We start from the raw sequence: 129,803 nt of genomic DNA, 5'->3' as shown, positions 1-129,803 counted from the left end.
TTGTGATCCCCGTTTACGAGTCATTTTGGAAGACTATCCATAAACAGTGGGGAAACACATCTCAATACTGTCAGTATCCAAGGGGATAGGCAAATTACAAAGTGTAATCTCGCGCTAAAGGATATGTGAAGTGTGTACGTTAGCACCAGCAATCCAATTAGAAAGCATTTATTGCTCTAGTTGGAGTTTGCTTACCATAAGTTAAGCATGTTTGTGACTAGATTTAGTCTCTTCAAGCTTAAGTCAGGTTCTCAACCTTGAACACTAGTTATGGTGGGGTTGTTTACTGATGAAAATTGAGAACAAGTCAAGGACTTATATTTTGTTGATAAGTTACGTCAACCAGTTACTTTCATGGAAAGTGAAAAGAGGTACTCTTGTGGATACATCTTTGTCGTGATAACTCGTTTAACATGTTCGTATGTGTTCTACATGGAGTCTACAGACTATGTTGGATAGAAGCTGGTAACGCATGACTTTTGCAAATGGACAACAATGTGGAAAACCAAGATGTTACTCTTGGTTTCATTGAACCTCAAACTGAACCGTGTTCCGGTCAAGCGAATAGCTGGATCCATGAAGGATGGCACGGTGGAAAAAATTAGTGTATCACCACTCTTGTTTTCGAGGACGAGAACGCTTCTCCAAGGGGAGAGTAATGTTAGGACAAGGATCTAAGGAGAGAGGCTCGACCTAAGGGGTCAGGGACCTGAGCCAAGGCTCGGACTGGACCAGTGTGGACTGGGGATCTGTATTATGGCTAGGTCTAGGAACCGGCCTATATATAGGGTGGTAGGGCGGATCCGGCATCTCAATCTCCTAGGTCTTATACCAAGTGGGGATGTCAAGCTTGCAACATTGGAAGGAGAAGAAATGCCTAACTGGATTGGTGGATGCAGACTTAAGAAATATCACCTTCCACTAACCCAAGAGATGCTATAGAGGATTCATAGTGAAAAATAATGAACAAAAGAAAAGCAACAGGTTGTTGAAGAAGCACAAACAGAAGCTAAGGAACAAATGGCTAAACAAAGGCTTCTACGACAACAGCAACAACATGGGAGACCATTGCGGATCAACGATATTTCCATAAAAGAATTTGAAGATAGAGTGGATCCAATGATCAAGGTAAAGATTGACAACAATCAAGTAGAAATTATCACTCTACTCAATACAGGAGCCCAAGGAAATTTCATTTCAGATGCAAAGCTATATTGTTACCCTTTTTGAAGCACTTAATTGAAGGATGATTTGTCTTACCGTAGTGAATAAAGGATTCTTCTTGAAACAATCCTTTGCCTGGTGATTGTTGCGGCCACAAATGGCACAAGATTTGGTACCAATGGATGGTCGGGATGAAGCTGAGATAGAAGCACAATTACTGACTGCATAGGCACTGGGAGTATCAGAAGAACTGGTAGGGGATACTAAATATGGACTAGGAATAGTGGAAAAATTGTTATGGGATACTCTTTTTCCTTCTTCCTGCAATGAATTGATGATACCATCCAAGGAGGGCAGTGGATATTTCTCTTTTAAAACAATGACAATTTGATGGAATTCATCAGGCAAACTTTTTAATAAAACGACTAGGAGATCTTCTTCTGATAGTGGGGCTTCGACATACACAAGTTGAGTTTTGATACCTTTCAGTGTGTTAGCTAAAGATGTTACGTTTTTCTTGGCACACATAGCAAGAGAGTACAACTCCATCTTTAGACTCATCATCGAATACTTAGCTTTAGCACTAAAAAGCTTCTCTAGCTCTATCCAGGCAGCACTAGAAGAATCGATATCATCCAAATAATGAATAAAGCCATCTTCTAGAGATGTGAGAATAATACCCGATGCTTGCTTGTCCTTGCATTGTCACTCTGCAGATAATGCCCTGGTAACTGCAGTCGATGTACCTACTTTGTCGGTTGATAGCGCCTCCACAACACTCCATAATTTGCTCGTTCCATTGAACTTGTCGACATTGAATGTTATATTTGAATCAAACAATGCATGTTGTACACTTTTCACCACCACCTTTGCAGCAAAGTTTTGAGAAGTTTGCTAATAAACTCGACAAAAATTGCTTAGCAATTGCTCCACTCGTTGGTTTTCACATGGTTTTGGTATGTTGCCTATGTAGCATTGATCGCCACCGAAAAGCCCTATTAGCATTTTGAGAGGCTCGTTGTTGAGAGTCAACGAAGCCTATCTCTCTTTGAAATCCCCTTCTAGTCGCCAAGCAAGTGCCAATAGTGTTTTGGAAAGCTTATCGATTAGCTTTACATACAACAGCAATGTCTTGATATGTTACCGTTTGCTAGACTACAGCGTTTTGAGACGTTGTGTGCAAAGATAAAGGTCGCTTGACTACGTGCTTATGAGCGTTTTGGAATGCTTGGTAGAGTTTTTGCTCCCTACTGCACCACCTGATCAGCGTTTTAAAATGCCAATATGTAGCGCCTTTGCTTGCATGCGCTTTGCTAGTGCCACGATCACCTGAGGCTTTTTACGATGGCGTTTTAGAACATTACAACTAGTACCTCCCTCAAGCTTGCCCGCCTGGGCTCTGTTACCATGTGTAGGGCTTGGTGAGGCTATGGTGGGTGCCGTCTAAGAGCCATGGCGAGTTGAGAATGCAGAGGAAATGAGAACGAGAGAGAGAGAGAGAGAGAGAGAGAGAGAGAGAGAGAGAGAGAGCAAAGAGAGACGAGGCCAATAATAACACCCTTGTATTTGATTAATAAAAACAATTACATATATAGAGTAAAAACCTTCCATGCAAACTCTATTGATAACTGAGGTTATATATTGCATGCTATAAGAGCATGTTTTCACGAATAATTGTGCTTGAACCCAACAACCTCCATACATGTAGGAATCTCTCTCTCTCTCTCTTTGCTCCTCGGCTTGGATTTCTTTTCACATAAGAGAAAGCCAAAGTTTTTTTTTTGGCCCTTAGGTGTCCAAAGACTGTTCCGACCCCCGTTTGCAAACGAATTTGGAGGACACTTTTGTGTGTCTCTCTCATCTTTCAAACAAGGAGAGAGTCGAATTCTATACCGCACAAGGATTGTCAAAAATTCCAACAAGTCACCATAATTTTAACTTTGGTAGAGAAATCTACTAGAGATTGGCAAGGCTTTTTTGAAACTCTAAACATCTATACGCTTCTTATTTTTCTTGAGGATGGCTAATTCGCTCGCCGAGCAGGAAGAAGATTGAAGGGTGGTTGCTCTAATTTTGGGTTGGAATTTAGAAGTAATTAGGACGGAATTCTAAATAAGGTCGTTACCTTCAAGCCCTTCAGCACGACTTTGATTTCAACATCAAGAAACTGATTTTCAGTTATAGGTTGACTTGGCATGGCCAATTGACATCTCTCTTGCGGTTTCATGGGACTTCCAATTTCATGAATTTGAAGCTCTTCATGATATTTTACAGCTTCTACTTGCTATTCAACAAGGTGCTACAGTTGAAGCTTGCATTTCTCAACGTTTGGTTGGTGGTTGCTTATTGGCAATCATTTTAACAATTTGGAAAAGGCTTCATTTATTTATTTTTGGCTAAGCACTACTCCATGGATTTTGTGTTTTGCTCGCTTGACATGGATCTTCCCAAAAATCAACTTTTTGATTTTCAACTCTCTCCACAAATATCCACCCCTCCTCCCCACAGTGTGTTGGATATTCTCGAGGATGACAGTAGTTTGTCTAAAGCAAAGAAATATGTTACACAACGTGATTTTTAGACTTTCAAAAGCTGTTTTTGTAAGTTGGCAGTACGTGTACAATTACTAGCCACTCAGGTGGAAACTCTTACTGAGTTATTTAATCTTTTATCACGAAGGAGGCAAGAGATACTCTACTTCTCTTTTGTAAATATTTTATCATGTGCCCTACTAGTCTTTACTTTTTGGGAGGACAAGGCATATTGAAAGGCATTCTCTTTTACTGAATTTCTCATTGCACTTCTTGCATGGCATGACGTATAGCTGCTCAAGGAGCTATTTATTTTGTTCCATTTATGTTGGACTATATCTTATGCTAGCACGATTGAAAGGCAGGCAATATAATCATTACCCTACAAATAGCTTATCAAGTGGAATCTAAGATCCTACAACTATCTATTAAGCTAGCATCATCACTTTCAAAGTTTGTGAAATGATATATGCTTATCTCACAAGTGTAGTCATGTACCACGCCAAGGGGCTGATATTGGTATATGGGCCGGGCTCTAGGTGTATCACAACCCACGGCTATGAGCCAGCTTACAAGTAAGATTCTTTGGTGAATATGATTCATAAAACATAGTCACTTGTTGACTATGCAAGCAAATCATGTCAGCTTTGGTGAGTGATCATAAGTAAATAGGGAGTCTTAGCTATAGAGACAAGGATTCTTGTCTACATGCCAATCTGCAAGGATCTTTGGCTGAGGTCTGTTGCCTACACCCTCCACGAACGGGAAAACCCCTTGACAAGAATCTACAAGCTAAAGATGGAAGATCAAGTACAAGAAATGATGTGGGCATTCCAACAATATGTCAACAAACGGAAACAGAGAAAGCCCCTTCTCAAAGAATAAAGTTTTGTCAGGGATGACAAGCATGCAGAAGGGGGGAGTGCTGAAGCAAAGAACTCAATCACGCCAATTTGGATGGGTCTGCAAAACTTCTCCCTTTAAATCATTTATTTTTCGCTTAAGCCGGCATTGTAAATCTTGAACCCAAAAAAGTCTGATTATTTCCAAACAATTTTGTACTTAATGAAAAGACTAGATACCCTAGTCCGTTACTTTTTTGAAGTACTAATCTCTTTCTAGCCAAATACCCAATTTTTAACCTTGGGTATACAAGCTAAATTTTATAATTATGAGGGATCAATTAATTTGGAGCTCACGTAGTGAAGAGTACGCCTACACTTGTGCGCTCACTACTCTTTGTAAGGGTAAGCATTGCTAATAAAATCTCTTGTGTTGCTTCTTCATACTCTTCGCATCGTGTGCATGTTCAATGTGCTATGTTTGTGTGCGCACGTGTGCGACACGATGAGCAGTTTTAGCTCTAGGTCTCCTAGTGTGTTTATTTACTCGTTTTGAGTTGTTAATGGTGTTTTAAGTGAAAGTAAGCATGTACAGAGGTGAGTAGGCCTTAGGAGGAGCCAAACAACCCCTCATTCCTCATTTTTTATGAAGGTAAGAGGTGGATTTTGCAAGTTTTGTTGTTGCAAACCTATTGCCTATAGCCTAGAGACCCCTAATCTCACCTTCATGTCATGTCGAGTTCATTTGACACCTCTATGACCATTTGAGTGTTAGTTAGATCGCACAGGAGACTTAGGTATTTTCCTTTTTAGTTGCTTCTTGGCTTGAGAGTGACACCTTTCTCCTCACTGCATTGCCATTGGGGTATTGCATTCAACGTTTTCATGCACTAATTAGATCGGCTACATCGTCGGATTGACATATTTATGTTGGTTTGAGTTCTCACTAGGTTACTCCGTCCGATCGCGGTGTTCCACCAACAAAAAATGTTCTTAGAACACTGGCTTCCATTCCTTCAACTCCTTTGCATCCACATTCTCAACATTGTTAGTTTGAGGCATAACTTGCATGAGAGAGGAATTAGGAATCATATTGGGGTTGTCCTTTGCCTCCGAATTCCATTGCTAGCCCAAAAGCTTTCAAAAGCTTGGCTGCAATATTTGCCTCCATTATCGGATTTGAGGCATTTAAGCTTGGTACCTACTTCATTCTCCACAAAGGTTTTCCACCTTTGAAATGTGGAAAATACATCGGATTTATTCTTCATTATATAAATCCATGTTTTCCTAGTTGCATCATCTATTAATGTTACATAGTACAACGAGCCACCAAGGGATGGTATACGGATCCCAAACATCAGAATGAACCAAATCATATGCGCAAACTGGTAATGCCACACCACACTATCAACTTCTGTAGTTGTTGCACAAGTTGAAGATTTCATGCTGATAGTGCACAAGTAAAGTGTACCAACCTTTTCTCCTTTGGAAACCACCAAAGATCCCTTTTAGATCTTCCAATGTTTGTTTCTGAATGCAATGTTGTGCCTTCATTGTCCAATTATCCTGTAGAGATCAACTTTTTGCAAAGAGAAGGAACATGCCTAACATCTTCAAGCTTCCATTCATATCCATTAGTAGTTTTGACACAAATTGTACCTTTGTCGACAATTTCACGTGCTTCATCATCTCCCAAGTATACATAACCTTTGGTGTAATCCTAGAAATGTTGCTTGTATGGTGTCGCATGAAATTAAGCCCGAGAGTCCACTATCCAGGAATTAGACACATTGTCTAATGAGAGAATTAGAGCATCTTGCTCTACTTTACCGATGTTGGCTTGTTGTCTTGAGACTCCGACTCCTTCTTCTTCTTGGACCAACAATTTTCTTGTCGTAGACCTTCTTACCGCAATTCCAACATTCAAGAATTGACTTTGTGCGTGACTTGCTCTGCCTTGTGCGATCACACCCTTTTGATTTTTGAACCTCTCCTTTGAACTTCCCCTCGTTTTTGTTGACAATGCAGCACTTGATGATTCACATGTGCTTATCCTTCGCATTTCCTTGCTTAAGAGAACACCCACAATATCATCAAACTTAAGAGTCTTTGTACCAGAGACATAGTTGCTTACATCCATCACAAGGCTATCCCAGCTATCCAGTAGAGACAATATTATAAGGAGGGCTTGTACTTTGTTGACGAGGTAAAACCTCATGTCACTCCATCTCCTCCAGAGGCTAGCGCTTGCAATTGTGGCTGAGGTGTTCAAAGCCTCATTAGGACCCTCTGGAGGTGGGCTTCCTACAGGTATATCCTGTCATTGATTTGGTGTCTAATGGCAACTACTGCGATATGTGACATTGATAACTGTTGCAGACCTAGAGCACATCATTGCATTCCCCATGCCTTGGGGGTCCTTTTGATGCGTTACACCTGTAATTTGGACTCTACTCTATGGAGTGCTCATGTTTCTATGTGAGGTGCCTATACCCCAATTTTGTGTTTTGGGTGAGTGGGTTAGTATTTGGCATGCATGCACATGTTCTAAAAGCATCATAGAACTCGTCGCTAGCTTTGCTCACCATGGGGATGCCTGATCTGTGTGTATGGGCTCTCCGAAGGTCATGCGTACTCGCTTGCTCTCTCTCTCTCCCGCAAGGTCCCTATGTGAAAATGACTATGAAATCCCCTTTAGTATATGTGCCTAGTGCTTCTGGAAACTTCAATCATTTGCTATGCATACCTTAGATTTTTTATGGATCTTCAATTTTCACATTTGGACTTCATATGTCCGAAATACGATAGGTTTGCCTTTCGGATCACCGTTGTATTTAGGTCAAAATTTAATGTCTTCAATTTGCTTCCATACTTTTTATGTGAGTCCTATTATGGTATTTTGTTCTTTGGCTTCGGATTATCCATTACGTTTTTGAAATTTTTTATTAGACGTTTAGAACAAAAATCCCTAAAAGGTACTTTAAAAACTATGGTAAATCCCAAAATTTAGCAAAATGAGCCAAAAATTGTCCAAAATCAGGTTAATTATTCTCGATTAAGAAAATAAGTATTGCTATATACAAAGTGTCCGAGCCGTTATTGGTCTATTTTTTTGCCTTTTCTCAAATTTTGACCAAGGTTGACCATATAATTAGAAACAAAATACAAAAAAACTTCCATGTATGGAGTATATACAAGAATATGGGATTACTTTGGCCTTGACATGACATGATCCACCTTTACTTACTTTTTAGGCATTACTTAGCATTTTTGGAAAAATCAAATCACAATAAAACACAACAAGGTTTAAACCATTATAAGACAGTGCCTGGTAATATGTAAAAAGCCTTTTGCCATGAGTTTCTTCATGCCTGTGAGAGTGCACGTGTGTGGAAGAGAGAGAGAGAGAGAGAGAGAGAGAGAGAGAGAGAGAGAGAGAGAATTCTAGGTGTGAGAGGAGGGGACGATCAACCCCCCATGACTACCATCAACCAGAAGACCTGCAAATACAACGCATGAAATGGATACCCCCTTGGCTCCATATATAGGTACCCAAGGGAGCCCATATTGGACGGGCGACTGCCCCAAACTTGGGAGAGGAGGGGACGATCAACCCCATGACTACCATCAACCAGAAGACTTGCAAATACAACGTATGAAATGGATACCCCCTTGGCTCCATATATAGGTACCCAAGGGAGCCCATATTGGACGGGCGACCGCCCCAAACTTGCGCGGTCGAACAAAAGTGCAAACTATATGCATATGCTATGGTGGCCATCCCAGAGGCACACTAGTTGTACATGCATGCCTGAGACCTGTGAAGCAACAGAGTGGTGTAAATCTAACACCACCTCTCAGCACCTGATGCTGAACAAACCGCATGAAGCCTAAGATGTGAGGTAAATGATGAAGATGTTTGCTATGATGTCCACATAAGGACAATACTCTGGCAAACTTTGCGAGTGTAGTAGCAGTATGGGGTGTCCTAACTGCCAAGAGATCTCCATGGTAAAGTGCCCTCACGAGCAGTGAAGCAAATTGTTATACTCCGCCGATATAGGGTGAAGATACTACAAAAAGGTCTCGAACTAAGTGTGAAAAACAACTCCTTGTCGTGAAAAAAGTGCCAATAGACCTGCAAGTTTCTTGCCTAATACGATTTGTGGTGTCTGTAGTCGAATCGTCTGGAGAAATTGGAGAAGCCTAGGAAACGTCATGAGAATGACCAGAAGCCTATGAATGCATGAACCAGTAACCTAGTGTGACCAGGTGGCTAAGCTGTGTAAAACTCCAGGAAGGCCAAATGTAGCAATCTGCACCGTAAACTCCTCTGAATCAAGGAAAGTCAAACTAAGCAGTCTGCACTGTAGAAGCTATCGTAAGATGCAATAGTCACTGAGAGACCACATGGGTCACCATTGGATGGTGTCCTGTTAGTAGGTGGGTAATCCAAGATGAGGGGAAAGCCAAACTCAACAGTCTATGCTGTGAAGGGCCTTTGAGAAGAGGTGTGGTCAAACCAAGTTGTCTACACCGTAATCATCATGTATGAAGAAGGGAAGCTAGACTTAGCAGTCTACACTGTGAATATCCTCTGACAAGAGGAAATGCCAAACTAATCTGTCTGCACCGTCTTGCCTCTATCTCCTACCTCCAATCCTCCAGTGTCAACCAAAACATAATCCATGCCAACAATGCCACTAAACCGCATCTCTGTGTGGCTCTCAATGTAAATGATCTAGGAGTGGCCTATTGCCCAAGTCGGGGGGTACATCAGTCGTAAGGTTACCGAGGGTGAGTGTAAGCAAATCTGAAGGTAGCAATCCAAATGATCAGGAGTGTAGAAGAGCAGCTGCACTACCATCCAAGCCAAGCTCCGGGTGACTTTGGATGTAGTCGTGAGATGCCTGATCTCCCACATCTTGCAGATAAACTCTTCAAGAGTGTCCAAAGCACTAAAGTCCCACTCTAGTCTAGATCCAAGCAATGAACATGTCCAAGAAGAGAATTAAGATCATCTCCCTAAGTCCATGTAGATGCTCCCGTGCAAGCAAGTGATCTGACATATCGAGGTTAAGTGGTAAAAGTGTCTGTCTATCCAAGATGGTGGTGTCTCCTCTGGGAATGTCGGAATCCCATATGCCATGAGCATGGTCATATCTCGTGTGAACTCCTCTGATGAGTGCATGGGTGTGTCCATAGAAAACCACAAGTCATCACCCCTCTAGAGTGGGCAACTGCCGAATGATGGCTAGAATGAATGGAACTCGCAAGGATCGTACATATGTCAAAGATATCGTGTATTGTAGCAGTCACTGAGAGACCACATGGACCACCATCGGATGATGTCCTGGCAGGAGGTAACTTCAACCTCTGTGAAAAACACAGTGATGAATCAAGGTCACTACCCTTGATTGGTTGTAAACAGAGAAAACAACAGGTGTTTATGGCTAAAAACTGTTGGAAATGAAGAGGACGGCCGGCAAGGCATCGGATGCCAAGCCAATATGTGGAAAGGCAAGATCGGGGGTAGGAAGCCCAACGCTCCTCCTCTGTGCAGCAAACGCTACCTTGCTATCCAAAAATACACCAGATCCCAAAAACACAGATCTGGCTAAAAACACTGATGAGCAGAGTGGTTTTTCGACAACTAAAAAGCCCCAAAAAGGGTAGCGCTAATAGTCAAAAGCAAAAACGCAATTGCAGGTGGAGAGGGTCCTCCGCGACAAAAAACTCCATATTCCTTTGCATGCTTGGCTTTTGTAAAACGCTGACAGATCTGCAGAAAACTCTAGTTGAATTGATCTCTTGGGAGTAGAACCTCATGTTGATGCTGAAGCACTGGTCCCATGGAGAGCCTGAAGCTGCTGATACCATGTGAGAGTGCACGTGTGCGGAAGCATGAGTGAGTGAGAGAGAGAGAGAGAGAGAGAGAGAGAGAGAGAGAGAGAGAGAGAGAGAGAGAGAGAGAGAGAGAGAGAGAGAGAGAGAGAGAGAGAGAGAGAGAGAGGCGATCATCCCCCTATGACTACCATCAATCACAAGACCTGCAAATACAACGTATGAAGTGAGTACCCCCTTGCTCCATTTATAGGTGCCCAAGGGAGGCCATACTATGCGAGCGACCGCCCCAAACTTGGCCGGCCGAACAAAAGTGCAACCTATATGCATATGCTATGGGTGGCCAGCTTGGATGCACACTAGCCGTACATGCATTCCCTAGACCTATGAAGCAGCACAATGGTATAAATCTAACAATGTTTCCCCCCTCACGTATCTGAGTCCTTCTGGACAAATTGGAAATTATGGGTACAAGGTGGGTGGAGCAATATTTCTGGGCCCATGTAGCTTTTGTTGTAATGTAACAGGAGCTTTCAAGACATTTGAAAAAATTTACAGGACCTGCCATGTTGATAACTTGCTTGGGCTATTTTGGTCTCCATACTTGTTGTTTTGGCATCTCCTGACTCGGCATAGGGTGTTGATGTTTGCTTGGTGTTTTCACTGGGATTCATATCCCAAGTTGATTTTTTTGTGCTTGTCATAACTCTTTGGCTACATAGACTTGCTTTGTTGACTTGGTTGGTTGTTTATTTGGTAAGTGGTGCTTGGTCGGTTTGTTTGGCCTCTTATAGAGTATTGCGCTTAGGAATCCAAATAAGCTCTTGTGTTTTTTGAGCTTGAACCAACTTTATTGGCAACTATATATTTGTGATAGATGCATGGGTGGTCTGTATGGGTATGTGAGATGGTACTGGAGTCTGTGTCGGCTACGGGTGTTGAGTGATTTTTTTGCATATATCTCATCTTTCTTGACCCGAACCTCCTTTGTTTTGAACTCTTGCTTAGGTATCCATCTTTTTCTTTTGTGTCATCATACTTTTTGTCGGTTTGGTGTGGATGAGGCTGTTGTCACCTTTAATTGGACTGTTGGTTTTTGTGGAGACTCTTTGGAATCCAGTGCATGTCTTCTGTATGCAAGGGGTTTTCCCCCTTGTCAATAGTCTTTTCCATTGATGGCCCTGTTTTCAGTTGTTGTAATAAATGGAATTGTGTAACTATCTGTTTCATTCCGAATTTGTACCGGATCGAACTTCCAATCAATCTGAACATTGCACCTCCTTTGCCATGTCTATCCTAGCAATAATTTGTGTTGGTTTTGATGATCTTCTACCACATAAAATTCATGTGGGTAGATGTATTGATTGATTTGAATAAATAAGGTTACCAACCCTAATGCTTTGATTGAGTGGTCAAAAATTAGATTCATGTGGTTGATAGGGATAAGAATCCCAAATACTTCTGTTGACAGTGATGCTCTTTAGATCAACTCCTTTTATGTTTTTTCTAGTAAAAAATAAACATGTACGAGTTATAGACATTGCAGTGGGTGAGACCTCCTAAAAAATATCATTTTTTTTGTTCAAGTCCTATTTTGTCCGGCTTCTCATAAGGTTATTGGGTACACCTTAAACCCAAGGTTTTGAATTCAACCGAAAACTCCATTTGTTGGCACCTAATTTTGACCTACACCCTATCTGTTCGGGGGGGGGGGGGAGTATTGACATAGCACCAGGTTATGGGTATACCACAACCCTTAGTTGTGAGAGAACCTAAAACTCACCGTTCACGAGTACACAAAAACTCAAGATATCATGAGAGTGGTGTATTTAGTTCGGGCTTGAGGGGGGGGATTGTTGGGTTCAATCCCAATTATTCATGGGGACATGCTCTTATAGCATGCAGTATAACCTCAGTTGTCAAAACAATTTGCATGGAAGGTTTTTACTCTATATATGGAATTGTTTTTATTAATCAAATACAAGGGCGTTATTATTGGTCTCGTCTCTTTCTGCTCTCTCTCGTTCTCCTCTCTCTCATTCTCGTTTTCTCTGCATGCTCAGCTCGCCATGGCTCTCAGACGGCACTCACCATAGCCTCGCCAAGCCCTACAGAGGTTGTCATGTCAATCTATAATGATGAGAATTGTGGAAAAGCTTAGCACGATGCCATCGATGGTATTTACTTGCACTTTGGAGCAGGTGGACCCCCCCTTCTCGAGTGTGCAAGCAACCTTCATGCCATGAGCTCGACAACTTTTTCTCCCCCTTCCATGTCCCTCCACATGCAAAAAAACTAATTTTAGCTCTGGTACCAGTTTGAGGCTAGGGGATGTGAAACATGGCTCTCCACCCAACCATATGCCTACTTATAGGCAATCCTAGAGCCCTTGCCGCTCCACAGCCCCTGGCCTCACATGACCACGACAAAGATGTTTCATTTTCCTTCTTCCTTTACTTTCGAGCCTCTAAAATCTTGATGGTTTTTGAAATTTTTATTTTTTTTTAAATTTTTATTTACTTGGTAGGCCTAAGGCATTTTTAAATTCCTTGGCCTCAGAATGCTCCATGTAGCCTACTAATCGGGATTTAAAAAAGTTGCGAATTGTTGAGATTTGATAGACAACATCGAATACTCTTAGATTAGTAGCCTAGATAACAACATCAATGCTTTTCACGTACATGCTATCCTTTTGGCACGCAGAAGGGGGGATGATGGCTTGAAAGCTTTAGAGTATGTGTCCCTTATTTCTAAGGTCTGCACAAAGCTGGAAGCAAACATCGTTCATAATCAAATCCACCCAAGATCGAGATGTATAAAAGTCATCTTACATATGTTTTCCACTAACAATGGGCGATGATAAATTTTGAATGCTTCTACCTATGTGGAAGAAGTGCTCGCCATTAATCATTCAAAGATCCATAGTATCAACCATGATCGTTAGTGCCACATCAATCCGGATAATAGAGGGAGAGTCATAAATTTGCAAAAGGAAATTGAGAATGAGGCTAAATTAGAAGAAGATGAACAACATAGAAGAAATGGTGATGGTAGACATGATAGCAAAAGTGAATGTGATGGTCAACATGAAGGTAGAAGTCAAATAAGAGATGATGACGATGATTGTAGTAGACATGATCGATATGAAGATGGAGATTGGGGTAGACATCATCGACATGATAGAAGGTATGAAAGACGAAAAGACCATGACTGAGAGGATAAATATAAAAGGGATGATAGCCACAAGGATGCAATGATCAAAGGATTCACAAAGAGGATGATGATCACAAAGATAAATACAACGGATATGATGACAATGATGATGATGATGATGATGCAAGTAAACACCGGGGAGCAGAACCCTAGACCTTCAAAAGGGCATCAACCACAAGAACTTGAGTTGTACAATGTTTACTGAGGTAATTGAGAATAAAGTTAGCCTTTCCATAAGGGATGTAGACCAAAAGACAAGGCAAGATATTCTACCAAGGAAAAGAAGTTGATCTTTAGGTGAGGAATCTGATCTCTGTAGTATGAATCGGCCTTCAATAGGTCGCAACAAGCTTTGTTGTGCGGCTATCATCACAGAGGATGATGAAAAGGCTCTTTTAGATGACCATTAAAGAGAATGAGTTCACTAGAGAGACGAGTATCTAAGCATCTAATAATGACAAACATCTTGGATGTGAGTGATTGCCCCAATTATGATTGCTTATAAATGGGAATGAAGACAAACGTCTTGGATGTCAGGGATTACCCCAATTATGATCGCTTATAAATGGGCCGCATGAAGACAAAGGCATCAAAGAGGAGTTTGAAATCGAGCTTAATGAGGATGAAATAGCGTTCTTTAAAGGGAAAACAAGGTATTCCATTGATGTGTCGCTTGTAAGAATCATAAGAAATTTACACTATAAGCTCTGTTCGATATGTATGCTAACTAATTTGGTGCCCTTTAAAAAGCACATAAAGTTCTTAACAAGCATTCTATAAAAAATGAAATCTCTCGAAACATGTTGATTGCAGGATATGTCCAATAGAATGTAACAAGCACTTGAATACCAAATTACAAGAGAGGATTCACACGGTCGTGGTGGTAAGCACAGGAATATCAAATTATCAGATAGTGAAATTTAAGTTTGTTATTTTGTTCTTGAATACCATTGACTATGTTGTAATGGAAATAGCCTATGAACTTTAAGAATAGAGGAATTAAGAGAATTAAAGTGAGAATTTTTGTGAGATCGCTTTGAGAACATAGAGGGTGAACTTAATTGATGGTAGCAACATAAACATAGTACTTAATTATCTTGGCATGAACAATACTTTTGCAAGAGAGAGAGTATTAGAGAACATGACAATAGTTGAGGACCGGATTTACTTGGAGCCGGTCCCCCCTCCAAAAGCCATTTGTATTATAGATTTTCCCATCAAGAGAGACTTGGTACAATACAATCTTTGTGTTCCTTGTGACCTTGGTGATGCTATGAAGATGGAAAGCTTCATGCATTACGAGCATAACATAAACTTTATAAAAAGAATTAACTATCCCAAGCCTCAGTCCCAAGGGCTCAAACACCTTCGAAGGTGGAGAGAGCTAGTGGGGGATGAGGGTAGGGAAGAGGAAGAAGAATCATTCATAGGAGAAAGAAATAGTTCCTCACTTATCATCACTCTTCTTGCTTCGCATAGCATAATAGCATAAAAACGAAGATGAAGACGATGGCAAGCTTAAGCATTGAAGCATGGCTCTTGGTTGGATTTGCATTTCATAGCCAAGATTTTTGGTGTAGGCTCTCAACTTCTCCACAAGCTTGGAGAAGGAGATTGAAAGGGTGGTGGTAATGCGTGTGCTAGTCTCCACCCAACCATGCTATCTTATAGCCTCCCCCTAGCGTACACACTGTCCAACTGTGCCGCTGGCCTTGTCCATAGGACCCATGTCCTTACATTACCCCCCCTTGGAGAATCGTTCTTGTTCTCGAAAACGAACGTAGGAAAATGTTTCTTAAGTGCGGAGGTATTCTCCCATGTAGAACATTCTTCAAGTCTATCTAGCCATTTTACCAACACCTGTTCGTTGACATGATGTCTGGTGCGAAGCTCATGAGAATCCAAAATCTTTTCGGGCTTATGAGGAATGCTTGACGGTTTGATAAGGTCTACTACCATACTTGTGTCAATGACGTTATCATTCTATCCTAGCTGTTTTCGTAAACGGCTAACATGAAAAACAGGATGAACTCGTGAGTGCTCTGGGAGAGCTAACTTATAGGCCACTTGACCTATACGTTTGAGAATGGTAAACGGTCCACAATAGCGTGGTGAAAGTTTAACAACTTTTTTCGTCTTCAGACTTTCTGAATGCTCCGGAACTTTGAGGAAAACTTTGTCTCCTTCTTTGAAAGTAGCAAGACGACGATGCTCATCTGCGTACTTCTTATATCGATCTTGAGTTTGCTTAACATTCTGTCGAGCAACTCAAAGCATTCGAAATGGTCTTGGAAAAAATCCTTCGCTTGTTGTATCTTCTCCTTAGCCAACCCCACCGTAAGTGGTGATCTAGGTTGAAATCCATACAAAAGCATATATGGACTAAACCCTATAGTCACATGCTTTGAACTATTATAAGCAAATTCCAATATAGGTAAGTAGTCTTCCCAATTGGTTTGCTTCTTGTTAACGTACGCTCGTAGCATATCCTCTAGCACTTGATTAACCCTTTCTGTTTGACCATCCATTTCTGGATGATCAACCGTACTTAGATTAAGTTTAGTTCTCCAACTTCTGGAACACAGCTCTCCAGAAGTGATTATTGAACTTTCGATCTCTGTCACTAATGATACTAGCTCGAAGACCGTAGAGTTTATATATATGCTCTACAAATAGACGTGCCAATTTCGGTGTCTTAACCGTAGTCTTAGTGGGAATGAATCGACCCATCTTTGTGAGACGGTCTACAATTACGCCAATGGCATCATGGCCACAATTTGTAGTAGGTAGTCCTACTACAAAATCCATAGAGATACTCTCCCACGTACCTTGTGGAATCTCTAAAGGATGTAAAAGGCCAGCTACCTTGAGGCGCTCTACCTTATTAACTTGGCACTATTGGCAGTTTAACACGTACTTTTGAACATCACGATGTAAGCTCGACCAATAAAATTGCCGTCGAACTAAGGCGTACGTCTTACGAATACCTGGCTGACCAGCAGTTGGACTATCGTGACACTCAAATAAGATTTGGCGCCTAGTGTCTAAGTCCTTTGTAACACATACTCTACCTTTTTGGAGTAAGTAGACATCATCAATGGAAAAATTCTTTCATCGCTTAAGCTCTTCCTGAGTAGCGGTGGAGCTATGTGTGTTGGAGTTTCTTTCTGCGTGTGCAGAAACATGTTGATCTAGCTGTTCAGAGACATGTGAGTGTGAGGGATCCCTTTTTAAAACTGCACTCCACACTTTAGCATATGATTGATCTTGTGCACACTTGCCACGTAATGACTCTAAAAATCCACTCTTTATTTCCATGAAAGAAGATGAAATAATCTGAGGCATCCAACTTAGTGTATCCGCTACTACATTATATCGCCCCTTGCGATATTGTAGCCTACAATCATAGTCTTTAAGGATTTCGGCCCATCTAGCTTTACAGCCCTTCAAGTCCATTTAACCATTGATACTCTCATGGTCAAAAACTACTTCAAACTTGGCACCATATAAATAGTGTCTCCACTTTCGTAAAGCGTGAATTATGGCATAGAGCTCTCTCTCATAGACAGAATAATTTTGTTGAGCTCTATCTAACTTTTTACTTTCAAAGGCTATAGGTCTTCCCTCCTGGAGAAGTACCGCACCAATTGCTTTATCACTAGCATCAGTCTCTACCACAAACGGCTTAAGTGGGTCGATGATTGCTAGGATGGGAGCAGTGGCTATAGCTACCTTGATCCGTTCGAAACTGCATTTTTTGGCTTCTTCCCAAGAAGAGGTCTTACCTTTTGCTTTAAGTGCATCCGTCATGGGAACAACAATTTTGGCATAATCACGGATATATTGTCGATAAAATCCAGCCATGCCTAAAAATATTTGAAGCTCCTCAACCGTGTTGGGATGTGGCCATCGAAGAATGGCCGCGACCTTGTCAGTGTCCATTTTGATGCCATAATAAGAGATCACACGATTGAGGTAATGTATCTCTGTTTTAAAGAAATCGCACTTGCTTTGCTTAGCATACAGCGTGTGAGCTCGTAGCTATTGGAACACTAATCGTAAGTGTTCTATGTGTTCATCTTCAGTCTTACTGTAAATGAGAATGTCATCAAGGAAAACGACATCAAATTTTCCAAGATAGGGACGTAAGACACTATCCATGTGTGTCATAAATGTTGTTGGAGCATTGGTTAGACCAAAAGGCATAACCAAATATTCAGAATGCCTGAATCGTGTTCTAAAGGCAGTTTTGGAGATATCTTGTATTAGGATACGCACCTGGTGGTATCTTGAACGAAGATATATCTTTATATAGTATCTTGCCCCGTGGAGTTGATCAAACAACTCATCCACTCGAGGTAGAGGATACTTGTTCTTGATGGTTATCGCATTTAATCCGCGATAATCTACACACATGCGCATAGTACCATCTTTCTTTTTTACCAATAGAATTGGTGATGCCCAAGGCGAAGTGCTAGGTCTAATGAAACCACGGGCGAGGTAGTCAGTCAACTGACTCTGAACCTCCTTGGCTTCTTTAGAACTCATATGATAAGGTGGTTTACTCACCGGTTTAGTGCCTGGCAAGACATCTATGCCATGCTGTAGGTAAACCCGGTGGTAAATCACTTGAGAACACATCACTATACTCCGTGAGTAAGTGAGTCAACTTTTGCCGTGCAAAAGGAGAAAGTAAACGTAAACTAGAGTTATGTTGGGATGGAGAATCTTGTAATTCTTGTAATGTTTGTTTTACAACGGTTGTACGTTGCTCTATAGAATTAAAATTGAGAGCACTTTGCTCGTTAAATTTGTTAACACTTTGTTACTAGTAGAATTCATTGCACTTTGCATACCATTAAAATTCATTGCACTTTGCATACCATTACTAGAATTCACCAGTTTGCTCTTGAGAATTCAAAAGACTTGGAGACAAGCAGTAACACAAAAAGACTTCATCTATTAAATCTGCTTTCTGCAAAATAGAAAGCTCGGCTGTACATTATAAGAGGTGCAGATGGTATATTTTTCTCACCAAGCAAAAGCACATGTTTAGCATTGGCCATAAAGGATAAGGAGTTGTGTTCATAACTAGTGTGCAATGTGTTTCCTAAACCATGCAGCCACTCCCGTCCTAAAACTACATCAGCACGGTCCATGTTCATAACTTGGAAGTCAAGGGTCATCGTATGATCTTGAACAATAAGCTCCACCCCTTGAACTACCGTGTCCCATACTTCTTTATCATTCCCAGACATCTGCTCCACCACATACTTGTGAGAGCAGGGAGTCTGTGTAAGCTTCAAATTCTCGAATAGCTTATAGTTCAAGAAGTTATGAGTTGCACCATCATCCACTAAAATACAAACACATTGTCCGTTAATAGTGCCATGCATGCAAATCAAATCATGGGGGCCAAAGATGGGCTGCCACATTGAAGCAGGCACACAACACTTGTGCTTTTCTTCCATATGGAGAACCTCTACAACACAATATTTAGGAGATGAATCTAAGGTGAGGCGTTGCACCGTGTGCATGGTCTTTTTTTGCCTTGCAAAAGAGGACAATATTTCTTGTTATATTGGTCCGAAAGACATCTAAAACACAAATTGTGTTTCTTTGCACGCTCAAAATCAGTTGTGCTCAGAGACCCACGTGGATTATCTCGTGATTGCTTAGGCTTCTTAGGCTCTTGTGGGCGTGGAGAGGTAGATTGTCTCTTATTCATCTTGGAACGTGTGGGAGATCTACCTCGCCATTGGCTCTTAGCCACATTGTTCTTAGCAAAAGTATTCTTAGAGTAGGGAACATTTCCTTTCCTCTCTTGGTCATCATCATATCTTTGGGCATGATTGATGGCTTCTTCCAAAGTTTTTGGATGTTGGGTCTTGACATGAAGATGATAGTTTTTGTCAAGAGCCGTATTAAAACCCCGTATCTTTTGGTATTCATCTAGACCTTCTAATTTTCATACAATTTCCCGATACTTCGAAAGGTACTGTCTGAGAGAGAGGCCAGACATGCGGCATGCATCCCATGCTAACCAATTCTTATCTTCTTCATTGGAGTCCAAAAACTCTTTGGAGAAAGAAGCTTGAAACGCAGCCCAAGACAGACGATGAGCATCTATTGGAAATGTCATCCACCACTTATAGACCTTGCCTTTAAGAGATAGACTTGTTTCCACAGCCGTCTTTATATCCAGGGTGTGTCTCAATCTATGAATATCACTCCATTTGTGTAAGAACATATTGATCGCTGTTACCATATACATGTGGTAGTGATGTGTGTGAACACACTAGGTCCGCCGAGGCATTTTTTCCCTCTTTAGGAGTTTTTTTTCCCATGAGCATTGTACATACGCTTATCACTCTAGGGCTATCTATCTTTTCATTGCAAACTAAGTAACATACTCTCTATTGTGTGCCTTGAGCTTCCTTCGTCTTCTCCAAGCTGTATGTGTCTCTCTTCAACCCTAATTCCAACAATTGGTATCAGAGCAGGTTGAATCCTCCCGAGCTTAGTCGCCAGCTACTCCAGTACACGCCTGCTCACTTTCTCCGATTTCAGTGAGCTTTGGCAAGCGTTCGCAGGTCGAAATTTTTTTTGGGAGAGCTCGAAGATCTCAGTCTGCTCAAGTTTTTAATTCGGGCTCATTTCGGGCTCCGTTTTTACTACATGCAGGACTGCACAGGCTATTTCGTCATTTTGTGTAGAATTTCTATCAATGCCGTTTTCTGCATAACATGTGCCTCATAGTCTTCTACGGTTTGTGCTATATAACACGTGTTGTTCCCACTCTGTGTCTCTTATTTTCGGGCAGTTTTCACATCAGGTGCAACATTTACCATGGCTGACAACAACACAGATGTGTTGAAGATGTTTACTGATGAGGACAGGTTGCATGGGGACAATTACCCTATGTGGGCTTATATGATGCAGTTCTTGTGTCAAAGGGCGTTTGGAATATTGTGCAGGGCATTGATGTACGTCCTGGTTCTTAGGATGCAGGCGATGTTGGAATGTTGTAGGTCTTGCTGCAAGGATTGCTGCTATTAGAGTTGTTTTGTCGATGGCGGAACAAGCTCGTTGGGATGTAAAGAATGCGCAGGCTCATGCACTGATTGTGTTGTCTATGAAGTGCACCATTGTTCCTCACATTCGTTCAGCAAAATCTACAAAACAGGCTTGGGATATTCTAGCAGGTCTTTATGCAAGCCGCAATGAGGCTAAAATTGCTTTGTTGCGTAAAGAGCTTGAGTCGAAGATTATGCATGAAGAAGATGATATGGACACTTTCCTTGCTGGTGTCGAGGATATCAATGAGCAACTTATTTCTGCAAGTGAAGTCATTTCAGACACTTCCCTTGTGCAGACTGTTCTTGATGCCTTACTAGGTTCCTACCAGACTTTTGCTAGTACTTGGAGACTGATGACCCAAGGAAATCCTGAAGTTGTCAAGTTTGATGCATTTTGCACATTGCTGTTGCAAGAGCCACTTTCCTGAAAAAATAGAACTAGGCAGCGTGCAGTTGAACAGGCTTTTATTGCTTCTCAAAGAAAGGGTGGTAACAACAATGTGGCCACTTCTTATGGTTCTGCTGCGAGTGGCAAAACTTCTGTTCCTAATGCTTCTGTTGGGTAGCAATTCGTCTGGAAATTCTGGTGAAAAGGGCAAAAAGAAGATGCGTTGCCATTATTGTAAAGCTAATGATCACTTGATCAAGTCGTGTCCTAAGTTGAAGGCCAAAGAGGCTAAGAAGAAAGAGGGTGGTTCCACTGCAAATGCTGGTTCCACTACAAATGCAGCCATTGTTGATTCTTCTGTGAAAGGAGACTATGTTGCTGATGTTGATGTAGAATGGGCTTTTAGCGTAGAGTGCACTTACAATCTTGCTGTCCATGATGCATGCTTGTCAGTTGTTGCAGATTCACATGTGTGGTATTTCGATAGTGGTGCTACAAAGCACATTACCTCACATCGTGAATTGTTTACCTCTCTCGAGTCTGTCCCTCATGGGAATTCAGTCACTTGTGCCAACAATGCCTCTTATCTGGTTCACAGAGTTGGAAAGATTGTGCTTATTGTTGCAAATGGTAGTTCTTTCACACTTGTTGATGCACTTATGTACCTGGGATCAAGAAGAATCTCTTATCTATATCCGCACTTGCTAGACTTGGACTTGTAGTCAAATTTGTGGATGACAGATGTACAGTTCATGATCTCAGTTTTGGTGATGAAATTGTTGCATCTGGCCTTTTGTGCCGTGGGCTGTATAAGCTCACTTTGTATGACAAGTGTGGAAATTTTTTTGCAAATGCTGTTGCAGATTCAAGGGCTATTTCATATGCAAAACTTTGGCATGCACGTTTTGGTCATCTGAATTTTGCCAGTTTGCTGCGTTTGCAGAAATCTGATATGTTTGCTTCTTTGCCGCCTCTTAAAGCACCTGTTAAACATGTTTGTGAAGGCTGTATTTTGGGTAAGATGCAGCGTTCTAAGTTTCCAAAGGATGGTTCAGTTCGGGCCACATGCAGGTTGCAGCTTGTGCATAGTGATGTTTGTGGGCCCATGCAAACTCCATCATTGGGCAATTACCTTTACTTCGTGACTTTCATTGATGATTACTCTAGGCATGCATGGGTTTTTCCGCTTAAAGTGAAGTCCGAAGTTTTTATGTGCTTCAAACAATTTTTGGCTATGGCTGAAAATGTATCGAAATGTACTATGGGCACCCTCCGTTCCGATCGAGGGGGGGAGTATATGTCCCATGAATTTAATGTTTTTCTGGCTAGTCATGGGATAAAATACCAATGTAAAGTGCCTTATACTACAGGGACATCTGGAAAATGACGACATGATTTCACTGCTCGAAGAGGGCTTGTCAGCATTTGTAAGCAAGTCGATTTTCACATTTTCAATTCTCAATTCTCAATTCATTGAATGTTGCAGATCTCTCTACATTATAAGCACGACAAGCAAAGGCATGGATGCCAACTTATTCTTTGGTGATATTTGTCCTCCGCATGGGGCAATTTGAGCATAAGATGTGTATGTCTTGAGCATTTTTCTGGCATACCATATGATATCTTAAATAGCTATGGGCACAGTCACAATCAAGAATCTACCGTTATGGATGTCGAATTCCCAATTTTGGCTTGAAATGTTTTGGTCCTAGGCAACGTTTGTTCCTCAGGTCCAAGCAAGGCTTATGCCATACTGGTACAGGCAAGGCCTGTGGCATTTAAGGTGCCAATATTTGGCAAGGCCAACCACTGATTACACTTTCACGAAGTTGTAAACCAAGTTTGCTAGGACATGGCTCCTCGGCCAGTTGTTTGTCATTGTTGCAATCAGGCAACACGACAGGATCTACCCATTCTCAACAAGCGTGCTTAGAGGAGTTTTCTACACCATCCTGGGAGCAGAGCTCCATCTAAAATCCTCAGGATTACAATAATCTTGCCAATCAGGTACAAGGTACATACTTCGCATGAGTTTTTTCTTTTGGTTTTTCACTACATAATACAATTCGACATGGTCGAGTAAGCTGTGAATGCCCTTGTCAACTGGCAAGCGTAACCTGGCAAGCGTATTTGTTTGCTATCCTCATCAGAACTACATTACAACTTATGTGAAGCAAGGCTTCATAGTTGGTATTTGGCATCGTGTTTTCCACAGTTTGGAATATGATTTTAGCATACGAACTGGGAAACAATTGCCATAATTTTAAACTCCATGCATGTGTATATGATACATATGCTAACTCCCATGCATAGTTCATCTGGCTATGCGCCGGCTATGCGCCAGAATCAAACATACTACCAGAAACGTGAACTCCGTACATTGTTAAGGGAAGCAAGGCTTCCAATTCGACATCTTGCATTGACATTTCCTCGTCTGGCTTATGCTATGAGCATAAAACCTTGGAGGAATTTGTCAGGTTGTTAGTGTGTTCTTTCATTACATGCCAAGAGGGTGTATATGATATACACGACAACTCTCTCTCGCGCAATAGCTATGGCTATGAACCGTCTTCCAGCGAGTTTTTTCCTTTAGAATTTCAAGACAGCTGGTTCCAACGAGATGACCAGGTTAGACATTTTTAAGTTTTACTTGTTTTTCATGTTTTCACATTTATTCTGGACAATATTGTATGTTATGCAAAGGAAAGTGCTTTAAGAGTTTTACGTGAAGCCAGCAAGGCACTTTTTGGCTCTCACGTTTGCGGCCATCGCTCTCGACGAGGGCTTACAATTCAGCATGCAAGGCACGCTAGTTAGGTGGATTTCATTCTACCACCTCATGAATTATGTTTCCGTTATCACACTCGCAACTCTGTCAAGGATAGACTAAGCATGGATTGTTTAAAACGATTGTTGGTTGTTATCAACACATAACAACACTAAGGAACCTAAATCTACGACTTATTTTACAGGCAAAGTGTCAATGCTCAGTCGTCCTCATACAAGCACGACCCCTGCATGGTAGGTGGGTCGGACTGAGTTGTCTGTTTTTCTGTTACCTCTCTCCATGAGAGAGTCATTCTGGAAAACTATGGAATGCTTATCGGATAACCGACAATTTAGGCATAAGATGCGTAAGAGCACACAACCTGGGTACACACTCTACCACTTAAGGAAAGTTCCTCAAACCCAGCATGCTCTTGTTCTCTTTATCTCTCTCTCTCTCTCTCTCTCTCTCTCTCTCTCTCTCTCTCTCTCTCTAAGGGAATAATGCAAATCTTCTAAGCAGCTTTTGATACATGTTTTGTTTGGGAGTCAACATGAGCCACGGTGCTCTAACTCGTAGCAAGAAACTGACCAAGATGCCATTCACATTAGTTTTCATCAGTTTATCGATTGAACACTAATTGCCGTAAGAGCTAGGAGCCACAAACAGGCTGGCTAAGAGCCATTGTCAAATTTCTAGTGCGATACTCAAGTTGAGTTTTTGATACTCTTGCACTTACATCAGCTGATCTATACCATGGAGTCTAGAGGCAGCAAAAAATTGAGACAGCATGGCTGTTGATACGAGCTAGGCATCTCACTTGTGTGGATTGTTGCTCTCTCTATAGCACTACAAGTGTCTATGACATCACAGTTTTGGGATACGACCCAACGGGTGCTTACTAAATCACCCCATACGCATTGAGGATCACAGTTTGATCTATTCCCGTTATACTTTCAAAGAAAGAATTCCGCAATCTACCACGCGGTAGCAGAAAAATTCAACTTTTCAAGATGATTCTCATCATTTTGTACACGGTTAACTAGGTTGGTTATTGTTACCTGCTAGTTGAGCAGTTTTTACAAAGGGTCTTACCAAGGGGTTTGACTATGAAGATTGTACCCACTGGGTTTGGATTGCGAAGGCAACACCCAGGGTTTCCAGTGCAATGTTGCTTGATTTTTTCACACAGGGGAGACGTACGCCTGTGCATTTGAATGCACGTAACTGAATTTTCAGTTCAATCCCCAGAGCCATGCCAAGGGTATGTCGAAACAAGTATTTTGGGCCGTAGTGTCCAAAGTACATTATGCTGTTATGAATCCACTTGTAGGATTCGATTTGGCACATGTTGTCACATGGGATACAACATGGTCTAGGAACTCAAGGAGTTCAGTTTAGCCAGTGTGGAGCAATGAATGAGGGTCCCTCTCACTCTTGTCGTAGAGTGTTTAGAGTTATCTCCACACACAAGTACATCTTGTACTTGTAGGATCTTCTTTCTTTTTCAGACATCCTTAGTTGAGACATATTCCACATGTGGCAAATATGAGTCTCTGGGACTGACAATAGCGCCCACTATTTCAAATATGTGTAACGACAAAGTCCATAGGTGCTAGTCAAATCTGTTTTCTAGACCATTTTCAGCACGACGTATCAGGAGCAATTTCAATGGCCAAAAATTGTGAGATACTTAGAATGACTTGTTCAACTACGAATATTGCTAAACAACATTACAGATGGTTGTTTATACATATAGCAAGGCTCTAAGTTTTTAATGAAAAAGTTTCATTGTTTGTACCTAGAAGTGATCAATGTTTCACCTTCTATTATGGTCCAGACGTTTCAGCAACGCTTGCAAAAGATTGCAACTGAAAGTATTTAGTTTCTTTTTAGAACTATTCCTTTTTAATGTGTGCTAGGTGCATCACATTTACCATAAGTATTGGCTAGGATCACCATGGATATACAGGTTCGGATCTGTTTTTGCTAAATGCATGCACACTAGGTGTTATGGGCCCTAGTGTTTAGCAAAGGCTAATTTGGAACGGCATGCATATTCCTCAAGTTGTTGCTTATGAAGCATTTTGCACTCTATGTGCAATATCTTTATGAGATTACTTTTGGGTCTACTAATCACCAATAGAGGTCGTGGCTCGGTTTGGGTGTTGGTGGATTTTTCAAGTTAACCACGATGGTTATTACGGACATTGTTGATTTCTTAATTGTTAGGAAATAAGACGTAGCTAAATAGATATTTGAGTAGATTACTTAATGGAGAGAGATAGATTTCACACACAAGAGATTATAGAGTAGAGAGAGAGAGAGAGTACACACGATATACGTGGTTCACCCAATGTGGGCTACGTCCACGGGAAAGCAACCACTCAATGGCTTTAGTACTTCAAAACAAGAAGTAGTTTACAAAGGGATTATACCCTTAATGGAGCTCCCGCCTTGCTTCACTCTCACCACCTCACACTCACCTTGTTGCAAGTTCACACTATGAAATGTGTGTAGAAATGGCCTCCTTTTATAGGCCAAAAGGGCTGCCCTTTCTTATGAGAGACAGCCATGTGTAGCCGCCCTTGTGCGAATAAGTCCAAATCGGACCCTCCAATCCGCCCATGTGTGGCCGCCCTTGAGAAGACAAGTCTGCTTTTGAATTCGGCCACCGGCCACCGGCCATTGACTTCCGACCACCGACCATCGGCCATTGACTACCGGCCACCGGCCAACCGACCGGTTGTTTTCCGACCACTTTTCGGCCGCCGTCCGGCCATAATATTCCGGCGAAAAGGAATATTCCAGCGAAAAAAAAGTCTCGGGGGCCTCCGCCCTTGAGGCCTCTAAAGTTGCCCCTCATTCTTGTCCGTGAAAATTTTGGTTTTCGGTGAGTGATTTTCCTTCACGCACGATGGCTTCCCCTCATAATGGGGGCCTTACAAATGTGCGCTTTTACCACAGAAAATTACAAGGGTAAATCAGGGTCCATACTTAACATTAACAGTGCTACACGATATTGTGGTTCCCATTTACTAGCCGTTCGGGAAGACTGTCTGTAAACCGTGAGGGAAAACACACCTCAATACTGTCAGTTATCCAAGGGGATAGGCAGATTGTAATCTTGTGCTAAAGGATATGCAAGTGCGTACGTTAGCACCGCATGATCCAAATAGTAAGCATTTATCGCTCTACTTGGAGTTTGCTTACCATAAGTTTAAGCATGTTTGCGATTAGGTGTAGTCTCTTCATGTTTAAATCAAGTTCTCAACCTTGAACACTAGTTATAGTGGAGTTATTTACTGTTAAACTTGGAAAACAAGTCAAGGTCTTAAACTTGGCTGATGAGTCATGTTAGCAAGTTACTTTCATGGAAAGTGAAAAGAGGTACTCTTTAGGATACATCTTTGTGTGATAACTCGTTTTGCATACTCATGTGTGTTCTAAATGGAGTCTACACACTATGATTCGATAGGAATCGGTAACATAAGATGGTTGCATATGGACAACAATGTGAAAAAACAAGATGTTACTCTTGGTTTCATTGAACCTCCTGCTGAACCGTGTTCCGCTCAACCAAACAGTTGGATCCATGAAGGATGCCACTTGGGAAAACATTAGTGTTCTTAAGAAGAAGTTCCCCACTTTTGTTTTCGAGGACGAAAACTCTTCTTTAAGGGGGGAGTAATGTCAGGACACCGGCAAGGCCGGACTAGACAAGGGCAGGACCGGGCTAGGCGGTGTGGAACGGGGAGTCCAACTAGGGCAAAGGGCCAGGGGCTTTGCTATATAATGGGTGGTTGGGTGGTGGACTCTCAAGCTCTAGCTTCCCTTGTCTTACAAATAGCTTGATGGTAAAGTGTTGGCCTCTTACCCTCATGGGGTGGGTTCAACCCTCCTTTATACAAGGGTTAAGAGGGCCTTCCTACGCGCGCAGCCTACGGTGCCAACCGAAGCCTTCAAAGCCTCGGTGCCGTCGAGTTTGCCTTGGTCACCCACCTTGGACGTGCGCTGTGGAGGACGTAGATAGGGCTACTGCGGTTGACTGTCGTTGTCTGTCTACGCGTTGCTCGGACAGAAACTATGTCTCCCTTCTTTTTGCAGCACAGCGGGGACGTCGCTGTCTGCGGAACGTGGGAGAGAAGCAGAGCGTTGCACGCACATGCAACCCGCTTTTAGCCTCCTTCCAAAAATAGCTCGGATACCAGTGAAAGGGCGGTGGTAATGCGTGTGCTAGTCTCCACCCAACCGTGCTATCTTATAGCCTCCCTCTAGCGTAGACACTGTCCGACCGTGTCGGTGGCCTTGCCCATAGGACCCATGTCCTTACAGAGATGGAGCTTTTGCTTGTGAAAACATTAGAATTATTTACAGATTCTCTAGCAAAAATCATATACACAAAAATAGATCTTTTCATTGACTTATCAAAATCAAGTGTATTTACTAGGGATATGGTGTTCCTCGAATCATTAGCATCTATGTACATGCTCTTTTCCCTGTAGTAGGTAAAATAGATTCTCCTTTCAGGGAACTTCATGTTGGCAGCCATGCGGTTAAACCATGGTGCCCCTAGGATAACATCCTCATGTTGGAGAGGAGAGATTAAAAAAAGTCTTCTTTGTCGACTTAGCTTTGGAGATGAAGCCTCAACTTCCCAATCAAAGGAGCTATCCCTTGAAAGCTCCATCAGCAGTTACAATATCTCCCATCTCGAAAGCTTGAATGCCCAACTTGGTGGCCAACTCCGTTGATGTGAAGTTGTGAGTAGAGCCAGGGTCAAAGATAATATGGGCATCATGCTCCCTTACTTTTTCCGAAGCATAGGAGAGGTATGAGACTTTGTAATGAGTATCCTCTTTTGGAGCTTCAACCATGGAAGCTCTAGGAGTGTCATTGCGTACATTTCTTTTGGGGTAAGAACGATAACCATGTCTTTGCTCCCCACATTTAAAGCATTTATGGTCTTTATTATGAAAGGCCTCTAATTCTTTTGGGAGAGAGCTTATTTTTACCTTTGTAAGCTCCTTTCTCCTTGCCTTGTTGTTGTTAGTGTTGGTGTTGCCTTGAGAAGAGTTTTGAGCATTGCTCTTCCCTTAGCTTCATTTCGATCCTTGTTTTCCATGGGCTTGAAATTTTTTCTCGTCCCTTGTTGGAAATTCATCCTTGAAGCAACCATAGTGTGATGGATGACTGCGGTGATAGTGCTAGGCCGTTGTGAGTTGACATACTCGGCCATTTCTTCAGGTTATCCCGCACAAAATTGTTGCTTTTGCTTGACAAAGTCAATCTTTTGGAAGACATTAGCCTTAAGATGTAAATCCAAAAACTTTTCCACATATTTGTGAATAGACTCATGTGAGAGAAGCTTCAAATTCTATGCCATTCTGTAAGTACTTTGCCCTTTGCATCGCTTGCAAGGAATTGCTTCATGATGGAAACTCGTAGAGGTTCCATGTCTTTGGGGCTTCACCGTTGCCACGAAGGCTAGCCCACCATTGACGAGCCGATTTTGAAAGTGCATAGCTACATGGCGTAGCTTGGAGGGCTGTGTGAAGCCCTCGTCTCCAAAGGCCGCATCAAATTGCTGGATGAAGGCCAATACTTTGTCGGTGGCACCAAAGGTGCCATCATAGGTGAGAAAAGAGATACTCTTTCCTCCCTCTTTGAACTTCTTGAGCTTTTGTGATCTTTGCCATGTAGGGTATGATTTGCGATGTCGTCCCCTCTTGTATTCTCTAGGAGAATAACCATAGCTTTCGTCGAAAGAGGAGGAAGGTGAATAAGAAGGAGGAGAGGGTGACCTCTTTCTTGACTTTTTTCTTCCTTTGTTTCCTTTCTTCCCTTTTGGAGTGATGAGGAGAAGGACTATGGGTTGATCGTTTTCTCATGGGAGGAGTTTGTGACAGTCTAGACCGCCATCTTCATGGAGCCACATCTTCAGAGGAACTTAGGGATTCACTTCTTTCTCGTTCTTTGAATTTCTCCTCTCTTATGGGAGAGAGTCTTCTTTTGGGAGTCTCATCAAGAGGCCTCCTAAACTCTCTCTCCTCTTGGAGAGGAAGGGAGATCCCATAAGCACGAAGTTGTTGGGTAACTCCGGCTTGCAAAGTAGGGTTGCCCATAGCTTGATGCAACCTAGTAATAAGATAATTGATAAACATGGGGACATCATCATTCGCACCTTCATGTGCAAAATCAAAGTTATCAAAGTTCATTCTACTCTCTTGGTTATTGTCAGCCATGCTAATTAAACTTATGTGTTTACTTAGTGTATTCTTTGGCAATTCAAAACCTTAATTGATACTCCTCTTAGCCTTTGAAAATAAGCACTTAAGTATCTACACCCACGGCTCGAATTGGTTAATTATAGAGAGTAGTGTGGTGGGTCTAACACGGCAGAATTGCTGAGGGATAGCTCCTTTCGGACTTCTTATGGCTCAATAATGGTAAAGCCCTAGGCAAGTCTAAAAAGATCCCATTATTAAGAGCAAAGCTCCCGAGGTGTGCACCATATCCAACATAGTGGACTCAACAAAACCGATAATAGATCCCAATCCCACTTACCCTAATATAATTAACAAAATCAACCATTAATAGACTACTTAAGGACCTCTCTTCTTAAGCAAAAGAGAGAAACCAAATGCTCTAATACCAATGTAATGGAAATGGCCTATGAACTTTGAGAATAGCGGAATTAAGAAAATTAAAGTGAGCATTTTTGTGAGGTCAGTTTGAGAACATAGAGGGTGAACTTAATTGATGGTAGCAACATAAACATAGTACTTAACTAATTTAAGAAAATTAAAGTGAGCATTTTTGTGAGGTCAGTTTGAGAACATAGAGGGTGAACTTAATTGATGGTAGCAACATAAACATAGTACTTAATTAACTTGCCATGAACAATACTTTTGTTAGAGAGAGAGAGTATTAGAGAACGTGACACTAGTTGAGGACCAGATTTACTTGGAGCCGGTCCCCCCTCCAAAAGGCGTTTGTACTCTAGATTCTCCCATCAAGAGAGACTTGGTACAATACAATCCTTGTGTTCCATGTGACCTTGGTGATGCTATGAAGATGGAAAGCTTCATGCATACGAGCATAACATAAACTTTACAAAAAGCATTAACTATCCCAAGCCTCAGTCCCAAGGCCTCAAACACCTTCGAAGGTGGAGAGAGCTAGCAGGGAATGAGGGTAGGGAAGAGGAAGAAGAATCATTCATAGGAGAAATAAATAGTTCCTTACTTATCATCACTCTTCTTGCTTACCATAGCATAAAAATGAAGATGAAGAAGATGGCAAGCTTAAGCATTGAAGCATGGCTCTTGGTTGGATTTGCATTCCATAGCCAAGATTGTTGGTGTAGGCTCTCAACTTCTCCACAAGCTTGGAGAAGGAGATGGAGCTCTTGCACTTTGCACTTCACACAATGAGAGAAAGTGTGTGTGTGTGTGGGAGAGTATAACCCCCTCTCATGCTTGGTCCACACCTCTCTCTCTCTCTCTCTCTCTCTCTCTCTCTCTCTCTCTCTCTCGTATAATTTGATTATTTCATTTAGACATGTGTCCTCGTTTTCCTCTTTGAGAGAAAGAACTTAATTATTTATTTTTATGCATCTAAATTCTCATTATACTCCTTTAAAACAACCTATCCAATAGGATTCAAGCACCTTATGAGGGCCACATGTGGAGGATCGTTTGAACATTGCTTATTAAGTCATTTGGTTTGAATTGAATACTTCAAGCACTTAGTCAATCAAGCATGGAAACATTGATGCCTCTTGAGAGTTTATCTTTGAATTGAACACTTCAAGAACCTTAGTCATTTAAGCATGTGAGAAGCACCTCAAGCTTTTGGGAAAGGTTCCCATTAACACTTAGTAAGCCGACAAGCACCTCATGCTTGGGTAGAATTCCCACCTCAAGGTCAACCCTAGCTTTGCATAAGATCAAAGGACTTTTTAACACTAACTTTTGGAAGTCTTTAATGAAGCTAACCCTAAGGTCTTTTAAGCTCCATTAGATGCACATTGCTCTTTGATAGACTACCTCCTTTTGGACCCCTATTGAGATGTAACCACCTCTCCTCTTGGTCCCTTGATGAGGTAAATCTAGAAGCACTTATTGTACATTGCTCTTTGGTAGACCGTCTCCTTTTGAACCCCTATTAAGATGCAACCATTTCTCCTTTTGGTCCCCTGTTGAGATAGGTCCATAAGCACATATATATATCCTAACTCTTGTTCCCATTTTATCTTCCCATATTGAATGATTTATCTTTTTTTTAGCAACTTATGGGTGGTACCCTCTGTACACAAACTACTATGACTATTGGATACTACTGGCTCTATCTCTAAAAAAATTCACTAGGTAGGAATATCCTCCCTCCCCCGCCCAAATTCTCATGCCATTTTCATAACTCTACACATGGTGCCTTCCCCCTCCTTGGGTGGCCTGCCACCTCCTTTCTCCCACTGCTCTTGTTGCACACGCTTCTCCTCTTCTCCCATCCTATTTTTGTAGCTCTACCGCACAAGCTTGCCTTGCTTACCCACTTGGTTTCACACACACACACACACACACACAAGAAGAAGAAGAAGAAAATAAAAAGAAGAGATTGTTTGCGCATCAGCAAGGGTTGCTTCGATCATGCCTCCAAAATGAATGTGTGTGTGTGTGTGTGTGTGTGTGTGTGAGAGAGAGAGAGAGAGAGAGAGAGAGAGAGAGAGAGAGAGAGAGAGAGAGCAGTGGAAATGGGGCTGAAATATAGTCCCAAAATAGAGAGCTTGAAAAATGTCATCACTTTCTATTTAAGAGTGAAAGAGAGAACCTATGTTGATTCTCCTCTCTTTTTTGGCTTCGAAAGGCCTTAGTACCCAAGGATGAAGGTCATCCAATTTGCATTGTGAGACAAGTGTCCCTAAGGACCTTAAAAGTCTTTGTGAATAGAAAGAAGCCATAGCCTTTTACATGCTATTATGTACATCCTGTTTGCATTCACTTTTTGGCCGGACAGAAGGCCATAGTGGGGTGGGTGGATTTCACTGCAAATTGTGGACCGTGGATGCAAGTCAATCGAATGGAGGACACATGTACACTTTGCTTTTTTAAAATATTTTTCTAGGTTTTTGTGAAAGGTGTTGACATTTGTGTACCTCTTTCTGTAAAGAGGACCATTGAAAATTGGGCCACACGCAATCGTTTTCGTCCTCTTCCACCTTTTTTTTGTTATTTTAGTTTGTAAAAAAGTCCTCATTTAAGAGCATGGGCTTCATTTCATTAAAAAATCAATATGCCAGTTAATTGAATTGTTTTTTATATTTTTGTTTGATAAAAAACCTTTAATTTAAAAGCCTCATATGTGTCTATTTTATTAAATTGTTTTAGTATACCAATGTGACCCTTCACCTTGTTAGTTCCAATGGGTTCCTTCATAAGAACCTAATGACTTTTTTGCAACTTATTTATTTAAAACATATTTTTTTGTTGTAAAATACTCTTTTATTTGAACACAATTTACAACTAAAAAAAACTCTTTGTTGTAAAATACTCTTTTATTTGAACACAATTTACAACTAAAAAATTACAAATTGTCTTCGAATGAAAAAAATTATTCACAACTAAAAATGAAAGAATTATAAGCTGTAAAGAAATTGTAAATTTCTTTTTCAAAATTATAAATTATCATAAAATAAAAGAATTTCTTCACAATTGAGATTTTTTTTTCAACTTTTGGTTTTAATGGGCAAATGTGACCTTGTTTTTTTTGTGTAACATGCTTTTTTAATTGAGTTGGATTAAGTTTAGACATTCCCAATGTTGATAAAGTAACTTTCAAAGGAGAAACCCATATATACATGTCATATGTAACACTTGATTAAGAGAATTTTGCAAAAGATGAAAAATGTCATTAATTAGTGTCATCTTCATGAAATATTATTATTGTTAACTTTTTCACACAAAATTACTTAAATGTCAATGTTAACTTTAAAAGCCCAACCTATATTGAAATAATCACATTGGTTTCTTTACATAGTTCACTACAATATTTATCTCAAAAAACAACAAACTAAACTTCTAAGTCCGGTCAAATTTGGTCAACAAGTAACTTCTCCATGTTTACCACTGAAACAACTTGACCTACACCTACAGTCACCTTTTGCGATATTATTACGCCCTTTGTAATATATTATCTCTAAAATCTTTCAAAATATTTGTTGTGAAAAAATAAATCCTACAAACACAACTCTCATCTACTTTTGCATTACATTTCCTTAGCAGGTCACCGTGATTCTTCACCTTGTTTGGGATACTTAAAAAAAGCTTTAGAGAACAAAGAATTAAACATTAATTCATAGGAGTTTGATCCCATGATGTGAGGTATTGATAAAGGGATTTTTCATTTAAAGTTCGTAAAAAAGTTCATTTCATTACATTATTTTAATACTTTCTATGTTTATTAAGTCTATATTTTTTTAATAAGAAAGTATTAATATATTTTATTTCAAATTTGAATATGGTTTTTTATTTTATTGTTTCCATTACTATAAATTTCTCACAAAATGTGAGAATTATCAATTTTTTAAATTTTATTATATCTTTGTTTTAATCAAGCAATGGGTCCCTTTATTTATTTTACATCCTTTTCATTATATTTTGTTTTAGGTTGGTTACAGACTAGGGACAACGCCCGCTATTATTAGATTCATAACCAATAGCTCCTTTGCATATGGATTTGGACACTGCTGCTTGTTACGCATAACCGTTGCAGAGGCAATGCCATATCCTAGTTGTATGTCAGCACACGTCCAAATTGGATTTGGATGACACCTAAGAGCTGCCCAAATATGGTGGGCATGTATTCCACCAATCATAGCACCTCCTTTTGACCTGCTCCATACGTCCATCGTTGTGGCTAAACTAGTGCCTACAATGCCCATGTCGATGTTATGTGTTGGGCAAGCTGGGTTTTTTTTATATGGCAACGTGAAACCTACCTTAGAATGCCAGTGTGAGCCTTTCAACTTGTTGTTTAAGTGGGCCCTTTGTAACATAAAAGCCATTTGTGATTATGTGTGTATAATGGACAATAAAATTTTATATTTAAATATAAAAAGAATGACGTGTGATTGTAAGCACTCATTCATACCCGTTCTCCATAACTTTTATCCCCCTTGAAGATGGGTCTTATCTTTAGTAGGCCTTCGTGACTCTTCACCTTGTCTTTTTCAAAATGGGTAGCAGCTACTATGGCTATTATTTACACATTGACTAAGCAAGAGTAATTTCTACTAAAAAACGTGAAGTTAAAATAAATAGTCATGAAGATACTACAAAATCTTTTACAAAATCAAAACCTCAAAAGGACGGAAGCGACATGGCTGTTTTGATTTGCGAGTGAGCGAGCCTTCCTTTCTAGAGTTCGCCCATCCCTGGCACGGGGGGGGGGGGGGGGGGGGGGAGAGAGAGAGAGAGAGAGAGAGAGAGAGAGAGAGAGAGAGAGAGAGAGAGAGAGACTCCCAACCTCCCATATATATAGCCCTTGGTTTGAATCCCGAGTCCACACTGGCAGCCGGCCTCTTGGCCCGGGTCCGTGAACCCCTTGGGTATGCCCTTGGCATGACGTTACTCCCCCCTTGGAGAAGTGTTTTCGTCCTCGAAAACAAAAGTGAAAAACTTCTTCTTAAGAACACTAATGTTTTCCTAAGTGGCGCCTTCTTTAGGTCGATATTTCCACTTGATTAAAGTTTGACAACATACATGATGATGCGTACATAAATCATGATAGTCAAGAATTCTCTCAAGTTCATGTGGTGGGGTAGGAGGTTCAACGAAATCGACCAAAATCTGCTGGTCAATGACATTGTCATTTCCATGTAAACGTTTACGTAAACGGCTTCATGAAATACCGGATGGACACGAGTGTGTCGGTAACAAGATTTTGTAAGCACGATCACGAACTCACTTGGGTATCTTGAAAGGCCCACAATATCTTGGAGATGATTTAGGTGTTGGCCCAATCTTTACACTTTTTGAATTCTCTGGCACACACAAAAACACCTCTTCCCCTTCCTCAAAGGTAACTTGTCGACGTTTCTCATCAGCTACTTCTTATACCGATCATGCGCTTGCCAGACATTCTGATGATGAGCGAGTTTCAGCATGCCCATATGGTCTTGGAGAAAATTCTTAACCTGTTTGAGTTTTTCGGTTGCCAACCCCATTGTAACGGGTGACCTAGGCTGAAAAGCATACATGAGCATGAAAGGAATAAATCTAGTTGTGACATGCTTAGCACTGTTGTAGCTAACTTCAGAAGAGGTAGATACTCTTCCCAGTCTGTTTGTTCTTGCTAACTATGCTCATAGCATATCCTCTAGCACTTGGTTAACTCGTTCAGTTTGACCATCAGTTTCTGGATGATCTATTGTACTGAGGTTGAGTTGTGTAGTTGTGTACCCAATTCTTTAAACACATCCCTCTAAAAATGATTGTTAAACTTGGGATCACGATCACTCCCATGTTACTTGGCAATCCATACAACTTATACAGATTGCCCATGGTGAAGAACTCAATTGAATAAACCTTCTGCTAACATAGTCAGCAAGCTGATGTTCCACCTCAACATCCTCAAAATGACTCATTCTGAAGGGTGGTTTACTTACTAGTTTACTGCCTGCAACCACGTCTATGCCATGTTGCACAGATCGTGTCAGCGGTAATTCTGATGATAAATCATTAGGAAAAACATCTTGAAATTCCATTAAAAATCTTTTAACTGACTAGCAACCTTTGCTTGTTGAGAAGAGAGAGAAGTAGCCATTGCTGGAAGAGAAGAGAAAGAAGCATGCGGCGTTAAGGAATTTTTAACAAATTCAACATTTGAAAGAAAATGCACAATGAGTAACACAAGAAAACTTCTTCTATTTCATTATTAGAAGTGAGCTTCATAAGCTCTGCTGTACATTTTAGTGGTGAGGAAGGCACGTCCTTCTCTCCTAACAACAACACATGTGCACCATGGGATTCAAACATCAGACTATTGTGCTCGTAGCTACGTTTCAGTGATGGTCCTAGGCTATGCAACCACTCTCTACCAAGTACCACATCTGCCCGCTCCATGTTCATAACCTGGAAATCCAAGGATGTGGAATTTCCAACGGCACAGCTCTGACTTGAGAATCCCATACTTCGGCATCATAGCCGATCATCATTGCTATCTTGTAGTTGCGGGAACTCGAAGTTTGGGGCAATTTGAGTCTTTTCACCACTAATCCGTAGTTAATGAAATTGTGAGTAGCACCATCATCTACCAAGATACGCACCTTGTTCCCTTGAAGAGATCCGTGCATACACACTAACTCATGTGGACCGAAAGTCTGTTGCCACATGGAAGCTGTGATACAACATTCATGCACCACCTCGGTGTGTGTTACCTCCACCTTGGAGAAACGTGAGGAAGACTCAAGAGGTAGCAGCTGCACCGTGTGCATTGCTTTCTCCTTGCCTTGAGCAATAGATTTCCCTTGGGACAATCTTTTTTGCCATGGCCGCTTGCCAAGCATTGAAAACATAACTTCTCCTTTTTAGCCTTCTCAAATTCCTCAAGAGAGAGAGGCCCTCGAGACCCCGTGGGTTTTTTAGCTGCTTCAGAGTTGGCTACTATAAATTCCTTTTATTGTGCCCATACTGTGTGCATGTATTACCATGTGTATTAGCAGGCACGTGAGTACTATGTCATTTTTCTCATCTCGATCATCATGAATGTGAGCTTTCACTATGTTTTCCTCAAGTGTTTTAGGGTGCTGAGTCTTAACGTGCTTCTTAAGCTCTGGTGTCAGAGCACGGATAAACCCATGTACTTGTTGAAAGGTGTCCAACCCTTCCAACTTGAGGATAGTGCGAGATATATTCAAGCAATGATGCGTATTGGCGCATGGAACACGTGTCCCAAGCCGTCCAATTTCTATCTGCCTCATTTGTGGGCAGGAGCTCTTTTCTAAACATAGCCTCAAAGGCTGTCCAACTCTGTGGTATGATATTCTTCTCCTTGAGAGACATACACCATTTATAGGCCTTGCTTTCTAGAGTCAGACTTGTCTGTAGTGTTATGACTGCATCCGGAGTACGCCGTAAGGCGTTGTGAGCAAGATGAAAACACACACAGCGCCTCTATAACGACCCGACACACACTCTTGGGAAGATACACACACACACACACACTATGGGGCACCACTCGGCTTACACAACACACCTGGCTGAGACAGGGAACACACCTCTGGAGTGAGAGGAGAGAGACTATCCACTTGCCCACTCCACACAGACACACACACACACACACACCCAAAAAACTCAGCTCAAAAGAGGGGAATCACAAATTGGAGAAGAAGCTTCATTCATAGGAGAAACTTACACAGCCAAAACAGCAGAAAAAAAGGGAGAAATTTGACAAAAGGGATAGCGCCATCGCGTCCGGAACGTCCCAAAACCCCAGTCTACAATGTCAAAGTGCTCAAATCCGACATCGGATGAGCAGTTTACGACCAAAACAGGCTCCAAAAACCCCAAAAACACATCTGCGGCTGTTCCTCCTCTCTTCTCCACGTTTTTTCCTGGTTTTATCTCTGTTTTTTCAGTTCCCACACTTAGCTTTATTACTTGGGCACCCTTGGCCTTTTAGATGACCTCAAACGGACCCCGAACAGGCCAAAAACTGACCTCGCAGTGCATAGTTGTCACCTTTTTGCATCATCCGCACACCTAGCACTCATTTCTTTTCAATAATGCATCCCGCAACCACGTGAAGTGGCCCCAAAAAGTGGTCCTCATGATGACCTTTCTGCATAAGTATCACAAGAAAACACCCACGTCGTGTCCATACTTTTCCGCGTGCAAGTATTGACCCCATTCGCCATCCCTACGCCACTAGATGCCATCTGACGCACCTGCTTACCTCATGTCGTCGGCCCACGGATAGCTTCCTCAAGAAGTTTTAAGTGCTACCAACTCCTCATTATTGTAGAAAAAACACACTGGTACTGGTAATAGTGAAAATCGATGCACTATGTACATGGTGTCCTACCTGTACACATGTGGGCCCCACGCAACCACCTGGCTCTGGAAAATGGGCAATCCTTTATTCGATGCACCATGCATGTGTATGTACATATGCGCAATCCCTTGCTCCAAAAAACTCTTGACAGCGTGAGTTCCATCCCACTTGCTGAGAAAGATATTCATTGCATCCTTATTGCGATCTCGGTTGTCTCCCTTAAAAGTTGGCGGCGTATTTTTTCAACAACTCGTCCACCTCCTTTGCAATGAGAGAGTGCAGAGAATCCGGAGATGGACCTTGTCCATGACCAGGAGGACCTTGCCCCTGATCGGTTGCGTGCTCATGTATGTGTGTGTCAACAGGACCCTTGGCCTGCTATTGCATAAACTATATCACTAAAGTGGATAATTTAGTGACATTTTCATTTAGGGATGCAAAATTCGTTTCCATCACTGATATGTGTGCTTGAAGTGCTCAAAATTCTTGGATATCGAGCAATTCATAATCTCCTCCCGTAGCTTTGCGGGTACCCTCCGTGAGAGTATCCGGCCGTGAGCCATCATTGGGAGGATCGGGCGTATTGCGTTCAAAGTCAAATTTCATGCTGATATCCAATTCCATGGCGACACTATGCAGTGCTAAAAAAAAGAGAAGAATACCATAAGAATACTTTGATTCCAAAAGATGTCGCAACCTTAGGAGGATGCACCGTCGCTGTTGATAATTAGCTACAAATCGTGAATAGTTACAAGAAGAAACCGTAACGGATTCAATTCGATATTGTCGAACTTCCCTTGATATGTCGGTGGTAGGATATATTCAAAACCGGTAGTGCTTGATGTCAAAGCGGAATTTTGAGAGATGTCCGACACCTTAACTGTGTAGATTTGCTGAGTTTGCAGAAAATAAAGTTAACCGATTTTCCTGAGACGCCTTGACTCCGAGTTCGTGATTTTCTGCACCTTGAACGAAGCTCAACTTAATACCATCGGCGAATTGTAGAGGAGTTGGGGTGGTGTTGTGGGTACTCGGCCTTAATGGAATTAAGTCCTAAGGCCCTTGGCCTTAGGCGTTTTTGTGTGAACCCAAAAGCTTCAACTGAAGCGATGGCGGGCAGAGAACACACACACACACACACACACACACACACACACACACACAGAGAGAGAGAGAGAGAGAGAGAGAGATAGATAGATAGATTTTATTATCGTCCTCGGAGGTCAAATATGACCTATGGGACCAAAGTTACATGTGATGTAGTATGTGTATGGCTGATGAGTGACTCTCGATGCTCCAAAATTGTAGTGATGAGAGTCGCAATGGAGAGCCCACACTTTGGCTGGGAGAGGAAAGTGTGTAGGTCTAAGTTATGGCTGAAAATGTGAGAGAAGCAAGTTCGGATGTGATCAAAAGCTGAGCACTCTAGTAGTGTGTGGTACTCAGACTCTCGAACTTGCAGTGAGCATAATATGCACAATCGATTTGACTCTTCTCCATTGCCCCAACGCCCTATCTTGCATCGAAGGAAATGGGAGCTAAGCCGAATTGCTACGATAGTGCGTATCGCGGACAAGGGAATAGGCTCAAGCATGTAAGTGTGAGTACGGTTTCCTCTCTCAACGAAGAACATGGTTTTGTAGTTGGGGGCAATATAGGTGGTGTAATGTGTGAAGCGTGACCCACCGGATTTCTCCCAAGCCGTAATACATTGGCGTTGTAGAAAAGCTTCATTCACTTGAGAGTCAATTGAAGCATCATGTAGCAAGTGTAATGCATCCCATCTCCCAAACCACTTCTTTATGTCTTGCATCCATCCCGTGCTCAAGATCTTGCTTTTATGCGTCTTTTGAACTTTTTTTCTTGCTTCCCATGCAATTGTAGGAAGTCTATGTGAGGGGTTTTGACGCATCTTTATCATGTACTCCACAACCCTTTCCATGCCCATAACCTCAATTGGAAGAGATCCTGACTCAAGAAGTAGGAGCATATATGGTGTTTGTGTCTTAACTTGGAGAAAGTTTGTAAGAAAACGCTTTTGGACATTCTCAAACTCTTTCCAAGTAGACTTTGAGATGCTCCCGTCCCACACTTCAACTCCATAAAGAAGAACCGGTGTCACCAATGCATCAAAAAGATACTTCTTGAGAACCCAACACTTGATGTTTCCCGCATTACACATGTTCTCAAATGCATAATATGCTCTCTTTCCCGCTTCCAAACGACGCATAGCACATTCATGCCACTTGTGATTGGATGGAACCTCAAGGCCAAGGTACTTAAAGCTCTCAATAACTTCAAGTGTCTCGTTGTTGTACACAATGCATGGCTTCTCCTTATGGTTGGTTTTCACAAGTATAACCTTTGTTTTGGATTCATTTACAATCAGCCCACTATGCAAGCAAAAGTTCTCAAGGACAACCATAAGCTTTTGTGCATCTTCTAAAGTGTGTGCTAGAAGCACTACATCATCTGCATACAACAAAAGCATGATTACCGCATTGCAAATAGTGACCTCTTCAATGCCTTCTTCTTGCATAAAGTCAAGTACCATTTGTTCCAATTGATCGATGCATAGACCAAAGAGAGTTGGTGACAATGGACATCCTTTTTAACCCCAATAGTGCTTACAAAAATTTCTGAAATTTCTCTTCCCATGCGCAATTGACAAATCACCTTCTCATAGATTCGAGAAACCGTAAGCTTAAACTCACTTGGCACTTGGAGTTCTTCCATCCTTCTCCACAAATTGTTATGTGGAATCATATCAAAGGCTTTCTTAAAGTTCACAAAACAACAATACAATCGCTTGCCTTTCAACCGACTTTCCTCCATGAGAACACGAAGAGTGACAAGATGATCAATGGTGCTATGGCATCGACGAAAACCCGCTTGTCCATTTGCACGCTTGTCATTCTCTTCAGCCTAATCACTCAATTTCATCTCCATTATACACCCAAACAACTTTGCCATAAAAGACCCAATCATTATAGTCTGGTAGTTGCTTACATTCTTTACATCCCCTCCTTTATGCAAAGGCTTAACCCAATTAGTACTCCAATCATAAGGTATACCATGTTGAAGTGCAAGGTTGAACATATCACAAATCCACTCATGGGTAAAATCTCCCGTCCATTTGATCATCTCCGGCTTGATACCTTGAAGATCTCCCGCTTTGCGAGTGGCCAACTTTTCAAGCCCACCGCATACATCCTCAATAGTAAAAAAGACGACATACATGGGAGTGAACCATAAAATGGCATTTTTTCAGTATTTGCTTGCTTATATAATTGCCTACAATGTGTGTACATATCCACTAGACTCAAGTTACCAAAATTCTCAACCCGCTTGTCTCTCAAGTTTCTCCAAAATCTTCCACATGCATGTGCCTTTTCTTGGACTTGAAATTCTTGTTGCTTTACTTCCCATCTTCTTCTCTTCTTTTGAATCAATGCCTTGTATGTATGCAAATGACTTTGATAGTTGTCTTTGTCCATAGTTGCATCAAGCTTTATCAAGGACTTTCGAGCATCTTGACATTCTTTATCAAACCACCTTTTGCGTGATCTATCTTTGTTGATACCATGGAGATGCTTTATGGCAAAGCATTCTTTATGCACAAGAACAAATAGCTTTCTTGAAAGCTTCCCATTTAGTTTCCAATGGTGCATCACATTGAAGCTTTGTCATCCATAATTTTTGCTCAACCATTTCAATGTACATTGGTGGCCGTTTGAAATCCATACATAGTGATAACTTCTCTTTCCTTTGGTTGAGATTATCATGCTTAGTTGCTTCTCCACATGAAAGGTCAATACATAAGGTGCGATGGTCGGATTCCGGGGTCCATTGACCAAACATAAAACTCTTTATGCGATACATGATGGCTTCAGAGAATAGCATATAGTCAATCACACTATCCCCATTATGTCTCCTACATGTAAATCCATTGGTTCCACTCCACAAAGATACACCATTGGCAATGAGCATACCCGTGCTATTACACATGTGTAAAAGTAACTTTCCATAGTGATCCGGCTCTTTCTCATCCATTGAAGTACGATCATACAAGTGAACTTCCTCCAACTCCCTTGAAATGTATGGCATATCAAATTGTTGAGTCTTATGTTGCAATGTTTTTGTGCGAGCATTCATATCCCCAAATACAATAACATCACCTTCACCTTTGAAATAAGCAATGTCCTCTTCCAAATCAGAAAATGGTTGATCTCTATCCATGCAAGCATAAAAGGGAGAATCATGATGAGGAATGTAGCAACTGGTTACAAAAATGGGTGCTCTTTTTGGTGTCATAATTTTCAGCCATACATAACGTTTGTACTTGTCATCTTTCACAATTGATACAAAATCTTCCAATCCTTTCTTAACCATATATGCTAACCCTCCTTGTCCTCTTCGTTGCTTGAGATTCTTTGACCACATCAATGAATGTACATTGTAATCCTCCAAGCCGTTAATCCTTTGTGTATCATGCTCCCAAGTTTCAACAAGAAGTACAACATCGGCTTTGCTTGTTAGTTCATCAATGCCAACCCCCGCATTCCATGGGTATCCATTACAATTCCAAAAGCATATTTTCAATTTTAACTCGGTCTCATAGGTCACGCATCCCTATTTGCTTGAGAGACTTGCCTCCTCCTTGGGCACATTTTCTTCATGAGAGATCTCCTGATTTTTATTATTCTTTTCCTCATATGCCTTGCGACGCATATTTTGTTGCTTAATAGTGTGATCTTCACATACAAAACATTTTGTATCCCTCAAATAGATCCAACTATAATCAAGGATAATCTTTCGCTTGGTCTCATCCGGCATGGTGCATACAATTGGCCGTTCTCCTGAGCGAGGAGCTCCTTGCTTCCCCACTCTATGTGCTCCATAGGCCATAACTCCAGACATGCCAAAGTGGGTTTTGAAAAAAATTTCAATAACAATGACAAGAGAAGGAGGTGTCTCTAACTTCTCTTCGAGAATTCCACGAATAACAATGTTCTTGGAACGTCGCTCCCGTTCCTTCAACTCCTCCACATCCACATTCTCAACATTCTTTGTTTGAACCATAGCTTGCATGAGTGAAGAATTAGAAACCACATTGCTATCACATACATCAGCCCAAGACTTGTTTGTGCATACATTTTTCATGTCGCATACATCCCGGCTCATAGTGTCAAATTTCTCCTCTTTCAATACATGGTCATGCTCTATTTTGCTCATCCGCTCCTTCAAAGCATTCAAGTCCACAAAAGAGCGTTTACATTCCTTGACTTCCTCTTTAAGTTGCATCAAACGTGTTGTTTGCATCTCAAGTGTCCTCTTGACATTCTCATTCTCAACCACAAGTACCCTTAGTGTGCCATTCTCCATTGCAAGTGCTCGTAAGTCTTCGCCTTGTTTGTTTACGGTCTCTTGCAATCATACCAAGTACGCCATGATCATGGTTTCCGATGTCGTTGGTTGGGTGGTTGTGTTGCTATCTCCACACTTAGGAGATTTTGGATCATTTTTCACAATGGTTGTGGACCTTGTTGAAGAAGAAGAACCCTTGCGAGTGCCGGAAGACATTGTATGTAAAATAGGAGATGAGAATCAATTTTGTTGAGCCTGTTCACTTCGAAAATGCCGCTGGCAGATTGTGTATAGCTCGCCTTGCCTTGTGCCAGGGTCAAGCTTTGCTCCCCTTGGCCTCAAAACCCCATTGCGCCCTTCTTCACTCGATTTGGCGAGGGTCGAATTTCTCCCCTGCTCGTCTCAAGGACACCTACACATGGGATTTCCCCCCTTGGTCCTCCTCGACTTCGTCCCCACCTGGCAAGAGAGGAGTTCCATGGCTCTATCGCGTGCAATGCAAAAGCATGAGAGGACCATGCTTGCCTTGGACTATTTTTAGCTCTGATACCAATATGAAGCCTAGGGACTGCCTGCCTGGATTCATCGCCCAGCCTCCCATATATATAGCCCTTGGCAACGCTGAGAAAAGTAGGGTGATCGCATATCGCTGGCACGAATTAGGACACGAAGGACACGAGAGAACCTGGGTCCTAAGTCCGGCCGTCCCTGGCACGGCGTCTGCCTTGAAGAGAACAAGAACAATTTCCGCTGAGGGCAACGAGGATTAGCTCAAATAAAACACAGTACAAGAAAGATGACTGAGGTTGTTCGAATTGCTCCACGAGGGGAAGAAGAGGGGGGCAGTAGAGAAGGGAAGCCCATATCTGATGCAGCAGGCTCACCCGTCGTTGCTCAAGTGGCTGCTCCTCTTGACCACCACACCGTCAAGAAAGAAGATGGACTTCCTTCAAGCTCGCCCAATCTTGGAGCAGCTGTCAACAAAGTCACCTACCGCATTCCCAGTTATGCAGGTTATTATCTCTTATTCTTTTGACCTGTTTCGAAATGTCATATTGTTTTAGCGTCAAATCATGGTGATGCTGCTTTTGAGTTGCATCTTCAAACATTTCTTTTTCACGGTGTCAGAGCTTTGACGCAGAGGTAAGGTGTTCAGAAGATTGAAGCATATATCATTTTCAGCAGAATGAAGTTTGGACATAGTAGAATCCTAAGTGAGTGTGCAAAAGCAATTATTGTAGTTATGCAATCAGCGTGGTGTGTAAGCTACTTCATTTTCTTGTGTGCTTGTATGTTGTGTTAAAACCTTTTGCTAAACGATGGTGCAATGTTTCGACTCTTGTGCATTAGAGGTTGCTTGTCTTCTGCTGTCTACCGACATAAGTTAGAGAGAGAGAGAGAAGGAAAGAAAGAAAGGAAATTATATTTATGTCCTCTTGAGGTCAAAGTCAGCCTATAGGACATCTCAGATACATCATTGTTGGTGTATACACACACATATATATGTATATATGTGTAAATATATATGTATATACATACATACATACATACATACATACATGTTGTATCCTTGAAGCTCTCTTTCAGTTATCTCTAGCCTTTACCTTGTAACTTTGAGAAATTGTATGAGTAATCTATGCAAAGGATTCATTTTCGCTTCTAAAGGTTATTTTGCTGCTTTGACTTGCTATCTGTAATACTATTAATAATCCTGTCCTAATTTAGGAGGATTCGTTTTCGCTTCTAAAGGTTGTTTTGATGCGTTGACTTGCTATCTGTAATAATGTTAATAATCCTGTCCTAATTTGGTATCAATCAGTGGTTTCGAATAGAAAAGGGTAAATATTCTCGAGATTTAGAAGAAATCAGGGTATTGCTGACACAGCAAACTAATGACAACCCTCTAGCGTTCTGGGATAGAGAAGAGTATTGGGTTTCCTTCCAGGAAACCCACCAACTGCTGGATTGAAAGCAACACATTTAGGGATGTCATTGGAAGACACAAAATTATGCAATGAAGAAATTGGTCACCGTCTTCCTTTCTGATATACAAGAAGAGGGATAGACATCTTTCGACGAGTGGAAAAAGGGTAGGTAAGTGTAATACAGCTGTTATTCGGTGACACATAGTGGACTGTACAGTAAAAGGTTGCAGTAGGTGGAATACAGCTGTGTTGGTGAACACATAGTGGACTGGATAGTAAAAAGGTGGTTTATTTATTCTTAGTGGAGATATAAACAGTGACAGTGATAGAGACTTTTATTCCTTCCCCTTTTTGATGTGAGAGAGTAAATCAGCAATATTATTTTTGTGGCCTGGTACATATTCATAGGAGATGTCGAAGTGACTGAGCTTATATGACCATTGAAAAATACGCGTATTTTTCACCTTGCTAGCATTCTTTTCTTCCAAGAATTTATTGAAATGCTTGAGGTCACTTCGAAGGGTGAAATGTACTCCCATTAAAAACAAGCGAAAGGCCAACACAGAGTTGACACTTGCCAGTAGCTCTCTCTGGATGGAATGGTATTTTACTTCACGGTCTTTAAAGCGTACGGATGCCCATCGGCAGATGACAGGACCGCTTTCAGTATCTTCGCACAGTATTCCTCCCCAGGCTTCTTCGGAGGCATCGGAGTAGACGACTAATGGTTTATTGGATGGAATTTGCATGGGTGACAGATGACAGCAAACCTGCTTTATTTGTTGGACTGTTTTTGTCATTTGGTTAGTCCAGAAGAAATGTGTCTTGCGCTCCAGTTCTTTGAATATTAACAAATCTTTGGCAAGATGAGGGTATTGGGGAGCGATCCATTGTAGACATCCAACAGAAGACTGCAACTGCTTCTTTTCAGAAAAAACATCAGGGAAATTATTAAGCTTGTTGAGAATATGGGGCTGCATTCTGATGCAACCTGAGAAAAGCTCAACTCCTAGAAATGCCACCTGAGACTGACAAAGCTTAATTTTCTTAAAAGTCAGCACTAGACCAGTTTTTTACAATTTTTTAATAAACATATGCAGATATTTAATATGGCTGCTGATATCCTTAGAATAAACTAAGATATCATCTATATATAACAGAAGAAATTTCCTGCAATTTGCGAATACCACTTCAATCCTTTCCTGACACAAGGAAGGAGTTGGCTTGATACCCATTGACAAAACATTCCATTCGAACATTCCTTGGGGCACCACGAAGCTTGTCTTATGTCTGTCAGCTGGCTGTATCTTGAATTGCCAAAACATGCTTTTTAGATCAAATTTAGAAAAGATCTTGCAACTTTTTATCCTTCGTGGAAGATCATCTTTAAGCGGTAGAGGAAATCTGCGAGGTTCTAGCCAATCATTGATAGGCTTATAATTTATGAAAAGTCTCTTCTTCCCCCTCTACTACTCAGAGTGATTATTAACATAGATGGGGAAACTAGTCCATCTTTGAGTAACTGACCGCTTTCTTCATTGCATAATTTTGTGTCTTCCAATGACATCACTGGATGTGTTGCTTTCAATCCAGCAATTGTCACGTGACACATCCAACCCTATGTGTCCGTGGACAAGCTACTTCATAACAAGGGTTCCGTTAGTCCAATCAGTCTAGATTAGCAAGTGTTTTGGCACTTTTTGTGAGTCTGTTTGCAGACCGTGCTTGCCCAGGCACTTAGTGTAGATGCATATCCTCTGGTTGCACACAGCATGACCATAAGCATTCCCATCAGAATCCATCAGAATCCTTCGAGAGAATTTTCCAGTGCATTTAACCTATTTTCCCTATTTTTGACATTTTTCACTTATTAATTTAAGTGACTTTTGTTGGAAAGTAGGTAGGGCAAATTGAGTAAGTTTGTGTATAAGCAAACCTAGGCTAGCACTAATTGGCAGAAGAGGTAGCAGGAACCAGTGTGTTCAATAGGCACCCTCTCAGCAAAACCCCCCACTTCAGCAGGGCTAGCGTTTTTGCATCTGCAAGGACCTAGCGTTTTCATCCACAGGCAGCCTGGCGTTTTGTGCACAGCAGATCAGCCCCGGCAGCAGCAAGACAGAACAAGAAGCCTAGCGTTTTGCATTTGCAGGACATCCGGCAGTAGTAGGACCATTTTCAGCCCTAGCGTTTTTGCATCTGCAAGGCCTTTCAGCGTTTTTGCAAATCTTCGCGACGGAATCTCCACAAGCATCAGCGTTTTCAGTTTTGAGTATTTAGAACCGCATAAAAATTCCCGAACCTCGCAGATCTCACCTTCCTGCAGCAGTTCCTCGCCTCACGGTGGGATCCATCGAAGTTTAGAGTTTCAGCCCGGACATAGAGTCAGAATTCAACAGATAAAGATTTGTAGATTTCAGTCCTTAGAGTTCTCAGATTTCAGCCGGTCTCGTCGTTGTCCTCATCGTCGTCGACATCGTCGGCAAGTCCAAGCATTGTAGAGATTTGTGCAATCATAAGTAGACCGCTCTCGCCATAGAGAGTGGGGCCTTCGGAGGAGGATTTTACGTCTCTGGTGTCGTATTCTCTCTCTATCTCTCAATCTCATGCACTTCCATTTACAGTGTCCATTCACTTTGTTTGTGTCCATGGCACTCTCTCACTAAAGGAACGAAAGGCTCTCCCTTCCGTAAGTAAAAGGAATCCTTGAGCACAGTTCGGAGCACTCATCTTGAGCAAAGTTCAACATTCATTCCGGTGCACCTTACAGTGCTATCAGAGCTTTGGCAGTGTTCTGTATCACTCAAGGAAAGAACCACAAGAATCACAAGAATTTTTTTGCTTGTTTCGATTGCACGAACCCAAGTTCACTTGGGCGTGTCGATTTCTATTCGTGTTTTGAAGAGTGACAGGAATCCCAGGAAAGAAGGGTTGTCCAGCCTCCCCTTGTGCCTCTTTTCACTCATTGAGAGCGGACCGTGCACTTAGCAGCCGGCCAATGGACATGAGGTGGGAGAAAGCAACCTTAGTGTGAGCGCATGGCCGCCAAGGGGTGCGCCCGCAGAAAAGAGCGAAACTCGGGTGAAGAGAAGATCCTTCTGAAGCACAGATTGCAAGCAAAAGAAGACCCTCAAGACCTCAAGACCCTTAAGAACCCAAGAACCCAAGACTCGCAAGAAACCAAGTTGCTCGTGAACTTAAGAACCAAAGATCATAATGCATGGTCATCACCCAAAGCGGAATGGATACTTCGCATACAGGTGATATCTCTTCTCTCTCAGGATGTGATATGATTTTGGGCATTTGAGGGTTTCGTGAGCATAAGCCTCTTATTGATTGGGCAGAAAATACGTTCACTTTCAATGCCAAAATTGACTCTCCCATTGTCAGTCGTGGACAGCAAGTTCATTCTCCCTCTCTCATTGCTAATGTGCAGGCGAAGATTGAACGGATTTAGGAGGAGACTCTCTCAGTCTCTTCTTCTCCAAAGCATAACCCACAGAATTTGCACGATGATATGCATGCTATTTTGAATGATAATGATGGGCATGATGATTTGGATGACACTGACAAGCATGATGATTTGCATGATCAAGATGTGATTTCTCACAAGCATGATGATTTGCATGAAGATGATGTGATAATTCACAAGGATAATGTGTTAGTGCATACTTTCTCTAGTGAAGCTAACCTCCATCACGAAGAACCGATCTTGGCTCTCGAGTCGAGGTCCACAGAACCCCCACAGGAAGATTCGGTCAATCACGAAGAACCGATCTTGGCTCTCGAGCCTCGGTCCAAAGAACCCTCACCGGAAGTATTATGTGTTCACATGATTAGTACGCATGCATTGTTCGAGTGTTTCATTGGTGATTGTTTACTGTATCAGCGTCTTTATGTGATCCCTTTTTTTAGGCATGACATATTGTACGTTGAGCACGTTTCACTCATGAATTCGCACGAATATATGCGGATTGTTCATGAAAAGCTGAAAAGTATGTATGTAAGGAAGTCACATTCCATGTCTCTTTCTTGGCATGACACATTCGTAGAACGAGCATATGAAAGTATGAGCACCAAGCATGGGCATTTCCGTTGTGAATTGCCACTGTTGATTGCTTTAGATCAGAAGAGAAAGATTCGATCTCATTGTTTGCATGTTTGTGGTGAATGGTTTGGCACTCCGTTTCTTTGTTCATCTACATTGCATGCACAGTCTTTGAGGAAGACAAGATTTTTTCCACTCACTTTACATGGAATGGCATGTTTTTGTGTTGGAAATGGTTTCAGGAATTTTTAGCCATGATTCTTGAAGAAGGAAGAAGCAGGCCTCTAGATGAAGTTGAAGCATTGAAGGAGCCATAGAAGACTTTGTGTCGCTTTCGGCGCGGCCCAAAGAAGCACGACCCACCATCAGAGTGGGCCGGCGAAGAGTCCCTTCCAGGATTTCGGATGCTATTGGCGATCTCCCTCGACGCCATACAATTCGGTACCAATACCTCACTTTGAAAAGGAGGGGATGTCATGTGACACATCCAATCCTATGTGTCCGTGGACAAGCTACTTCAGAACAAGGGTTCCATCAGTCCAGTCAGTCTAGATTAGCAATTGTTCTGGCACTTTTTGTGAGTCTGTTCGCAGACCGTGCATGCCCAGGCACTTAGTGTAGATGCATATCCTCTGGTTGCACATAGCATGATCATAAGCATTCCCATCAGAATCCATCAAAATCCTTCATGGGAATTTTCCAGCGCATGTAACCTATTTTCCCTATTTTTGACATTTTCCACTTATTAATTTAAGTAACTTCTGTTGGAAAATAGGTAGGGCAAATTGAGTAAGTTTCTATATAAGCAAACCGAGGCTAGCACTAATTGGCAGAAGAGGTAGCAGGAACCAGTGTGTTCAATAGGCACCTTCTCAGCAAGACCCCCCACTTCAGCAGGGCTAGCGTTTTTGCATCTGCAAGGACCTAGCGTTTTCATCCACAGGCAGCCTTGCGTTTTGTGCATAGCAGATCAGCCCTGGCAGCAGCAAGACAGAACAAGAAGCCTAGCGTTTTGCATTTGCAGGACATCCGGCAGCAGTAGGACCATTTTCAGCCCTAGCGTTTTTGCATCTGCAAGGCCTTTCAGCTTTTTTGCAGATCTTCGCGACGGAATCTCCACAAGCATCAGCGTTTTCAGTTTTCAGCATTTAGAACCGCATAAAAATTCCCGAACCTCACAGATCTCACCTTCCTGCAGCAGTTCCCCGCCACACGGTGGGATCCATCAAAGTTTACAGTTTCAGCCCGGAAAACACAGATTTCAGCATCTGCGATTTCAGCCCGTCATCGTCACATCGTCGCCATCGACATCGTCATCGACATAGAGTCAGAATTCAGCAGATAAAGATTTGTAGATTTCAGTCCTTAGAGTTCTCGGATTTCAGCCCGTCTCGTCGTCGTTCTCATCGTCGTCAACATCGTTGGCAAGTCCAAGCATTGTAGAGAGTTGTGCAATCATAAGTAGACCGCTCTCGCCATAGAGAGTGGGCCCTTCGGAGGAGGATTTTACGTCTCTGGTGTCGTATTCTCTCTCTATCTCTCAGTCTCATGTACTTCCATTCACAGTGTCCATTCACTTTGTTTGTGTCCATTGCACTCTCTCACTAAAGGAATGGAAGGCTCTCCCTTCCGTAAGTAAAAGGAATCCTTGAGCACAGTTCGGAGCACTCATCTTGAGCAAAGTTCAACATTCATTCTGCTGCACCTTACAGCAATTGGTGGGTTTCCTGGAAGAGAAACCCAATACTCTTCTCTATCCCAGAACGCTAGAAGGTTGTGATTAGTCTGTCGTGTCAGCAATATCCTGATTTCTTCCAATTCTCGAGAATATTTATCCTTTTCTATTTTAAACAACTGATTGAATCGCTCTTCTTTCTGAGGATCAGGAAGAGTAGGAATCATCCCCCCGAGTAGAAGATTGCCTCTGGATTTCGTGTTTACCTCATAAGCTGTATTCTTTACATGAAATTGTAGAGAAAAGTCAGATAGAGTGGTGAAAGGAGTTACTTGAGACACAAGATCTGCACTTAATGTAAGATCCGTATTTGGGTGAGGGTGCAGCTAAAGGGTTATCAGAAACTTTGCTTTTCCAATGGCAATTTTGCAGGATACAACCTTTTGTATTCGGCCTCTCGTATTATTGGCATAGGAGACGGTAATACTAGAAGGGATGTATTGAATCAAATGGGTTGAAACAAGAGCTTGATTGATGTAAGACATAACAGACCCAGAGTCCCACAGAACATCAACGTGGAATGATTGAGTGTGTCGGAACTTGATCCAAACTTCTGAATAGAAAGCTCTATTGAATTTGGCATCAAAGTATATCACATCACATGCATTCATAACATGATCAAGAACCCATTCACTTACTGGTTCAATTAGCTACTTGTTGTAGGATTGCCATTTCTGATAACTGAGTAGTCATAGCATGAGTATGATCAACCTTGGCTTCGATTGCAACAAGCTGAGATTCCATTGTTATTATGCGTCTGCTCAATTCTTTGCATTCAAGGTGCACAGCTTGGATTGCATCCAAAATAGCCCTGTCAGTTTTACTGTATACCTGAATAATTTCAGCTGCCTGCTCAATTGGTGATTGTCTCGAAGTAGAGGTTGAAGCTGGGGCTAGTTCAGTAAGCAGAGGTTTTAGATGGTTGCACAACTGGTGGTGGTTGGACAACATCACGTTGTTTCATCTTCTGCTTCTATTCAGGTTGATTGATGATTTTAGAAGTTCTTTCAACCATACTTCTAAACAAGGGTATTGGTTGCTAGCTTTGTTGCTCCTTTTTGGATAGATTCATCTTTAAGGGCTTTGAACTTCTTTTCCATGTTTCAAATTCTTCACTAGTACTAGTAGTTGCCTCATTTTGTGTGGAAGAATCATACCTTTTGAACTTTGGGAAGGGATATGGCTTTTTTACCATATTAGACATTTTTGTGAAACTGTCGTCGGAGAAAACAAGCTCTTCTGTAGGTGTAGATTTTGAAGTAGAGTCTTTAGTAGAAGAGTCCAATTCATCAGAGTCATACAAGGTATATTGCCTAATTGGAAAATCCTTTTTCTGTAGGACGTTGCAGTAAACCACCTCGTACTCATACCTGTCTTTCAAAACAACATTTCCAAACTTTTTTTTTTCTTTCAGGGTAGTTGGGAGCAATATGACCTGGTTTTCCGCAGACATAGCATTTAACCTGCTGTCTGTCTTCTTTGCTAAGCTTTCTCTTTTTTCTAACCACTTTGAACTGCTTACCATATTTGTTTCTATGTTGTTTTACCTTACAGTGACATTCTTCAGCTTGGTTGCACCGAAAGTGCTGGGCTTTAGTTTCCTTGGTGCAAAAGCTGGAATTGAATCCTTTAACCTGCTTGATGTCTCGCTTTACTCTAAGTCGAGTACACTCCACATCAGTAACTTCATTGATGAAGGAATATATTTTTGAAATGTTTTCATCAATGTGCAGACTAACGGCTTTAATTCTTTCCTTTATCAAATTAGCAAAAGATTTAGGAAAGGAATTAACATAATACTATTTGTATTCAGTTTTGAAGGAAACTGGTACATGAGTTAGGTCATGTGCGGCCGATTCTTCTTCACTTGTGTAAGATCACAAAGCTTGCTTTTAAAGAAAGCTTCTTGATTGTGATCGTGTATTTTGCTGGTAGAACCTAAGAACTGCATTACAAGGGCAGTAAAGAATAAGGAAATGACATTGTCAAAGTTCTCCTTGCCTTCAGGTCCTCCCTGCATGATGTATGTTTTACTTTCCACACTCAGGTCATCCCACCAGACTCTGAGCATACCCTGGAATCCAGCTACAATCATTGAAACAGATTGCCTCTGTGTTAAATCCTTATATAGGATTCCATAATGTGCAGAGTTATATATGAATTCAAAAACTTTCCAGATTTCTTCTTAGGTCAAACCATCTATATCCAGTATGTCATGTCACTAATTTTACTTACCCCATTGAGATTAGTAAAAGAAGAAATGGTAGATTCAACCTTCATTTTACGTGTTTCTCTGCTACTAACAGGGTTAATAATCCTAGCTTCTTCATCAATACTAATATCAGAGTCTTTTTCAAAGGATGCTGTCAAGTCTGGAAAGATTCGTGGTAGAAACACATCCAACTCATCTAACTCTTTTTCTTCATATCCTATGCATGCATCATCCTGGAACACAATCCAGTCTATGTCTTCTGGCACTATGTTGCGTACCTCTTCTCCTAGCTGTTGCCTTTCGACCCAAGTGTAGATCTGTGCATTTTCCCCCCAACGAAGATTAGGATTGAAGCCGTTAGCCAAATCTTCATCTAAGAAAGGAGACATATGGATTGGAAATTGGTTGATAGACTCAATAACAGGTTCTTTTTGGACTGCAGAAAATATTCTAGGGAATGTTTTATCATGGCTGGCTTCTCTAAAAGTAATGAGAGGTTGTTGTATCATCTTAGATTCAGGAGTAAAGACCTGTCTTGCTAAAGGGATTGGAGAAGTGAAAACTCCAATTTGGATAATACCTGATATTGTAGGATAGCCAATTCTTTGATAGCATTAGTATGCCAATTTGATGCAGCCTCAATTGATTGTAGTCGTGAATTTGGAGAAGGAAGGATATAAGGCTATAAGGATATAAGGATATAAGGTTGACTAGGCATAAGGACCTTAATGATCAAACTATTAGTATCCTCCAAGGAAGCCTGTCCAACGGATCGATATACATCGAATGCTTCCCGAACTTTCCTTGTAGTTTGTCTGATAGGTATTTTAATGAAGTAGTATCCTTCCTAATCAAGACCAATGGACTTGATATGAAGAACACAGCTGACCACTTACAGATAACCTATAGAATGATTGTTCGCACCATAAACACATGTATTCCTTTTGTTTATAATGCCGGATATCTTAAGGATGCAGAATCCTCTAAGGGACAAAATATAGTGATGAGGGTTGATGATACAACCATGGGGACTCTACCTGAGATGGTAAAATGACAGGAAGTTCAATTTCTTGAAGAATGTAAATTAAATATTTCTAAACCCTTGCTTAATGAAGTACAACACCTTGAGCCAATGAAGATAGAAAGATTAAGCTCCACTGATCAATACAAAATTTTGGGAAGATCAAAGTCAAAGAAGGAGCTTGCTTCTGTTCCGGCGTCCCCATAGTATAATACTGCATCAACCAGCTCTGCGGTCTCCTCGAGTAAATCTCGTCTTAAGATGATATGTATACATCTTGAAACTTATAAAGATTTTGAAGGTCTTTTTAGATGCAAACTTTGTAATCGGATAATAGCAATTGATTTTGCTATTAATGGAATCGAGTCTCTAACAAAGGAAGCCATCAACGATAAGGATATGTCTACAAGTCAACTTTATATCCTTCCTTCTCCAAATTCACGACTACAACCAATTGAGGGTGCATCAAATTCGCATACTAATGCTATCAAAGAATTGGCTGCCCTACAATATCAGGTATTATCCAAATTGGCAGTTTTCACTTCTCTAATCCCTTTAGCAAGACAGGTCTTTACTCCTGAATCTAAGATGACACAATAACCTCTCATTACTTTTGGAGAAGCCAGCCATGATAAAACATTCCCTAGAATGTTTTTTGCAGTCGAGAAAGAATCTGTTATTGAGTCTATCAACCAATTTCCAGCCCGTATGTCTCCTTTCTTAGATGAAGATTTGGCTAACGGCTTCAATCCTAATCTTCGTTGGGGGGAAAATGCACAGATCTACACTTGGGTCGAAAGGCAACAGCTAGGAGAAGAGGTACGCAACATAGTGCCAGAAGACATAGACTGGATTGTGTTCCAGGATGATGCATGCGTAGGATATGAAGAAAAAGAGTTAGATGAGATGGATGTGTTTCTACCGCAAATCTTTCCAGACTTGAGAACATCCTTTGAAGAAGACTCTGATATTAGTACTGATGAAGAAGCTAGGATTATTAACCCTGTTAGCAGAGAAACAGGTAAAATGAACGTTGAATCTTCCACTTCTTCTTTTACTAATCTCAAAGGGGTAAGTAAAATTGTGACATGACCATACTGGATATAGATGGTGTGACCTAAGAAGAAATCTGGAAAGTTTTTGAATTCATATATAACTCTGCACATTATGGAATCCTATATAAGGATTTAACACAGAGGCAATCTGTTTCAATGATTGTAGCTGGATTCCAGGGTATGCTCAGGGCCTGGTGGGATGACCTGAGTGTGGAAACTAAAACATACATCATGCAGGGAGGACCTGAAGGCAGAGAGAACTTTGACAATGCCATTTCCTTATTTTGCTACCCTTGTAATGCAGTTCTTAGGTTCTACCAGCAAAATACATGATCGCAATCGAGAAGCTTTCTTTAGAAGCAAACTTTGTGATCTTACACAGGTGAAGAAGAACCGGCCGCACATGACCCAACTCATGTACCAGTTTCCTTCAAAACTGAATACAAACAGTATTATGTTAATTCCTTTCCTAAATCTTTTGCTAATTTGATAAAGGAAAGAATTAAAGCTGCTGGTCTGCACATTGATGAAAACATTTCAAAAATATATTTCTTCATCAATGAAGTTACTGATTTGGAGTGTACTCGACTTAGAGTAAAGCGAGACATCAAACAGGTTAAAGGATTCAATTTCAGCTTTTGCACAAAGGAAACTAAAGCCCAACAGTTTCGGTGCAAGCAAGCTGAAGAATGTCACTGTAAGGTAAAACAGCATAGAAACAAATATGGTAAGCAGTTCAAAGTGGTTAGGAAAAAGAGAAAGCTTAGCAAAGAAGAAAGACAGCAGGTAAAATGCTATGTCTGCGGAAAACCTTGTCATATTGCTCCTAACTTTCCTAAAAGAAAGAAAAAGTTTGGAAAGGCTATTTTGAAAGACAGGTATGAGTACGAGGTGGTTTACTGCAACGTCCTACAGAGAAAGGATTTTCCAATTAGGCAGTATACCTTGTATGACTCTAATGAATCGGACTCTTCTACTGAAGACTCTACATATAGAAGAGCTTGTTTTCTCTGATGACGGTTTCACAAAAATGTCTAATATGATAAAAAAGCCATATCCCTTCTCGAAGTTCAAAATGTATGATTCTTCCACAGAAGATGAGGCAACTACTAGTACTAGTGAAGAATTTGAAACATGGAAAAGAAGTTCAAGGCCCTTAAAGATGAATCTATCCAAAAAGAAGCAACAAAGCTATCAACCACTACCCTTGTTTAGAAGTATGGTTGAAAGAACTTTTGAAATCATCAATCAACTTGAATAGAAGCAGAAGATGAAACAACGTGATGTTGTTATCAGCCAACCATCACCAGTTGTGCAACCATCTAAAACCTCTGCTTACTGAACTAGCCCCAGCTTCAACCTCTACTTCGAGACAATCACCAATTGAGCAGGCAGCTGAAATTATTCAGGTATACAGTAAAACTGACAGGGCTATTTTGGATGCAATCCAAGCTGTGCACCTTGAATGCAAAGAATTGAGCAGACGCATAATAACAATGGAATCTCAGCTTGCTGCAATCGAAGCAAAGGTTGATCATACTCATGCTATGGCCACTCAGTTATCAGAAATGGCAATCCTGCAACAAGTAGCTAATGAACTAGTAAGTGAATGGGTTCCTGTTCATGTTATGAATGCATGTGATGTTCTATACTTTGATGTCAAATTCAATAGAGCTTTCTATTCAGAAGTTTGGATCAAGTTCCCACACACTCGATCATTCCACGTTGATGCTCTGTGGGACTCCGGGTCTGTTATGTCTTACATCAATCAAGCTCTTGTTCTACCCCATTTGATTCAATACCTCCCTTCTGGTATTACCGTCTCCTATGCCAATAATGCGAGAGGCCGAATACAAAAGGTCGTATCTAGCAAAATTGCCATTGGAAAAGCAAAGTTTCTGATAACCCTTTATCTGCACCCTCTTCCAAATACGGATCTTACATTAGGTGCAGATCTTGTGTCTCAAGTAACTCCTTGTACCATTCTATCTGACTTATCTCTACAATTTCATGTGAAGAATACAGCTTATGAGGTAAGCACGACTCTTCTTCTCGGGGGGATGTTTTCTACTCTTCCTGATCTTCAGAAAGAAGAGCGATTCAATCAGTGGTTTCAAATAGAAAAGGGTAAATATTTTGGAGAATTGGAAGAAATCAGGGTATTGCTGACACAACAGACTAATGACAACCCTCTAGCGTTTTGGGATAGAAAAGAGTATTGGGTTTCTCTTCGAGGAAACCCACCAACCACTGGATTGAAAGCAACACATCCAGGGATGTCATTGGAAGACACAAAATTATGCAATAAAGAAATTAGTCAGTTACTTAGAGATGGACTAATTTCCCCATCTAATAATGCATTTGCTTGCCAAGCATTCCATGGTAATAATCACTCTGAGCAGAAGAGGGGGAAGAAGAGACTTGTCATAAATTATAAGCCTATCAATGATTGGCTAGAACTTCGCAGATTTCCTCTACCGCATAAAGATGATTTTCTACGAAGGATAAAAAGTTGCAAGATCTTTTCTAAATTTGATCTAAAAAGCATGTTTTGGCAATTCAAGGTACAGCCAGCTGACAGATGTAATACAAGCTTTGTGGTGTCCAGGGCATGTTCGAATGGAATGTTTTGCCAATGGGTATCAAGCCAGCTCCTTCCTTGTGCCAGGAAAGGATTGAAGTGATACTCGCAGATTGCAGGGAATTTCTTTTGTTATATATAGATGATATCTTAGTTTATTCTAAGGATATTAGCAGCCATATTAAGCATCTGCATATGTTTATTAAAAAATTGCAAAAAACTGTTCTAGTGTTGAGTTTGAAGAAAATTAAGCTTTGTCAATCTCAGGTGGCATTTCTAGGAGTTGAGCTTTTCTCAGGTTGCATTAGAATGCAGCCCCATATTCTCAACAAGCTTAATAATTTCCTTGATGTTTTTTCTGAAAAGAAGCAGTTGCAGTCTTCTGTTGGATGTCTACAATGGATCGCTCCCCAATACCCTCATCTTGCCAAAGATTTGTTAATATTCAAAGAACTGGAGCGCAACACACATTTCTTCTGGACTAACCAAACGACAAAAACAGTCCAACAGATAAAGCAGGTTTGCTGTCATCTAACACCCTTGCAAATTCCATCCGATAGACCATTAGTCGTCTACTCCGATGCCTCCGAAGAAGCCTGGGGAGGAATACTGTGCGAAGATATTGAAAGCGGTCCTGTCATCTGCCGATGGGCATACGGACGCTTTAAAGACCTTTTATATTCGGCCTTTGGTATTATTGGCATATGAGACGGTAATATTAGAAGGGAGGTATTGAATATATATATATATATATATATATATATATATATATATTATTGGCATAGGAGACGGTAATATTAGAAGGGAGGTATTGAATATATATATATATATATATATATATATATATATATATATATATATATATATATATATATATATATATATATAGATATAGATAGATATAGATAGATAGATAGATAGATAGATAGAGAGAGAGAGAGAGAGACTGCTAGGGTTGCAGATGTTTTGCCTTTCTACTGCCGTCTCTTTCTCCTCTCCTTCCCTTGTTGCACCGCACATTGGGTCTCGACGTGAATCCCTCGGCGAGTCTTACCAATGCTGCATGTCGCTCTGAAAAGTGAAGCTCACGATGTATGTTCCAAGCCAACTGCACGTCAACACATATACTCCCCCCCTTCCGCTCCATGTATCTGTGACACGTGCGTTTGTTTTTCTTTCTGGGTTTCTTTCGCAGGTGTTTCTTCGTCTTGTGTTTGCTGTTGTATGTTTTGTTTTGTGCGCTTGCATGTGTCGGTGTGTTTGTGTGGCTGCCTGTAAGTGTTGTGTGTGTGTGTTGCTTACAGAGTTTTTTCCATTCGTTTGCCATATGCATACGTATATGGGTATAGAAATATGAAAAAAGTATGGTTCACTGTTCTGGGTTGAACCATACGTCATGTAACAAAACTTGGACACCCCAAGTGAAGATTTTACCGCGACATGGTAGAGATTCAATTCAAAATAGTTCACAAAAGACGACACGGCCCGGCGTAGTTCGGTGCCAAGAGGTATTGGCCCCAAAGACTGGCGCCCCTTTTGATATTTCAATCTGTGTGCAAAGTACAAGGGAGTCCGCGGGTACTCACTCTCAGACTCTACGTCTAGATGCTCTGAGTAGGGAGTCCCTAAGGACTTATTTATTCTTACAAGGGATACCCAAAAGCAAAGCCCCAAAATCTTTCAAAAATAAAAGCAAACTTCTCCAAAAGCTTCCAGCACTAAATCAGCAAACAAAAAGCATTTAGCGTAATTTTCGGAAATTCCGTATGGCCTGTCAACACATAAAGTAGAGCGGCCGTATTGCTATCCGAACGGCCTGCCACGTCAGCCTGTCGGCGCATTTTGTGGAGATCTGCCACGTCAGCCTGTCAACGCGTTTTACGAGAATCTGCCACGTTAGCCTGTCGTGTTGTGTGTCCGGGGGCCTGCCATGTGACAAATTTGTGACATACCCCCCTCTTGAAAGAATTGTAATCGCCCTCGATTATGCCTGCAAAACAGACTGAGGCCATAACTGAAACCGGCCCGTGGGGCGGTAGGCGTCGGCTTTCACCCGAAATTCTTTACTTTAGATACACACAGAGTACTTTGCAAAGGTAACCTGTAACAGGGATTAACACTTAAGTACACACGGCTCGGAAGCTAGAATGCTCCAAGCAGACGTCGACAACCTGTAGGCCCCAAAAATGGCGCCCCTTTCGGTATTTCTTTATTCTTTAACAGAGGGAATAAAAACCTGTGATCATCTATGAGCTGCCGCGCACAATCTAAGCTAAGAAACACCTGTTCTGGCCCGATTTCGACAACATAACTGTACTAGGACGCTTCACAATCAGTATCCCCACGCATAGATGACTTTCCCGACGCATACGGACACTTTGCAAAACCTGGCGAGAATCTGCAGCACGCTGAATTCTCTGTTTTTTGCCCCGAAAATGCGCCAGATCACTTGTACAGCGGTCCCGTCGCGTCCCTGTTTTGGGCTCCGTTTCGCGCGCCGGTCGCATCTGTAGCAAGACCTCGAGCTCCCGCACCTGTAGGGCTACTTGCCCTTTGAATCGGACGAGATTTCTCACGTGAAACCTCTCCGAATTCACCTGTACCTGCGGGGGATTAGCCGCTAGCTAATCCAGTACCTGTGCAAGAGGCTCTTGCCTCGGCAATCGTGCATGAACCCACATAACTGTACATCGGTCAAATGAAAAGCCCACTAGAGGGGCATAACATACTGCTCATAGGGGAGAGAGAGAGCAGTGCGTAGCGTGCAGGGCATGACTCCTGGCACCGCACTGTACATAAGGGGGAAAGGAAGCACTCCATAGCTCTTAACCTGTGACAAATTCAAAAGGAGTCCTCTCCCAGCATAAAATTCAACGCCCATTTTTCTGCATAAGGCAAGTTCATGAAAAATTGCCACTTGGCGCATTTACAAGCATTTGTCCGTTTTGGGTTTGCCGCCTAAAAATCTCCCGACTGGTCGCCTAGTTGACTTCGCGGCAGAGTTGTAAAGTGTTCCCCTAGTCATATCGGAGGTAATGACGCGAACACATTTTTCGTGGCCCAAAATAGCTGTTCCCTAAATTTTAGGAAATGATTCCGTTGGGCTCCCATTGGTCATCTGACCATCTATCCTCATTGGGACCGCATCCAAAAGTGCAATGTGACCCAACTGTCGGATACTTTTTGTTGGTAGTCACACCTTGACTTTTGGCCTTTATTGAGTTCACTCCCTAGTATCCACCAACTTGCTAAGTGCGACGGGGGGACCTATATGATCTTGCTCTGAGCCTAGACATCCTCTTACTATACGAATTCCAGTGCCGACCACTTCTCGTCTGCGGGTGAAACTACCGTTCACATTGGCCATACAATGTCCGACAGTTTGCTACTTCAAGAAGAGGGTCTCAAAAATAAAACAAAACCCATTGAAAAGAAACCAACAACTAAAGTTAGTGGTTGCCACGTCCTCGTGACATAGTTAACAGCTGCCATGTCCCCGTGACATACCCCCCTCTTGAAATCGCAAACGTCCTTGATTGCATAGCATAAATACACACCACTGATGATCTTGTGCTATCAACACTCTTTTATCATCGCATGTATCCGCAAGAAAGGTCATAACACATAGATACAAATGACTTAATGAGACCTTCATACTTTTGTCATTTCCATCTATTACACTGAATTCATATGTACATTTGATGTACTAGCTCTATCATTACCCCTCCTTTGCACACGTTGGGTTGGGGCATAAGTAGGCTGTAACCCAAAGGATTCAAGGTAAAGCTGCAATACATTTGGTGCCTCTGACAGTTCACGCTCTTCCATCCACTTTGCATCCATAGGCGGATAGTTCTTGAACTTCACCAAATAGCGTCTTGCAACTTGTCCTTTAACCTTTTTGTGCTTATGTGCCAAAACTTGCTCAGGTACCAGGATCTCATCAAGTTCCTCAACTTCTGGCTAATCCTCATCTAGCATATCTTTTGGCACATCACCCACGAAGGGTCTTAGAAGACTCACGTGAAACTCATTATAAATCTTCCATGCATCAGGCAATTTCAGCCTGTAAGCCACATCGTTGATCTTGTCAAGCACTTGAAAAGGCCCATAGTAACGCATGCTGAGCTTAGGAAATAGCCGTTCCTTGCCCTTCATCTTCTTTAAGCTTGCCTTTTCGAACCTTAACCCAATCACCAGGTGATAGTAGCAATTCACGACGGTGACGATCAGCAGCCTTTTTCTGCTTTGTCTGAGTCTTCTCCAAGGCAACTTTAATTTTCTTATACATCTCATTTATGTTCTCAACATATTGATCTGCCTCAAAGATCTTGTCCTTTGTATGCAAAATGGGAGGAACCTTTTTTCCGCCTTCAACAATCTCAAAAGGTGCCTTGCTTGTGGACGAATGCACCGTATTGTTGTACGCATACTCAAGCATAGGCAAATACTGTTTAACGTTTCAGCAGATCTAAGATAGTAGAATTAGCCTCTTCTTACTGTCCATTAGTTTGTGGATGAAATGAAGACGAGAACTTGAGTATAGTGTCCACGTTCTGAAACAATCCTCTCCAGAACAAACTGGTCATGCGAGGATCACGATCACTGATAATCGATTGTGGCATACCATGGTACTTAAACACATTGTACATAAACAAGCGTGCCATCTGATCAGATTTTATCTTCTTCCTGACACGGATAAAATGGGCCTGCTTGCTGAACCTGCAGATAATGGTCTATATACCATCATTCCCTGTTGGCGTTCTTGGAAGATCAAAGATAAAGTCCATAGCAATGCTTTCGCATGGCTTATCCGGAATCGGCAGTGGTTGTAACAACCCTGGTGCCTTTTGCCTGTCAAACTTGACATTTTGGCAAACTATGCATGCTCGCACAAAGGCATCCACATCTCTCCTCAATGTAGGCCAATAGAAGAATGTCTCTACCGCTTTAACTGTTGCATCAATGCCAAGATGCCGTGCATACGGTGGGACCTGACTCTCTTCCATGACCTTATGTCACAGTGGCCTAGTGACACAAAGTCTGCCATGCATCATCATAAAACCATCTCTGAGGAGGTAGTGCTCGTGATGTTGCCCTTCTTGTAAATGTTCAAAGATCCTTGCAAAATCTTCATAAGCAGTATACTGTTCCTGCATGTCATCCAGCTCATGATGATAAGGAATTGACACAGCTGAAATTTGTGGCTTTCTTGATAACGCATCAGCCACAACATTCTTCTTGCCTTCCACACGCATAATCTGGAAGTGGACATGGAAAGAATGTTTGCCCATCGTATATGCTTTTCGGATAACTTTGATTGTGTCAAGAAGGACCGATGATCTGTTTGGACAACAAAATCAGCACCTAAGAGGTAGTGCTTCCAGCTAGAAAGCGCATGAATCACGGCCAAGAGCTCTTTTTCATAGACTTGCATATTCCTCTCTTGCCCTTGCAAAATTCGGCTTTCATAAGCTACTACCCGTCCATCTTGCATTAGCACTGCTCCGATGCTACTGCCACATGCGTCACACTGGACCACAAATGACTTCTTGAGATGTGGCAAAACAATAACTGGATCTGAAGTCAACTTTTCCTTTAAGAGACTAAAAGCTGAAATCTCTTTTTGGGTCCATCTGAAAGTGACCTCTTTCTTTTGCAAAGCGTGAAGAGGCGATGCTATCTTTGCAAAAATTCTGATAAACCTTCTATAGTAGGAACACAATCCCAAGAAGCTTCTGACATCGTGCACAGTCTTCAAGTCTGGCCATGTCTTGATAGCTTTGACCTTTGCGGGATCCATTCTAACACCATCCTTTGAGACAAGAAAGTGGATCTCTTCAAGGAAGAGTTCACTTTTCTTAGGATTGACAAGTAACCTGTGAGACTGCGTAGCTCTTCGAACACAATGGTCAAGTGATGCCCATGCTCCTCTTCATTCTTCGAATACACTATCATGTCATCGAAGAACGTCCAACAAACTGTTGATGCGAGCGGAAAATCTGGTCCATCATTCTGTTGAATGTGGCAGGAGCATTTGTTAGGCTAAACAGCATCACTAGAAACTCATAAAGACCAAATGTCATTCTAAACGCAGTTTTGTGCACATCCTCTGGCCTTATACGAATCTGATGGTACCCATCTTAAGGTCTAAATGATCGAGAATATGATCAATTCTAGGAATAGGAAACCTATTCTTGATTGTATTCTTATTCAACGCACGGTAATCAATACACATGCGCCATGAGCCATCCTTCTTCTGCACTATGAGCACTGGGAGCAAAAGGGTGAAGAACTAGGCTGAATCAGCCCCTTCTCTAATAACTCCTCAACTTGGCCCATAATCGCTTTCTGTTGCGCCGCACTACCCCAGTAGGGAGGTCTATTTGGTGGGCTACACCCTGGCACCAAATCTATCCGATGGTCCTCAGGTCTCTCTGGCGGCAATTGCGGCGGTCATGAATAAAAAAAACAGTCACTAAACTTTTGCAAAAATGCTGACCTTTCTTTATCTAACACATATAAATTTGACTGATCACTATTTGAGACATCATGTGCAAAAATCAAGTACAATTACAGAAGTGATAGCAGAAGCAGATACAATAGGGACTGACTCTCCTTTAAGCTTTACATCCAAGATGTGAGTTTTGCGCCTATGCTGTACAATGATCTTTTTGTTGTAGGCATCCAAGACTCCATGCACTCGGAACATCCACGGGAACCCCAACAAGGCGTCACAACCTTCCAGCGGCATGATGTAGAACTCTTCTGTGTCCACATACGACTGAATATGCAGATGCAGTTTTCCAATGATAGGGAGTAACACACTCTGAGTGGCCAGGACATGCCAACGCTGCCTCTGATGCCCAGCTTCATAGCTAACTCTGGTGAGATAAACTTGGCTTTGGCACCTTGATCAAAGAAGATGAGTGCCGTCTGATCCCTAACTTTACCCCATGCCCTGCATAACTCACTGGCATCTGTGCTGGGCCTGTCACCCACCATGTCTGGCACTAAACCTGCCGTGGGTTTAGGCTTCTTGCCTTTTTGGTCTTCTTTATCCTCTGAGTCAGCTGGTCCTTTCCTCTGTGGACAATTGATAGCAAAGTGACTAGGTTGCTCGCATATAAAGCATTTGTTCTCAGCCATTAGGACCTTCTTTTCCTCGAGCAACTTGCGCACAAAAGGCTTCCTTTTCTGTTTCTTTGCCTGCGCTCCATAAGTCCTGGCTGAATCCTTGTCTTTGGTGGCCTTTTCTGACCCCTGTGACACATCAGGAGCCGTTTTCACAAAGGGCTTCTTCGCTGAATTTTTCTTTTGCTGCCCTCCTTTGTCATTGCTCGGAAATCCACTGTCCTCTCCTTTCAACAAGGCAAGACCAGTGTTCGCAACTTCCATAAGCTGAGTGAGGGTAGTCACTCTGTTCTTTGTATAGTAATCGCGAAGCCCCTTAGGCAACCCACAACAGTACTTCTCTATCTGCTCTGTCAATGGGACAAATCTGTAGGAGGTCACTGAGAGTAACGCTTTACAAAACCTCCTATTGTACTCCAGCAAGCTCTTGCATGAAGTTGAAGTAAGTTGGTGCCAATCTGTCATGACGTCGGCTTCAAATCCATTTGATAGCCAAGCAGATGCAAACATTTGCTTGAAGTAAACCCAAGTGGCGGGTGCCTGTCCTTGCATTAACAATATTGTCCACCATGTAAGCGCTTTGTCCTTTAAGAAAGTGGCATCTTTCCTAACTTTCGAGGCCTTTGTAAAATTCCCTCCTGCATATGCTGTATCAAACTGTTGGAGGAAGGTAAGAGCCTTTGTCTTATCCTCGAAACCACTGAAGGTACTGAACTTTACAGCTGCACCACCTTCTTTGTAAGCCTTCGGCTTCTCTAGTGCCCCCAAGTTGTCATAAGGGATGGTCTGCAACATGGGCACTGTAGTAGGCATGATCGGCACATCTTGGCCATTGACATTTTGCGTCAGAGGTGCGATATCTAGCTGCTGTCCAGAAAAACCAGCCATGCCAAAATGACCCTGTGGCACCCCAAATTGGCCCTGGTTGCAGTGAAAACCTTGCTGCATGCCGATACTACCATACATGGGGTTTGACATGATGCCTTGCATACCCCCGAACATTGTTCCTAGCATGTACGACTGACTTCCAGGCGCATAACCAGCCATACTTTGGAACACTGATCCACCCCCGAAATACCGAGGATGTACGGTGGGTGGTGGAAAAAATGGGTGCATAGCCTGGTATCCAGTTCCCTGTCCATTCAAGACAGCATGCTGGCTTTGAAAGGTGGCGGGCTGAACTGGCATAACCTGTGGAATAGGCGTTCTAGCCACCTGTTCAAGGACGGAAGAAACCTGTTTTGGAGCCCTTGACTCCGCAACATGCGAGTGTTGCCTACCCTCCTGAGCCGCATGAAGTACCCGGGCTTGAGCCTCAACAAGCTCCGTACGCGGCGTAGGTTGCCTATTTTGCTGTTGCACTGGTGGCGCTTGCAAGAACTCCATAAACCTTGGATTCTGCACCAGCTGCAAAAAGACATTCACCGCGGCAACTAATTGAGTCTTGAACGCATCATCCTCAAGTTGCCTAGTCATAAAGCCCTGTACTACTGGAGGGACATTCACATTGACAAGAGGTACAGACTGACGTGGCCGTGAGCTCTCGCCAATCTCGAAAACCATAGGGATCTCTTGCCTGTCCTTTGAAGAGGAACCCTCTTCCATAATGCCATTCCCCTTGTCGGCCATAGTGTAATCCCACGTTCCTGTACTCTGTGTCTTTACCCAAAACAACCGAGGCTCACTCTTTGAGGAAAAAGTGATTGATGTCCCGGCAATGGAACCATGAAACCGGCACGTGGGGCGGTAGGCCTTGGCGTTCACCCGAAATTCTTTACATTAGACACTCACAGAGTACTTTGCAAAGGTAACCTGTAACGGGGATTAACACCTAAGTACACACACGGCCCGGAAGCTAGAATGCTCCGAATAGACGTCGACAACCTGTAGGCCCCAAAATTGGCGGCCCTTTCGGTATTTCTTTATTCATTAACAGAGGGAATCAAAACTTGTGATCTCCTATGAGCTGCCGCACACATTCTAGGCTAAGAAACAAATGTTCTGGCCCGATTTCGGCAGCATAACTGTACTACGACGCTTCACAATCAGTATCCCCACGCAATAGATGACTTTCCCAACGCATACGGACACTTTGCAAAACCTGGCGAGAATCTGCAGCACGCTGAATTCTCTGTTTTTTGCCCCGAAAATGCGTCAGATCACTTGTACAACGGCCCCCTCGCGTCCCTGAACCTCCTGGGGGTATTAGGGTCCGTTTAGGACCGAAACCCTAAACCTGCAAAATACACAGCAGGCTGTAATTCCCTGTTTTCGGCTCCGTTTCGCGTGCCGGTCGCATCTGTAGCAAGACCTCCAGCTCCCGCACCTATAGAGCTACTTGCCGCTTGAATCGGACAAGATTTCTCACGTGAAACCTCTCCGAATTCTCCTGTACCTGGCCGCTAGCTAATCCAGTACTTGTGCAAGAGGCTCTTGCCTCGACAATCGCGCATGAACCCAGATAACTGTACATTGGTCAAATGAAAAGCCCACTAGAGGGGCATAACATACTGCTCATAGGGGAGAGAGAGAACAGTGCATAGTGTGCAGGGCATCACTCCTGGCACCGCATTGTACCTAAGGGGGGAAGGAAGCACTCCATAGCTCTTAACCTGTGACAAAATGCAAAAGGAGGCCTCTCCCAGCATAAAATTCAGCACCCATTTTTCTGCATGAGGCAAGTTCATGAAAAACTGCCACTTGGCGCATTTACAAGCATTTGCCCGTTTTGGGTTTGCCGCCTAAAAATCTCCCGACTGGTCACTTAGTTGACTTCGCGGCAGAGTTGTAAAGTGTTCCCCTAGTCATACCGGAGGTAATGACGCGAACACATTTCCCGGCCCAAAATAGGAGTTCCCTAAATTTTAGGAAATGATTTTGTTGGGCTCCCACTGGTCATCTGACCATCTATCCTCATTGGGACCGCATCCAAAAGTGCAATGTGGCCCAACTGTCGGATACTTTCTGTTGGTAGTCACACCTTGATTTTAAGCCTTATTGAGTTCACTCCCTAGTATCCACCAACTTGCTAAGAGCGACGGGAGGACCTATATGATCTTGCTCTGAACCTAGACATCCTCTTACTATACGAATTCCAGTGCCGACCACTTCCCGTCTGCGGGTGAAACTACCGTTCACATTGGCCATACAATGTCCGACCGTTTGCTACTTCAAGAAGAGGGTCTCAAAAATAAAACAAAACCCATTGGAAAGAAACCAACAACTAAAGTTAGCAGTTGCCACGTCCTCGTGACATAGTTAACAGCTGCCACGTCATTGTGAGAATAACTGTCTTAGTAGATGTAACAGACTTGGACACTCCAAGTCAAGAATCTACCATGACAGCACCAAATAAGCACTTCAAAACAGTTCACAGTTCACAGTTCACAATTGATTCAACACTGGCCCAGCGGAGTTCCGTGCCTAGAGATATTGGCCCCAGAGACTGGTGCCTCGTTTGGTATTTCTTTGTATTAATCTGAGTTCAAAGTACAAGAGTGCGGGTAGGCGCTCACACTTAGACTCTGCATCCAGATGCTCTGAGTTGTGAGAGGCCTGCTCATATATTCAAAGTTACAAGGGATGCCAAAAGCAGAGTCCCAAAAGCTGAAATCAAAAGCCTAAAAATAAAGCACTTTTCCTCTCACAAGCTCTGTCTTGAGCCAATATGAAAATAAAGCAAGAAGGCTTCTATCTCTCTTTCCAATTTGCTAAAAGCAATAAAGCAAAAAGCTTTTTAGCTCTCTCTCTCTCTCTCTCTCTCTCTCTCTCTCTCTCTCTCTCTCTCTCTCTCTCTCTCTTTGCGTAGGAAAACAACAAAAATTGCCGCTTTGCTTTTTCCCCTGCTACCGCAAATCCCGCTGAAAATCACGGAACTCCGTACGGCCATGCCACGTGTCACTTCTGTCGGCAATGTCAGCATTTTCCGGTACTCGCCAGCCGGTGTGTGTGTGTACTGCTGCCCATAGCCAAGCCATGCCACATCACTGATTTGTGACATACCCCCCTCTTGAGTAATCGCCCTCGATTATGCCTGCAAAACAGACAGAGGCCATAAACCATCTTAGCAGACACTGACTGTTAGTACCTACGTACTAGGAACAGACATCTAGCACATGTACCAATCAATAGTCACATCACACGACATCACAGGACATCACTAGACATCACATGACATTCAACATTCATTCGGATTTTAGACCATGATTTATCGGCAATGTAGCTAGCAATCACGTCTAGATCTAGTGGGGTCCTCACAGATGTCCGATTGACTAACCCCTATTGCAACCATGTCAAAATGCTGCAGTCATTTCGTCTATTAGTTCCTGCACTTAAAAACAAGTCAAGAACAAATCAGTTTCATATTCAGGAATTCCATTTCATAAAGTCATCCAGCAGAATACTGTCAGCTCTCAGTATCCCTGAAGCTCAAAGAGACATCAGTGACTCTAGTATTCAAAAATCGAGGCATCTGTTGACAAAGGAGCGGAGTAACTCCCCTCTTGTGCAAACCAACTGCACCATATCTCCGGCGAAGCTGAATTCTGGGTTCCATTTGGAGTAGACTATGCTAAACCAAAAGCTTCAAGGTAAAGTTTCACAATCTGAGGAGTATCTGCTAGGTCTTCCTCCTCCATTCGCTTCGCATCCAATCCGAAGTAGGTCTTGAATTTAACCAAGAATCATCATTTCGCTTTACCTTCTTTCTTTTTTTTCTGTGCCAATTTCTCTTCTGGAACGAGTATCTGCTCGTTTTCGTCCAATTCGGGCTGCACATCTGGCTTCCCATCATCGGACACATCACCTTAAAAAGGTTCCAAGAGACTCACATGAAAAACATTGTGAATCTTCCAAATATTTTGGCACCTTCGGTCCAAAGGAGACATCATTTATCTTCTGGGAAAAATCTAGAAAGGTCCACACTGTCTCATGCTAAGCTTTCAAAGAAGCGGCTCCTTTCCCTTTTTCTTTCTTAGGCGTGCCTTCCCAAAAAGTAAGAGCACCCAATCGTTCTCCTTCAATTTCAAGTCACGACAAAGTCGATCTCATGCCTTTTCTGAGATTTCTCGAAAGCCGTCCGGACCAAGTCCAAGTCCCTCGTGAACTGGTCGACTTCAAAGAAAAATCGTATCTTTCGTGCTAAGGAAGGGTGGAACCTTCGTAGCAAATTCAATAATCTGAAATGGCACCTTCCCCATCAAAGAGTTAATCGTGTTTCTGCAGGCATATTTCACCAAAGGTAAAACCTTTCCTATGTAGTCTTCTGATCCAATTGAAGAAGACTTCAACAAATCCAGTACCACTGAAATAGCAATCTCTGATTGCCCGTCAGTCTGCGGCGGAATGATGACGAGAACTGCAACCGCGTGCCAATGTTCTCCCAAAGAGTCTCTCAAACAAACTTGTGAACCGGGGGTCCTTGTGGGAGACAATCGTCTCAGGCATGCCATGTAATCTGAAGATCTGGGCCATAAACAATCGAGCCCACACTGTGTGTTCGGGAGATCAAAATTTAAAATCCATTGCAATACTTTTCCCAGGGGTGGGTGGGTATGGGTAAAGGCTGTAACAATCCCTGTGCTTTATGCCTGTCAAAAATTGACCTTCGGGCATAGCGCACAAAATCGGCCACATCCTTCTTGAGTCTCGGCCAAAAGAAGTCTCTCTCCACTCCTTTCAAGGTGGTAACAATGCCGCAGTGACCCCTAAAAAGTGGATAGTTGCTTTTGGTTAAAACCTTTTCCCTCAATGGTTGTGTAACGCACAACATGGTTTTCTTCACCAAGTAGCCATCCCGAATGGAATAGTCCGCTACTACCTCCCCATTCTGTATTCAACTGAATACATCTGCAAAATCTGTATCTGTGGCGTACTGACCGGCCATATCCTCGAAGCTTCTAGAATGTATCGCGGAAATAGCCAGAACCAACGGCTTCCGGGACAAAGTATCTGTCACCAACTTCTTCTGTCCCTACACATGGACAGTCCGGAAGAAGAACTGTGAAAAGATGTTTGCCCACCGCATCTGCTTTTTCGATAGCTGCTTCTGTAAACAGGGAGTAGCGTAAACTCCAACCATCTGTGAAAAACAAGAAAAATCGGCTCCGAGTAGGTAATGTCGCCACTGCGTAAGAGCATGGATAACCGCCATGAGCTCTTTCTCACATCTGTATTGTGAATTCCGGCCTTGAAAACAATCGGCTTTCGTAGGCAATGACATTGGCCTTCTTGCACTAAGACCGCATCCAGACTACGACCACGAGTATCACAATATACTGCAAACGACTTCTGCAAATCCGGCAAAGTCAACAACTGGTCGTGTAGTCAAATTTTGTTTCAATTCCTGAAGGGCAGTCACTTCTGTGGATCCCCACGAGAAAAGGACTCCTTTCTATGTCGACAAATGCAAAGGGTAAGCAACCTCTGCAAACTTTCTGATGAACCGCCTGTAGGAAGAGCATAAGCCCAAGAAGCTTTCAACTTCATGGACATTCTTCAAATCGGGCCAATCATGGATAGTCTCTATCTTGGCTGGGTTCATCTGCACTGCTATTGTTGAGACAAAGTGTCCCAAACAAGTGTCTCTGGGCTTGGCTCACACAGATGATGTGGCCGGTTCAGTGGTGTGGTTCCAAGTAGCAGATCAATGGTATGATCCTCAGGCCCTCTAAAAGCAATCGGCATGAGTGTGGAGAAAATCTAGGCGTTCTTTGTTCAGGTCAAAACATATTCGACCTTCAATCATCGTTCAATTCTCTTCAGAAAAATGAGTAAAGAAATTGAAGTTCATCAAGTACAATCTCTGAGCCCTTCATTTGTCAAAGTCGCTTTCTTGGCTCGGTAGTCAACCACGACGTTGTTCTTGTGGTACCAAGGGATTTCGAGTAGGACGCCACAACCTCCCAAGGGAATTACGTGCAAGTCCTCGTGCCCTAAATACCCCTGATATTGCAAACAACGTTTGCCAATGATCGGTGTAATGGCAACATCCCGTCCTGGTGCCGCTAGAACTACCTCCGCCTATGGCCTCAGCTTGTCGGGCGTAATTCCAAATCGAGCTGCCAATTCAAGAAGTTGGCCTTGGCTTCTTCAAAAGAGCTTCCTGATTTTTCCCTTTGCCCTAAAAGCGGCAAAGTTTGTACTTTCATTCATTTGATTCGGTTCGGGTCCCACGCAATGTGGTACCAATTCTGCTTTTCATTTGCCTTTTCTGCCACGTCCCTCAGCTGCTTTGGAGTTTTCTGGCCTTTCTTCATCCTGTTCATCCGGTGCCTTGTTAGGGCACTTCACGGAGATATGTCCAGTTTCCCCGCATTCAAAACACTTCCCCTCTTTGATATAGCTGATCCTCTCTCGACGAGTGAGCTGGGGTCGTGCATCCTTTTCTTTCGTTTCTGGGGTGCTCTTCTTCTTTCTGCTTTCATTTCCCGAAGTCTGTTCAGTTCTCTGCATCATGATCTCATTTGTGGGGTAAGTCAGACTGCCAGAGTGAATGGCAAAACCCCGTTTCACATGACTCATCAACTCCTAAATAGAAGCTGACTTTTGTTCTAAGCAGTGATCTCGGATCTCTGTCGGAAGACCCAAAGTAAACCGTCCAATCTGTTCCTTGAACGAGATCTTCTTAAATGAAGAGGCGGGTAGAAAAGAGCTCCAGAATCTCTCGCAATAAGCGTCCACTGTATCTCTCTTGGTCATCCGAAGATGGTTCCAAGCAATTCGTATATCATGTTCATACTCTCGAGTCAACCAAGAAGAAATAAAAAGCCTCTTGAAGTTCAGCCATTTAATTGGCGTAGTCTTGCTTAATAGAAGCGTGGACCACCAAGTTCGAGCATTCCTCTTAAAGTAAGAGGCAGCTCTTCGAAGTGCTCTGAGGAACGCCCTCCCGCGAAAGCGATGTCAAACTGCTGTACAAAAGACAAAGCCTTCGAAGCATCTCTATATCCAGAAAACGTGTCAAATTTAATTGATTGTCCACCTTCCTTAAACTCTTGGACTTTCTTGCTTTTGTCTTCCAAAAACTCATGTTGGTTGGCTTTGTAAAAATTCTTCTCTTTGCATAAAAATTACTATCATCAAAGTCTGAACTGTCTGTAGACGAGTCCTCAGTAGATTTGTGAATCACTGGGCGAGATTTTGACTTCTTTGCGTTTTTTTTGCCCGTCCCGAAGCTTTGCTTTTTGCTTCGCTTTTTGCCTTTTCTGTCTTCTTCGCTCGAATCAGAAAAGCTAGAAGAACTCTCAGAAGAAGAAGAAGAAGAACTGGGTACTCCTTCAAATTGAACACGCTTCTTCTGCTTTCTTACCTTTTCAAATGTCGACTGACGACCCAAATAACTCGGGAAGTCAGCGCCTTTCCTCTGCTTTTTGTCGTGCTTTTTAGCGGTATTCTGCGCGTCAAAAAGCTGTGCAATTCGTGCATCAATCACCCCTTCTAATTCTTTCTTTGTATACTTCTTGGGAGTAGGAGGTTTCTTGAGAGCGGGTTTTCGGGGTGGTTCTGTGGTCTTCTGCCATTGCGTGTGCACCTCCTCCAAAGAAGTCTTGCTCATATATTTCGCCATTTTCAGGTCCTTGGCAAAATCAAGCATCATCTTTGTTGCGTTGCCGATCAATCGTTGACGCTCCATCTCTTGGCGCTCCGCCCGAGTAGGCCGAGGCGGGTCATACTCCTTGCGTGAATCTTCGTTGTGATCCCTTCTCGTGTCTCCGGATGCAGAGGGAGTCGACTGATCTTTTCCTGAAGCCATAGGTGCCGCGGAAAAAAATTTGGGATCGGATTTCCCGTAGAAGAGAAATTGGCCGTGCTCTGATACTACAGACTTGGACACTCCAAGTCAAGAATCTACCACGACAACACCAAATAACCACTTCAAAACAGTTCACGGTTCACAATTGATTCAACACTGGCCCGGCGGAGTTCCGTGCCTAGAGATATTGGCCCCAAAGACTGGCGCCCCCCTTTCGGTATTTCTTTTTGTATTAATCTGAGTTCAAAGTACAAGAGTGCGGGCAGGCGCTTACACTCAGACTCTGCATCCAGATGCTCTGAGTTGTGAGAGGCCTGCTCACATATTTAAAGTTATAAGGGATGCCAAAAGCAGAGCCCCAAAAGCTGAAATCAGAAGCCTAAAAATAAAGCACTTTTTCTGTCACAAGCTCTCTCTTGAGCCAATAGGAAAATAAAGCAAGAAGGCTTCTCTCTCTCTTTTCAATTTGCTAAAAGAAAATAAAGCAAAAAGCTTTTTAGCTCTCTCTCTCTCTCTCTCTCTCTCTCTCTCTCTCTCTCTCTATGCGTAGGAAAAGTTAAAACAATAAAAACTGCCGCTTTGCTTTTTCTCCTGTTGTCGCAAATCCCGTCGAAAATCACGGAACTCCGTACGGCAGTGCCACGTGTCACTTCTGCCAGCAACGTCAACATTTTCCGGGACCCGCCAGCTGGTGTGTGTGTGTACTACTGCCCATAGCCAAGCCATGCCACATCACTGATTTGTGACAGTAGACACTGACTGTTAGTACCGACGCACTAGAGACGATACATCTAGCACTTGTACAAAACTACAGTCACATCACCGGACATCACATGACATCACTTGACATCACATGACAAATCACATACAAATTCATTCCAAATCTTAGACCATGACCATCGGCAACGTATTTCGTGATCGCATCTAGATCTGTTCTGGACCTCACGGATGCCCGATTAACTAATCCTTATTGCAATCATGTCTATAGAGATTTATGAGACCGAAATGCTGTGGTCATTTCGTCTTTTAGTTCCTGCACTTAAACAAGTCAAGTACAAATCAATCATTTTCATTTTCGGGAATTCTTGTCATAAAGTCATACAACAAATTACTACTCAGCCCATGAGTATCCCTGAACCCCAAAGGGGACGTCAGTGACTCTATTCAAAATTGGGGTAATCGTTCTCCTTGCTTTCCTCCACTTCGGGTTGCTCATCAGGCTCCCCGTCATCGGGCACATCGCCTTTAAAAGGCTTCAATAGACTCACATGAAAGGCATTGTGAATCTTCCAAGTATTGGGCAACTTGAGTCTAAAGGAGACATCATTTATCTTTTCTTAAAGGGCCATAATACCTCATGCTAAGCTTTGGAAAAAGCCTCTCCTTTCTCTTTTTCTTTCTTAGGCGTGCTTTCTCAAAACGTAAGAGCACCCAACGTCTTCCTTTGATTTCAAATCGCAATGGTGTCGATCTACTGCCTTCTTGTGTCGTTCTTGAGATTTCGCTAAAGCCTCCCGGACCTTGGCAAAAGCAGTGTCCAAGTCCCTCGTGTACTGGTCGGCTTCAAAAATCTTATCTTTTGTGCTAAGGAAGGGTGGAACCTTCGGAGCACCTTATATGCTCTCAAATGGCACCTTCCTCGTCAAAGAGTGGATTGTGTTATCGTAGGCAAATTCCACCAAGGGCAAATTTTTTTCCCATTGAGTCTTTTGATAAAAAATGTAAAACTTCAATAAATATAGAACAATTGAATTTGCAATCTCAGATTGCCCATCTGTCTGCGGCGGATGGAATGATGACAAGAACTGCAACCGCGTGCCAATGTTCTCCCAAATAGCCCTCCAAAACAAACTCGTGAATTGGGAATCTCTACCAGAGACTATTGTCTCAGGCATGCCATGAAGTCTTAAATGATCTGGGTTTATTGTTTTCTTTACTAAAATGAAGTGAGCTTGCTTGCTAAATTTATTGATGACAGTCCAAATGCCATCCTGCCCACTTTGTGTTTTCTGAAGATCAAAAATGAAATCCATAGCAATACTTTCCCAGGGACGGGTAGGAATGGGTAAAGGCTGTAACAATCCCTCTGCCTTATGCCTGTCAAACATGAATACTGAACAACTGCGTACAAAGTCGTCCACATCCTTCTTGAGTCTCGGCCAAAAGAAGTAACGCTTCACACCTTTCAAGGTGGTGTCGATGCCGCGGTGACCCGTAAAAGGTGGACAATGGCACTCAATCAAAACCTTTTCCCTCAACGGCTGTGTGACGTACAACATCGTTTTCTTCATCAAGTAGCCATCCTGTATGGAATATCCCGCTACTACCTCCCCATTTTGTATTTGAGTGAATACATCGGAAAAATCCGGAACCTTGGCATACTGATCAACCATGTCCTCGAAGCTTCTATGATGAATCGTGGAGATAGCCAAGACTAGTGGTGAGTCACAAACGGGAGCGCATAACAATATAAAATACATTCGGATAAATAGATTTTATCACTTATTACTGAAGCCAAAGGATATAGAGAGAAATAGATAGAGAGAGAGATAGAGAGTGAGAAGATCGACACAGTACTGGGGACCAGAAGATGGGCTGGTTCCCCCCCCCCGTAATAGTATCTTTATTACTGAGGAGAAGTCTATACAAGCACTTGAACCGAACGTATTACCACGTTCGTTCTAGAATAAGACTTGATGGTTCCTGGAAGCCTTAGCTTCCGATTCCTAGGGCAAAACCCTATTCCAAGGAACTTCCGTTCCTTATTCCAAATCCTTGAGAACCAAGGTTCTCGCCTCTGGATCTCACCTTCCAGACTCAGGGCATGGCATCCCTGCAACTCTTTTCCAACTCTCTTTCCAGAGTCTGTTATCCAAAGTTTCGTTATCCGAGACTCTGTTAACTTGATTCCGTCTTCTCAAATTCGAGAAGAATAATCTTCCTAGAAATCAATCTAGGTATCTGTCCTTGTGCATAATCTTGCGCTGTTAGCCTAGAGGGTATTAAACCTCTTGTGTCCTCCCACATAGGGAATGCCCAAGTCATAGAGCATTAAGCTCGATGTCTTTCTTTCACAAACAGAGTTTGCGATAACATTAAAGAAGGTTCTTGTTTCGGGCTGTCGCTCAACGTAGGCGGACGGTTCCAATCCGAAGATTCCTTGTGCGGCGGCACTTCCTTCCAATCTTTTCCTCCTGCGAGTTATTACCACCAGCAGTGTTTTCCAGACGTCCATTAGAGTCTCTTCCTTACAATATCATAAAAAATGATTCACCTTGCGAGCATCAATGACGCCTTGCAAAATCTCAGGCAGATAGGATTCTAGCCATAGCATTTTTTGAACGTACGTTCAAACTTCGTTCACAATAGAGCGAACCCTCTTTGATTCTCAAGGATATTCTCCCATTTGTAATTCTTACCATTTTGAAATGGTTGGCGAATTATATTCTTACGAACAAAATAGTTCGAATTTATTCCAACAGCGTGTAAATGCTACTTGACCTGCTTATGGAGAAACATATACCGCAACCAAAAGTTGCTACTGTAATGGTAAAAGCACATAGCGTACTCAATGATCAACGACCATTAGAAAACCTCTTCTCCGTAGAGAAACTCAAATTCCTTCTACCGAACACATCTCAAATAGAGATTCTCGTGTCGGAATATCCTTGCGTACAAAAAGACGCTCAAGAGAGTATAACAAACTCTCGTCCAGTTCCTTGGCATAGGTCTGCATCTTCGTGTGTTATCCATGTACTCAAAAGTGTAGATAATTCTTAAGCTGTGTTAGAGCTTCAGTGAACATGGGAAATTACCTTCCCTTCGTAAGATCCTTAGAGCGAAGACGCTCAACTTGACGATCCCTTGGCTCGATCTTAGAGCAAAACCCGCTCATAAATAATCTAGGATTTTAATCCTTGGATTCCTCAAGCACAGGCCGTAGTCGTCGCTTGTTCCTTCCCTCGTAAAGAGAGTTCATTCACTTGTGTGAAAAGCACTACCATATCTTCCCTTACCGGGTAGGGGTGTTGGTTCATAAGGTACTCAAGCTTAATGAAAGCTTTTCTTTGCTAGAAAGCTCAGAATGGTTCCTTCATAATTTCCTACCCGCAGTAGCACGTAATCTGTTCGAGAAATTCCGGATACCAAATCAATAGTCGACCTTCCGGCTAGTTAAGCAAACCAATTCATCTCAGAAAACAACGTTTCAGTTTGATCCTGCTCTCATAAACACTCGAGAGTGGTAGTCCCGGTTAGACATAACCATATCTTGTGCAAAAGAGCAAACAAGCACAATGCACTTTATGATTTCCTCAAAGATGTAACTGTGATTGAAAACCTGGAGGGTCTTCTATTCAAGAACTCAGGAGTTAGATTGAATTCCCTTACTCCAAACTTTCTCTGGATAGCAATGTATCCTTCGAGGAGAGGTAACAAAAATTCATTGTTTCTGTGTTCAATGGTTCCCGTCCCACTGCGGGGATTAAAGTCTATGTACACTAAGGTGTACACTTTTAGCTTTTATAGCTGACTCCAACATCTGCTGCAAAGTATCTTGCAGATGCGTCTACAAAATTCGGGCAAAAGTCCTTCGTTAAATTTCATCATCTTTCCTTCCTCAAAGAGGATCAAGAGTGGAGCTACCTTGGCAAGAGTGAACCACTACTTGCTTGGACTGGCTCGTATTTCTATTGGGCAAACCGATCCCAATCTTCTTGGATGCCTTCCTCAAAAGCGTAGAGGAAAACAAAAATTTGTCGAAAAATTCGCCTTGAATTGAATCCAAGTCTTGTTGTAAGTTCCTTGCAGAGCTTTGGTATACCACCAAGTACTTGCAATCCCCTTGAGGTGTTTAATCACATGCCTCATCTTCGACGCTTTTTCAGAAATTGCCGTTTGCAAAGGCAACTTCAAACTTGTCGAATCAAAGCGGCAGCTTTTGGGGCATCTTCCCTTCCGTCAAAAGTATCAAACTTGACTAGAAGTGTTTCTAGGTCTAGAGACCTTCTTCATATCCTTCCCGGAATGACGGGATTTCATGGCTATAGTTCTGGATTTGCGTTCATGGATATTTTCTGGATTCTGAAGAATCTCGAGCATTCCGCTCCTTGGATTCTCTAGGTTCTTGAGCATCATGCTCTTGTCGCCTTCTCAGAGAATCCCAAGCCTTGTGTCGACTTCTTGCAGAGAGAAAAAAAAATTCCAACTCTGCGAGCTTTTCCTTGCAGGACTTAGGGTTCCGCCTGCTTACTTCTCTCTTGGCTTGTCATGGCTTCTTCCCGTATCTTCCCAGAGTCGTCCTCCTTTACAGAGAAAAAGAGAAGACCATGCTCTGATACCACTGTCACAAACGGGAGCGCATAACAATATAAAATACATTCGGATAAATAGATTTTATCACTTATTACTGAAGCCAAAGGATATAGAGAGAAATAGATAGAGAGAGAGATAGAGAGTGAGAAGATCGACACAGTACTGGGGACCAGAAGATGGGCTGGTTCCCCCCCCCCCCGTAATAGTATCTTTATTACTGAGGAGAAGTCTATACAAGCACTTGAACCGAACGTATTAACACGTTCGTTCTAGAATAAGACTTGATGGTTCCTGGAAGCCTTAGCTTCCGATTCCTAGGGCAAAACCCAATTCCAAGGAACTTCCGTTCCTTATTCCAAATCCTTGAGAACCAAGGTTCTCGCCTCTGGATCTCACCTTCCAGACTCGGGGCATGGCATCCCTGCAACTCTTTTCCAACTCTCTTTCCAGAGTCCTCTTCCCGCAGAACAACTCTGCTTTCCCAGACACGAAGTCCTTACTTGGGAATCCCAACTTCCGGATCACAACTTGAGAGACTACCTCTCTCCGATCCATGGATCTACTTCCCAAACTCGGGTACGAAACCCTTGGGCTGATCTGGCTCTAGTTCCTCAGAGCGCTTTTCTCCTACAGAGGCTCATACCTTCCTCTGCTCCTACTTCCTCACTAAGAGGAAGTACACCTGCAAACAAATACTCAGAGTTCATAACATGAAAATCGTAACCTTCAAAGTCTCGACGCTGGAAACACAACTCCGTTCTCGAAAAGCAATTCCCCGGAAGAGATCTCTCCATAGAAAATCCTCTCTTCCAATCCTACACACAAAAGAGGTGTGTTCTCGGGTTCCTTCTCGTAAATCAGCCCCGTCTACGACGTTTATGGGCTGAAAACAGAGAAAAACAGCAACTTGTCGCGATGGAAACACGCTTCGTAGGCACTTCTTCGCGAGGGAACTCGCGCACTGGGTCTTGGCGACATCTGGTACACTTGGGGCAGCCATGGGCATCACCGGCAACGTCTTCTTTACGGCTGAAATCTGCAGCAGCATCTCCGCCTTGCAAAGATTGGTCCTCCCCTCTGAGTGAGGGCATGTGATGCTTTTATAGCTCGTAGCCACGGGCACGAATAGCTGCTCGCGTAGAGATCGCGGCCGTTTTTTTTTTTTTTTTTGGGTTTTTTATTGTTCTGCCAGAAAAAGAGAGAGAGAAAACGCTGGCTGATCTGTTGCCTTATTTATCAGATGGCTGCCCACTTATTAAGTGGGCGGCCGGCGTATTTTAAAAAATAGTCTGAACCTGCCCAAAAACTCAATAAAACCTTATAAGTTAAAAACAATGCTTTCACAGCACTTCCCAGGCGTCCCTGGATGCAATCACATACACAGTTGCAATGCAGACATAGACTTCCTCACAGGAAAGCATCTACTTTCCCGAAAAGCAATTCTGCTTTCTCAGAAAGCATCTGTTTTTCCTCAAAGTTTCCTCAGAACCCATCTTCATTCAAGTGCTTGCTTTTTCCTTGTGCACAATTCTAACACAGTTCGGAATTTCCTCTCGACTATGGATATCCCCTTTCCGATGCACCCGTCACCACCTTGTGACGCATCAGGAATTACCCATCACCTAGTCCTTCCTACGGAACTTACAGTACAATCTCCTTCGCGATGCTCTATGTCACCCATCCTATGACGCATCAGAGATGTCCGTTCCCGGATGGTCGGATACTTCTTTCCGATGCTCCCTGTCACCCATCCGATGTGACTTATCAGAAGCACCCGTTCCTGGTGGCCTTACAGATATTCCCTTACGCACTAGAAATATTTTGTACTCGGATGTCTCCAGTGAGAAAAACCCTCTCACTTATAAATCCAATAATTCAGTTAAAATTATTTTTCTGTCAGATAAAGCCAATTTCGCAACACGGCTTCTGAGAAAAGCATCTGCCACCAAGTTTTTTAGTCCCTGAACATGGACAATCTGAAAGTGAAACTGTGACAAGATGTTAGCCCACCGCGTCTGCTTTTTCGAAAGCTGCTTCTGTGACAAGAAGTAGCGTGAACTCTGGTGATCAGTGAAGACCGTGAAATCGGCTCCGAGTAGGTTTCACTTTGCCCCAAGCTCGGCAAAGTTCTGTACTTTCATCAATGAGGCTTGGGTCAATACCCATGCAATCTGGTACCGGTCTTGCTTTCATCTTGCCTTTTCTACCACGTTCCTCTGCTGCTCTCGAACTCTCTGGCCTGTCTTCAGTCTGTTCTTGCGGTGCCTTTTTGAGGCACTTTGCGGAGATGTGCCCTTGTTCCCCGCAACCAAAGCACTTCCCTTCTTTGATGTAATTGGCTCTTTCTCGAAGAGTCAGTCGGGGTCGTGTATCCTTATCCTTCTTGTCTTGGGAACTCTTTGTCTTTCTACTTTCATTGTTGGAGGTCTGTTGGGTTCTTTGAGTCAAGATCTCATCAGTGGGGTAAGTCAAATTTCCCGAATGTATCAAGAAACCCCGTTTCGCATGACCCATTAATTCTTGGATAGAATTTTACTTGTGTTCTAGGCAGTAGTCTTGGATCCCCGTAGGGAGTCCGCAACAAAACCGCTCAATTTGTTCCTTAAAAGAGACCTTAAATGAAGAGGTTGGTAGAAAAGAGTCCCAAAACCTCTCGCAATAAGCGTCCAAAGAATCTACCTTGGTCATCCGGAGATGATTCCAAGGGGTTCGTATATCTCTTGTAAATTTCAACCATTTGACTAGAGCTCAGAAGAAGAGTGGACCACCATGTTCGAGCATTTCCTTCAAGAAAAGATGCAGCCCTCCTAATCTTGGAGTGCTTTGAGTAGTGCCCTCCAGAGAAGGCTATGTCAAACTGTTGGATGAAGGCCAAAGCCCTCAGAGCATCTCGGAATCCAGAAAAGGATTCAAATTTTATCGACTATCCACCTTCTTTGAATTCTTTTGCTTTCTTGCTTTTGTCTTCGAGGAAGTCATATTGGTTGGCTCTGTAAAAGTGCTTGTTCTTTGCATAAAACATATGGTCATCGGAGTCGGAATTGTCAGAGGACGACTCCTCCGTAGAGCTATTAGAAACTGGGCAAAATCTGAATTTCTTTGCCTTTTTTCTTGCCCTTTCCAAAGCTTTGCTTTTTGCTTCGCTTTTTACCCTTTCTGTCCTCCTCGCTCGAGTCCGAAGAGCTAGAAGAACTGTCGGAAGAAGAGGAAGAAGAAGAACTGGGTAGTCCTTCAAAGCGTACACGCTTCTTCTGCTTTCTTGCAGATGAAAAAGAAGATTGACGGCCCAATTAACTAGGGTAGTCAGTCCCCTTCTTGCACTTTTTCACTTGCTTTTTGGATTGATTGTTCGCGTCCAAAAGCTGACTGGTTTGGGTCTGAACCACCTCTTGTAGTTCTTGTTCTGTAAACATCCTTGGAGAAGGAGGTTTCTTGAGTGTTGGGGTTTTTCAACTTGATGGTAGATAGAACCAAAACATAAGTAGAGATTCGAAACTTTTTGACAAGCAAAACATAAGAAGTCATTGGGAGCCAATGGCCAAAGCGCAAAACCCGAAAAATCGTGACTTTTGGGAGTCTTTTAGTTTTGGCTTGGGTGGAGTAGAATATCCATGTCATACTTCCTTTTTGCCCAGCATATGGTAAGTATGGTATTTCAAACCTACGTGTATGGAAAAAAGTATGTTGCTTGGTTACCTGCCTTTGCATGTTTTTCTGTTTATTTCTCGCTTGGTGGATATAGGTGGCCAGCGGGGATCTAGTGGAGGAGAAGGGGTGTTGGGGCCCGGGGGTGGGCGGGAAGGTTCTCAATCTCATCTTCCGCTTGTATGCAGGTTGAAGGGCTTGTTGATCATTTCCAAGGATGGCTAGAGGCCATCTCTCTCCTGGTTTTTTGGTGCAGAGTCTCTTTGTGATGGTGGTGTTTATTCTGTTGGGATGCACGTCATTAGCTTCTACGCAATAACTGTGTATGTGTGCCTTTAGTAATTTAGGTTCCATCAGCCGGGGTCCCATAAGTGTTGGGGGTTAGGATTTTAATCCTGCCCATTGAGGAGATAAGGCTTTTGCAGATGGGCCACCAGCTGGCTCTATGGCTCACTTATTTATTCACATTTTAGTGGTTGGTACTTTAGTCCTTTGTATTTTCTTTAAACATTTCATTCTCCCCCTCTCTACCCCCTTGAGAGGGAGGAAATAGCTGTTTTTGTATCTATAATGGACTACCAAATGTAAGTGACATCATCATTTGGTCCCAACCAACCAATTTACAGTGTTTTCCTTTAAAATAACAAAGAAAACTTGTTCTTCTCACAGCATTGAGCATGAAAACATGATTTCATCCGCCTCTGATAGCACATATGCTTACGACAAGAATTTGATTATTTTTGCCATAGATATTTTAAATGAAGAACAATTTGCCCGCCTTTAATTATTGATCTTTGTATGTGTATGTAGTCCACAAAGTAGCCAAGCAGGCTCTACTACCATGTAATGTAACAGGAGGATCTCTTTGCCATGTGGCCACCTATGGATGTGTGTCAAACAAACTATCTGACCAGAGCCACCATCCGGCAGCACACCCCCTAGCTGAGTAGCAGCCAAGGATGTAGGGACCTATGAGAGTGTTCATTCCATAACACCCGCTTTAACCCGTTCGGGTTTACGCAAGCCTAGCCTCATGGGCTCTGCATCAGCAGTGGTCATCATCATGATTCATATGAGGGCTTGGCCTGGCTGCATTGGCTGTGTTCACACTAACATCGACCTGGACGCTAGACACTGTTATCCTAAACTAGGTGTTCTTTTCAATGACATTTGTTTGGTGTGATCTTTTTTTTCGCTTGATTTTTATGGATCGTTCGATGAAGTTAGCACTGATTAGTGAAGTAGCACTGCAGTTCGTTGACTGTGCTTATGAGTTTTAAATCGAAAGAAAAAAGTTGTGTTAAATAGTCACAGGGTTCCATTTTGAATTGATCTTGTTTGCCCACAGTCTCAACTCAACTGTCTGCCCTTGACATCTTTTCTGGACTCAATTGTTTCCACTGCTTATATGCTAGCTCTGTGTACCTTTGATTTCGCAGGATGGTTTTCTTGGGACAAAATCCACTCTATTGAACAACGAGCTTTGCCAGAATTTTTTGATGGAAACTCACTTTCCAAGACTCCCAAAGTTTATAAAGAATACAGGGATTTTATTGTCAACAGATACAGGGAACACCCTCAGAGGTCTCTTACCTATTCCGAAGTACGCAAAATGCTTGTAGGAGATGTAAATTTGATAAGAAAGGTGTTTGATTGTATTGAGTATTGGGGTTTGATAAACAACCATACTGCAATTGAAAACAAAAATCAAACGGCTGCAACAGACAGTGCCCATGCCTCACATATGTCGGGGAACATTCCTCCAGGTATCCGTATAGTGTATCCGTGCAAGATAGTGCATCCTAAAGGCCAAGTGCCATCAAACGAAAGACCAGCAAGTATATCAAATCTGGCCTCGCACAAGGATCTGTTTACAGGTTGGTCCCCTATGAATTTACAGGCCGTGCCTATTGAAGAGTCCATTGACAGGCAGGCCTCACAGAGCTGCAGCAACTGTGGAATGAATGGTGAAAGCAAATGGTTTGAAAATAAGAAAAAGGTTAGTATCCACACTCAGCCATGCAGTCTTGGATTTCCTTTAATCACTGCCATCTGAAGAGCTTTGTTAGTAACAAGTTACCTTCAATAGTTTGCTGCATCACCAGTGCCTTAAACTAAATCACACTTTTGGAAGGTGATATACTGCTTCAAACGGGAAATTTAGAATGACCTACCAATCATGCACTAGCTTTCTGCTATGAGAAGCTTATTTAAGTTGTCTTTTTTGATGTTATAACTTTGACTCGGCCAATACATGTTTTATGCTGCCTTCTCTGTTGGCTTAAGCTTGTAATGCCAACTGCTTTTTTCCCTTCTTTTGCCTTACATTATCGTATATTTTAATGCAGACAGGGTTTATACTTTGTGAAGCTTGTTTTTCAGCCGGAGATGGTTATTTGAAGGATGACTTCACACTGGCAGAGACAACTAGTGAGTCAGAAAGAAATCATCTTGCCTGGACTAAGGAAGAGGCGCTTCGTCTACTTGAAGCCATAGAGAAACATGGAGAAAACTGGGATCGTGTGGCACTCCATGTAGGAACAAAATCAAAGGCAGAGTGCATCATGCATTTTATGAAGCTGCCATTTGGAGATCAATTTTGCAGTGGCATTATGAGTCTAGACGCTCTGGCCGCTTCAAGAAGTACAGATGAAACCATTGTGAAAAACACTAAGGTAGAGCAGAGGGATAGTAAAGGTGGGGGGGAAGCTCTTGAATTGCATGACAATGAGGAACTTCTTGAATCGATAGAGGATGCTGATGGACCACCTACAAAATGGAGGCGTCTGAATCCGCTAGCCGATTCAAGCAACCCTATTTTGGCTCAGGTTAGGATATGCAGGCTCAGCCACTATGGATATAATAATTAATCAGGGGACTTTGCAAATGTGCTGCATCGTTTAGTTGCTTTTTTAACCATCCTTATGAGGGTATTGAATTTCCTATCACACTCCTGTGCTAGGTAGCTTTTTTGTCTGCTATGGTGGGCCCTCGGGTAGCCGCAGCTACAGCGCAAGCAGCTCTGATGGCTATTTCAGAGGACGACCCTGTTGCAGCTCAATTTTTGTCTGCTGTACAACCTGGTCACAAAGACCCTTTTCTACCAACTACAACCAGGTAAGTGCCCCTTCAACTGAACCTGTTGAAATAATTGATCTTTTTAACTAATTTTGACAATTAGACCTTGTTTAGTAAGGACAGCTCCAAAGCAGATGAAGAGAAGAAAGAGGATGCTGTAATGCGCACTGAAGGTAAAGCCTTCTTTCATGCGGAAGATTTATTCAGTTGATTTTATTTTTTTTTGCTGAATCTTAGTGGCAAGGTGGAGCTTCAATATCTTGAATCACTGATTATGTGTTGCATCGCATGTCCTACAGTGGTTTTAGGCTTTATTTTGTAAGGTGTGTAAACTAACTCAATTGGTCAGGTGGCCTCTTTTGAGCCTAACCATTGGAAAATTGGGAAAACTTTTGAGCAGAAGGATATTCCAGTAAGAGGTTTTGTGATATCTCTGCTGATAGATTGCTTTCTTGAAGTGCCTAGTGGCAGGCATGATATCAGGAGTAATTTCTGAGGTGTGATTGCCCAGGTTAATGGTACAGATTAAAAAAACCTTTAAATTGTTTTGGTGCACAACTCTTGCTGCTGTATGTGCAACTCTGCAGTTTTTTGCTGCCTCCTGCTCTATAGGCTGGCATGGACACTGGCCTGAGACCCCTTTGTCCGCTTATTTTTTGCTGTGTCCGTGGTTTTTTCAAGATTGTGATCAATTCCTTGTTTGGGCTAGTGTGTTTTCTCCGGATTGGCCTTCGTCTTGTTGACGAGTCTTCTTCTTACTTATGGTATGCATTTCTCCTAGCTTTTTTTTGTAGTCCTTGTGCGTCAAGATTGTGTCAACTTGTTGTTTGATTGAATGTGTTTCCTTGAGATTGGCCTTCATGTGGCTGACGAGTCTTCTTCTTACTTGTAATATCATGTCAGTCTTCTCTTTGTTAGAAATCAACATGTGTTGCCATGACACATTAACATGTACACTTACTTCCCAGCGTAGGTAGTGTCCGGAGGGAATGATGAACATGGGAGGCACTTTAGGGACAGTAGACCCGAATGGATCTGCTGAACAGGCAGTGTGGAGCCACACAGACTTGATTATAACAAACTTTGACAATACAAAATTTCAAATGGGTTCAAAATAAGATTCTATCCCCTACACAAGGAGGGACTGAGTTCCCTCTAGAGAAGTACTGTCTCTTAAGGGAGGCGTCCCTGGTGGAAATTTTTTATTTATTATACTTCAACAAGGTCACAACGGTGCTGAAAAGAAACCATCCGAAAGCATTCGCCTGTTCAACAGTAGTAACTTGCAAAAAGCATCTGCGTGTGGACAAGCTGGTGCATGTCTATGAGAAAAAAGCAGTCTCCATCTGGTGTCCTGTCTGGCCATATTATCATGCTGTTTTCAGTCCAATTCAGTACTATTTGTGATGTTTTTCATTGCCTTGTCATGTGACTTGCAAGTTTTAGAGGCTCTACCACTTATGGAACATGCATCAGTTGGTTACCTTATTATGAAAGCAAGCTTACCTTTGAACTGGAAAAGAAAGCTTTTACCATGAAGCCAAACTAGATTTACATTGAGTGAGGCTTGAAGCCAAGGACTTGTCCCAAGCTGACTGAAGTCCTCAACAACATGAAACCCTATAGTTTGATGAAAGGTGGTTTGGATGTTTCCAAACTGGCCATACTTCTACACAATGCCTTTCAATCTTGGAGGAATCAACATCCAAGGCTAAGAAGTTTGATTGATACAATGTGTTTATGGTGTGTCGGTGCATAACTCTTCTAAAGAATTATGCAAAGCACGCTTTGATCTTCTTTGATCCCCAAGCTAGATAACTTCCTCTCTTTTGGTTTTTTTAAAGTACTCGGAAACGACTTTATCAACTTTGGATAACAATTGAAGCAGAGCTAGCGACATGCGATACTAGTTCACTAATTACCTTCCAAGGATATCGTGGACCTGTTGATCTCCACATTATGAAGCTTGCAAATTATGATGCTCTTCTTGTCATGCCCATGGCATGACAAGGTAGATGCTAAAGATGCAGTTCGACAGTGGATCAATACCATACAACACCGTGACAAAAAGGTCACTTTGAAAGTTGGGCTCTTTACGGAATCTCCTTGTAGGGACGCTCTAATATTCTTTTGGTTGTGTATATATATGTTTCCTTTCAATAGAAATTATATGTTTTGAAATTGAAGACTTGTTAAGTTTTGTTAAATTCTCTTGATCTGTGATACGTGGTCTACCAACCTGTCTTAGATGGTCTTCTAATGCGTGAAAGCGGTCTTTCTCGGCCCACTTCAGACAATGTTATGGCTAAGTAGCCTAGACCCTGCTTAACAGTCATGTGTCATTGCGAGCCCCATCTTGATTGCTCGATGGCATCGACCCATTTAACCGTCGGAAGTCATCCCATGACCTTGTTAGAGTTCAGACTTCTCTCTGGATTCATCCAGTTGGTAGTTTGTGGCTGTGCCTAGCCAGTGTGAGATTGTTTTCTCATACCGGGTTGTGTTTAAAATTTAGCCATGCTTAGCCTTGGGTTTTGGCTTGGTTCCATGGCCATTTAGGCTCTTGTATCCCTAGGCTATTTTTCCCAGCAGTTCGCATGCCTTCCCCAAGCCCTACATGCCTGTAGACTCCATTTCTGGCGCTTATCCCTATTTTAGGGTATTTTTACCAGGTCGTTGGGGCTGAGGGCTGGCAAGAGGAGTTGCAGATCGCTTTGTTCTAGGTATTCTTGGGGTGCTAGCCAGTGTTGTGGTCGAGCCAGTAGTCTCATGTGGAGGAGCAGTTGGCAGTGCCGGTTAGCAGTCGTAGTTGTGTGTACCTCGGGTCTATCCATTAGGCATGTCAGTTCTATGCCAGACCACCCTTGGTCACTTGTATGAGCAGCTTGTTATCAGCATGGAGAGCCTTTCCTAGATCTCTCTCTCTCTCTCTCTCTCTCTCTCTCTCTCTCTCTCTCTCTCTCTCTTCTATCCAGACTATCACAGGATAGGGAACATACTGAGTATGGACGACACTTGATAGATATGGGGACTGCACATGGATTGGTCATCTTGAATGGCCTAAAGAGATTTCCCGATGCGGGGGGTTTTACATGCTTTCCACACAGACATGGAGCCAGCACAATGGATTATGTCATGGCACAGCCGAGTCTCATTTCTAGTATCCAGGATCTCACGGTTGGACTCAGACCTGTTGGGGTGGCAGTGGATCATACTCTTGTGTGATCACTGACCATCTCTTTCCAGTTTAGTGTAGCACACAAGCCATTGGCAGCAGTTCCTACCTTCACATGGGAGATGGACTCTGTATACATAAATGGAATCTACAGCCACTTGTGTACAGAAGAGCCAGGGCGACCTCTGGAGGAGCTTACTACTATACTGACACAGACATTACATGATGCAGCAGCAGAGGCATACCCACACACCCAGCCTGAGCAGTGACGCCGGTCTGGGAGCATGCCCCAGAACAGCTGGTATGATGAGGAATGCCGCGAGACTAGAGCTAGACTTCAGAGGGAGGTGCTTTTAGGGGACATCACTCACAGTCACAGATTGACTTCCGGCGCCTAGTGCGGCGGAAGAAGAGGGCATTTTTGGCTCGCCTAGAGCAGGACCTATACCAGCTATTCTCGAGTCAGGACTCACGTGAGGCATGGCGGCTCTTTCATGAGCACTCTCCCCCCCTGCCATTACCTCTACAGAGGCTTGAGGCGAGTATGCGTCGTCTCTGTACACAGTGCCTGGACAGCCGCCCCTTCTCGACCCCAGATCCATGCCCCCACACATGTGCTTTTTTCACCGCTGAGATGGTGAGGAAGGCCATCGACAGGATGAGGACTGGGAGAGCATATGATCATGATGGCTTAGTGGTTGAGCACTTCATGCATGTCAGAGATCTACTAGCAAAGCTTCTAGCGGTTATGTTTAACCGTGCCATGTGTGAGGGCTTGCCTGATACTTGGAGCCTATCTACTATTGTACCTATCTTCAAGTCAGGAGACCCTATGGAGCCTGGGAATTATCGCAATATCATGATTGGACACACATTGGCACGGTCGTACGCATCCATTCTTGAGCAGCAGCTGAGCAGACGGGCAGAGAGAGGATACGCGCAGCTGAGCAGGCAGGGTTCAGGAGAGGTTTTTCTACTCTTGACCATATCTTGACACTCAGAGCCATCATTGAGGGGGGCAGATCACATGGGAGACGGATCTATTGTAGCTTTGTGGACTTCAGCAAAGCATTTGACACAGTACCCAGAGCTAGATTGATGCGCAGATTACACGAGCTGGGAGTGCCTACAGAGCTTATTTGGGGGGTCATGGCATTATACAGGTCAGTAGTGGGGCATGTACGCACTTCAGAGGGCCTATCTACATCGGTTCACTCCACTATTGGAGTGAAGCAGGGTTGCCCGCTCTCTTCTACTCTATTTGGTATGTATGTGGATGAGGTTTCTGACTACATTGAGAGAGATGGTGATAGAGGTGCATAGCTAACAGAGTCATGGATTCCACTATTGTTATATGTTGATGATATTGTGTTGATCTCCGACTCTCCGGAGGGGATGCAACGTCACTTGGATGCTTTGCATAGGTTCGCCCACGAAAGTGGTTTGTCTGTCAACCTTGTAAAACCAAGGTCATGGTATTTAATACCACCCCACAGTGGATCTGGAGGTCAGCGCCCACATTCACATACGGCCAGGAGACGGCGGAGTATACAAATGCTTACTTACCTTGGAGTGGTTTTCAGTGGACCAGCTTTTTCATTGAGGAGAGCAGCAGAGGCTAGATTGACGAGAGCCCACATTGGGTAGATTGGAGAGGATGTGTTCACATGTTCAGTTTCAGGAGCCTCGGACGAAGCTCTGGCTCTTTGACACTTTGGTGGCTTCTGCATTGCTCTATGGAGCTGAGATTTGGGGACCTTCATTGGACCACTATGGGAGGACAGGTCGCACTGATGGATGGGGGGACATGGAGAAGCCACTAGTCTCTATGATCTCACGGCTCATTAGAGCCAAGGCTTCAGTACCACGTGCCATTATCCTGGTAGAGCTAGCTGCCCCCCACTAGTGGTGGAGGCGCTCACCAGATCTCTCTCTTTGATACACCGCATGTGGGAACTTTCTAGAGACAGATATGCCCGCCTTGCACTTGAGTCCTCTCGACAGTTAGCCATATAGGGAGGTACAACATGTTGGTATGGGGAGATGACATCATGGTTTTAGGCGCATGGGTTTAGCATAGACAGATTGCCCCCCTTCTAGTACTCACTGGATGCACCCTCTCTGACTCTTACACAGTCTGAGACGACCAGGCTCATCCGCCAGGACTAGACTCAGCCAGACACCAGGAGGACATGGATACAGCCAGCACAGGAGTTGGGCACGAAGATGGATTTCTACAGAGAGCATCTTCTCCAGCTTACGGAGAACGGTTTTGTGACGAGGCCCACATACATGAACACCCACTTGTCTCATGGGCTACAATGTGCTATTGGCTAGATACGCACATCTTCACACTAGTTGCGGATTGAGATTGGGAGATACTGTGGAGTACCGACAGAGGCCAGGACATGCCTCCTGTGTGACATAGAGCCTGAGACAGAGTTGCACTACACTTGCCACTACCCCGTCTACTACGAGATACGTGGCCGCTTCCATTGCTTGTTCAGAGAGGGCTTCGGACCACTCTCCAGAGTCATGCGATACGAGGATTAGAGATGCTTGGGTCTGTTTTTGCTCGAGCTGCACAGACACAGAGAGAGCCTGATGAGGGGAGAGGCTAGCCAGTCTCATAGACGGATCACACTTCTTTAGAGCAGACACTGGACACCCGAAGGAGCTACTACCACAGGTGAGCTCGTCGCCTCACACCAGAGGCACACTGATCGACCGAGCGACCGAGCTAGGGAGATCCAGACACCCACGACTGCGGAGGACTACACAACATCGACAGAGGCTGCATCAAAGGATTCGGATCACTTTGGCCCAACATGCATGATGCCCGGTCAGGCTATTGACCATGGAGGAGATTGATGGGATCCGCAAGCGACCAATGCTGGATCTTTTGTGATTTAGCTATCCCACCTAGCTACTTAGCTCACACCTAGCAGTTTAGGATTCCATAGTATTTTATTTTGTCATTTTTGTTACTCTGACCTTGTATCAGATCCACCACATTGTAACTTTTTGGTCTCATAGGTCACTTTGGCCTTTTGAAGATGTTAATATAACATTTCATTTCATTTCTCTCTCTTAGCGGCAGCCAGGATTGAGCAGGAAGGGGGATTTCCTATCTTGGGGGGAGTTCTTGGCTATAGCTCTGGAGCGTTCAGTGACAGTGTTTGCTCTGTTCCAACATGGGGTTGAGTCAGTTTGTCACCTCAGAGCGTACTTTTGAGGATACTTCTGGAGCTTTCAGTGATAGTGTTTGCTCTATTCCGACATGGGGTTGAGTTAGTTTATCATCAAGCGTACTTTTGAGGATACTCCTCTTTTAGAGGGCTTTCCAGGTTATTATCTTCAATCGACCACCGAATACCATGCTTGGTGTCTTCTTCAAAAAGGCGCCATGCCCCATTGGAGTCTTGGCTAAAGAACAACTTGTATAACGTGAATATGTGATCCAGAGTAGCAAAACCTCTTCTGAAACATGCCTGCCCTCGTACTCTTACGTACTCTTACGCCCTCTCTCTCTCTGCCCAATGGCTGAGCTCGTGCTCGAGTACAGAAGCATAAAGCTTAGCCAATGTGTGGCATATCATGATGGTACGATAGTTACCAAGCAGCATAGGATCCCAACCTTGAATATCGGCACAATGATATTGGAACTCCAACTCTCAGGGAAGCCTTCACAAACAGCTCTGTTAAACATGTTTGTCAGCAAACGTGCAGATGTACCTTGTGCATGGCGCAAATGTTCAGCAACCAGCCCTTCATGGTCATGTGCTCTACCTATATGCAGTCTATCAATGGCATCATGTATCGTGCTCTCAGTAAAGAACATATAGATGTGAGGATGGGCCCCTGATGGCAACGGTAGGGAAGGCTGAGCTGGCACTGTATATAAACTAGTCGCATACTGCCCCCGAGTATCCGTAGAGGTAATGGGTATGGAAGCTTGCCGTTGTTCAAAAAGGCGCCATACCCCATTGGAGTCTTGGCTAAAGAACAACTTGTATAACTCCTGCTCAAGTCGGGCTAGAAAGCTTTTCTTCTTTCGTCTCACAAGGCGCCCGAATGTTATGAGTGACTGTCTGTGTGTAATGATCCCTGCCGCTACTCTGTGTAGTCTGGTCCTCATCTCTCGACATTCATCGTTGTACCAGCTATTCCAGGGCCTAGTGGCCTTACTCTCTCCCATCGCAATGAGAGTGGGGAAAAGGCTGTATTTTCAGCTGCATGAAGAGCGTCTGTAGACTGCTGCGTTAGTTCTGTCAAAGGTACCTCCATATCCACTGTTGATAGCAATCTGAATTTTTCAGCTGTGTATACCTCTTCGGTCTGCTTTGTAAAATGATATCTGGGGTGTGAATGACCCTGTTGGGTAGCCATGGACTGTACAGAGTAGCGACAGTCTTGCGTGATCAATGGCGGCCACGATAAGTCACAGTGAAACTAAGAGCTCCCGAATGTGTGGGATGAGGTCAAGCAATGCAAGTACATAGTCTACCATGCTAGAACCATTGTGATATGTATAACATGTAAACCCTCCTGAGAGTGTCCATCTAGCTATGCCATTAAGTATGGCTAGTACATGCGTAGCCCCCATCTCTAAAAGATATTTACCATATGCTATGCATTTGCCTTTATCTTGTGAGACTCTCTCAATCCCAAGATTCACGTTATCATATTCACAAAAATCTGTTGTTGATGTATCAAAAAAGGAAGCTTGAAACGATTCTATCCTTGCATTAAAAGTCCCCATCAGGCGGCAAAACATCTCTCATTCTAGAGTAATGCATTATATCATCATCCATGGTCGTGTATGGGGACTGCTCAGTTGGACCAGCATAGACAGAGTTTGAAGGCGCAAAGTAACATATTGCAATGTACAATGGGTGGTGGTCTTTTGTCTGCACTCTAATCCACATATAACGGGCATGTTCATCCTTCTTCATTATGTGTATGATATCGTCAACTCCTCTTTGTAAAGTACAGCAACCTCTCCTGACCCTCTCAAAGCATTTCCTCGGGGCTTTTCCTTGCCAGTGATTCCCATTTGTATCCTAGAACGATAGGCAAGGTGCCTTTCCCATATTGATGAGTTTCTGTATACAAGACTATATCTCGTCTGTTATGTCCCGCTTCGAGGGAGAGGGGATCTAGCCCAGACGCCGTCGAGATGGATGTCCAATGTTCGAGCGGACGAAGTGTGAACCCGGCTAGTGTGGCCGGCCATTATTATAAAAGGGAGGCCAAGGCCTCATTTGCAGTTATCGACCCCCACTGGCAGAGTGCTAGTGGTTAGCCCGCGAGGCTAGGAGTGCGCAAGGGCATCTCAAGGAGGTGAGGCCGGGTGGTATGGGACGCTCGGTCTCACAGATGCACGCCTATGTCCTCGGACGCTGGCCCCAGCACGGGGGAGCTGTTGAATGGTGGCTATGGTCGGGTAGTTTGTCCGATGCGTGTCTGTAGGCGGTCCGTGTAGCCAGGAGATCCATTCTCTCCGTTCATTTCATGGTATCAGAGCCGGCTTGGCTGCACGAAGGACTGTGTGCACACCTACGGGCTGGTTAGAGTCGGATAATCACTATTTTATGTAGTTTTTGATCATATAACTGTTTAATCGATATTTTCTTCTCATGAGCATGTTTGCAGGTGTAAATCAATTCTATGTTGCTGATTTTGGATAAAAATCAATAAATTAGCAGGTGAAAGTGTTGAAAATTAGAAGATTTATGTTGATTTTCCTGGTTTTCGATGAAAATCAGTAAATTTTTTGTTGAGTTGCTGATTTTACATTAAAAATCAGCATACAGTGATTTCATTCATCCTCTCAAGACAGCATACAGCAATCTAACGAGCAGGAAGTCAAAAATCAGGAAGTTATTTGTTAATTTGCTGATTTCTTTTGTGAATTCCGATGAAAATCTCTCTATGCTGTTTAATTTGCTCACTGGGCATTTAATTTAGCATAGTTTATTAAACTCCCTTTGTATTCCTCTCTGTGAAGTGCTACAGTGAGTAAATACAGAGAGAAAGAGAGAGAAAGGGCGCATTGATTCTCGTTGCAGTCTCCAATGTGGAGCGAAGAGAGGGGGCTGCTCTCAATATGCAGCAAAGAGGAGAGAGAGATGAGCTCTTGTGCTGCAGAAGAGGGGAGTGAGGTTCCGCAAGTGGACAAGAGAGAGAGCGCATGCAGCAGGTCCAGCGTGGACTTTTCTATTAGCGCTGGCTCCTATCTGGCGACCCCTTTGTGTGCTGGCCACGGGTGAGCACACGCTCGGGTATCCAATTTCTCTCTCCACGGGTCACCTCCTCTCACTGTTTGCGTTCGAATTTTTTGTTCCAGTGGCAGCTCATACTGCGTTGAGTTTTTTTTTAACCCACTTAAAGAGTTTAATTTAAGTGCCCCATTTTAAGTGTGGCCTGGACACTTTTAATTTTCTTAAAGTAAAGTATGAAATCTATGTTTCATTAAAACTCACTTACAGAGACTTGCAGAAGTTTACAGAGGACTTGATTTTGGCTTTCATGCTCCTCTCTTGAGCCAGCTCTCTCCCATCTGCTTGCTCCCGCGCTCCCTCCATCACCTGCTTGCCTTCGGATGCGTACGCCGACGTGTAGCCCTCTTCGAAGTTTGACTTTTCGCGACCGAAAAGTACAAAAAAGGTCCAGTTTCGCGTGAAACCTTCAGTTTTTCACGCACTTTGCCATGGATTCCTCCAGCTTGGATGTGCAGCGTGACGACGCACTAGGTAATGTTCAAATTCCGTTCAGGCATGCTTTATACACATGGATTACAAGTACCTATTAGAGCTTCGACCAACGTGTTACCGCTCTAGAAAACGCGAACGTTTTGACGAACATTCGCTTGGCCTCTCTCGAAGGGGTCGTGCAAGGGCTTAGTTCCCGACTTATCGCTCTGGAAAATACGGCTCAGTCGATGACTTTCTGTTAAGTAGGACATACCTCATGTATCTGTGTCGGTTTGTAATCATATTTTTGTAAATAACGGTTTTGCAGTACCAGTTGTTGTTGCTTTGGAAAGGTATAAAGATACAAAGTCTTCTGATGTTGACTTTTATCATTGTATACCATCTACTTGGTTTGATTCATTAGTGCTTGGTACTTCGTAAAAATGTATGCCATCTACTTGGTTTGATTCATTAGTACTTGGTACTTTATCATTGTATACCATCTACTTGGTTTGATTCATTAGTGCTTTGTACTTCGTAAAAATGTTTCATGTTCTTTTGTTGAACTTGGGGATTCTGACGAATCCGACCTTATCCGAGAAATCATGACTGATTTCAAGGATGTTTTTCTCGATGATCTACCTCTTGGCTTGCCGCCTTCGAGAGGAGTAGATCATGGCATTGAGTTGGTGGCTGGTAGTTAGCCCTTCTCAAAGCAACCCTATCGGTTTAGTAAATCCGAGGAGAACGAGGTTCAGCGATGATAGCTGAAAGATTATCTCGACAGGGGTTTTGTTCAGCCAAGTAAATCCCCGTGGGGAGCGCCAGTGTTACTTTCTTGAAAGAAGGATAACACTATGCGCTTTTGCGTGGATTACAAAGGGTTCAATAAACTCACTGTTAAGAATAAGTATCCGCCCCACACATGGACGATCTGATAGATCGACTCCATGGAGCGCTGTACTTTATGGAGATAGATCTGCAATCAGGCTATCATCAGATACGGATCAAACTGGAAGATATTCCTAAGACAGGTTTTCATACGCGTTATGGTCACTATGAGTTTTTGGTCTTGCCTTTTGGTTTGACCAATGCTCCAGCCACGTTTCAGCAGATGATGAATGATCTGCTGAGATCGTTTCTAGGCAACTTCATTGTTGTATTCTTGATGACATCTTGATCTACAGCCGAAGTTTGTCTGAGCACTTAGCGCATATACGTGCTGTTCTCAAAGTACTGAGAATTGAGAAGCTTTATGCTAAGGCTTCTAAGTGTGAATTCTTTAGGAAAGAGGTTTTGTACTTGGGTCACATCATTACTTGCGATGGAATTCGCGTCAAACCTAAAAAATTGGATAAAGTACTTGTATGGCTCTATGTTTGTTGCATGGACAGATCATCACTCCTTGTGCTATGTCTGGAATCAGGGTGATCTCAGAGGCTGGAAGGCTAGATAGGTTGAGCTTATGCAAGAGTTTGACTTTGAGATCCGTTATAGAAAAGGATCCAGCAATCGAGTTGCCGATGCACTCAGCCGGATTCCTGAGGTTAATGCCTTGTCTATGGCTGAAATCTCCACGGATTTCTATCTCTCTCTCCGAGGGCTATGTTGTTCTGATGGCCATTTTGGCAAGATATGGAACGAGGTCGAAGCGGGGCATGACTCGCTTACAGGCTTGGGTGATCCAGAGACCCAAGTGAGTCGTGCCGGAGGGACGAGACAGCGACAATATTCCATTAGAGGTGGACTATTGTTCAGAAATGGAAAAGTCTACGTGACAAAAGATTTTGTGCGAATGCCACGATGTTCCTAGCAGTGGGCACCTAGGTATCCAAAGAACTTTGGCTTTGGTCAAGCGATATTTCTATTGGCCAAGAAGGCGCTCTTACATAGAGAGCTATGTGAAGAGATGCGCTCAATGTCAGGTCAATAAGGCAGAGTGCCTTAGGAAAGCTGGCCTGCTACATCCATTGGAAATCCCAGATGCCAAGTGGCAGAGTATTTCCATGGACTTTATCGTTGGTTTGCCAAATACTAGTCGGGGCAATGACGCTATTTGGGTTGTGGTCGATAGACTCACAAAAATGGCGAAGTTTATATCAACGAAGTAATAGTAAAGAGCCATGAGTTGGCGGTTTTATTTGTCGATCAGCTTTATAAGCTGTATAGTCTGCCCGAGGATATCGTCAGTGATCGAGATACTAAGTTCATTGGCCGATTTTGGCGAGATGTGTTTGCTCATCTTCAGACGAAGCTGAGTATGTCGTCTTCTGACCATCGTGAGTCCGACGGACAAACTGAGAGGATGAATCAGATGTTAGAGGACATGTTGAGAGCCTATGTCTCTCACAGGCAGTCTGATTGGGAAAGATATCTTCCACAGCCAGAGTTTGCCTATAATAGTAGCAAGCATTTTGCTACTGGATTTAGCCCGTTCATGTTGACGTATGGATTTGAGCCTAAATCCCCAATTGCTATTGGCTTAGAGAAAGTCAAGGAACGCCAAGCTCGTGATTTCTTGTATGACATGCAATAAATGCTCGAATTGGCTAAGGATAGTATAAGAACGGCTCGTGATCGAGTCACTACTTATGCTAATCAAAAGAGATCTCCAAGGACTCTAAATGTGGGACAATGGGTCTATCTGAAGATACCCAAGGATTCCTAGACTATGCGAACAAGAAAGCATTATAAGCTTTCAGCTAGATATTGTGGTCCGTTCTTGATCACAAAGAAAATTGGCCAAGTTGCCTATAAACTGGCTCTTCTTTCAGATGTTAGTGTACATCCAGTGTTTCATGTGAGCCACCTTAAAGTAAAATTAGGCGAAGCCGACTTTGTTGTGCCTATCGAGGAAAATGTATGGCAAGATATGGAAACCGAGTATATTCCTCGAGAACCAGAGGCAGTTTTAGATCATCGTACCTGTCATTCGCGCCAAATGGCTTATGACGAGTACTTAATTAAATGGAAGGGTCAATCTGAAAGGTTTGCTACTGGGAATCAATTAGAGCTTTGAAAGCTCAATATCTCCACTTCATTGATGAGGACATCAATGGTTCTTAAGGGGGAAGTATGTTATGTCCCGCTTCGAGGGAGAGGGGATCTAGCCCAGACGTCATCGGGATGGGCGTCCAGTGTCCGAGCGGACGAAGTGTGAACCCAGCCAGTGTGGCCGGCCATTATTATAAAAGGGAGGCCAAGGCCTTTTTTGCAGTTATCGACCTCCACTGGCAGAGTGCCTGTGGTTAGCCCACGAGGCTAGGAGTGCGCGAGGTCACCTTGAGGAGGTGAGGCCGGGCGGTATGGGACGCTTGGTCTTACAGGTGCACGCCTATGTCCTCGGACGTTGGCCCCAGCACGGGGGAGCTGTCGGATGGTGGCTATGGTCGGGTGGATTGTCCGACGCGTGTCTGTAGGCGGTCCGTGTAGCGGAAGATCCATTCTCTCCGTTCGTTTCATCGTCCCTTGTACGTCTCCTCAAAAGCACCTATGTCTAATCAAAGTGACCCATTACAATTCCATACAGCAAAATTGAACATAGTCCCATAGGTCACGCACTGTCATGTACTCCGTTTCTCGCCACTGATTACTTTTCCATCTCTATAAACAACTCATTTACTTGCCTTTCAGGCCTCAATCACACGTGGCATGCATTCTGTCACGTGCACATCTAACCCTATGTGCATGTGACAAGCTGTAACTCCTATTTCATGCTGTAACTCCTATTTCTAGGGTTTAGGTCATCCTAGGAAGTGTTCTGGCGTCTTTGTGAGCCTGTATGCAGGACGTGCATGTCTAGGCACTTGGAGTAGCTGCATACCCTCTAATTGCACAACCCATTAGCATTAGCATCGGTACATAGCACCAAGCCTAAGCATTTGCACCGCATGGAACCATTTTCCCAACTGTGTGTGAACCACCTCTTACAGAGCATTTAATTAGTAAGAGATTCTTCAAATTCCCAAAATGGGGGTTTATTGGCAGCTTGCTCCACCTAGCATTAGGCAAGTATATATGCAACCCTTGGGCCACCAGTCTCAGGCAGAGGAGCAGTGAAGAAGAGCCTCTCAAGTACCAGCTGTACCGAGCACTTGGTGTGTTAACTAAATCAGCGTTTTCTCAGCCTTGCATCAGCGTTTTTTAGTCAGCAACATCAGCTCTTTTGCATCAGCATTCAGCCCTACCCTTGCTATCGATCTCAGCACCGTCGTCAGCAGATCCCCAACGTTTTTGCCTTTAGCCTGATGGCGCTTTTGTATTCAGCCATAGCCTCGCCGTACAAGCACCTCTACCAAGCATCGTCGTCGTCGTCGTCATAGCAAGTACATATTCATATTTCAGCCTAAGTTTAGCGATTCAGTTTCCAACACATGGGTCCAAATCATATGTAGGAAGCACCATTTGCCCCTCTCTATTGCTCACAAGCCTCTCTTTGGCTGAAGCAAGTTGCGGCAATAGCCACCTGACTAGGAATTTGGCATCGTGGCCGCAGCCACATGTGCCATGCTGATCTCCTTTGTCAAATTCTTTATCACTGATATCTCTGTCAAGCTTTCCTTTGCCTTTCTCCTCTTGTGAACTCTTGCATTTGCCTTTGGCTTCACATTATAAAGCCAAACAAAGCATCTTCATCTCCCTCGAGGACTTCTAGCTGTGTCGAGATAGCTAACTCAGTCCAAGCCGATCCACTTTTCACAACCATTAGTTGATTTGGGGTCAGCTTTGCCGATGGGCCTTTGCCTTTGTTCTTTTTTGTGCACTTCCATTTTTCTTTGGCTTTCAAATCCTGATGCCAATGGACATGAAACTTCCTTGAGGACTTTGAGAGTGCTGAGTCTGCTAACAGAGTGCCATTCAATGCTCTATCCAAAACCGAGAGTTGATGTTGGTTCACCTTCGCCGGTGGTGGTAGCATTTTATCGATTAGGACACCCCTCTTCTGCAAGCATCTCAAAATGCTCACAAACTTGTGTCCCAAAATGATCCTCCAATTCCAGCAGCATCTCAAGAGGCTAACAAAAACAGCTCCCAAAACAGGCCAAAATGTAGGGCGTTTCAATTTGCTTGTTGGAGGCTTCCCCAAAGTGCTCTCCAATTTTTGCAGCATCTCAAATTGCTAACATTTGAACGCTCCAAAAACCAAGAAAGGCATTTCAAAAAGCAAAGGGCAAACACTACTAGTTGACGTGAAACCGGCCCGTAGTGGGGCGGTGGGCTTTGGCTTTCACCCGAAATTTTTTACTTTAGACACACACAGAGAGAACGTGCAAAGGACACCTGTGACGGGATTCGGGAATTAACACTTGAATGCACACACGGCTCGGAAGCTAGAGTGCCCCGAGCAGACGCCGACAACCTGTAGGCCCCAAAATTGGCGCCCCTTTCGATATTTCTTTATTCATTGAGAGGGTAAAGTACAAAGTAGAGTCCTGGGAATCCTTTACCTGTATCCAGCTAGATACCACCTGTTTGGCCAAATTTCAGCAGCATAACAACCCCAAAACTTGCGCGAAACCAATTCCCCTGTTGGAACTCACTTCCACTGGCATAAATCCTTCCGCTGGCATAAACCCTCTGATTCCTATCCAAAAACAGTAAATACAGCACGCTGTATTTACTGGTTTTTGCCCTGTTTTCAGCCCCAAACAGTCCCCTAACTGTCCTTTGCCAGTGGGGCACTATTCCCAATGATTCTGGCATCCATATGGCTGAAAAACAGTCAATTTACAGCGCATACATAGCGCTGAAAACGCACCTGCACGGTGAGGTTATGACCCTCACGGGTGCCTGCTTTGGAGTAGCAGTTAGCTACCCCTGTTCCTGCTCAAGGAGGCCTTTGCCTCAGCACAAAAGCATGAAACCACACAGCTGTACATAACTGCACGTAGGGGAGAGAGAGAGCAATGTGTAGCGTGCAGGGCATCACATAACTGCACGTAGGAGAGAGAGAGAGAGAGCAATGTGTAGTGTGCAGGGCATCACTCCTAGCACCACACTGTACATGAGAGGGAAAGAAAGCACTCCATAGCTCTTAACCTGTGAGGACAGGTTCTCAATGAAGCACCCCCCCAGCATAAATCGAGCGCCCCCTTTGCTGCCCTTGACCTGTAATGCATCTATGAACAAATAGATGCAAAGAGGAAGAATTTCCATGGTTGCGAAAACCTGCGTATCGCTGAAAACGCAGCAAAACAACCCTGTAAACACGCATCTGATGCCATCCAATGCTGAAAATGAGCTTCTTGGTCTTAGGTAAAGTCATGGGAAGCTCAAAAATGGAGAGAAACGGCTGAAAATCACAATTATCAGCCTCCAAAACTGCTCCAAAAAGTCAGTTACGAGTTCGGTTCTCCCAAACTTGGTAAATTGACCAAAAAGTGCCACTAGGCACTCATACATGCAATTTCCCTGCATTGGGCTTCCTGCTTAAAAATATCTCAACTAATGCATCAGATGATTTTGCAGCAGAGTTGTAAAATGTTTCCCTTGTTATTCTGATGCTAATGACGCGAACAGATTTCATAGCCCAAAATAGTAGTTCTCTAAATTTTAGGAGATGCTTCCTTTGGGCTCCCGCTGGTCTTCTGACCATCTATCGTCATTGGAACCGCATCCAAAAGTGCAATGTGGCCCAATTGTCGGATACTTTCTCTTGGTACTCCCACCTTGACTTTATGCCTTTATTGAGTTCACTTCCTAGTATCCACCAACTTGCTAAGTGCGACGGGTGGACCTACATGATCTTGCTATGAGCCTAGAGATCCTCTTACTATACGAAATTCCAGTGTCGACCGACTTTCCGTCTGCGGGTGAAACTACCGTTCACATTGGCCATACAATGTCCGACCATTTGCAACTTCAAAAAGAGGGTCTCAAAAATTAAACAAAAATCATTGGTAAGAAACCAGCAACTAAGGTTAGCATTTGCCACGTCCTCGTGACATACCCCCTCTTGATATCGCAAACGTTCTCGATTGCATACCATAAATACATGCCATAGATGATCTTATGTGGTAAGCACCCTTTTATCATCGCATGTATCCGCAAGAAAGAGTGTCAAAACATATGTACAAATGACTTAATGAGACCTTCATACTTTTGTCAAACTGTACACTGCTGTTGCATTGAATCCATGAGTACATTTGATGTGCTAGCTCTATCATTACCCCTCCTTTGCAGACATTGGGTTGGGGCATACGTAGGCTGTAACCCAAAGGCCTCAAGGTAAAGCTGCAATACATTTGGTGACTCTGATAGTTCATGCTCTTCCATCCACTTTGCATCCATAGGTGGATAGTTCTTGAACTTCACCACAGCATTTTGCAACCTGTCCCTTAACTTTTACGTGTGCAAAAGGCTCTTGCCTCTCCAAATGAGCATAATTCCACAACAGTGTAGCGTACCACCCACGACCAAGTAAGCTCAAATTTCAAGATGATTTACCGATGCATCAAAGAATCCAAGCAATCGCCTCAGAGAATCGACAAGCAGCGTGTCACCTGGCCGACCCACATCAGTCCCGCAGGAGATCTAGTGGCCAATCTACCACCGTGAGACCTCTCCCTATCTCATCTTGGTTCATACTTGCAAATCCTAAAAACGCAACAGAAAATCAGCCCTAATTTGACCACTTTTTAGCAGGGTGTACATGCGGATATTATGTGTCATGTCTGTCATGTGAAGAGGAACCCTCTTTCATAATACCCTTCACTTTGTCGGCCATAGTGTAATCCCGCGTTCCTGTACTCTACGTCTTTACCCAAAACAACCGAGGCTCACTCTTTGGGGAAAAAGTGATTGATATCTCGGCAATGGAACCTTGAAACCGGCCCGTAGTGGGGCGGTGGGCTTTGGCTTTCACCCGAAATTCTTTACTTTAGACACACACAGAGAGAACGTGCAAAGGACACCTGTGACGGGAATTAACACTTGAATACACACACGGCTCGGAAGCTAGAGTGCCCGAGCAGACGCCGACAACCTGTAGGCCCCAAAATTGGCGCCCCTTTCGGTATTTCTTTATTCATTGAGAGGGTAAAGTACAAAGTAGAGTCTTGGGAATCCTTTGCCTGTATCCAGCTAGATACCACCTGTTTCACCAAATTCCGGCAGCATAACAACCCCCAAAACTTGCACGAAACCAATTCCCCTGCTGGAACTCACTTCCACTGGCATAAACCCTCTGATTCCTGCCCAAAAACAGTAAATTCAGCACGCCGTATTTACTGGTTTTTGCCCTGTTTTCAGCCCCAAACAGTCCCCTAACTGTCCTCTGCCAGTGGGGCACTATTCCCAATGATTCTGGCATCCATATGGCTGAAAAACAGTCAATTTACAGCGTATACACAGCGCTGAAAACGCACCTGTAGGGTGAGGTTATGATGCCTGCTTTGGAGTAGCAGTTAGCTACCCCTGTTCTTGCTCAAGAAGGCTCTTGCCTCAGCACAAAAGCATGAAACCACACAGCTGTACATCAGTCAAATGAAGAGCCCTCTTGTGGGGCATCACATAACTGCACGTAGGGGAGAGAGAGAGAGCAATGTGTAGCGTGCAGGGCATCACTCCTAGCACCACACTGTACATGAGAGGGAAAGAAAGCACTCCATAGCTCTTAACCTGTGAGGACAGGTTTTCAATGAAGCAACCCCCCCCCCCCCCCCAGCATAAATCGAGCGCCCCCTCTGTTACCCTTGACCTGTAATGCATCTGTGAACAAATAGATGCAAAGAGGAAGAATTTCCATGGCTGCCAAAACCTGCGTATCGCTGAAAACGCAACAACACAGCCCTGTAAACACGCATTTGAGGCCTTCCAATGCTGAAAATGAGCTTCTTGGTCCTAGATAAAGTCATGGGAAGCTCAAAAATGGAGAGAAACGGCTGAAAATCACAATTATCAGCCTCCAAAACTGCTCCAAATAGTCAGTTACGAGTTCGGTTCTCCCAAACTTGGTAAATGACCAAAAAGTGCCACTTGGAACTCATACATGCAATTTCCCTGCATTGGGCTTCCTGCTTAAAAATCTCTCAACTGATGCATCGGTTGATTTTGCAACAGAGTTGTAAAATGTTTCCCTTGTCATTCTGATGCTAATGACGCGAACAGATTTCATAGCCCAAAATAGCAGTTCCCTAAATTTTAGGAGATGCTTCCGTTGGGCTCCCGCTGGTCTTCTGACCATCTATCCTCATTGGAACCGCATCCAAAAGTGCAATGTGGCCCAATTGTCGTATACTTTCTCTTGGTACTCCCACCTTGACTTTATGCCTTTATTGGGTTCACTTCCTAGTATCCACCAACTTGCTAAGTGTGACCGGGGGACCTACATGATCTTGCTTTGAGCCTAGACATCCTCTTACTATACGAATTCCAGTGTCGACCAACTTTCCGTCTGCGGGTGACACTACCGTTCACATTGGCCATACAATGTCCGACCATTTGCAACTTCAAAAAGAGGGCCTCAAAAATTAAACAAAAAATTATTGGAAAGAAACCAGCAACTAAGGTTAGCATTTGCCACGTCCTCGTGACATGACGCCTTCGATTGATGGGCGTTTCAGAATGCAAGCATTTGCACCTTCCAAATCGGGCGTCTCCACTAGCCGATGTCGGGGCCTTTGTTCACAGCATCTCAAAACGCTTCAGTTAGTGGGCTTCATAGTGACATAAAAACACATTTCGGCCCTTCGAAACCCTGAACAAGCAAACGGGCCGAAACGTTTTGGCGAAACAGGTTGATTTTTTTTTGCCCCTTTTTGACTGGGTGACCTCAAACCACACGTTTGGGATGTTTTAAGCCATGTACGAAGGTCGCCTCAAAAACTCGATAGATGTTTTGACCCTCACGCACATTGAATAATTTCTCTCTCTCTCTCTCTCTCTCTCTCTCTCTCTCTCTCTCAGCTAACCGATTATATCAACCCTCACGCCATCACCCCTCCCCACCTATTTCGTTTCAAGTTTAGTCTTTCAGCTCTTTGTACTTTTTGTACTCAGACACTATATCAGATTCACCAATTGTAACTTTTGGTCTCAGAGGTCTCTTTGGCCTCTTGAAGACGTTAATACAACATTTCATTTCATCTCTCTCTCTCTCTCTCTCTCTCTCTCTCTCTCTCTCTCTCTCTCTCTCTCTCTCTCCCGCCCGCGCTCCTGCCATCACCTGCTCGCCTTCAGACGCTCACGCCAACGCGTAGAGCTACTCACAGTACAACTTTTCGCGATCGAGAAGTGCAGCAAAGGTCCCAATTTCGCGTGAAAACTTCAATTTTCACGGACTTCGCCATGGATTCTTCTAGCTCGGATGTGCAGCGTGAGGACGCGCCAGATAATGTTCAAATTCCATTCACACATGCTCTCTACACATGGATTACAAGTACTTTCCAGAGTTTCGACTAGCATGTTACCGCTCTGGAAAACGTGAACGTTCAGACGAACATTCCCTTGGCCTCTCTCGAAGGGGTCGTGCAAGGGCTTAGTTCCCGACTTACCACTCTGGAAAATATGGCTCAGCCAACGACTGCGCGTATTTCCTAGGGCGAAACCCATTTCCAGCATCTGCGGACGCAGATTGCTGCTTTTGGGCGTTCACAGGGTGGTCCAACTGCCATGATTCCGTACAAAACTACAAATTTCTCAGGGGAAGAGAAGGAGTGTACGGAACTGGCTGTAAATAACTGGCTGCATCAGTGGACCACTTATTTTGATCTCCATGGGGAGCATGATGAACGGAGGATTCAGACGATTCCTCTCTATTTGCGCAGTAAGGCGCTTACCTGGTGGCGCGACATGACAGAGAAGCCTACGACGTGGACTGATTTTTGTGTGAAATTCAAGAGGGATTTCGCCAAAATAGACCCTTGAAATCTTATGCCAAACTGCAGAGTCATTTCGATGAAAAATCTGTCTTTTGATAAGTATATGACAACTTTCAAAGAAGCGCTCACCTTCTGCAAGGTGGATTCTATGCACGCTGTGCACATGTACTTGCTGGGTTTACATGAAGATTACTGTTGGGCCTTAATCTTGGACAAAGCCCCGACTGACGTCGAGGATGCAGTGGCAAAGGTCAAGACGTTCCATTTGATAAATGGAGCGAATTATGAGAAGAAAAGAACTGCAGATCGTCAATTTGGGCGCTTTGAGGAAGCGACCTCGATTCCAACATAAGTTCAAATCACCGCCGAGATCTTCCCAGGAGAAGAAGAAAGCCAAAAATGCTTCAGTTGCTGATGCAGTGAAGAAGGGGGACTTGCTTCGGATGTGGCCAGACAGGTCACCAAATCAAGGATTGCCCCAAGAAGAAGACAGAGAAATCGCAAGGCAGTCCTTTGGTTCAGATTCACGAGATCTTAGGTAACTCTGATGCCATTCAAGTTGAAATCCATCATTTAATGCACAGTTCATGCACTAATTGTACTTTTAGCACCAAAGTGTTTGGTAAGCACGATCTTCTTCGTTTCCTCGGGAAGATCAATGGTCACGACGTGACCGTACTCCTTGATAATGGAAGCTCACAATTTTGTGGATGCAAAATTGGTGCAGAAACTGAGCTTGCGGACGTGGGACAGTGACCATGAGTATCGCGTGAGGATGACTCGTGGCGAGGATACAAATGTATGGAATCGGATGGTTCTAGATTTGTCGCTCGAGCTAGTCGATTACAAAGAGAACATGGATTTCCACATCATGCGCTTGGACAGAGCAGATGTTATTTTAGGAATTCCATGGTTTTATGATAAACAAGACTCATTGTATATAGACTATGTACATCACTCTCTTGTTTTTGTTAAGCAGGTGTCACGTGACACATCCAACTCTATGTGTCTGTGGACAAGCTACAGCATGACCAGGGTTCAGTCAATCCAGTCAGTCTAGATTAGAAGTGATCTGGCACTTTTTGTGAGTCTTATCGTAGACCGTGCATGCCCAGTCACTTAGCATAGATGCATATCCTCTGGTTGCACACAGCATGATCATCAGTATTCCCTTCAGAATCCATCAAATTCAGTCAGGGGAATTTTCCAATGCATTTAGCCTATTTTCCCTATTTTTGGTATTTTCACTTATTATTTTTAAGTGACTTTCCAACAAAAGTAGATAGGGCAATTTTGCTAAGTTAATATATAAGCAAACCCAAGTTAGCACTAAATGGCAGAAGAGGCAACAGGAGCACATGCTCAACAGGCACCTTCTCAGCAGAACCCCCCCAAGAGACCTAGCGTTTCCAAAACCACAGATCGCCTCCCTTTCTGGCTGGCGTTTTTCAGCATGCAACGATTTTCAGCCATAAGAAAACCTGCAAATTCAGCCCTAAAAGAGTAGCAGATTCAGCCCAAAGATCATCGGTTATCAGCCCTACAGTAGATGCAATTTTTCATCCTTAAAGATAGCAGGAACCAGCGTTTTCCCAAGCGTTTTCAAGCAGGCCAGATTACAGCCCATAGCGTTTTTGGACAACAGATAAAAGATTGCAGATTTCAGCCCTAGTGTCCTCGTCGCCATCCCCGTCGTCGTCACCGACATAGTCCCAAGTTGTATCAGTCCATTGCATCGTCATTGTACCACTTTGTGGAATCAATAGTAGACCACTCTCGCCGACGAGAGTGGGGCCTTCGGAGGAGGGTTTTACAACGTCTCTGGCGTCGTATCTCTCTTCTCTCTCTATCTCTCAGTCTCATACACTTGCACACACAGTGTCCATTCACTTTGTTTGTGATCATAACATTCTCTCATTAAGAATGGAAGGCTCTACCTTCCATAAGAACAAAAGGAACCTTGAGCACAGTTCGGAGCACTCATCTTGAGCAAAGCGCAAACAATCATTTCGCTGCACCTAACATTGTTATCAGAGCTTTGGCAGTGTTTTGTATTACTCAAGGAAAGAACCATAAGAACCACAAGAATGTTTTTGCTTGTTGCGGTCGCACGAACCCAAGTTTACTTGGGCGTGTTTTGTTGAAGAGTGACAGGAATCCTGAGAAAGAAGGGCTTGTCCAGCCTCCCCTTGTGTCTCTTTTCACTCATTGAGAGCGGACCGTGCACTTAGCGGCCGGCCAATCGACGTGAGGTGGGAAAAAGAAACCTTGGTGTGAGCGCAAGGCCGCCAAGGGGTGCGCCCGCGGAAAACAGTAGAACTCGGGTGAAGAGAAGATCCTTCTCAAACGCGGTTTGCAAGCGACCTCAAGACCCTCAAGAACCCAAGAACCCAAGTTCCTCGTGAACTCAAGAACCCAAGACTCTCAAGAACCCAAGTTTCTCGTGAACTTAAGAACCCACAAGAACCCACGATTGCAGAATGGTCATCACTCGAAGCGGAATGGATACTTCACTTGGAGGTGATAAGAGAGGCGAAGAAGAATTTTCCCCACCAGGAGATTTTTCCGACCCTCCCCCTTTCCCATCTACGACACCGATTGCACTAACTCCAATGGAGGAGTTGGAGTTGTTGTTTATGGAACAGAATTTACAACGCAAAGCAAGAAATGTCGCAAGAATGGCAGCCATAGCGCGTGAGCGCGAGCAAGCACGCTTTGAAGCCAAATAACGACAAGCCAAATTTGATCGTGAATTCAAAGAAAGAGAAGCAAGATTTGATCTCGAGAACAAAGCAAGACAAGCAGAATTTGATCGCGAGACCAAAGCAAGAATGCAAGAGATGTTGCGACTCTTTTCTCAAGTTCAAGCATTGATGCAGGAGATTTGGGAAAAGGAGACTCTCTCAGTCTCTTTTTCTCCAGAGCATGACACACAGAATTTGCATGATTATGAGAAGCATGATGATTTGAATGATAATGATTTACATGATGGTTTGAATGATAAAGATAAGCATGATGATTTGCATGATCAAGATGTGATTTCTCACAAGCATGATGAGTTGCATGACGATGATGTGATTTGTTCACAAGGATGATGTGTTAGTTGATGCTTTTGCTAGCGAAGCTAACCTCATTGTAGATTCGATCAATCACGAAGAATCGATCTTTGCTTTTGAGTCGAGGTCCAAAGAACCCCGATAGGACGATTCGATCATTCAGGAAGAAGCGATCTTGGCTCTCGAGCCTAGGTCCAAAGAACCCTCACAGGAAGTATTATGTGTTCGCATGATTGATATACACGTATTGTTCGAGTGTTTCATTCGTGATCGTTTCCTGTATTTTAGTTAGCATCATTATGTGATCCCTTTTCCTAGGCATGACATATTGTATGTTGAGCACGTTTCTCTCATGGATGAGCACGCATGTATGCGGATTTTTCATGAAAAGCTGAAAAGTATGTTTGTAAGGAAGTCACATTCCATGTCTCTTCCTTGGTATGACACATTTGTAGAAAGAACACATGAAAGTATGAGCACCAAGCATGGGCATTTCACTTGTAAATTGCCAAAGTTGATTGCTCTAGATCATAAGAGAAAGATTCGATCTCAGTGTTTGCGTGTATGTGGTGAACGGTTTAGCACTCCGTTTCTTTGTTCATCTACATTGCATGCACAGTCTTTTAGGACGACAAGATTTTTTCCACTCACTTTACATGGAATGGGTATGTTCATGGTTTTGTGTTGGAAATGGTTTCAGGAATTTTCAGCCATGGAGATTCTTGAAGAAGGAAGAAGCATGACTCTCGACGAAGTTGAAGCATCGAAGGAACCACAGAAGACTTTGTCGCTTTCTGTGCGGCCCAAAGAAGCAAGCGTTACAGACCTTTATGAAGTTCAAGTACCGCCCGACCCACACATCAGAGTGGGCCGGCAAAGAGTCCCTTCTAGGATTCCGGATGCTATTGGCGATCTCCCTCGACGCCATACAATTGGGTACCAATACCTCACTTTGAAAACGAGGGGATGTCACGTGACACATCAACCCTATGTATCCGTGGACAATCTACAGCATGACCAGGGTTCAATCAGTCCAGTTAGTCTAGATTAGAAGTGATCTGGCACTTTTTGTGAGTCTATTCGTAGACCGTGCATGCCCAGTCACTTAGCATAGATGCATATCCTCTGGTTGCACACAGCATGATCATCAGTATTCCCTTCAGAATCCATCAGATTTTGTCAGGAAAATTTTCCAGTGCATTTAGCCTATTTTCCCTATTTTTGGTATTTTCACTTATTATTTTTAAGTGACTTTCCAACAAAAGTAGGTAGGGCAATTTTGCTAAGTTAATATAAAAGCAAACCCAAGTTAGCACTAAATGGCAGAAGAGGCAGCAGGAGCACATGCTCAACAGGCACCTTCTCAGCAGAACCCCAGCAGAACCCCCCCAAGAGACCTAGCGTTTCCAAAACCACAGATCGCCTCCCTTTCTGGCTGGCGTTTTTCAGCATGCAGCGATTTTCGGCCATAAGAAAACCTGCAAATTCAGCCCTGAAAGAGTAGCAGATTCAGCCCAAAGATCATCGGTTATCAGCCCTACAGTAGATGCAGTTTTTCAGCCTTAAAGACAGCAGGAACCAGCGTTTCCCAAGCGTTTTCAAGTAGGCCAGCCCATAGCGTTTTTGGACAGCAGATAAAAGATTGCAGATTTCAGCCCTAGTGTCGTCATCGCCATCCCCGTCGTCGTCACCGACATAGTCCCAGGGTGTATCAATCCATTGCATCGTCATTGTACCACTTTGTGCAATCAATATTAGACCACTCTCGCCGACGGGAGTGGGGTCTTCGGAGGAGGGTTTTACAACGTCTCTGGTGTCGTATCTCTCTTCTCTCTCTATCTCTCAGTCTCATACACTTGCACGCACAGTGTCCATTCGCTTTGTTTGCGATCATAGCATTCTCTCATTACCAAGCACTAACAAATCAAACCAAGCAGATGATACACATTGACAACTGGTATTGCAAAATCATTCCAAAGCACTAACAACTGGTATTGCAAAACCATTATTTACAGAAATCTGATTACAAAGCGACACAGATACATGAGGCATGTCCTGCTGTTAGGTGCAGCAGAATGATTGTTTGCGCTTTGCTCAAGATGAGTGCTCCGAATTGTGCTCAAGGTTCCTTTTGTTCTTAGGGAAGGTAGAGCCTTTTGTTCTTACTTCTGTCATTGAATTTTGTAAAAATGTTTCATGTTCTTTTGTTGAACTTGGGGATTCCAATGAATCCAACCTTATCCGAGAAATCATGACTGATTTCAAGGATGTTTTTCCTGATGATCTACCTCTTGGCTTGCTTCCTTCGAGAGGAGTAGATCATGGCATTGAGTTGGTGGCTGGTAGTCTGCCCTTCTCAAAGCAAGCCTATTGGTTTAGTAAAACCGAGGAGGACGAGATTCAGCTATAGCTGAAAGATTATCTCGACGGGGGCTTTGTTCAACCAAGTAAATCCCCGTGGGGAGCGCTAGTGTTACTTTCTCGAAAGAAGGATAACACTATGCGCTTCTGCGTAGATTACAAGGGGTTGAATAAGCTCACTATCAAGAATAAGTATCCGCTCCCACGCATGGACGATCTGATAGATTGGCTCCATGGAACATTATATTTTACGAAGATAGACCTGCGATCAGGCTATCACCAAATACGGATCAAACTTCCTAAGACAGGTTTCCATACGCGTTATGGTCACTATGAGTTTTTGGTCTTGCCTTTTGGTTTGACCAATGCTCCAGCTACGTTTCAGCAGATGATGAATGATCTGCTGAGATCGTTTCTAGGCAACTTCGTTGTTGTATTCTTGATGACATCTTGATCTACAGTCGAAGTTTGTCTGAGCACTTAGCGCATATACGCGCTGTTCTCGAAGTACTGAGAATTGAGAAGCTTTATGCTAAGGCTTCTAAGTGTGAATTCTTTAGGAAAGAGGTTTTGTACTTGGGTCACATCATTACTCGCGATGGAATTTGCGTCGAACCTGAAAAATTGGATAAAGTGCGAAATTGGCTCATTCTGAAGAATGTGCGCCAAGTAAAGTCCTTTTTTGGCTTTACACGATTCTTTCGCAAATTTATCAAGGATTACTCTAAAGTTGCTTCTCCGCTTACACAACTTTTAAAAGGAGGGGTGAAAGGGCCGAAGACTTCGGGTCCTCACCGTAAAGGTAACCCCCCTGTTGTCTGGAATGAGCGTCTCGACGAGAGCTTTCGGACACTGAAGCACTTGGTGACTACTGCGCCAATATTGCACATTGTGGATCCTAGCAAACCGTTTGTGGTTGAAACGGATGCTAGTGATTATGCCATTGGTGCGGCGTTGTACCAGGATGGACGTCCTATTGCGTTTGAAAGTAAGAAACTTTCTGACGCGAAGATGCGTTATCCAACGTGTGAGAAGGGTCCACGCCTTGAGGAAATAGCGACAGTACGTGTACGGCTCTACGTTTGTTGCATGGACAGATCATCACGCCTTGCGCTATATGTGTGATCAGGGTGATCTCAGAGGTCGGAAGGCTAGCTGGGTTGAGCTTATGCAAGAGTTTGACTTTGAGATCCGTTATAGAAAAGGATCCAGCAATCGAGTTGCCGATGCGCTCAACATGATTCCTGAGGTTAATGCCTTGTCTATGGTCGAAATCTCGACGGATTTCTCTCTCTCTCGGAGGGCTATGTCGTTCTGATGGCCATTTTGGCAAGATATGGAACGAGGTCGAAGCGGGGCATGACTTGCGTACAGGCTTCGGTAATCCAGAGACCCAAGTGAGTTGTGCAAGACAGCGACAATATTCCATTAGAGGTGGACTATTGTCCAAAAATGAAAAAGTCTGCGTGCCGGAAATCGATGAGGTTCGACAAAGGATTTTGTGCAAATGCCACGATGTTCCTAGCGTTGGGCACCCACATAGAGGGCTACGTGAAGAGATACGCTCAGTGTCAGGTCAATAAGGCAAAGCGCCTTAGGAAAGCTGGCCTGCTACATCCATTGGAAATCCCAGATGCCAAGTGGCATAGTATTTCCATAGACTTTATCGTTGGTTTTCCAAATACTAGTCGGGGCAATGACGCTATTTGGGTTGTGATCGATAGACTCACAGAAATGGCGAAGCTTATACCAACGAAGTCGATAGTAAAAAGCCATGAGTTGCCGGTCTTATTTGTCCATCAGCTTTATAAGCTGTATGGTTTGCCAGAGGATATCGTCAGTGATCGAGATACTAAGTTCACTGGCCGATTTTGGCGAGATGTGTTTGCTCCTCTTCAGACGAAGCTGAGTATGTCGTCTTCTGACCATCCAGAGTCCGACGGTGAAATTGAGAGGATGAATCTGACATTAGAGGACATGTTAAGAGCCTATGTCTCTCATAGGCAGTCTAATTGGGAAAGATATCTTCCACAGTTAGAGTTTGCCTATAATAGTAGCAAGCATTCTGCTACTGGATTTAGCCCGTTCATGCTGATGTATGGGTTTGAGCCTAAACTCCCAATTGCTATTGGCTTAGAGAAAGTCAAGGAACGCCAAGCTCGTGATTTCCTGTATGACATGCAAGAAATGCTCGAATTGGCTAAGGATGGTATAAGAACGGCTCGTGATCGAGTCACTACTTATGCTAACCAAAATAGATCTCCAAGGACTCTAGATGTGGGACAATGGGTATATCTGAAGATACCCAAAGATTCCAAGACTATGCGAATGGGAAAGCATTATAAGCTTTCAGCTAGATATTGTGGTCCATTCTTGATCACAAAGAAAATTGGCCAAGTTGCCTATAAACTGGCTCTTCCCTCGGATGTTAGTGTATATCCAGTTTCGTGTCAGCCCACTTAAAGCGAAATTGGGCGAAGCTGATGTTGTTGTGCCCATCTAGGAAAATGTATGGCAAGATATGCAAATTGAGTATATTCCTCGAGAATCAGAGGCAATTTTAGATCATCGTATCCGTCATTCGCGCCAAAAGGCTTATGACGAGTACTTAATTAAATGGAAGGGTCAATCTGAAAGGTTTGCTACTTGGGAACCAGTTAAAGCTTTGAAGGCTCAGTATCCCCACTTCATCAATGAGGACATCAATGGTTCTTAAGGGGGGAAGTATGTTATGTCCCGTTCAGAGGAGAGGGGATCTAGCCTAGACGCCGTCGGGATGGGCGTCCAGTGTTCGGGCGGACGTAGTGTGAACACGGCAAGTGTGGCCGGCCATTATTATAAAAAGGAGGCCAAGGCCTCATTTGCAATAATCGACCCCCACTGGCAGAGTGCCAGTGGTCAGCCCGCGAGGCTAGGAGTGCGCAAGGTCACCTCGAGGAGGTGAGGCCAGGTGGTATGGGACGCTCGGTCTTACAGGTGCACGCCTACGTCCTCGAACGTTGGCCCCAACACGGGGGAGCTGCTGGATGGTGGGTATGGTCGGGTGGTTCGTCCGACACATGTCTGTAGGCAGTTTGTGTAGCCGGGAGATCCACTCCCTGCGTTCGTTTCACTCTAATACTCCAAGGGTGAGCCAAGGCTCACGTGTATATGATTTGATGTGGAGGTCGAGGAGTGTATTAATCCCCACGATTCCACTTCTAAAATGTCACTAATTAATAAGGGGTGCTTCATATGCTCTAACTACCTAGGCTAAGTTCTAAAGACTAATGTCCTAAGATGTGAACACTTCCTAGTGGCAACACCTAGCAAGACACTGGAAGGTGCTCCTGTGCAATCAGAGTGTATGCATCCCAAGTAAGTGTCTGGGCATGCAGGTCCTTTGAGAGGTTCACAAGGTGGCCAGAACACTTCCTAGGCTGTCGTAAACCCTAGAAGTAGGAGTTACAGCTTGTCCACACGCACATAGGGTTAAGATGTGCATGTGACAATTGTCTTTACCTGGAGCTGGTCGAGTCGCTAAGAGCCCTTAGAAGATGTTAATCTTGGATGCCACGCAGTTCAAAGAGTATCTTTGATTGTTACTAAGCAAGGATTCATTCGACCTGCATCTTGCAAGCATTCAAAGTAATGGTGCGAAAGGATGCTCGGTTAATTGATCTTTAAGTGTCTGTTGGATGAAGCGCAAATCTGATGCCCTCGGCTATTAAGCATTTGAAAACGCCAGTTTCTTTTCTTCCATCTCCCAATGTACTACGCATCTTTCACGTGTTTCACTCTCACCTTACAAAAGTGAACCTTCTACTTGCCGAAGTACACGATGTTCTCCAAATACCTTCCAGCTCCCATGATTTCACTTCCCTAAACCCTGGTATTTCCATTCAAAAAACTGGTTTTGATTTGAAAGCAACAAGTGATTTAGAAACTTGGCTGCCTTTTGGATTAAAGAAAAATAGAATTGACATCAAGTGACAAGTCTACCAGAAAAGGCTCAAAGGTTGAGGCTGTAGAACTCAAGTATTACTGAAACAAAAAGCATTTAAATGTAAGTTGCAACATGGCTGTATATACTATGTGAGTAAAGTTCAGCTCTTCATGTTTGTTCAGCGACCTCGTCGTGTTTTTTTTTGTGTTTTATCAATAAAACCCAAAACGTGGCCAAGTTTGAAAAACGGTTTTATAGATCCCGGGGGTTTCCAACGTTTGCAAACATTCAGCTTTCTTTTACAACGAGTTTGAATCAACAATGATGATTTGAGTCTCAGAACACTTGCAAACATTCTGTTTTCTTTTACGACAAGTTTGAACCAACAACGATGATTTGTGTGTCTTAGAACATGTGCAATCATCAAAAACTGGTGAAGTTGAAACATCATCTTCAAAGGAAAACCTTCCATCAACTACACAAATTCGAGCAGCAATAGCAACAGCCATAGGAGCTGTGGCAGCAAATGCCAAGTTGCTAGCGGATCAGGAAGAGCGAGAAACAGAATATCTTATGGCCACCATTATTGAAAATCAGGTACTGGAAACAAAATAGAGATTTCCAAGGTATGTTCATGATTTGCAATTGCTTGGCAACTTTCTCATTAGCAATTTTGTGGATGTGTTCAGCTAAAGAAGCTTGAGAGTAAGGTGCAACACTTCGAGGAACTGGAACACTTGCTAGAGGTAGACCATGGGCATGTTGAAAGAGCACAAATGCAGGTGCTTGCAGACTGGATACGTTTCTCCAATTTCAACTACAGTGCGGGGCCGGCGTAAAGGGTTGATGTATAATTGCGTCCTTGCTTTTTGCTCTTCAAGCTTGAAAGCTCTGTGTCATTGTATGTCAACCACTCGAGGAGAAGTCAACATTCTTTCTGTAGGTATGTACGTAGGAAGTGGGCTAGTCTGTTAAAAAGCCACTAATTTGCTTTTGGTGAGGATGAAAGAGGACTGCTTAGGTTTCACCTATGCTCATATGTAGCTGTGCGTGCCTTATGTCCCACCTTTATATACCAGGCAATCCTCTCTAACTTGGGGGGACATACATTATGGACAGCAGTCGCTTGAAGCATGTCCTGGTAGCAAGTGCTCTGGACTTTTTTTCGGAACCATGATCTTTTAGAGGTGATTTGAGTTCCTTCTCATGTTTTGCAAAACACAGAAATTAGTTTATGGCATGATTTATATGGAAGGCCTTTTTGAAAAGAGAAGAATGATTGCGGTTAATTCTTTCCTGTGTTTTCGTTCTTCAATGGGACAAGGATTGAGATGGGCTGCACATCGGAGCTTATGGCTCTCAATAATGCTGCTTACCCTGATTATCCGGCTGTGCAGGTTTTGCTATCACAACTGGAGAGAGCAAAATCAAAGCTGTCTTCCTATCCTTTCTCTTTGGTGGTCTTCTTATTTGGCAAAAACTTTTGCATCGTGCAGCATATGTAGAATAGAAAGTCACCTTAAGAAAAAAAAGAAAAAGACGTTCCTGAGTGTTTTTCAATAAGAGCAGGACTTCACAGCTTCTTACAATGTGGGATGTCTTTGATAGTTCCACCCAATTCTATCTTCTCGTGTTGTCATTTAAGAGGCTGATTGTAATGGGAACTCGTTTTAAGACGTTCCCATGTTTCCTGCATGTTTAGAGGGTTGTAGTATGTGTTGTGCTTGGTTGCATGACTCTTTAACCATTGAGGGCAAGTCATGAGAGGGTTCATATTATGCTATGAGGGATAAAGAGAAATCCAGAATACAAATTTGTGAGACCTCATGCTGTTTAAACACAGGGTATAAGGTAAAAGGTCAGGCTCATTAGCTCTTCCTTGATTTTCTTCTTCTCTGCAGTTTTTGGCTCGTTTTACTATTGCCCACCCGTTCCCGAGTATTGGCGTGTGCCAAGGAATGAGTCTGATTATGTTTACATATTCTACATATGCCCAAATTACGAAGGGTATTTATTTTGGTCTTCTTTACTTCTGTCAAGAGGACTTTGTGTGTTCAAAAGCCTTTCTAACTTCAAATTTATAAGAGACATCTGCTTATGTCAAATTCTCCAACGTCGAGTGTTAAGTTCAACAAGGAAGAGGTCCAAGTATTTTGGGTATAGGTCCTTGAGGACATTTCAATTGTCGATAGTAGAAATCTCGGGAGTGATGCGTGTATACACAAGCCAAGGGGGACAAAGCCTCCTAGCAAGGGAGAAAAGTGCCTTGGCAGTCCTAAGTGTGTTCACACACATGATTACCATAACATGGTAGCAAATGACCCTTGGGAGTGATGTGATGAACTTCAGTCGGCACTCATGTACAGGAAAGTGTAAAACTCTGTGATCAATGCACACACGGGAGCAAGCCTGAAGCTTTTCGAAAATCTTCGTACTTGTTGGTGAGGCAGAGCCTTTGTCAAAGGATCAATAGGGTTGTCTTGTGTAGGCACATAAACTAAGGTGCAAAGAGTCTCTTCCTAACATAAAGATTGTGCACCTCAATATGCTTTGTGCAAGCATGAAACGATGGTTGAATGATTTATAACACCCAAGTCACTCAGAAGACGTCTAAGCTTAACACAATCAGTTGTAGTTGTGAAAGTTGCCTTGTACTTGAGCCTCACAACTAGAAATGGCTAGGGTAGGTCGGTTCCTGCCCAATCAAGTTATGCATGAGCTATTGAGCATGAAACGAAAAACATAACATGGACACGTGTGATAGCAACAAGCCCAATTTGAGTTAAAGAAAGCATGTAAATCTTGCAACAATGATCCCCCCTTGGGATAAAACAAGTCTAGATGTATAATATAGAGATCCCACCAAAACAGTCTTTTCAAAGGGACAATGATAAGAGAGCCAATTGTGTGGGAGCATAAAACTTTGTATCGTTAGTGACAATCAAATGCAAAAGCAAGGCCTAAAATGTCTATCCTTTAGCTTGATGTTTATGAGTTATCCATTAGAGTAGAAACGCTTTGAAAAAAAACTTTTGTGAATATTTTTTAATGTTGATTGCTAAAGGAATGGCTACCTATCATTCATGTCATCCATGGTTGAGCTCAACAAAAATACAACCAAATTGAGAGAACGAGGATGGTCGAAAGTGTCATCCATGACAAGGAGGAGCAAGGACAGGAGAAATGCAACAAGATTCTATGGGGAAGTAGCTATGAATTTAGCTAAAGGAGGAAGTGACATATCAATTGAAGAAGAGGCAAAAGTAGAAGTCATGGGAGATTCAAGCCATCTACATAAGGACCACGGTGCTAAGGTTTGGAGAATGTAGAGCCATAGGAATGGCAAAGGTATGAGAAGGAAGAAATAGTCAATGATATTGGGTTTGGGGGGGGGGGGGGGGGGGGGGGGGGGGGGGGGGGGGGGCACGATCTATGTTGGAAATATGACTATTGGATAGGTAGTATTATTGAGTGTGCTAACACAAATATAAGGAAATCTTGGGAGTGATGAGTGTATATACAAGCCAAGGGGAACAAAACCTCCTAGCAAGGGAGAAACGTGCCTAGGTAGTCCTAAGTGTGTTTGTGATTACCATAACATGGTAACAAATTACCATGCGGTGAACATGAGAAAGTGACACATCAACCAAAGAAGAGGTAGAAATAGAATTAATGGGAGATTCAAGCCATCTACATAAGGACCACTTTGGGGAATATAGGGCCATAGGAACAACAAATATATGCGAAGGAAGAAGTAGTGGATGATATGTTCTATAAAACCCTAAATAAAGAGAAAAACTTAGAATTTATCTATATGTTGAAAAATATGGAAGACTATATTTCTGTGGGAGGGGTGAGTACCCATTTTAAGTATTTGTTCATTTCTCAATAAGGTTAAGTGATTAGCTTATAGGTTCACGATTGGCACCTAGTGGGCTGAATGCTGTGCCTCTCAACTAAGTCTATGATTTCCTCTTATGGAGACACTTATTATTCTTAGTATGAGTTTGATTAGCTTGAGAAAATTTCTAACTATCAAGGATCCTTAAGTATGTGGCACCAAAAGCTAAATGATCCAATGATCAATGTAGATGAATTGAAATATTCATATGAATTGGGCACTAGAGAAGATGCTGATGTAAAATTGATTTCAAGAAAGGAACTCTATATCTTTAGTTCTCTTCTATCTTCATTAATATCCTAATTGTTTAAGATTTGTGTGCAATAAGGTAAATTTGCAACGGAATATATCCCTCAAGCATTGCGTAGACGAGCCATTTAATGTGGAAGATGTGTAGGATATTGTGACGGTCAATATCCCTCAAGTATTGAGTAAACTAGCCACCTATTACGGAATGATGATGTTACTCCAATGAGGATACACAAGCACTACATGTTTGTTTTCTTCAAGATGACTCATAGTCAAGGATGACTATGATGCAAGGGAAAAGTAGTGTCACCATAATTGGATTTTGGTAAGAGTTCCATCAAAGTTTATTCATTGGAATTCATTTTCTAACTTTCTACAATGCTCAAGGGAAGTTACAATAAAGTTTGATGCTAAAAACATGATTTTTTCTTCAGATAAAAATAATTTGTAATACCCAAATCGGAGATGCAAATGTCAAACTCTAGATAAGAAATATATTTTTGGATCATTCAAAAGTGCTAAAAGTATATCTATGTGGATTGAGAAGCTACTTTGAATTTGATTCTCTCTCTCTCTCTCTCGCTCTCTCTCTCTCTCTCTCTCTCTCTCTCTCTCTCTCTCTCTCTCTCTCTCTCTCTAATTTAAAGAGACTATATTTGTTAAAGTTCTATTCCAATCTACAGAATTACTAAAATGGTCATACCAAAACCTAGGGCCATGAAACTTTGGAACATTCATGAGGGACTTAAAAACATGTAAGAGGTAAGTAAGTCATAGTCAAGGAAGACAATGATTTCAAGGGAGATAATGTCATCAATTATGCTTTTTGCTTTTTATGAGGATTATGATTAAAATGTCTTTTAAAAGTCACGCTTGTAAAACAAAAAGTGCTTTCCTAAAAGTAAAAGATGCTTTCCAAAAAGCAAGTGTGAACAGATGTCCAATGCTTTTTTTCAACAACGTCAATATCACAATCACATATAGCAACGCTTAGCTGTGAGGGGGGGGGGGGGGGGGGGGGGGATTTTGAAACTTGGTGGGAGCCCATTTTGAGCTTTGAAAAGAAGAAGCCCTCTCCCATCTCTCCTAAATTTTGTCCTAACCCCCCCCCCCCCCCCCACCCCCTTCCTTCCTATTTATTATATACACAACACACCACCTACACAAATTTTCACGCAAAAAAACACACATACATCGTGTAAATCTACACACACAACACCCACACCCACACATCAACACAAACTCACAAACCAATATGAAATTTTAAAAAAGAATTTCTCGTAGTTTTAAGTCAGCTGTGTGCAATTAATAGTATATTTAGGTTTTTTACAAAATCCTATATATATGTTGTTAATTGTTTAAGTTGAATTAGTAGTACTTTTTTGAATTTCTATTGTTTGAAGATTAAAGTCTTATGTATTGGTACTCAATTAGGATTTTATTCTCAATTTTAGTTAGTTTTAATTTGTGGTTTAAAATTAATTTATGGTTAATTTAAGTTTTAAGTTATTTTGCATTTGTTTATGGTTAGTGTATGATTAGTCTATAGTTTTTGATATTTAAATAGTGTATATATATAGGTTACGGCTTAAATGTAGGTGTAAGTTTAGGTTTACATTTTGTGTTACAGGTTTAAATTTAAGTTTTAACGTATGGTTTAAGTTTGTTTTAGATTTAATTCAAAATTTCCATTTGGCATGTGGCTTCCATTTACATTTTAAGTTTGTGTTTATGGTTTAAGTTTAAGTTTTACTATGTGGTTAATGTTTAAGTTTTGCATTTACGGTTTAAGTTTAAATTTAACTATATGATTTATGTAAGTTTTAATATATGTTTTATGTTTGTTTAAGGTTTAAGTTTAAATTTTACGTTTGATTTGTAATTTAAATTTAGATTTAAGCTTTGCATTTGGTTTAGGCTAAAATTTAAGTATTGCGTTTATGGTTTAAATTTATGTTTAAGTTATAGTTTAGGGTATATGTTTAAATTTTAAAGTTAGATTTTACATTGGTGTATGATTTGGGTTTAATTTGAGTTTTGTTTTTGGGGTTAGCTTTTAGTATATAGTTCAAATGTAGTGTAAATTTTAGGTTAGCGATTTCAGTATATATTTTAGATTTAGACTCAATTTTAAAGCATATCGTTTTATGTTTCAATTTATGGTTGCAGTTTATGTTTAAGTGAACATAAAGAAAAACATAGTGATATATGGTTTAAATTTTAGGTTAACGGTTTAAGTTTTATGTTGACAATTTTAGTATATAGTTTAAGTTTAAATTTAAGTTTTAATATGTGGTTTTAAGTTTAAATCTATGGTTGTGGTCTAAGTTCAAGTGAATGTAGAGAAAATTGCAATAGTATATGGTTTCAAGTTATAGTCTTAGTATATGGTTCACGTTTTAATGTGTGGTTTAAGTTTATGTGTAAATGAATGGAGAGGAAAATGTTGTGGTATGTGGTTTTGAGTCTAAGATCATGGTTTATGTTTAGGTTTTACTATAATCTTTAGGTTTAGGGTTTTAAATTTTGGTCTATTGTTTAAGTTGAAGTTATGGTTTCAAGTTCAGGTTTAGATTTATGTTTAGGTTTTTCATTGTACGTTTAGGTTTCAGTATATGGTTTTAAATTCAGGTTTCGGTTTGCATTTTGGGTTGTAGGTTTAAGTTTGCATTTTAGGTTTAAGCTTAAGAAAGAATTTTAAGTTTATGTTTAGGTTTGTGTTGGTGTATGTGGTTTAGGTTTACTATTTGTACTTTTACTTAATGCCTGCGCTTTAAGTCTTAGGTTACGGTTTGCATTTTACATCAAAGTTGGAGATTAAGTTTACGTTTAGGTTTCTGCGCACATTCATTATGAGTAGTGACAACGATGTAGGCCCGTCTGATCAAGATGCCTATCTCTCTGTCAGGGTTTTGTATCCTTGTAATCTCTGCAAATAGACTATGCATCAAACTGAATGTGTTGCATTGCAACATGTCTGCAAATACGGAGACTTTGATCAATCAATTTTAGATTGAGTCATTGCCAATTACAACTCATTTGTATGTATCTACTTTGGATGATAGTAGTAAGAGCTACTTTTTTTCAATAATTTCTTTGTATTGAAAACTGTTTGTGCTCAATTCATTAGGTCTCTAATGGTGGCCAATAGGTAGCAATTGTACAACCTACAAGGTGCTTATGCAGGTGATATGCTTAAATCGCCTTCAAGCCTTCAAGCCTGAAGGGTGAAGGCAGTGAGAAATACCTTGACCAAGAAATATTTGAGCTAGAGATCAACAATGTGATATAACAATCATGGACTTAGAAAGGCTTGCCTATAATAACATCAAACGTGAGGCTGATACACCAATGTACGAGGAAGCTAGAGTGTCTAGATTGAAAAATCCCCTAAGCCTTCTCAATATTCAAGCAAAGTTTGGGTGGATATAAAATAGAATCACAACAATTTCTAGGTGACTATCTAAGTTGTGTTAAATTAAATTATGCGATGATCATTTTTGGAAGCTCCATTATTGTCTTTGTATGTAGGTTGCGTAAGAAGCATATGTTAATGCAGTGCTATCCTCAATGCAAGAAAGGACCTATGACAAGTGAGAATGGATTACAGTGCTAGCCTCAATGCAAGAAAGGACCTATGACAAGTGAGAATGGATTACAGTTCCGTTCATCTTTGACATGATAATTGCTTTTTGTTTAGAAGGGAGTTTGCAGACATGGAAAAATCTCTGAAGTATGGAGGAGATAGACATCAAAAAGATCTCCAAGGATAAATAGTACCCAAAATGTGAGACATTTTTTAATTGTGTCTTGTATCAAGTACTTCTTTCAGAGTAAATCAGTACAAGGAGAATCAATCTTTAGATGGCATGCAAAGGATTCTTATGGATAGTGTGGATTGAAAGTACATCAATGACACGTGGCCGGATTTTGCATAGGATCTAAGGAATTGTGGCTTGGATTGGCTATGGTTGGCATTAATCCATTCAAGCAATGATCCATATGCTATGATGTGTCGCCAATTTTCATTGTCAACTACAATTTATCACCATGTGTAGCAACTAAGAAAGGACACTTGTTCTTAAGCTTAATTGTGTCAGGTTAGTATAAAGTGAAGAATATAAATTATATCTTTGTCCCCTACTTGAAGAGCTACAATAACTGTGGACATGCATCAAAGTAGTGGAAATGAATTGACATGCAAGTTGGTGCAACGACTTTATCAAAGGCATTCTAATGTGGAGGATGCATGACTATCTCGACTTTGGAGAATGCTTAAGTAAGCATCCGTGATACACAGTAAAGGCTAGTGTTTAGGTAAAGTCAGAATGCCTCACAGTGGGTCGATCACCAAATAGTGTCTGATACCCGTGTCCACCCACACTTGAATTATGTACAAAGAGAATAAGGGGCTCCTCTCTTCCTGGAGGCTTGCTCCACCCACACACACCTCTCCTCTCTTCTCCTTGCTCGCACTACACGCATCCAAGGACTCCAAAACATTAATTGGTATCAGAGCCCAATGATATGATCCAAATATTTGAAGTTAGTAATGATATCATCAAAGGATACTCATTTGTATGACCTATGCGTATAAAAGAGTATCCATCATCTTAGTGAATGTAGGTGGTACATTAGTGAGTTTGACGTGCATCACTATATGTTCATTCACACCAAAAGTGTTTTTAAATGCAGTTTTAGAATTTTTTTTGGTACTATTCGAATTTGGTGATAACCACTTTTAAGGTCAAACTTACTAAAATAAGATGAGCTTTGTAGCTAATCAAATAAGTTCTTGATCCTTGTAACTAAAAAACTATTCTTAATAGTGATTTTGTTTGGTGTATGATAGTCCACACACATTTGATATGAACCACCCTTCTTATGCACTAAAACCATTGGAGAATAGAAAGGAGATGTGCTTGGTCTAACGATACCCTTCAGCAATAGTTCACTAACCTGTGTCAAATCTCTTGTTGTTTTTCATGAGAGACTTAGCACGGCGGTTTGTTAGGAGAAGAGATTTTTGGAAAAAGCTCAATCCCATGGTCGTCTTCTCCTCAAGGAGGGAGTTCCCCAGGAATAGAATTAGGAAACAATGAAGTATGCTCATCAAAAAATGTTTTTACAGACAATTCTTCTTCAAAGAACCATGAGGAGATAATAAATTTTCCTTAGTTGCAAACTCCTTACATAAATGGTATACCCAAAAATAGCCTTTTTATTGATTTACGAAAAGCTTTTTGTGAATACAACTGGAATTGTTCTACCTTTGCTATTTCTGTGAATGGTTATGTCTCTACCTCGATGCTCAAATCAATAATTCTATCAAAAATAGTAAATTGGTTGACCCGTGCATAAGCCAAGGAGATTCCTCTTCATGCTTCAAATGAGAGATGTTGAATTCTTCTTGATCTACATACCCTTGAATATGAACTCGGTGTTTTTCAATTACAAGAGTAATTGAAGCATCGTGTGCCTCACATGCCCCATTTGGATCTTCGAAGGGGCCCATCTCATAGGAATGGGTGCCCAACTTGATAGCCATATCTTGAGGATTGAAATTATGGGCAGAGCCAAGATAAAAAAAGTATGAAGGAAACTTGATTTTGAAACCTTTCCCTAAGCAGAACATAGTGGGGTTCCTTGCAGAATTGAGATACTATGTGAAGGAACTTGAGTAGGCTCCTTTGTTAGGGCATGCACGATAGTTGTGATTAGTTTCTCCACTTCTGAAACATTTATGCTCTTTCTTGTATCTCTTAAGGTCCTAGGGAAATATCTTGTTCTTATCTTTGCAAGCTCTCTTTTCCTTTTTATTTGTTTTGTTTTGATTTTTGCGTTTAAAATTTGTATTGAATTTTCTTCTCATCGAGGCTTGTCTCCCTTCTCAGAAAACTTGTGCACATATTTTTAAGATCTTTGAGGCTATCATAGTGTGATGGATTATTTTTTATATGGTCTTTGGTCTCTATGTGTTGGCATATGCTAGTGTATGTTTAACACATGCACAAAATTGATGACATTGCTCAAAGAAATCTATTCTTTTGAAGACAATGGCTTTGATATGTAAATTACAAAAATTTTGGGCATACTTTTGAATACTTTCTCCTCTTTCAAATTTGAGACTTCTCCTGTAAGAGACTAGGGACTAGCACATGCATAATATAGACCCTTGGCTTGCTAAATATAGGCCCCAATGTACTGCATGTGTGTCTTGGCCCTTGGCCGTAGCCCATCTTACCCTAGACCTGCCATTACTCCTTCCTTGGGGAGGTGTTTTTGTCCTCAAAAACAAAAGTAGTGATAACTTTGAAAGAACACTAATGTTTTCCACAATGGCATCCCTCACGGATCCAACTGTCATTTGATCGATACACGGTTCGATAGGAGGTTCGATGCATTCAAGAAAAACATCTTGATTATCCACATTGTTGTCCCATTGTAACCGTTTGTATAACCGGCCTCTAGCCCCAACATAGTGTATAAACTCTACTTATAACTAATTAGAGTACTTTAAATGAGTTTCCATAGCTAAGATGTGTCTTAAAGAATACCTCTTATCACTTTCCATGAAAGTAACATACTAAATTAACTCATCAGTAAATATTAAGTCCTTGAATTCTTATCGTTTCTCATCAATAGAAAACCCCACCATAACTGGTGATCAAGGTTGAGAACCTGATCTAAACATGAAGAGACTAAACCTAGTTGCAACATGCTTTGCCTCATCGTAACAAAACTCCAACTAGAGAGATAACCTTTTTGATTGGACTTCTTTGTGCTAAAGTGCTTAGCATATCCTTTAGCACAAGATTAAAACTTGTAAACTACCTATCCATCTCCGGAATAGTGGAGTATAGATATTGAGTAGTTTCCCTCAACCATTTACAGAAAGTCTTCCAAAATGGAATGGTAAATAAGGGTCACAACAATGCCCAATATTTCAGAGTAATTGATATAATCAATACAGATGATAGACGACCAACTTGGTTAGCTTTAGAGATTGGAATAGTGGATTGAATAGATTGTACAAAGTTTAGTCAACTTATCTATAAGCACCCAAATTGAGCCATGACCTCTGATGGTGATTGGTAGACCCACAACTAATCTCATAGAAATATTGTGCATATAGTGCGAAAATGAACTAGAAGCTATCAATTTCATGAATTTGCATGCCTCTCGAGATCATCCTTTGCTAAACACTAGGGCCCAAAACACCTAGCACTAGAATGGTAACCTAACAGGACATAAAGTGTCCTTTCAGGGTTTTGGGAAAAAATTTCAAAACCATAGTAGATCCACTCATTTTGAAAAATCCTTTCATGAGCTTATAGTTCAATAACTACTACATATGGGAAAAATGAGAAACTTGTAATTTTTCTCATCCCTTGGTCACTACAAGCCTCCAAAGTTGATGGACCAGTGCATTTTGCCTAAAACAGCAATTTCTTACGGTTGATTGCATATAAATAAGAGTTGAGATTTTTGTAGGACATGAGATAAAATGCCCCGTTAACTTCAATGGGTTGGTGACCAAAACATATGGTTGCTTTTACCTCACTAATTTTTTTTTGGGCAAAAAAAATAGGAATAAAAAAGTTGCATTTTTGCCATTCTGCGGACCTATCATCAAAGTTTCTATAGTCACGCTCAATACAGATACTATATACATGTTTTCTTAGTTCCCTTTGGGCCTCTGGGTTCAAAAGGAGCCATGGAGCATGTCAAAAGAATAATGGATCTCTTACAATTGGAACCTTGGGGGCAATGATAAAGTGCTAAATACAGCAAACATGAAAAAACTGGGTTTAGCATTATGACCTCTAGAAACCCATAGAAACTACTCAATATCTAGCCAAGTTTGTAGTCTATGATTAGATATGGTTACTACCTACAAAATACACACAATTGGCCTAAGAAACTAGAAATATTGAGAAAGTTATACTTGCTACTCTAAAATGAAATCGTATTCTTCAGCAACAATCAAAAAACTCAACCATCATCATATACTATGCTATATAGCATATTAGGTCCCCCAAAACTCAAGGAAGATTAGCTTTATGTTATACGTTACACTTACACAATCAAAATTGAATTTGGATATCAAGAAAGCCACCAAAAAAATCATAAAAGTGCTAATTTTGGCCAAAAAACAGGATTATGCAATTCTTGTAAATTGGTCATAACTTTCAATTTTAACACTTAGCTCTCCCTACAAGCATCAAAACATGTTGAACTATGAATGCCTAACCTCTAGCCATATAAACCTCACAAACATGAAGCTTAGAGTGGTATTGTTGCCAAAAATTGGAAAAAAAAGCCAAAAACAGGACCCATTTTTCACACAGTTTAGGTTCAAAAATGTTATGCAAGAGTAAGGTTAATGGTGAGATCGATACTCAAAAAAAAAAAGCTAAGTTTTTTTCAGCTCATGAGGCAACTTTGTGGATATATAGCACCTAGAAATTCATTTTCATACTCTTCAAATAATTCAAGCAAAATGGTCACTTAACAGGACACAAAAGTGTCCAAGGACATAAAAGTGTCCAGTGACCATTCTAGTGCTAGAGTGCATGCCTTTAGCAAAAACGGATCCGAACCTGCATTTCATGACTATAACTGCCAATGCTTATGGTGGATGTAATGCTCATAGCACACATGAAAGCGGAGGGTAAATAATTCTGAAAAGAAAATAAATACTTCCTATTGCAATCACTTGCAAGCCTTGCTAAAACATTTGAAACATAATAGAATGTGAAAAGAAATCACATCTAGGCACAAAAAATGAAACATCTCCATTAACAATAGATAGCCTTGCTATATGCATAAACAACCATCAATTAATGTTTTTCAGTAGCACTTGTAACCTTAAC

The 129,803-nt window shown here is 42.5% G+C and overlaps 1 protein-coding gene across 4 annotated transcripts; it reads left to right on the top strand.

The window, feature by feature from the left end:
* The first annotated feature begins 44,841 nt into the window (after positions 1-44,841).
* On the top strand, positions 44,842-118,599 carry SWI3A (SWITCH/sucrose nonfermenting 3A). Of its 4 annotated transcripts, none has more exons than XR_015184609.1 (8): positions 44,845-45,262; positions 85,107-85,666; positions 86,016-86,495; positions 86,630-86,784; positions 86,860-86,918; positions 117,187-117,374; positions 117,467-117,964; positions 118,175-118,599. XR_015184609.1 is itself a non-coding variant. In XM_086485359.1 (7 exons), the coding sequence occupies exons 1-7, from the start codon at positions 45,046-45,048 to the stop codon at positions 117,614-117,616; spliced, it is 1,800 nt and encodes a 599-aa protein (XP_086341485.1). In that variant the 5' UTR covers positions 44,842-45,045; the 3' UTR covers positions 117,617-118,088. The 4 variants fall into 4 exon arrangements, 2 of the variants coding, with proteins under 2 accessions (XP_086341485.1, XP_086341484.1); XR_015184610.1 differs by lacking the exon at positions 118,175-118,599 and having other exon boundaries at positions 117,467-117,720; positions 117,857-118,086; XM_086485359.1 differs by lacking the exon at positions 118,175-118,599 and having other exon boundaries at positions 44,842-45,262; positions 86,869-86,918; positions 117,467-118,088.
* Positions 118,600-129,803: the final 11,204 nt, after the last annotated feature.

Source organism: Adiantum capillus-veneris, chromosome 16 (genome assembly GCF_014529385.1).
Source record: "Adiantum capillus-veneris isolate H3 chromosome 16, ASM1452938v2, whole genome shotgun sequence".
NCBI lineage: Eukaryota > Viridiplantae > Streptophyta > Polypodiopsida > Polypodiales > Pteridaceae > Adiantum > Adiantum capillus-veneris.
This window is presented reverse-complemented; position numbering and strand designations above follow the sequence as displayed.

What these genes read in the sequence shown, in the direction of transcription:
- SWI3A (XM_086485358.1), top strand. Translation starts at nt 45,046, where the DNA reads ATGACTGAGGTTGTTCGAATTGCTCCACGAGGGGAAGAAGAGGGGGGC. An exon ending in GCAACCCTATTTTGGCTCAG is followed by an intron (nt 86,496 to 86,629) that starts GTTAGGATATGC and finishes CTCCTGTGCTAG; the next exon opens with GTAGCTTTTTTGTCTGCTAT. An exon ending in TGCTGTAATGCGCACTGAAG is followed by an intron (nt 86,919 to 117,186) that starts GTAAAGCCTTCT and finishes TGTGTGTCTTAG; the next exon opens with AACATGTGCAATCATCAAAA.